Raw genomic sequence first — 122519 nt, 5'->3', positions numbered from 1 at the left:
AAAACGTAAAACTAACTAAGTTATTATTAATACAATTCAAACTACAAGTCTACAAGTATTAATAAATAAATTTCCACGTTTTACATAGACAAGAATGCGTAAAAATATCGAGCTTTTACAAAATTTAATCAACAAAAAATATTAGTCCTTATTAATATTTACCTTTTTGAGATTAACAACGGATCTTGAGCATACAATAATTTAAAGAAACACACGTTTACTGACGCACGGGCATTGACAATGATGAACGAAATAATCTATCTCTGTCATAGGCATACGAGTTGTCCACGACTTCGGTACCATGATTGCGACAAAGCGAACGTGATTTTTTATCTTAGGAATTAAAAGATAAAAAGTAAATAAATTTGTATCTGTCTAAAAAACAAACGTTGTTAAATTTAAACATTTTATTTAATGACTTGTGTGTATTTCCAAATATCAATTTTCAATCATCATTATTACGAAAACCGCTGATTTTAGAGATATGGTATGTTATACAAAAAGTGTATATAAAAGAATTTACAGTACGATTAAAAATGGCATAATATACAGGGTGTTCCATTAAAAAAATAAAAAATCCGCAACTACAAATAAATACAAATAGACGAGTCCGAGCGTTTTTCCACAAAATAATTACCTGAATTGTAAACGAATTTGTTCCTTTTATCTTGAACATACATACATAACATACATAATATAACTTAACACAATTGTACAGAGGGTACAATAGTAATTGCATTCTATCTTTTATGCAAACTTTTTAAATATTTATTAAAGTTAATTGAGAATGAAATAGTAAATAATACAGATAAATTGGGAGATATTGAATGAGAGAAAATATAAGATAGTAAAAAAAAATAAACAAATTTAATGCAGAATTTCAAAATGCTACTAAATTTTTTTTGTATTTCTACATAATTTTCTTACACAGCGTTGAGAAAAAATATTAAAATAGTTTTTAAGTGTAATCCTTGCGTTTCAAATTAATATTAAATTTTACTGAGACACCGTTTTAGTTTAATTATATCACTTATTATTTTGGACGGTTTAGTGAAAATTGTGTTACTGTGTGGTCACTGTTATAGCCAGGGTTTTAGCGAATAGTAGGGGGCGCTAGAAAGAGTAGAGTCCGATGGGATTTTAGGAGATAAGCGAGGAGAATAAACCTGTTTAATATGAACTAACTTTAATTAAATACTGCCTATTTAGTATAAATAATTAAATTAAGTTTAATAAAGGAACCGTTGAATAGGTCAAACAAAAACAATGAATTTCCGGCTGTTATGTGTGGGGACAGTTTTGGGTCAGAGGTTCCCAAACTGTGGATCAAACGGAATTACGAAGACAAACTAAAAAATACTCAAATAAAAAAAAATTGGAAGTAATTACTTCAAAAAATATTGATACAAGTTTTCAACATACAGCATTTTCATTAATGCACGAAAAAAGGGTTAATGGTTTTTCTACTTGGTTTTGATGTATCCTTCTATAAAGTTAGATGACACATACATACAGGCTGTCTCCTAAAAAATGCCGCAAGCCATAACTCCGTCATTTATAGTCTGATTTGAAAAAACAAAAAATTATATGAAATGGCTCTAAATACACTACAGAGTGAGCCTTTGGAACGTATTTATTTATTTATTTTTTTAAAAGCGATAGTCAACTATTTTTTTTTTCAAATGGCAATATAGGTTTTTTTATTTATTATTGTGCAGATTTCTATTCTGAATTCAATGATGTTTGACTAATCATGTATGCCTGGAAAACAAAAAATAATACAACAAAGCAAGTAAATGTCATTTTAGCGTTCGTGTCCCAGCTTTTTACGCATTCTACTCTTCCAGTGTCATGTACAGTAGGTTATTTATTGAAATAAGCTCAACAGTGCAAAATATAAGTACCTAATAATCAATTGACGGACATGATTCAGGTATACTTTCGGTGTAATAAAAATCGTGATGCAGCCTTTACGGAGAACTATTTCCTCACAGAGAAGTTCCAGAACTACGTAGACTTGTAAGACTTGAAGAAAATTTGAGAAACTATGGTGTTTTTAAGAAACCAAAGCTAGAAGAACGCAAATTTAATGAAAATATCGAGTTTAATGTTATTCTTAACGTTGAAGAAAACCTAAGAACTTCCATTCGGGAAATTTCTAATAATATTAGAACATCAAAAAGAACTGTATATACAATATTGAAAACGCACACATTCAAGCTATACATTCCACAAATAGTAGAGGCAATAGAGGAAAACGATAGAGAACGACGGCTACAATTTGTTTCTTTAGTTGTTTTGTGTTTGTTGTTCTTCTTTTAATGTGTTTTGTGTTTAATTAATGTTATTTCGTGTTGAACTTTGTATAATGGTTAATGTATTTAATTAAACTGTTTTTCTTTTAAATGATATTCATTATATTGTTTCTTTTCTGTTAACTACAAAATTCTCTTTTGAGTTTTATTTGCTTTGCTGTATTATTTTTTGTTTTCCATGGCACAGATGATCAGTTAAAATACAATCGTTACGAATTAGTAGCCGGGCGCCGAATACGGTATCGACTAATATTTTGTCGTCTTTTCTGTAATAAATGCTTTACAAAAGTTAATTTCATATACATCGTTGGATTCAGAAAATAAATCTGTACCATAATAAATAAAAAAAAACTATATTGCCATTTGAAAAAAAAGTTGACTATCGCTTTTCAAAAAAAAAAATTGTAAATAAGTTCTAATATGCACCCTTTGTAGTGTATTTCGAGCCACTTCATTTAATTTTTTGTTTTTTAAAATCAGATTATAAATAACGGAGTTATGGCTTGCGGCGTTTTTTAGGAGACAGCCTGTATAAAATTGTTTCTTTCACGTTTTTCTTTCGAGTTCGATTCTCCGAATCGTATTTTGTCTTTAAATTAGTAAATACCGCAAATCACAAAGACAAAATGTGTGAATGTTGGAGAAGATCATTCAATCCGAAAACACCTTCTCTTGAAAGGTGAAATTTTTCATTTAATTCAGCTTCGAAACTAATTACCTAATAGGTATATTTGTTGTAAAACTTTCTATCCACATTTCTTTAATTTAATTCTGCAGAAAAGTATTGCCTCAAGAGGCTTCTGCCATCGTTATGTAATACATAACCATATTTTTTTCAGAATTCCAATAATTATACAGGGTGTCCTGGAAAAGGTACCTACCATAAATGTTCACAGTGATAGAACATGAAATTTTGAGTTTATCGTTATTTTCATTTGAGGCATAGGATGTACAAAAAAATTTTAAATCAAATTTTCATACCTTTTCCAAAAAACAGCATAATGTATTGAAATTTGATACAGATTTCAAGGGTGTTAAATACGTTAGCGTTATTAGTTTTTTAGAAAAACGCAATTGGTTGTCTCAAAGTCAATCGGATTATATTCCTTAATATACAGGGTGCTCGAAAACGAATAGGTCATACTTCAAGGATGACTTCTTTGAATCGGAATAAACCGATTTATATCCACTTACCTCAGTACAACTTACTTTAAAAAGTGATCGTTACTCAAAAAATATGTTTTATTCTGTTTTAACTAATACTAGCATAGCCTTTTAATGTAGCAACAATATAATGTTAATAGCGAGTCGTACATATCGCCATTTGATGAGAAACAATCTGTAATGTTAAATTTTGCAGATTTGTTTAGTTTTGGCGCTGATGTATTGCAGCAATATACCCATGAAGAGACTTAATATATTACAAAAAGTTCATGTAACAGCATAAAAAATATACCTATGAATTTTATATGGCATGTCTACCACGTTCTACGCGATGTATGTTACTTATATAAAACCCATGCCTTAGATTTATGTACATTTACAACACCCAACAGCAATGCTATCTTTATTTCGCCGTACATAACATAGAAGTTACATTATGTCAGAGAAATCTCTGAACGTCGAGCTCATTGGAATCTAGCGATCATACAAACTTTTGTTATAAGTTGCAAAATAAATCATCAGGATTTTTGCTGTAATGGTTATTCCCCTGCATTGGAAATAAATATTTACATATTTATTTTTTGATAAACATTTTTAAAATAAAATGTGACCTTTTTCTTAAAAATTCAATTAAATTTCTTCATTACTCATTCATTAAAAAATTAAGACTGCTTTTACTTTTAAATTGGTGTGTTCAAGTAATACTTCATATTCGAAATTATTTAAATTTTTTTTTGTATGTATATTCATGGTTGAAAAATAACAAAACTGATGGACGCCTAGCTTGAGCCTACCACGCTTAATGGTAAATGGGGGCCTGTTTTATAATCAAATTGTGTGTACCTACATAAGTACTTTTTTTGGTAAATATTACATTTCTTTCATAAAAGCTTCATTTGCACTAGGGTTTCTGGTCGAGACTTCTCGAAGCGAGAATTCCCGGGAAATCTGGCCTTACTCGAGACGAGAAAAAAGTGTCGAGAAATCGAGAAATTTAAAAATCACGCGCGTCTTGAGTTCTTGATTGGAGTTCGTTTTGTTCATGCGTTCAATTCGTTTCTCGACAATTAACTGAGCGGTTAAAGTGGTTTCTCGACTAGCTCATGATCTATTTATTTTAAGTTTTAGTTTACTTTGACGATTCTTATTTTTTTAATGTACCTTGTTATAAGTCTGTGTAGAAATTTTATTATAAGTAGATACCTAATGTTGATGTTGATTCTGAAAATATTTAGTTTCTGTTCCTTTAGTTGATTACTTTATTTTTGTTTTGATAATTAAAAGATTGTGATTATAAGTGATAAATTAATAGGAAGAACGATTCTGTATCTTTAAATTAAAGTTTGTTTTTTTTTTAAGATTTCTTCAGTTAAATTCCTTATTAACTATTTGTTTAAATAAAAGACTGTATGGTTAATGATTATTAATAATTAAAAACATTGAAATAAACATAAGTATAATGAAAGTGTTTAAACAAGTTAAAGGTTTTAGGAAGAAGATACTCAAAATTTAATTTAGTTTTGTTAGTAGAAGTAGAAACATATAAGTAATTAATAAAAATACTGATTAAATAATATATGTTAATGATGATTGTTAAGTATAATAGCATGTTTATATTTCGCATTACAATACCAGAATTATGACTTTTTTAAGTTTTAGAAATTTCTCGAGAATTCGAGAATTCCCGGGAATTCCTGGTCGAGAATTCTCGAATCCCGAGAAAAACAGTAGGCCGAGAAGTCAGAAACCCTAATTTGCACTCTCGGTCTATAATGTTTTCCTTTATTCTAAATATATTTTTTGCCTTCAAACTTGACAGTTTATTTTCAATTTGCAAGGGTTTTGTAAATAACTCCCTTATCGCTTCAATTTATTTTCGAAATAACTTTGATTCCACGAGGGACTATCCGACCAGATCTATTATTAACCATTTGCGACTTAAGAAATCAAACGAAAATACGTCGAGATTGAAATGGAAAAAGGTTTTTTAATTCTAACGGCGCTGAAAAACTTTCTCTTGTTTCCATCAAATCAAAAGTATTGGGTCCCATTCTTAATTCAATTTAGTATTAAGCCGAAATTTAATTTAAAAAGTATTTTGAACACAGCTTTTAAGGTTTCACCCATCAATATTTGAATTTTTAGTTTGTTAATTCGATTTGATCCATAAATACGTACATATGATAATAAATCAACTCATAAATCATAAGTAGATATCGGAAATGTTAGGGCGGCTGCAATGTGGTATAGAGTTGGCTGTAGACCGGTTCTCTTTTATGTAAGTTTATTTAAAAATAGCGACACAAGCGTTGCCCTCTTATAACTGCACTCTTTACGTTACAAGAGTATACAGGATGTTTCTGAATTAAGTCGATAAACTTTAAGGATATTCCTCATAAAAAAATAAGTAAAAATCAAGTATAAATTTTTTTCCATAGACGCTTCATTTTCGAAATATAGAGCGTTAAAGATTTTTTTAAAAATTCGCATTTTTTAAATAACTTCTAAATGAAGAAGGCTATTTATGCCAAACTTGGCATAACATATCTTCTTATAAGATACCATTTTTCCATAGAAGTAGAAGTGACGCAAGCAACCAGTGGCGGAGTTATGGGGACTCAGACTCATTAAATTATAAAAAAAAATAATACGGCCCTACTGAAAATAAAAAATGATGCTGTTTTTAGATAGAATGGTTTGTTATTGACAAAAAGTGTACATTCACTTTTTTCCTAACTCTTATAGTTTCATGGCAAAATTGATTTTTCGGAAGGGTGCTTCTGGATTCTGTCGATAAACTTTAGGAAGACGTTCCTCATAAAACCTAAAAAAATATAGTACCTATTAAAATTGGTCTTAGTCTCGAGTATGTGTGAGTCAAATAAGCCTTTTTGTCTCCCCTTCCCTTGGGTTTAACCAATAGTATTAAAATTATTTAGGAGATGCTTCGTTTTTGAGATATAGGGTGTTTTTTTTTAGAAAAAAAAATGATGTTGATGAAAACAATAGAAATATTTAAGTACCTAACATCTAATGTGACTATGTCGTAATGCGACAACGTAACGACCCTTGCAATACTCCTAAATTTTTTCAGGCGGTTTGTAGTCACTTCATTTACTTGTGTTGTGTACTTTTAAATAAAATAAGATGGCAAACAATACATGAAAATTTATTTGTAAATTGAAACAACCAAAAAATTACCAATTAATATTATACCTAGACAAAGCGAAAAGTGAATCAAAAATGAAATGATTTAAAAAATATTTTGTTCAAAATGGGCGCCTCCGGACTGTAGACAAGCACGACATCTTCTAATTATGGAGGTAGTGGCCGATCGACACTGAATTGGAGTTAATTCTCGACACGCTTGGACTATTCGCTGTCTTAGATCTTCTAGGGTATCAACTGGCACCTCGTAGACTTTTTGTTTAACAGCACCCCAAACGAAATAATCCATCGGTGTCAAGTCCGGTGAACGTGCGGGCCACGCTGCAGGTCCTCCACGACCAATCCATCTCCTGGGATAATTAATGTTTAACCACTCCCTAGGACCTCTACCAAAATGGGCAGGACAACCATCTAGTTGAAACCAACTGTTCATTCGAGTATTAAGCGGAACATCTTCTAACAGATCTTGAAAACCATTTTCAAGGAACTCGGTAAACATGTCAGCATTTAACCGATGCGGAAGGAAGTAGGGACCAACTATAGTGTTGTCCAACACACCCAACCATACGTTACATTGGAATTCATGCTGAAAACTATGTTCCCTTACCGCCCGTGGATTCTCGTAGGACCAAATATGGTTGTTCCTTTGGTTTAAAATTCCCCTTCGAGTAAATGTTGCCTCATCTGTCCACATTACTTTTTGCGTAAACTGATCATCATTCTCTGCTTGGTTTAACATCCAGTCACAAAACACGCGCCTGCATCGTATGTCCTGAGGCAATAAATGTTGCACACGCTGGATATGGTACGCATGGCGTCCATCAGCCCGAAGAGTCCTCCAAATGGAACTTGACGAAATACCTAGCTCATAGCTAGATCTTCTGACACTCGTGGATGGATTTTCATCGAAATGGTTTAAAATAGTATTCGATCTTACTTCGTCCTGAAGTGGGGCAAAATGTCCATCAGCATAAGTTGGAATACCGAAAGACCCAGTTTGTCTGAGACGACTGAATGTCGTTGAAAATGTTTCCTTTGCTGGTAGTCTGCGATGAGGAAATCTTACTGCATATTCACGGCGAGCCGCCGTGGCATTTCCATCACAAAAACCATATACAAAGACCATATCAGCATATTCATTGTTCGAAAATATGGACGGCATTATTAAACTTATTTTTATTATTAGTTTGAACGCTTTATCTAATGGATAATTTATGCAACAATTCGCAAAATAACATTTAAAACGTCAAATTAACATTGCTTGACAGCAGCCTACTCGAAAATTTTTGTTGAGGTTCATTTTAAAGTTTATCGACAGAATCCAGAAGCACCCTTCCGAAAAATCAATTTTGCCATGAAACTATAAGAGTTAGGAAAAAAGTGAATGTACACTTTTTGTCAATAACAAACTGTTCTATCTAAAAACAGCATCATTTTTTATTTTCAGTAGGGCCGTACTATTTTTTTTATAATTTAATGAGTCTGAGTCCCCATAACTCCGCCACTGGTTGCTTGCGGGAAAAATGGTATCTTATAAGAAGATGTGTCATGCCAAATTTGGCTTAAATAGCCTTCTTCATTTAGAAGTTATTTAAAAAATTCGAATTTTTTTAAAAACCTTTAACGCCCTATATTTCGAAAATGAAGCGTCTGGATAAAAATTTATACTTGATTTTTTTCTTATTTTTTTATGAGGAATATCTCCTTAAAGTTTGTCGACTTAATCTTGAAATACCCTGTATAAATATACGGCATCTAATTAATTTCACTGTAACCAAGTGTGAGTAAAAATTAACTCAATAATAATTAAATTTATATGAAATAAAAAAACTTAATTCTTAATTATTCTTACATGTTCATAATAAATTAAAAGGTAGTAACAGATTTGAGTAACATTCGTCACTTCTGCATTAATAGTTTTGCTCATAAAATTGCTATTGCACCCATATTAACAGAGTGAAAATTTCATTCAATGAGGGTAGAAATTCATACATAATTGAGTGCGATGTGAAGGAAACTTTACGAATCCTTTTTATTTATTTATTTAATTTAATTTTTGTATCTACAGGAAAACCAAATGATACAATCGAAATAATAACAGTTGTTCGAATAAATATTTACAATAAACTATAGTTACCTTAACAAATAAGTAAATATAAAAAATAAGTACAAGACAATCATCATTTACAAGTAATAAACTAAGTGAGTTCTTTTATGAAGTTGACACTACGATGCCTCAAAGATATCAAAATCTACTGGCAAGCATTAACCGCCTTACTAATTTCATTAATGGGAGAATATAATCCAACATTAGTGCGAGATTGATCTAAATAGAGAAATTCATTTGACCTGGTTTTAGTGTACACCTGGTACAAATGAAAGTAATTTGTCAGGCTAAAAACAACAACTACCTGTAAAAGTTTTCAGGCTTTTGTTTACAGTTCTTTAATGATACAAAAACACACAGTAAAAAATAATATGGAGGGAAATTATTTTGGTGTTGAATTTTGAGTAAACTTAGATTTTAACAAAGAAATGAGCTTATCAATACAATTTTTAGTTAGAAGACCTAAAATGAATGAGGACATACTGTATAAAATAACTCCATTTGTTGTTGTACATTTTTGAGTAGGAGGAAAAGAAAGAAACTAATACATTTACTTACTTAATTGTAATTAAAAATTGATTTTAGTTATTATTAAGTGTAATATACCAATATGACACATATACGAGGCCTGTTCAGAAAATAACCGAACTTTCTGAATTACGCGCGAATGAAGATTTTTAGTGATATGCGGTTGGCAGCATTGCGTTGCGCATAACATCCTCGCAAACCACGTGTTCTTGGATTGTTTTCATTTAGTTTTCGTGATATTGTTATTTGAGTGCAACATGTTTAAGTGTTAGTGACGATTTTTGAAATGTGAGATTTTCTGGAACAACGATGCAACGTAAAATTGTGCGCGAAACTGGAGAAAATTTTAACGGGAACGTTTTAACTTTTGAAACAAATTTATAGAGATGATGCTCCGGGTCGTACGCAATGTTACGAAAGTCAAAAGTCTGGTACGTGCAGATGGCCGACTGACCGTCAGAGAAATTGCAGAAGAGGTTATCATGTCAATTGGGACTTGTCATGAAATTTTGAATGAAAAATTGAGCATGCATAGAATTGTAGCAAAATTTGTTCCTCGTTGATGACCGAACAACAGAAAGAAAATCGTGTGAACGTTTGTCGACAACTCCTTAAACAATCCAATGACGATGGAACATTCATTCAAATGATCATAACAGCAGACGAAGGTTGGGTTTACGGCTACGACATTTATACTAAAGTACAATCATCACAATAGATTGGCAAAGGATCCCATCCTCCCAAGAAAGCACGTCAGTTTTGATCCAATGTCAAAGTGATGCTCACTATTTTTTTCAACTTAATGGAATTGTGTATTTTGAAATCTTGCCTCAAGGTGAAACAGTGAACTTTGTAGGAGACAAGAACCAATAATGTATAAAATTAATAATAAAGTTCGGTAATTTTCTAAACAGACCTCGTAGTTTATCAATCTCAACAGTTACTCAAAGTTATCTATATGATTTATTTAGCTAACAAATAGTTGAGTAAACATTACTCAATGAATCACTATTGTTTCAACACAACTGGGTGTGGACTTGTTTTAAAACAAAATTGTGTTGACTTTGAATAATAATTTATTAATTTTTTACTGTATAATCAATTTCAATAAATTACGTCTTCGTTCTTTTCTAGGCTGCATGGCACTCATACTAATCAATGAGATTAATAATCCCTATATTCAGAAAACATTAAATATTTCTCAAAAGAATTTAATCGATATTATCAATAAAATTTCGTGCACAGTGAGTTCTGCTGCAATGGGCGAGGTATTTAATAATGCCCACCCCTCCCTTTCCGATTTCAATCCCGTTCGAGGACATTTTTTGTTTTGGACTTTTTTCTTCCGACCGTCGACCTATTCGAAGGTGCGTGTAGTTGTCAATCTCGCGAAGAACCCTCTCGTGGGCACAATGTAAAGCTGCCTATTGTTAGACGCTTTAATTGGGCCTTCTAATTAATATGACATGAGATCAGGAGAACTAGGGTAGAGCTTTCAGCGGAACTTTTCAGAACTCTCATTAATACTTTCTACTTCCTGAATGGGATTTGTACTTCGGCATATCGTGCTCCGGCTGAGGTAACGCTGGCGGCGACGGCTGCCTGAATTTTTTTGCTGTCGGATGCCCCGTAATCTGTATTTAATAGATTCCGATAAAAAACAACCACGCCCGCGAACTGTACTTCAAATTTTAAATTCGTCCTGAATAAATTTAAAACTTTTGTCAACTGCTTTGTCGTGATTCGAAAAAGTTTTCGCAGGAAAATTTATTCTAATTAAGGAATATGGACTGACACTACAGACATCTAAAAAACTATTAGGTAAATGTAAAGCTTAAATGTAGAATTTATTACGCGTTTCATTCCGGTGAGAAAACAATTGAATTGTGTAAAAAGGAATTGTAAATATTTTCTTGTTACGAGTAACTGGAGACTATTCCATAAGGTCGTTATCTTATATTCAAAAAAGTTTGCTATTATTCTTCAGTGATAAGATTTCTAAGTTAACTTTCATCAGTATATTTTTTGAAAAACACCACAAAGTACCTAACAATATCAAAATAAAATTCTATTTTATATTTTTTCAAAAAAGTTCTCTGTAACATATTAGAAACATTATGATGTGAACTTGGCAACGCTGTTCGCTTCAGCTGACGACTGGTTCGTGCCATTACGTTACAAAATTTTCCGAGCGTCCGGGCATCTGGCCGGATCGCCGTCGTAGCGGGAGTTATGGGTTGATTTCCTTCACTTTTAAAAGTCGAGCAACAAAATTTTTTTCCAATTTTCTGTCTTTATTAGGCCTTCTGGATATGTTAAAATTAATGACATTATGACTGAATCATCTTGTATACTCCAAAGTGAAGTAGCTCTAGAATTTTTGGGAGTGCATTTTTGTTATTGATTCCGAAACTAATTGAAAAGATGTAGGGTTGGAAACATCAAACGATGCTGATCCAAAGAATTATTATTTCAATTAATTGCCATATAAAGGAAAGTCAGGAATCTGAATACATATTGATAATTTTATAACAGTGATTTACAATATTTATATCCGTAAAACAAATTAACTAAAAATTGCATCAATTTTAATTTGAATTATGTGTACACTGTTAAATATTTTTGTTCTAAAGCTTTTAAATAATGGATAAATATGCAATACATGAGTATAATAAACTACTTAGAAAACCCGAAAAATTTTATTCAAAACAAAAAATCCGAAATCTTCCAGTCAAAAATAACATTACTGGCAACTCTAAGAAGATCGTTCCATTTATGCCCATACAAAATTTAGAATTGCAATACTTTGAATTTGCTTGTGTTTGTGAAACAGTTTTCGAACAGGTTTTATATTGCTTTTATGTATACTTTTGTATATTTACAGGCAAATGTATGTAGGTTTGGATTAGACTTTAAGTCAATTTATAGAAAAGAACGGAAAATGTTTATATTCTATCATATGAGTTTTCTCAGCCTCTTGGGATAATTTGCCACCTGTCAAAATAAAAAAAAAGTATAGCGCTACGAAAATAGTGATCTAGGTCGTGGACCAGACAGGTGTGTCCTATATATTTTTTGCCTCGCTAAATCCAAATCTAAAGTGAGAATTCCCCGGATCAGACCATGTTTCGTTCCCACCATTAAGAAATTCCTCAACAAAACGGTTTTCGAGATTTAAAACTGACTTGAGGTAAGTGATTGGAAAAACATTCAAATTCTTAATCTAATTGTATAATAACCTCATAACCCTGAAGCTTCATAACCTCGTAATCCTGTAACACCATAACTCAGGATATGTAAGAGTGTAGAATCATGAAGCTTTGTAGGAACATGGATCTCGTACATCGTGGTCCGAAACTATTTGACCGTGAGGCGTCACTAACCCCAGAACCCCATAACCCGGGATGTGCGAGGATGTATAACTACTAATTCCTATATATGGAAGCAAGGATTTCATGTATGTCTGAAATCTATAGTCTTGTTGTAACTCTGTTACCCTTCTGGGGTATGATCTGGAGCAAACAGATATGTGTTACATAGTCTTTCTCTAAGTTTTCGTGATCGTAATCGTTCAACTAACAGGTTACAGGGTTATGGGGTTAAGGGGTCATGTAGTTACAGGGTTACGACATTATAAGGTTATAGGATTATGGCGTTATGGTGCAATGACATCATGAATTCCAATGTTTTGCCAGTCATTGATTACTTAAGCCAAATTTCTAAACTGCTGTCTAAAAGAGTTTCTTGATGTTTAGGGAAAGATATCCTAATCGAAGAATTGTAAATCACAAAACATTTACTAATGTGGAGAGGAGCCTTCGAGAAACAGGATGTTTTTTTTATCTGTAACATTAAATCGTGGACAACAACGTACGGTTAGAACTATTCACATGTTGGAATAAATATTGGAAAGGGTCGACGAAATTTCGCAAGTAAGTACAAGGCGTTTAGCGAGGTTGAGGTTTCAAAAAATTACGTTAATAGAGTATTAAAAGACCATTTATTACATCTATTCCACCTTCAGTCAGTTCAAGAACTTTTACCAATAGATCCTCCGTCACGTCTTGCTTTCAGTCAAAGTATTCAGAAACTCAGAAATAGAGACGATAATATCCACAAAAAACTCCTGTTTACAGACGAAGCTGCTTGTACTAGAAGGGGAATTAGTAAAAGACGGTTCAAACAAGAATTTAAGATTAATGTTTGTATTTGTTTTATTGGTAGTTTTTAAATTAGTCTTATTATATTACCTGCTACATTGAACGCATAAAATTATTTAGAATTTCTCCAAACGAGATTACCCTATCTGCTTGAAGAGTTACCGATAGCACTACGAATTAATATGATTTTCATGCATGATGGGGCTCCTCCCCATTTTGCCCTAACGATAAGGCAATACTTAGATGATCACTAGGATAGGTAGAGGAAATAATGTCCCATTAAAATGGCTACCTCGATCCCCGGACCTAAACGCATGTGATTTTCCTTTGGGGAGTGTTGAAGACCAAAGTTTATATCTTTCTAGTAAATACAGAAAACGAATTATGGGAAAGAATACAAAATGAAATTAATGTTATGAGATGTAATGCAGAATTACTGGATAAAATTCATTTTAATTTCCTATGAAGTAATGCCTGTTAACCTTAACCTTTTTGGAAGAATACGTAATGTTTTATAATTTTAATTTTGTAATTGTTTCAGGACCTGCCAAGAGAATTCTTAGGTAAGTGAACTACTTCAAAAGAAAAATTGCTTTTTGGTTTTGGCTATAACCGTATTCAGTTGCAATGTTTAGCACTGTTTCCATATATATACTTATTTCATTAGCAACGTACTCAAAAAAACCACTAATCCTTTGAAAGTAATATCTTGAAATGAAATTTTATTTTAATCAAATCCAGATCGGAATCGACAAAAAACTGTAAGCGACATTTTTGCTCTTTTTGCGGACGAATGTGTTGCCTCAGAGAACAGATTAATGTTCTTAAACTCCATTACCTTTGATAACTATGAGGCAGAGCTCTTGAATGAAATGGGTACATTGTGGTGGCTGAACTTTTTAACAAAAAGTTCATTTAGATATAGTGCGGGAGATATCAGTCAGCTATTTCATTTGAATGCAAAAAACTCGGATCAATACCATTGTGGCCATTGAATACATTCATAGATGTCAAGCAGGAAATTGCCAATTCCAACCGGTGTTTTTGTTTGATGCTACCGCTTTTCAAAGCAATTATTACTTAAATTAAATTCAATTACCTCGGATCAATGAATATTGATGCGCTGTTTTTATGCTAAACTTTTTTTCGATTTAAACTTTGACGATACCACTGGGAGCTTCTATTGTACTGCGTTGAAATCGGAATAAAAAAGCGATATTCGGCTGAATGCATGTCTACATAGAAGCAGACCGTTTTGAAACTGCATTGAAATTATGTTCGTAAAGGGACTTTTAATTAAACGAATATTTATTTTATGCTGTTGGTAATTATTTAGTGAAGGGCTCTTCTTTCCTGTTCCGATGCTTTCCACGTATACGTAACCCCATTATTTTTGTATGCACCTAAATGTAAAGGCCACTCAACCGTAAATTTTAATACGGGGTCTGACAACAAAGTTCGCCAACTCGTTCCGGTAAAAAATGCTAGTATATGCCACTGTTGCATACCACTGTAATAAACTTCAAAGCTATCCTTTTGTGAAGTTATATCCCGTATATACAGAAGCTAGTAGATGCTTTTGCTTGAAATTCTTTAAGGAAATATTACGGATAACAGTTCTTCAAAAAAAATCAGTAAAATATTTAAGGTTATATTCACATTTAAACTGACTTTTGAAACACGATTTATACCATACGCAAATATGAAAATCCATCTTTTGCGTTTTCGNAATGTTAATGTTGACTTTCTTATATTATTAATTGATATTGTTTATTTAAAATACTAGTGTTGATTTTTTATTGATTGATAATACTAAGACTAAAAGGGTGTAGTTAATTTTGATTTTTTAATATGTAAGTTTTTTCATTATTATTTCCTGGTTTGAGGCTGCAGTTATAAATTATTTTTTAGGAATCGGAATTTTTGCCTACATTTAATAATGTATAAAAGAATGCCAATTTTACTCGAAATGCATAAACGGTATCAAAATTCTGTAAGAGGCAAAAAATCTTCTAAAATACTGATTATTTTTAAAAATATAAATACTGGCGTCACTGGCGTACACACAAAAAAGTTACGGGATAGCCAGTGGCGCACAGGCACTAGGAAGAGAACATCCTGTATATGTATTCTCAGCAAATTCTATATTTACATTGCCCTTATATAAAAAATATGTGTAAAAAATTTGAATAAAAATAGTTCTCAAATTATTTGACGAAAACTAGGTTATCTGTTCTATATTTATAAGGCGTGCACTTTTGTATATAGGTAAGTTAGGCTAAATAGTCATCCAAGTAACCTGCGGTCAAGTGTTGTCCATACTTTTCAAGGACACCCTGTATATCCACATCGACCTTTATTTCTAATTGCAGATTTTTGTATTTGTAGAACCTGTGCGATAGATTTAGTCATGACAATGATGGTTTAATTCATATCAGGCTGGTTACATGCCAAATCCACCATGATAATTAATACATTCTATTGATTCGTCTATTAAAATCTGAATGTTAGTGGTATCAAACTGTCATCAGTGTACATATTATAGAGTTACATTTTAATTGCATAATTAACATGTAATAGCCTAAACAGAGCAAAAATACTACGTTTATAGAAGTTTGGAATGTAATTATACACAACGATTCGAAACAGTTGTGCGGGGTTACTAATTTTTCTGATACGTTTTTTAAAATTTAAAACATGTGGATACAAGTTAACCCTCACCTTTTTTGTAAAAAAATAATACAAAGAATACGTAATGTTTTATGATTTTAATTTTGTAATTGTTTCAGGGCCTGCCAAGAGAATTCTTAGGTAAGTGAACTACTTCAAAAGAAAAATNTTCAAGAACTTTTACCAATAGATCCTCCGTCACGTCTTGCTTTCAGTCAAAGTATTCAGAAACTCAGAAATAGAGACGATAATATCCACAAAAAACTCCTGTTTACAGACGAAGCTGCTTGTACTACTAGTAGAAGGGGAATTAGTAAAAGACGGTTCCAACAAGAATTTAAGATTAATGTTTGTATTTGTTTTATTGGTAGTTTTTAAATTAGTCTTATTATATTACCTGCTACATTGAACGCATAAAATTATTTAGAATTTCTCCAAACGAGATTACCCTATCTGCTTGAAGAGTTACCGATAGCACTACGAATTAATATGATTTTCATGCATGATGGGGCTCCTCCCCATTTTGCCCTAACGATAAGGCAATACTTAGATGATCACTAGGATAGGTAGAGGAAATAATGTCCCATTAAAATGGCTACCTCGATCCCCGGACCTAAACGCATGTGATTTTCCTTTGGGGAGTGTTGAAGACCAAAGTTTATATCTTTCTAGTAAATACAGAAAACGAATTATGGGAAAGAATACAAAATGAAATTAATGTTATGAGATGTAATGCAGAATTACTGGATAAAATTCATTTTAATTTCCTATGAAGTAATGCCTGTTAACCTTAACCTTTTTGGAAGAATACGTAATGTTTTATAATTTTAATTTTGTAATTGTTTCAGGACCTGCCAAGAGAATTCTTAGGTAAGTGAACTACTTCAAAAGAAAAATTGCTTTTTGGTTTTGGCTATAACCGTATTCAGTTGCAATGTTTAGCACTGTTTCCATATATATACTTATTTCATTAGCAACGTACTCAAAAAATCCATTAATCCTTTGAAAGTAATATCTTGAAATGAAATTTTATTTTAATCAAATCCAGATCGGAATCGACAAAAAACTGCAAGCGGCATTTTTGCTCTTTTTGCGGACGAATGTGTTGCCTCAGAGAACAGATTAATGTTCTTAAACTCCATTACCTTTGATAACTATGAGGCAGAGCTCTTGAATGAAATGGGTACATTGTGGTGGCTGAACTTTTTAACAAAAAGTTCATTTAGATATAGTGCGGGAGATATCAGTCAGCTATTTCATTTGAATGCAAAAAACTCGGATCAATACCATTGTGGCCATTGAATACATTCATAGATGTCAAGCAGGAAATTGCCAATTCCAACCGGTGTTTTTGTTTGATGCTACCGCTTTTCAAAGCAATTATTACTTAAATTAAATTCAATTACCTCGGATCAATGAATATTGATGCGCTGTTTTTATGCTAAACTTTTTTTCGATTTAAACTTTGACGATACCACTGGGAGCTTCTATTGTACTGCGTTGAAATCGGAATAAAAAAGCGATATTCGGCTGAATGCATGTCTACATAGAAGCAGACCGTTTTGAAACTGCATTGAAATTATGTTCGTAAAGGGACTTTTAATTAAACGAATATTTATTTTATGCTGTTGGTAATTATTTAGTGAAGGGCTCTTCTTTCCTGTTCCGATGCTTTCCACGTATACGTAACCCCATTATTTTTGTATGCACCTAAATGTAAAGGCCACTCAACCGTAAATTTTAATACGGGGTCTGACAACAAAGTTCGCCAACTCGTTCCGGTAAAAAATGCTAGTATATGCCACTGTTGCATACCACTGTAATAAACTTCAAAGCTATCCTTTTGTGAAGTTATATCCCGTGTATACAGAAGCTAGTAGATGCTTTTGCTTGAAATTCTTTAAGGAAATATTACGGATAACAGTTCTTCAAAAAAAATCAGTAAAATATTTAAGGTTATATTCACATTTAAACTGACTTTTGAAACACGATTTATACCATACGCAAATATGAAAATCCATCTTTTGCGTTTTCGTCAAAAATCGGAAATTTTCGGGGGAGCTGATCACGGATCCGAGGTCAATTTTGCAAAATTCAAGATGGCGGATTCAAGATGGCCGACCAAATTTTCAAAAAATAACACATTCGCGTCAAATTTGGTATACGGGGGTTTTCGGGGTCGCTGATTACGAATTCGAGGTCAGAATTGCGAAATCATTTTGTAATATTTTTGTTTATTTCATAACCGGAGTACCCAATCATGTTTTAACCTTCTTAAAGTGCATAGGTAATTGATTAAATTTCTAGAAACGAATTTTGTAAATCTGATTTCGGATTCGTGATCTGCGACCCCGAAAACTCTCTTATACTAAATTTGGCGTGAATCTGTTATTTTTTTAATATTTGCTCAGCCATCTTGGATCCGCCATCTTAAATTTTGAAAAATTGACCTCGGATCCTTGATCAGCGACCCCGAAAACCCCCTTATACCAAATTTGGCGCGAATCTGTTATTTTTTGAAAATTCGTGATATCTGACCTTAATTGACCCGTTTTTTTGAGGTTAGAAAAAAACCTTCAATTCTGATCGCGGATTCACGTTCGGCGGGGTCTTAACCATATAAATGGTTATTTGAATATAGAAAATTTTTTTTTTGGTATTTTTCCTAGCACTTGTTCGTGAATTTTACCTATTTTTGACCTGTTTTTTGAGGTTAGGAAATTCCTGTGATGTGATAACTCAATTCTGAGACGGATTCGTGATCAGGAGGCAAAAATACTGCGGATAACATGTCGCATGAAAAGTACAGACAACTTTTTTTGTGTGGCTGTGTATCTTTTGAAAAATAATTATCTTATCTGTTTTCTGACAAATCCAATGAGGACGAAAACGCATCCAAAGGACGATCGGCCTTAAGCGTTTATTACAAACAGTGTTTATTTCATTTTCATATAAATATTTCAAATCTTCTGCATAACGCTACCATATTTGAATAAATCTATTAAATTAGTTTTTTGGGACGCACGATTCGATTGATTTTTTTTGCATGTAGCTTTCTATTACAGAGGTAATTGTTAAACCTGTTGCTATTATCTAGTTGGCAATCCACGGCCTGCTGTGATATTTGTAGAAGCAATTTATGGGAAAATCCCTTTAGGGACCTTTAAAACAAAATTAGCAATTTTTGAATTGATGATATATCTCAAATTTCATCAAAATATATTGTAGGTATGTATAAAATTTCCAGTTCAGTTTAAAAATCTTGGAGGCCTTGGAAATACTGAATATGAAAATCAAGCACAAGTAAATTGATATTTGATAGTGGCTTTAAGGCTTTTATGGCCGAAATTTAAAATATCATATCTGATGTTGATTTCGGTTTTTTGTCTATCCTAAGGCAGCTACAGGCGGAACCGTTCCTCAGACAATGGTGTCCTCTGTAACTGGTCGTATTCAATGCTTCAAAACGGTTCGTCGTTTTTCACAATCGGTATCTTCAGCGGTGACTGCAAAAGCTTCACAATGACTCAGTTAAGGTTAGTAACCAAATAATTAAATTAATTAAAAGCTTCTCTTTACCACATCTAATATTCCATACGGTTCATTTGTTGCTGGAGATAAAGAAAATAACAAAATCAAGACATTATGACAACATGGAATACATTACATCACTAATAGACGACAGAAACGCTGAATATCATTTCAAAAGAACAAATATTATTTGTTCTAAATTCGTCGCAATGAAAATTTATTGATATTTACATTTTTCCACGAAAATTATGTTATTATTGGTTTGCAACCAATTATTTCCAATGATTGGTATTTTTCTTTTCCTGATGATGGTATAATAGCCGAAACAAATAGGAAAGGAAAATAAATCTTTATAGGTGAATCAAAAAGCACTCTAGTTATCCTCATTACAAGCACCAGTGTTCAGTATTGCAATGGATTTACGTCAAGAAATTATTAATGTAGCCTACAAAAAATCTCATCGGATTTCTGTGAAAATAATATTCAATAATACCCTTTATATTAGAGGTGGAAAATGTTGGAACTAACCGGAAGCTCACCAAGTTCTGAAATGCTTGGCGAAGAGCGGAAAGATGCTCCAGTTTTAATTCCTGGCACATCCTTTCATCCTGCGAAAGTAACATCAAATAATATTTTGATCGAATTACTCACTGCTTTTGCACGTACTGTTGAGGCCGACTGTATGCTAAATTGAAAGATAATAATAAAACAATTAATAATTTAGGGGCTTCCTGCCCAGGAAAACGTTAGATGTGAAATTAATGTATCGAGCGTTCATTTGCAAACTTGCTGCCAACCTGCCAACAATATATTAAAATATTACTTATTAAAAAAATGTACTATTTAAAAATGTATGAAACATTTATAATTATACTGATTATGGAATTTAACAGCAATAAGACAGTTGTTCAAATACTTCTTAAGATTGTTTTCTTCCATATGGAAATTAAGTCAGAGTGTATAATAAAAAGCCACATTTATACTTTGTGAACGTTTCGTCGTTATTATTTAGCCATCTTTAGGATCTTATGATTAAATCATTTTAGTTTCATATAAAATACAGTACAAAGTTAATTGAAAAAAAATACATTTACTTTATTTACAATTTTTTTGTAAGAGAACTTAGCGAGTTAAAGTTATGTACAGGATGAGTCAACGCTGTGGCAAAGTTGATTTGCCGTTAGAATATAATTGAGGCAAAATAGGTTCCTGTGGGGGAGCAACAAATACATATTTTAAAAATAAATTTAACTTATACAGCGTGATTCGTTCTTTGAGGGCTAACCAAAGTTGTATTTTTTTAAATGGAATTATGCAACTTTTTCGTAATAGATATTATGTGCCAAAAATCAGCTGTTTCCGAGATATTTTAATATAAAAAATGACATTTTCGATGTTACACTTGATTGTGACAAATATGCTGGTTTTTTGAGATACAATCTAAACAATCGTCATACTTGTTGTGCTAGGTTTACCGTAAATTCTGAAGTGGTTACTGTTTATAAATGTCATACAGGGTGTTCACAAAATCATACCAAATGCTATTTTTTTCAAAGGCAAAAATTTTGTTTTTTTCAAATGGAACATTCTGTATTTTTTAACGGGATGTGAAAGACCTTCTCAAAATCTACAACTTTCATAATAGGTGATATACAGGGTGTTAGTAAATAAGTGCGACAAATTTCAGGGGGTGATTCTACATGAGAAAATAATGGCAGTTTGCTTATAAACATATGTCCGCAAATAATTCGTTTTCCGAGATACGGGGTGTCAAAGTTTTTCTTAAAAACTGACGATTTAATTTATTGCTCTGAAACCGGTCGAGATGTGCAAATGAAATTTGGTGGGTTTTAAGAGGTAGTTATTGCGCATTTTTTGACACGCAATTAAGAATTTTATGTTCATCATTGGCGCGCGTACGGGTAATAATCTCAATTTTTTTAAAGAAAAAAATGGTACGCCACTGAGATATTACAAATTAAAAATCATTTTTGAATTCCTCGTTCAATTTGTGACAAAAAATCTCTCTTGCCTTTTCTTCGTATGGGGCGCCGTTTTGATGCAAAAAAATAAAACATCTTAACGCGTATTTTTTATTTCTTTAATACATTACCTAGTAGGCTACTGTCAACATTTGTCTGTTAAATACGAATATTTTTAAGAAATGTCAAATTAGCGTTTCGTCATTATTAATTTATTAAGCTTTTAGTTTGCTATAACATTAGTGTTAATAAGTAATTAATTTTTCTTTTATCGAAAAGAATGGAAAATTTTACAAATGCGGAATTGTCAGACATGCATTTTGTCTATGGTCGAAGTAATGGAAATGGTCGGCAAGCTCGACGATTGTATGCTGAGTTGTATCCAGGACGTAGGGTACCTCATCACACAATATTTGCTCGTCTTCATCAACGTTTGCGCGAAAATGGTTCATTTAAGAAACAAACGGTTGACTGTGGGCGCCCTCGAGAAGTACGAACTGTGCAACTAGAAGAAGCAGTTCTCGAGTTAATTGCGGAGTCACCTGAAACAAGTACTCGAAAAATTGCCAACATATTGAATGTAAGCAACTTCACTGTATTTAAAATTCTTAAAGAACAGCAATTGTATCCGTTTCATATTGAACGTGTGCAAGCTCTACTACCTAGAGACTTTTTTCCGCGCCTATTTTTTTGCCAATGGATTAATCATCAAATCGCTCAAATTCCTAATTTTTTAAATGCCGTTTTGTTTACTGACGAGGCTACTTTTGGACGACAGTGTATACGAAATTTCCATAACAATCACTTATGGGCTGAGGAAAACCCCCATGGAATCTTTGAAGCTCATTTTCAGCATCAGTTTTCCGTAAATGTATGGCTTGGGGTAATTGATGATCATTTAATCGGTCCATATTTCCTCCCACAACGACTAACAGGCGAATCTTATCTTAATTTCCTACAGGAAGAGTTACCTGTTCTTCTTGAAGAAATTCCTCTACAGCTGAGACAACACCTATGGTACATGCATGATGGTGCACCAGCCCATTTTAGCATTAATGTACGTAATCACTTAGACACAGTATATCCAAATCGTTGGATAGGTAGGGGAGGTACGGAACATTGGCCTGCTCGATCGCCGGATTTAAATCCTCTTGATTTTTGCATTTGGGGTTTTCTTAAGTCATTAGTTTATTCCACTCCCGTTGAAAATGTTGATGACCTGAGGAATCGAATTATAGTCGGCTGTGAGACAATAAGAAATATACCAGGAATATTTGCGCGAATACGACAATCAATGAGGCGAAGAGTTGAATCTTGTGTCACGTCTGAGGGAGGTCATTTTGAACATTTGTTGTAGCTTTGCGCCTTTTCAAAATTTTATTAGTGTTATTTTCTGTTATTGTTCTGGTTTAATGTTATTGTATTAGATAGTTCTTGATAATGTATTAAAGAAATAAAAAATACGCGTTAAGATGTTTTATTTTTTTGCATCAAAACGGCGCCCCATACGAAGAAAAGGCAAGAGAGATTTTTTGTCACAAATTGAACGAGGAATTCAAAAATGATTTTTAATTTGTAATATCTCAGTGGCGTACCATTTTTTTCTTTAAAAAAATTGAGATTATTACCCGTACGCGCGCCAATGATGAACATAAAATTCTTAATTGCGTGTCAAAAAATGCGCAATAACTACCTCTTAAAACCCACCAAATTTCATTTGCACATCTCGACCGGTTTCAGAGCAATAAATTAAATCGTCAGTTTTTAAGAAAAACTTTGACACCTCGTATCTCGGAAAACGAATCATTTGCGGACATACGTTTATAAGCAAACTGCCATTATTTTCTCTTGTAGAATCACCCCCTGAAATTTGTCGCACTTATTTACTAACACTCTGTATATGCGTTCCTCATATTTTATATTTTTCGCAATTTCTTTATTTTTCATTTTTTTACGATAAATAGAGTCGACGTACTAGGGCTAATGAGTTGAAACAAAAAAGCATTGTTTAAAATATAACTTTACTTTTTGCAGAAAAGAACAATAATCCTAAATTATGCAGCTTTCTTATTCTTATTGAATTTTTAGCGAATGAGACATCTTTTATATGATAGCAAAATATATATTTATTGTTAAACAAAGTTTTAATAAGTGTTACAATAGCTCTCTAAGTACCCTGTCTTTTACAAACCCCCCCACAAAAAAAGTCAAGTGGTGTAAGGTCATATGATCTAGGAGGCCATGACAGTGGCCCACCTCGAGCAATCCGTCTATTAGGATAAATTTCATCAAGATACATTTCCAGTGGAATTGAAAGTTTCTATTAAAATACTAAAGGTTTTTTTGGAGGGTTGTCGATGCTTTGAATAGGTATTTCATTTGATATAGACGCGCTGCAAGTAAACAATTTTGTTGAGCTTCTCCCAGCACCCATGTCATACCGATACGTCATTCTCTTGAGAAATTCATTACGAACAAGTAACAACAAAACTATACAAACAATATTAATTAATTAAGAATAACTATTTGAATGACAGAAAAACGCTACTTCCAACAGTCAAAGCTAATGACAGGAACAACTATTGACAGTTACAAACATTTCTCTTGTTTCACTACCATATCAATGCCTCCCTAAGATATTTTCAAAAAAAAATAAAGAAATTACTAAAAACATCATAAAATATGAGGAACTGATACACAGGGTGTTCTGAAAGTCCATCAGGAAACTCTGGGAGGTGATTCTGCGAATTGTCAATTGTTTGCAAGTTACAGCTTGTCAAACTTAATTTTTTTAAAATATTTCTATTTCAATAATTTATTTAATTCAAGTTCGATTAATCTCTCAATTGGCACACTCATTAAGTAGATGAAGTTCTATTGGATCAGTCAGAGAAAAGTTTCATTATGCGCCGCTAGAGGGCACTTTACCCAGAACTCAATATTTGTTTTGTCCATAACTTTTTTCTCTTGCTAGACATCACAGAAATTTGAACATTATTGAAAAGAGAAATAATATCAGTATCTATTATGAAAAAGTTGTATAATTTCATGTAAAATATAAATATCTACTCAAATACATGGGGTTCCATTAAATAATACAACTTTGGTCAGCCATCCGAAAACGAATCAACCTATATAAGTCAAATTATTTTTAAAATGTGCATTTCTTGCATTGAAAGAAATGTACTTATTAAACTGTTTTTCTAGAATAATGTGTACAGCGCATATTAAAACTTTTCTAATAGCTGTTTTACATTGCGAATTTATTCATGAATTAATTCAAGTCGCTTCGTGAAGAAACTGGACAAGTGTAATGTACCAAATCTGCTGTCAAATAACTTCATGAATTTATTCATGAAGTTCTTCACGAATTAGAATTCTAATTTTCGTGAATTTCTTCGTAAAGTTCGGAAGTACCAACTCAACAAATCTTCAGCCTTAGATCTGTAACCTGAGGGGTTATTTCTTTAATTATCTATCTACCGTTATGACCAGTATCATAACGAGTCTGGATTTCAAAAGAGTTTACTTTTCAATTCTCGAAAGGGAGTTTGTCATTATCATTATACTTTAATTAATACATGGGAACTTAGAAATGTTGTATGTTCAGAGAATGAATTTCAGGCATTCACCCTCTATTGTTTACGTAGAATGTAATTCAGTGGCTGGCTATACAGGGTGACACAGAAGTTGAGAGAAACAAAAGGAAACACCAAAACTTCCAGGAAGGGTTTTAATAACAATAAACAAAACAAACAAACAAAATAACAACACAACGGCTCGAACAACATTATTAATTAATTTATTGACACGCGACAGCGTACCGAGATTCAGGGAATGCGAGATTTATAGCAAAATTTGGAAAAAACTTTATCCATTATTAAATTTAATTAATTAGCCCGAGACTCTAAAACTAAGTCGACTGCTCAATGTGGAACCTAAGGAAGAACTGCCTTTTTTCCTAGATCTCTCCTGAATTCGACACTTCGTTTCGACACGCCCATTTCTTGGGTCCAGAAGTTTCTGCTCTTATCTTACTGGCGGGAACCCTGAATGACGGGACGCTTTGGCATAACTATGCCATGTTAATAATTACCTAATTGACTGGACTTACATTTATATAAATAATTTTGAGACTAAACTTACAAACAACCCTATACCTTCCTCTTGTGACTCCGCATAGCAATACGGGACGGATTAGTCCATCTCATTTAATATAGCTTGGAAAATCCGCCTAAAAACCAGCTATTATTATTTTCCTGACAACATTCTAACAAATTATTCTTGGAATTCCTACGTTCTTGAAATGCATTTTGCGCGTTATTTGAAATATCGATTTTTCTCTTTATACTAGATGCTCAACACATTGCCCCGACAGTTTAAGTGAACTTGTTAAAAAATATTGCTAAATTACGACGCTACCTACTTGAAAACTCTTAACTTAATTAGTGTTGACTGAAATATTTTACTTTTTGGCCCATCCGTTCCGAGAACTAACCAATAAATCACCACGCGTCTCGGCTTTTGTTACAGATAAGGTTATATTATTGACATAAATAAATAACTGTGTGGCGTCGTACTACTTTTGTATTGTTTTTATTGGTATGTTGCTTACAAATATTAATATTTATCAACAGTGTCAAAACGGTATCGCTGTTATAACATTACGTATATGTGGAAATGTAAAACATTTATTTGAATAAAATTTGAAATTTACTTGTTACTTTGATTTGTTGGTAGAATTGATTTATGTATTAAGGGCGCCATATTCTTTAAATAGTGTTTTCCACAAAGACAAATAATTTCAAACATTTAATAACTGAATAATCTAAAGCTTATCAAATAATAGGAATGTTATGTCATGCCATCTGAGTATTTTCAAAGACGCCGCAGTAAAACGAATAAACAGGTGCAAAAAACGATCAAACCATCAAGGTTTTAGGTACTGAATTATACGAAAATACTACCTTTTTATATATAACTCCAGATGTAACTATTCTTATAACATTTACTTGCTTAGTCCTACATATAAAATTGTTTACTTTTATTTATAAGTATGTGAAAATAATTCTTAAAATGTGGGGTTAGGATAACAGCAAACGCATGTTTTACAAACGCCTTTTTTAGTTATTATTTTATTTGAGTAAATTTAAATAGTAACAATGAATAAACAGAACACCAAGGATTTTATTTTTGTGCTTACTTTTGTTCTATACGTTTTACTTTTCAAGATTTCAGTACCTAAAAACGTCAGATATTTGACTATTTCTCGGCCAGGGATATATATGGTCACCTTAAAGTAATTCACGAAGTCTGTAGCAGTGTAAAACCAAACTTTTTATTAATAAATTCGTGAATTATGAAGAACTTCGGTAATGAATATATTGTCAATGTAAAACAGCTATAACAGATATACAACTTTTATTTAAGAAACACACTCGTCTTCATACTCATTATTCAATGAGATTAATTGGAATGCTAAGTGCATACACTCTATGAAGTTGTATAAGCATCTAACTGTTTTGTGGTTTGTAATTGGTTTGGTTTGTCGTATTTAAATCTTGTCTAAATATTAAAAAGTAACCTATTATCTTGTGTGCCCTATTAGAAACCGCTGATGTTAAGCTTTAAATAAATGGAGAAACAGAAAGTCAGTCAACCAGAGGAAATAGAGTTGGAGGAAATGAAAGTCAACCACTTTAGTCTTATATCTATCATTTCATAAAGAGCATAAACAATATTGTAAACCAATTACACAATAATTTAGTAAGAGATATATAGTCAAAATGCATTTTATATCCAATATTCACCTGTTTAATTGTCACATATAAGTATACAATGTTCTTAAAATGGCAGTTAGAATTGTAATAAAGAATAAAGTGCATTTCTTTCAGTGTTAAGTTAAACATTTCTGAAGATGTCTGATATTAATTTGGGCTTGCTATTAAATCGTTATCCATCTACAAATATTAAAGCTTGAGTGGCTAATGAATGAGACGGCCGTATTCATACTTAAGCAGAGACGGAGGCGTTTTTTTTGGAAAATATTACAAATAATCAGTATATGATAAGTATCTGGATGGATACCTTTTGTTGTAATAAAGCCCCAACAGAATTAATTTAACAACCTCAGAAGCACTTAAATAAATTAATACACTACTTACACACTACAATAAAAACAATCAAACAAATCAATTGTTGAGGCATTTATTTTAATGGTATATTCATGTAATATTCCACCTTTCTTTCTTTACCTTGTTTTTCTATCTAAAAAAAATGTAGTAAAAGCTGTAGTATAACAACCCTGGGTTCGATCGAAAAAAAATAAAGTAAACGTAGTTGTGGCCAATAATATGTGTTTGACATAAGGAATACCTACGTTGTATACATCTATTGTTTTTATTGGCTGGAAGGCGCTGGCTACTAACTTTAAAGAAGGGAAGTATGGTTTAATTTTATAAAACAAAAGTAGAGTAAATACACCTAACTTTATTATTTACGTACAACAGTCTTCAAATTAAACATGTGACAAATAGAAAGAACAACAAAAACATTAACAACCATTTAACATAAAGGCTCACCTAGAGCTCCTGCGGGGAAAGAGCATGGCAGAGAAACCCACGATCGTTACTCTAAATACCCAAACATAAATACAAAACAACCGCTAACAAAAGGTACAAATTAAGATCTTTGCTAATGATAAATAACACCTGACTCATTTAATGTGTCACTAAATATCACCTCACTCGAATTAAACATACACACTTCCAAGTAAAACTGAAGAGGTTTGGTGTTAGTTAGCCGGCAGGGCCGGAAGGTACTGGAGTCTCATATGGGAGGCAATCCAGCTATGAGTTGAGATTTCGGAAGATCTGTTAGCAATTCTTTTTTTGTATTTAATTATTCTTTTTTTTAGATTCGTCCCTCAAGGGCGAAATTGTTAGTAAATTCAACAAGGCCCTTATAGGCGTATGACATAAAGTGAGCACAAGAAATGCTTCATTATTTGTTTTTCGAACAACGTAATCATGATAAAACAAGTTAAATGCGAAACAAAGGAGTTGTTATTGCAATATCTGGGCAGTCACGACAATAAATATATATTTTAACATGTAATAAATAATGAGCAATCGTTAATAATAATTGTAACAATTTTACCTTAGAAAAATATACGCCCCTGAGCATAAAACAATGAAGGCTAAACATTCGCAGAATTATTATCATGAAACATCTATAACCATCACAATCATAAGATTACATAGAACAATTAACAACAAAGTACTTAAAGAATATTACCTGCTAATTAATACCGGTTAAACACTTATTTTTTCACTACTTTGCCACACTACCCGCCGATCATCTTACTCCCATCTTCACACTGTTCTCCCATCAACTATTTAGGCTTCCTTCCAGAACTCCCCACCTAAACGTTTGTTTTTGCGCTTCCTTCTACCAGCTGTCAATATTACGTTTTCATTATTATACAACACTCATGTAACAGGTAACGTCGAAGTTGATACGATAAGTATGGTTTTGCACAAAGCCAAATATTCGGAAATTTTCATGCTATCTGAAAGAAATATTTAAAAAACAAGTGAATGTTGCATATCGTAAAAATAAATTAAGCTTGTGTTTTTAACGAAACACTGTATATTTCTCATTTTTTGAATTCCTATCTTTTTTTGTGATCACAGTGTCGCATATTTGTTTTGATAGTTTGCACAACAATTTGGTTTATTTACTACTTATTTTATTGTTAGTGCTGTATAATACTTCACTCATTCTGTTCTTAAAGCAAGTTATAATGCCCTATGTTAACCACATCAGTGGTAGTACTAACTTTGATCAGTATTCTTCTTCCTTGGGTCATATAACAAGTCGTTATTTGTTTACTTTATCTCTCAGGTCCCCCACAGATTGAAGATTAACATTTCTGGGAGATCATAAAATTATCCATTTTCATGAAAAACTTATTATAAAAAATGTCTTCGGTGGACAAGATTATTACAAAAAACTGTCATACTGTTGTATTTTTTTTTAATAAAAAATCACCCTTTATAAATTTGAAATGAACATGCCACCATCTCTATTTAAAATAAAACATGTGTCTTAACATGTCATATATTTTAAATGTGAGCCTTTGTAAATATTTTTTTGTTATTGAAATATGTGTCAACATAAATAGTACGTGCTTTATTTTTTAATGCATTTGTGTTATACGACTGGTATATTTTTCGTTAGAGAAGCTCTCCATATACCCACATACATTTTAAGACGAGAATGTTGTTCCTTATTATTGATCAAATAAAACTTATTCTGATTATCTTCCGCTTCAAACGTAATATAACTTAAGAAATATAAATCGTCTTTTATTATTAATTAAAGACTTGCAAATATTCCTGAATAGATTGATTTAATTTGTTCCTATAGTTTGAGGTAGAGAAGGTAGGTGTTATTTAAAATTTTCGAGGGATCGCTCCTGAAAAGTTTGTGGTGGGTGTTGATTACTCTTTGAATTACTTCGGTGTACTTTCTGGTTCAACAGATATTGGAGTGGATGCTTTGAAATTTATTCGTGGCTTAATTTTAACATTTTCTGGGTAACAGGAAATTGATATTAAAAATTGAAAAGTTTAACAGCATTACAATGTGTTTATAGTTACCTACATAATTTAAAAAGAAGATGAAAATAAGAAAATAATAAAATTGGGTATTTTTACCACATTGAAAATATATTTTTTTTAATTATATAACCCCTTGCACGAAAAAGGTCAGTCAAGGAGTTGATTTTATAAATTTAGTTTTGACTAACTTTAAATATTTCACGTCGAAGTCTTCTTTTCCGTGTTACAGAAACACTCCATAAAATAAAAAAATTAACAAACAATGCTACAAATAAATAATTATAGTCAATACATTTTGAAATTAATCATTTAGAGGAAGATGTTATTCGCTTAAACAAATTTTTTTTTCATCGTGGCAGAAATACCCAACTAAATAAAAACATTAGCGAAAAATCATTAATTATTTCACAAAATATTTTATCAAATTGAACTTTTTCATTAGCTGTGAATAAAAATAACTTACAATGATAACATATTACGTATATTTCTTAAATTTATTTATATTTTCTCTTCTTTTAATTCTTAAAGGGAGGACTAATTATTAGAAATATAGTTAGTTCGTTTCTTAGTTAACTATTTGGCTAACAATAATTTTTACAGGATTGAGATTGAGATTAATAGCAGCAGCAATTATGTCAGTGGATATGGCACTAATATATTTTCTCACACTCCATAACGAAAACTAATTAGTACGTTACACGAAAATCTCGTGAGAGTTGTACTCATCTAGATGTGATTAAAATTCATTACTATCTAAGTAATTGTTTTCTCCAGATTTATTCAGATTCTATTTTGAGCAATAATTTATCTAAGTACTGAATTCCAATTATTTATACACTTAGAAGGGGTTGTTCTGACATTAATTATTAATACCAAATTATGATTTCTCATCTCAAAAACCCCCGGTTACCAAATTTTGTGCGAAAAATTTATCTTTCGTTAAAAATTAATAAGAAAATCGAAAAAATTTTAATTTCAACACCCTGTATCTCAGAAACGAAGCATTTCCGGGCAAAGGTTTATACAAACTTTTTTTCTTAGAATTAACTCAGGAATACCCCACTCCTATATCCTTAATTTTCAAATACAGTATCAGTTGTTTATATTAAGCCATCTTTGTGAGCAAAATTATAAAAAAGGAAAGGAGCAATGTCACTCACTGTGAACTAATTTTTTTTACGAATTCTTTTACCAAAAACAAGATTAATATTTCTTTTTATCAAGAAGTTTTTCATGCATTTAAATGAAAACATCAGCCCAATGAGGTTAAAGAACAACTTGACAGAACATCTAGCATTACCAACTGCAATACCAACTGAAAACGGAGGCGGTAAATTTCTATGCTTCTCAAAATGTAATAAAAAAAGTATAAATGCCACTAAGATTGTATTATCAGACTTTTTATTTAAAGCATTAGAAAAATCATTGATACGAACAATCTCGAGAAAAATTCGCTTATTACAATTAGTCTCATTTTCCAAACCTGCGAAAGCATCAAAATCCATTTTATGACTTGTCCTTAATGTATGTAAAGTAAGTACACGTGAAGTTTTTTTTAAATTAAAGTCACTTTTTGTGGAATATGAGTCTACCTTTGAGCGTACGACCAATTAAGTCTATTCACAATTAAAACAATCAATTTTATAAACAACTCCCGATTTTTTAAGTTTTTGGTAAGGTTCCTTTGTCTTAAATAACAATCTATTACATTTAAGTAGATATTAAAAACTAATTTTAACATTTAAATCCTTAAAAATGTACATTAATTTTACATGTACATTCAACCGTGGAAATTATATCCAATAGATACTTAAGTATAATAAATCATTTTAAAATTAATTACATTGTTACCAAGCGCTGGGATAAAAAGTGCAATATTGTGTACGAACATATATTTTTGTAGCGTAATAACAGATGTAGTCTCCACTAAATGCGAACTAATGATGTTGGAAAACTGGATATCTTACTGAATCCCGGTAGGATTGTTTTTATCTCTGCTCTTGTGTCCAAGCTAAAAAGACCGCATTTGTCAATATTCTCAACTGAGGATGGCTGAAGGGTGAAAATACCCGCAATCATTTATATCTGTCGGGTTTCTTCCCGATCAGCCACACACATTTCTGATTAAGACAAATAACGAATTAGTTACCGACCTGATCTGGCTCAAGCGTTTCTCTCCAACAGAGTGTCTATATAATTTTTCCACTTTAGAGCAGAGAATTTATTAATATCTCTGTGAGATAAAGCTAAATTAAAACGTAGTTGACGTAAATCTGAAGTTAACTGGAATAATTACAAAAAATTGAGAAATATAGTAACATTAGCATATCGCAGCGAAGGAAAAGAGCTTTGGTCTTCCATAAAGAGTTAAATTTGAGATGCTATATGCAACCCAGTGAACTACCAAATCATATATTCAATGTGGACAATATTAACAATCATTTTATCTACTTATTAAATTCCTCAGTTAGCTCTAAATAATATTATTACTTCTTATTATGAGCCAAACAATAAAGTATTAAATACTAATACCTCTAAATTTTATATTGTTCCTGAAATTTATTGAAGTTTTATAAATACTTTCAGATGTCAAGAGTACGGCTGTTGATTATAATGGAATTAACACATTAGCGAATAGATCGTACATGTCTACGTTCATATGTTACTTATATTAATTTATTAAACGTTTTTCCTTATTGGAAAAATGCTCCTGTGATTCCTTTGCCGAAAGTAAAAAAATCCTACTAATCTAAGCACTCCTATCAGTCTTCCTTACCGTTTAAAAAATTAAAAAAAAATGAAACTACAGTTATGTAAGCATTTAGTTGAGAACATCATCAATCGAGATTCAAAAAGAATCACAGTTGCTCTTCTACTTTCGTGAGTTTAACTAATAACATATTTTCTGCTTTTGATGAAAGGAAATTATTACTTGATGTCATCTGCCTGTAATTGCAACTGTAAAATATGTTAGACTTTCATCTGGCGCCGTGCAAATTGTCTCTATCTCACAAACAGAGAGCAAGCTGTACCTTAAGAACAATACATCTCGGTTTTTAACTACCGAGAATACTCAGTTTTAGCGCCAGTTCTGTTCATTTTTTATAAGTTCAATTTTCTTTCTAGTTTTATATCTTATATGCAGTTTTACTTCACTGATGATAGTTAAGTTTTCTTTTGTCATTTCATCACAAACGAAGAGTACAATCAGTATCAGCAAAAAATTCAAAATTTTGATGAATTAGCTCAGGTACATTGTTTACAGATTAGTAGATAAATCTATGGTTATTATTTTCGGTAATAAAAGAAAAACAAAACACATTTTGTGTAAGTTTTTCAATTCGAGCTCAATAAATGGTGTTAGTATTAATTTTAATAATTCTGTGTTGGGAAATAACAGTCTCACAAACAAAAAGTGGCAGGTCCGAAAGACAAGACCATGATATTCAAATGGTTTTGCGGTCGCTGAATCCCAATCCGATATCCGTTTGACACGATTAGCTCTGGTTTAAGGTCAGTTCAAGGTCAAATATAGAAAATCAATTGTCAACAAACTAAACCTACGTATCTATACGTTTTTGGGGTCGCTGAATCCGAATCCGGTGTCCGTTTGATGCGATTAGGTATGGTTTAAGGTCAGTTCAAGGTCAAATGTAGAAAATCAGTTGTCAACAAATTAAACCTACGTATCTATATGTTTTTGGGGTCGCCGAATCCGAATCCGGTGTCCGTTTGAAGCGATTAACTCTGGTTTAAGGTCAGTTCAAGGTCAAATGTAGAGAATCAATTGCCAACAAAGTAAATCTATATATCTATGCGTTTTTTGGGGTTGTTGAATCCGAATCTGATGTCCGTTCGACCTGATCAGGTCTACCAAATACTTTCTAATAGATAAAGATCAACATACGAAAGATGCTTATAAACATTTTTTGGTTTTGAACTTCAAAATGAAAAATTTGATTGGGTTTGAGTAGAGAGAAAGGTTTCACCAAGATATTAAAGAAGGAGGGTGGCAATGAAACTATCACTTAAAGTACTAATGATGATGAATATATCACGTTGTGAAAAAGACAGGAACAATATCACAACAAAAAGTAAATGATGTTCGAGATTTGGGCCTGGCAAAGGATGGAGCAGAGTTCCTAACATCATGGCTAAAAAAAAATACTAAGCAAGCCGAAAAAGTGAAAGCGTTTTACTATCGACACAGAAATAAAGAATATTCTTCTAACGATGAATAATTTTCCTTAGGTTAGGTTAGGTTAGGTTAGGTTAGGTTAGTGATATCGTTGGATTGATGAATCACTTCAAACATGGATGTTATAAACCTAATGAGTAGAGTGGACTGTTCACATTCATCAAAGAGAAGCATGGAAGCTGTTCTACTGCATAATACAAATGCGTATGCAGTCGTTCTTGTAGTATATCAAAATGGATATGTAGGTTTACTTTGCTGGCAATTGATTCTCTACATTTGACCTTGAATTGACCTTAACCCAGATCTTATAGGGCCAAATGGACACCGGATTTGGATACAGCGACCCCAAAAACAAATAGATATGTAGGTTTACTCTGTTGGCAATTGATTCTCTACATTTGCCCTTGAACTGAACTTAAACCAGATCTGATCGAGTCAAATGGACACCGGATTCAGATTCGGCGACCCCAAAAACGTATAGATATCTTAGTCTTAGTTTGTTGGCAATTGATTCTCTACATTTGACCTTGACCTGATCTTAAACTAGACATGTTAAACGGACACTGGATTCGGATTCAGCGACCCCAAACCATATGGATACCATGGTGTTGTCTTTCGGACCTGCCATTTTTTTTGTGGGGCTGTGTAATTGATCAAAATTTTATCTTTTCTTTTCACCTTAACAAATAATAATTAATCGTTTATTTTTAATTCTGAAATTGAAAGCTGTACTTGATTGGCACTAATTCATATGAATTATGGTGATGTAGTATACAACACATGTTTGTCAGCATTTGGTACCAGTCGACTAATTATTTTTTGTCATTCGAAAGGTCATATAAATCATATTTTTAGAATAATTCATTCTATGAATATGACAGATAGAAGGGTTGCATCTTTTCCATAAGTATCTGTTAACGAAAATCTTTCCCTATTTATTCCTCATAATATACATCGCAATATATACATCGCAATATATATCCTCATAATATATACATCGCAAATACATCATCACAACTCTTATACATCTAACTTTAGTTTTTGAGTTAGACTTCACAATTTTGATAGTAGCTTATTCATACAGCTCCCAACTTTCGGATTTTCCCTTCGGAATTGCAGCTAGCCCACACTTGTTAGACCTTCACACTCACACAATACATGGACTATGGAATCTGCTCTCGTTTCTGACATAATCGTCTTACTTAGATATTTACTGTATCAACGCCCGGTTAATAGTCTTACTGATATTAAATATCTTCATTCAAGAAGATAGGTCCGTATATTACAGACAACAACAAGAACACACACCAGTTGCCTGGTGGAGAACAACCACTTTATTAATATGCGCCAGTCCATGGCATATTAGAAATGTGAAATAACCAGTTAGCACCAACGCATCTATAGATTTGAAAAGAATATTTAGACAGTAATAGTATAAAGCAATGACTCTGAAAGGAATTCCCTGTTACAACTAATCTTGTCTGGTAAACGGATGGCTCAAAAATTAACACACGATTAGAAACTGGGATATATGAAGCTAAGGGCTAAGGAAGGCCTTAACTTCACCTTGAACTCTTATTCATGTAACCTTGGAACACACGCCACAGTCTTCCAGACATGGTGATAGCCATTGAATATTGTCCAGCGAAATTATTATTATTATTATTATTACATAATAGCAAGGACACAGGCAAAGCCTATTTAGTCCAATAAAATATNGTAAACATACATCGCAAATACATCATCACAACTCTTATACATCTAACTTTAGTTTTTGAGTTAGACTTCACAATTTTGATAGTAGCTTATTCATACAGCTCCCAACTTTCGGATTTTCCCTTCGGAATTGCAGCTAGCCCACACTTGTTAGACCTTCACACTCACACAATACATGGACTATGGAAACTGCTCTCGTTTCTGACATAATCGTCTTACTTAGATATTTACTGTATCAATGCCCGGTTAATAGTCTTACTGATATTAAATATCTTCATTCAAGAAGCTAGGTCCGTATATTATTACAGACAACAACAAGAACACACACCAGTTGCCTGGTGGAGAACAACCACTTTATTAATATGCGCCAGTCCATGGCATATTAGAAATCTGAAATAACCAGTTAGCACCAACGCATCTATAGATTTGAAAAGAATATTTAGACAGTAATATTATAAAGCAATGACTCTGAAAGGAATTCCCTGTTACAACTAATCCTGTCTGGTAAACGGATGGCTCAAAAATTAACACACGATTAGAAACTGGGATATGTGAAGCTAAGGGCTAAGGAAGGCCTTAACTTCACCTTGAACTCTTATTCATGTAACCTTGGAACATAAAAGAAAAAGAACAAATAAGTATGTGAACAGAATATCAAAATAACAATATAAATCACAGCTAACTAGCGAAACAGGCCATAAACCGCACACGAAAATACACTAGGCGCGCACTCACTAAAAATTCTGATGACATCCATGCATCCAACCCATTCTTGAAAAAGTTGACCGATGGGGCAGTAACAACAGATGAAGGTAGGCTATTCCAATGGTAGAACACTCTATTTGGGAAGAAATTTTGACGCAAAGACGTTTTGAAGTTTTCTCTCGATAATTTAAACTGATGACCACGTAAACGCTCATCCAAATTTAACCTAAATAGGTCTCCAAAAGTTAAACTGTATTGATTATTTATAATCTTATACATTTGGATAAGATCACCACGAAGACGTCTCACATTAGTACAAGTAATTCTCAAATTATCCAAACGGTGATGATATGGAAGAGATCTAAATTTGGGGATCCATTTTGTGAATCTTCTCTGCACGCTCTCTATCAGATTAATATCTTTTATCAGGTAAGGGGACCATATGTTCACGCAGTATTCCAGATGCGGACGAATATATGTTTTATATAATTTTAAGAAGACCTGATCGTTTGAACTCTGGAAACACTTATTTAGAAGATAAGACACGGAGTTGGCTTTTTTCACAACGGTGGAAATATGTTCAGACCAAGTGAGACTGGAATTGATTACTACACCCAAATCATTCTGGTTTTCGACAGTTGTTATAAGTTGACCTTGACCGAAAGTGTATGTTGCCTTGGGATTATTTTTACCAATATGTATAACAGTACACTTATTTAGATTCAAAGGGATGAGCCAATCATAGCACCAGTGCTCGATGGAATTAATATCATCTTGTAGAGTTTGATGATCTTGTAGTGCATTTCCAAATATCTTAGTATCATCGGCATACAGTGCATGCTGCGATTTGAGCTGTAGCGAGAGATCAGCTGTATATACCAAAAATAGGACTGGTCCAAGAACAGAGCCTTGCGGTACCCCTGAAAGAGCTGCTTGAGATTCTGAATGCGATTTGCCAACTCGTACTGAAAACGTTCGATTTGTGAGGAAACTATCTATCCAGGCAAGTAATGGGCCTCGTATACCATTATGTTCCAATTTATACAATAGCCTGTTTTTCGGGACTCTATCAAACGCCTTGGCAAAATCAAAATACAGAACGTCGACTGGAAATCCCTTGTCTAGCCATAGTGTCCACGAGTTCACAGACGATAAAAGGTTCGTAAAGGTAGAACGGCCCGGAAGGAAACCATGCTGTGTATCAGGAATAATGCTGTGGGCAAGTAAGTAGCTGAGAAGGTCCTCCTTTATTATACGTTCCAGAGTTTTTACGCAGACAGATGTTAAACTTATTGGTCTGTAGTTATTTGCATCCAGTTTATCGCCTTTTTTAAAGATGGGGGTTACTGATGCAGTAAGCCATATTTTAGGAAGCTGGGCTGTTCTTAAAGAAGTTTGCATTATGAACGAAAGAGGCTTCGCAAGGGCTGTTGCAGAGATCTTTAATATATTTGCAGGTATCTCATCTGGACCTGGAGAGGAGTTAGTACGGAGCCGTTTTAGATGTTTTAATACCACCTCTTCAGAAATAAAGATATTTTCTAAAGAATTTTCAACACGTGGATTTGGTAAAGCAGGATAGGGTCCAAAAGGTTCAACACAAAATACTGACTGGAACATGTTCGAGAGCACTTCAGCAGCTTCAAGATCACTAACAGAGATAGATCCATCGGATTTTTTGACCATAGGAGTTTTGACAGCAGTCTGAAGTTGACTTCTAGTATACTTATATAATGCTTTTGGACCTTTCTCCACAAGGTTATTCTCAAAATTTTGCCTAGCAACTCGAATGTCATGGGTTAATTTATTTGAGAATTCACGATGAGCGAGAAAGTCCTCTACAAGACCAGTACGTTTGTATCTACGCCAAAGACCATGTTTCGCCTTGGCTCTAACTATAAGATCACCACTAATATATGGCTTCTGAGAATTTGAAACTTTGCGAATAATAGTACTGCAATTACTCATAGCATCAGAGATAGCTTCATGAAAAATATTCCACATCTCCTCAACGTTATTAGAAGAAAAAATGTCCTCCCAAGATAAGCTATTCAGTTGGGATTGAAGATCGTCATAATTGATTCTCGTAATATTATTAATAATATTTCGGCCAGTGTTATGTTCAAAGACTTGAATTTCAAAAGTTATAACAACATGATCGGAACAGCCAATTGGAGGGTACAATTCAAGACTTGCTATAATGTTATCATCGTTTGTTAATAGAAGATCAAGTAAGGAGGGTTCTTGATTTTGTCGATATCTAGTAGGTTCTCGAATGAGTTGATCAAATCACTAGTTAAATACCAACGAATTTTTATTCACTTCGATGTTAGACTGCGCTAAAAGCAATGAACTCATAGGTGTGATCCAGGCTGGTATGGAATGATTTGGATGATTTGGTAAGTCTAGGACGTCGAAACGATATACTATTAGCTTGGATACCAGAACATGGGGAACTCCGCAGCAAGTACAAGGCTAATAAAGTAACTAGAGAAAACACATAAAGTTCTGAAGGGATCCCAACCACCTGGAGCATTGCTAGCTGCTTCATTAATGGAATAGATGAAAGATGAGGGCTGAAAATTATTTACTTGGGCAGGGGACAAAGCAAGAAGTTCTTAAACTCTAGTGAGTATAGTTCTCATAGTCCCTGAAATACTCAGGAAAACTATCCCCTTGGAGACTTTCCACCCTTATTTGCAGCATCTTCTATGCTCCGGCTCATACTCAGTTCATGAGAGTTAAGAGAGTTCTCTGTGTAACCTGACTTCTCGGATTCGAACCTTTGAGGAACGTTTTGCAAGATAAAGGTTTAGAAATTATAAAGTTATGGAAGGAAAACATTTCTTTCTCATTTAATATAAAACTTAAATGCAAATTTCTATCTCAAAGATACGGTTATTGTGTAAAAGAACTTGGATAATATATTTTATTCTTTGGTATTTAAAGAGGAAGAATAAAGACAGCAAGCGATACCTAAGATGCCTTCATTGGGTGTCAAGAAAATTGACATTTTTAATTTTTACCTTGAAAATTTTAATTAACATTTAAATAGCTTTGCCAGCTTTAAATATTTATGAGAAATGCATATGAGTATCAATCAACACAACCATATTATATTATTGTAAACAATTGTAATTCGAATTTGTTTCACTACAACTCATGCCTATCACAAATTCAACAACAGTCATTGAGTCTATAATTATCCATAGTAAAATATGTAGATTCTTATTTGCCACCATGGAACAGATATTTTTCTTCTTTATCTTTGCGTACAACAATAAATAATGCAAAAATCTACACCACAGAGGTTTTTTCTTTGTTAATTGTGGACGGTAATTGCCGTTGATTACCATTAGAGGGCTTGATTTATTCAATCGCTGTGTCCATACAAATGCTGCAGCACCCTCTCACATTCGGCATTAACGAATGTCCATAGCAATTACGTCGAGAATTCTCAAAATACCATTACAACACGTCCCAGCCCTACCAAATTGCGTTTTCCCTGTTTGTAGTCAAGCTTATTTATTTACATATGCGATGACCCAAATGACATTAGAAGATTTGATTTTAATTAACTGTTATTTCAGTTTTTATCAGCATTTTGATAGCCTATCCCTTGGAACAATGAATTTAAAAAGAAGATAAAATTGTGAATATTTACATACCAACCAATAAAACAAAAAGAGAATAAATCTATAAAATTACCTCGATAATTAATTTTATATTTAATAAATACAGAGTAATTCAGTCATAATGTCATTAATTTTAAGAAGAGATAGAGAAAAATGAGTATAACACGATGGCGTGATTTAAAAAAAATGAAATGCATATTTAAGCTGAAAAAAATATTTTCAAATCATTATTTAACGCCCTTTTCAGTCTGTTACTGACCGGCTGACGTCAGCCGGTTATTCACAGTATTGCGCACAACTACGATATGAACAAGGCGCCCTAGATGCAACGTTTCCATATTTATATATTTTCGCTCATATAAAGACAATAAATAAATGGTTTGCTCATGTCAGCCAATTATAATTTAAATTGCTATTAATTATTTTTTGTAATTATCAACATATTAGATTGTTTTTGTTGCCCAGCAAGAATCTCGAGGAGGTCTGAGCATGCCTTGCCACAAATCAGTTTTTATTAACATCATAATGTTAATTTTTTAATTTTCTGTAAGCCTTCGGGCTTACAGCAAATGTTCAAATACGTTACCGTTACCGTCTATGCACAAGTGCACTTTGGGTAGATGAACGGCGGATGCGATGGAATAAACCAGGGTTGTTACGTATTTCTTCAGCGGCATCTTCGATACGATTCCGCAACTGCTCTACATTCTCTAGCTCGGTGTGATACACGACATATTTCATATAACCCCATATACAAAAGTACATAGGATTTAGGTCCGTCGGGCGCGCTGGCCATCTTATGGGCCCTCATTTCTCTATCAACTGATTTGGATATTGATCGTCTAAAAATCCACGGACATCGCTAGCAAAATGGTCTGGAGCTCCGTCGTGTATATACCACATATCGTACCGTAGCATCTGAAGGGGAAGGTTTTCAAACAATTCTACTAAAAATTGAAAGTAACGCGGCCCAATCAGATGTTCATGTAGAAAATGCGGCCCAATTAAACGATCACCGGGTTTTCATCTGACCAAATGTGGCTATTATGATTGCAAAGAAATTAGCTTTGTTTCACTTTACATAAAATTTAATATTGAAGTTACAAAACTCCAAGAGTTCAAATAATTTAGATTTCATTTCGTAACCATTTCAATTTCATTATAGAAAGAATGACATAAAAAACCAACACTCACTAGATAAATTATAAAGAGAGGGTGAAAAGTATGTAGTATTTAAATATTTACTGTAAGTAATACAAGAGAGACTTGTATATTCCATAAAAAACAATCGGACGGAGACAAATTCTGGCACAATAAACAACTCGGTACGTGTTTCTGACCTATGCTAACCTGTCCAGGTCACTAACCTTCTAACCCAGTTTTGACTTGCACTATATGAATAGAACTCGGACAAGACGTAAAGAAACATTTTTGTCTCGATACATGATGAATAGATATTTTATTTTAAATATTGTGATAACAATTGTTATTTATTCATTAATGTTGATGCTAAAACAACAAATGAATAGGGATGATTGTTTTCGAATGTACGGTTATTACAATTTATCATTTTTAATATTATTAACGTTTTCACATTTTATAATTTATTATGTTAAATAATACATAGTTTTAGTATTATGTTCAATTTATTATTCAATATGCAGTTGTGTATAACCAAAGTTTAAATAATAAATGTAAACTTTGGTGTAACCTAGGTAGGTACTTATTGTTTTTGACAAAGTAATGTTTTTTACCTGTTTAAAATGCCAGCACGAGTAAAACAGCATTCATCCGTCCAGAGCACTTTATTAATAAAGTTAGGTTCTGCTGCACGTCGATTTAGGATTGCAAAATTGGGGAAATCAGCTAGTTCTAAAGCTTGAACTTTTTGAAAATGGTACGGGTTGAGTGAATTCTTGCGCAATATCCGCCAAACATTGGTTTGTGATATCTCTAATCGCCTTGAAATTGTTCTTGTGGAAATAGTAGGCTGCTCCTCGACTAAATTTAAAACAGCATCTATCACATTTAAGTCATTTTGTCGATGTCCTATGAGTCCTGTCTATCAGCGAAACGTCTCCGATATTCAATTGCAGCGGCATTTGCGTTCTGTACATACTCTCCGTATAAAATCACCATAAACATAAAACACACCACAGAAATGAGACAACCTCCAAATCCAAAGCCAAAGGCTTGTGCGGAAGGGGGCTACACTTGAAAAAACGCGGACAAACACCCATTATCCATCGACATTGCCAGTGCCGACACCGGGGATCGAACCCGGACCAGAGTAGGAAGCCTAGCCGAGAAATGCTTGCCACCGCACTCTCGACCGACCACTACCGACACTAAACAATCCACATCCCGTCTCCATCTAACTCCAAATTTGCTAGAAAAATGTGGTAGATATGGAGGGTGGTAGATTTGAATAAACGCTTTAAATTCTTAATGGCTTTGTAACCGTGCGTAGTGTATTTTGTATATATCAGGTATTTAGTGTGCCGACTTTTTTTATTTGATAAAATACGGTGTGCCTACAAACAGGTAACTACTTCTGCTTTATTTATGTTCTTTTAACGAAAGTTGAATTCGAGAGGTCAGGTTTGTTAAAACATTTTGCACTAAGCAGCAATTGTTAAAATTATTTATAATAACATGCAGCATGCTCCTTTATTTACTTGCATTTTATTGGTTTTGTACATACGTATACTAAAGCGGATTAAGTGGATACGTTTAACGCGGAACCCAAAGTAAATGTGAACCACAGTTTTTTCCGATTTTCTGTTTTTACTAGGCCTTCCGAATACGTGGTTAAAATTAATGACATTATGACTGAATCAACCTGTATATCCATCTGTTACTTGTTATAAAATTTTGTTAAAATGTAATTTTTCTATTTCACTATTTCGTAATTAGGTTGTAGTTTTGAAGATTTTACTAATGCTAATGGCAACGTTGTAGAAAAGACATCCCATTCTTACAAATCTTGTAATTGATGAGGAATCCAAAAGTGCAGTGATATAGGACGCTCTGTGCTAGCTCAACAGCTTGTAAACGAAATTATTTGTTTTCTATGTTACAAATTGTTTTTTATGTTGTATTAGTTCAGACAAGAGGTTTATGTTACTATAAATGATACACATCTTACATTCTGTAATTTTGTTATATGACGCTGACGAACAGACAAATAATTTTTTGAATTCTTACAAAAGTCCTTATTTTGCATTTTACATTTAGAAGCCCATGCCATTTAAAAGCAAAGGGAAACATATTTTATTTCTTGTAAACTCACCCTAATATAATATATTTCTTTTAGGATAAGCAGAAAAAGATATATGTACATTTTTTATTGGATTGTGTGTTTTTCTTACCGCCTTCTTTTGAAACATGTATTTCAGATATAGATTAGGTTTTAGATTACTTGTTATACACATCACATTTTTATCGTAATATAAGGCAGATGAAAAGAAAAATAAGATTTCGGGTTTAATAACAAGGAATTCTCCCCTTTAACTACGAAGTGATACATATTTTATTTTACTGAATTAATATGCACATATTGATAAGGTCGCTTTACCACCTCACTAACGTAGTGATGTACGTGGTAATGGCATTTTGAAAAAAAAAAAGAAGAATATAACAAGACTTTCGCAGTAATGAGAATTTAAGTATTCCACTTCTTAAATTATTAGAAGCTACGTAATTTTTTACGTGGTACAGGAACTGAGGGAGAGATGAACTATGCATGAATACGGCCGAGGTCAAACAGATTCGCCTGGGGGCAGGAAAGAGTTCCGCAATATAAAATGTTGACGGAACAAAACTTTGAAAACTCCACTTCCTTGTTGGAAAAGAGCTGTAAAGTGTGTGTCTTTTGTAAGGAAGTGCTCGAGACATTTCTGTTTTTCTTACAACGGAATTTACGTTATTTTAATGCACTGCTTAATTACACAGTTGGTGCTTTATGCGGCTGAGTAGAGCCTAATTGTGCTGTAAAAATTTAAGCGGAGAATTGCAAAAGAAACAGTGAAAGTTGCCTTTATTAATGACATGGAGATTTACATAAGAAATAATAGGAATGTTCTGCTTCATCTAGTTTAACTGCTGCTAATTTTATTGTGTGTTAATTAATTACCTCTTAATTTCTCTTATACTTAAAGAAGCGTTAATCTATTATTTACAATACACAGGACTAGGAGGAAGAAGTTTGCTTATTCTATTCATCTGACAATGATAATTTTATGTAAAGAATCCTTTTTATTACAAAAAATATAGAAATGTAGATATATTGAAAGATATTTTCAGATTTATTTTACAATTAATTCAAGAAATTAAAGAAATATATTTTCGTCAAGTTGGACGATTTATGTTAAATTAGTATTTAATTTCTTTCTATAGTAGTTAACTTGTAAATACATCGTTAATATAATAAAAACAATAGCTATACAGTATTTCCGCCGAGGTACCCGAGATATTTCGTATATGAATTCTATAACAAATTTTAAGCAAAATTGATTCTATTCAATTTTCCCAAATTCCCAATGGTTCTTGAAATATCTGGGTTTGAAGTTGCCAGGTCGTATGGGTAGTTGCTAAAGAGTAAATTACATTGTTGCTACTAGAGGGCTTTTATTTTAATAAAAACTTAATGGTAGTGTAGGTAATTATTAAAGCTGCTCAATGTGACCACCGTCTTGTGTAATGCATAACTCAGTCCTCTGTCAAAGTTCTCGTTCCCAGTTGTAATTGTCGATATTGTTTTTCACCTCATCAAACGCTGTATTCTCATTGAATAGGTAAGTGCCTTCACATGTCCCAGATATGAAAAAGTCCAATGGAGATCGTGGTGGCGAAGCAATGGGACCATTAGGACCAATCTATTGATTTGTATACTTTCCATTGACGAAATTAGTGACACCTCTTCCATAGTGGGACGGAGCACTATCATGTATAAAGAGCATCGTCCTTCTGAATTGACGAGGAATGTCCTGAAGTAGTAGAGGTAGATCGTTCAAAATTCCGTGGAAGAAATGTGATCCAGTAACTTCATTATAAATTATTCCAACCCAAACGTTACGGAGAATCTGAAAATGGGTTTTTCGAATAGCGTGAGGGTTTTAGATTGCCCACATTCCACACATGATCGTTGTGGAAACTGTTGATTCCATCTCTTGTAAATGTGGCTTCCCACAGAAAAAAGTTCTTGAAAGAGTATCCAGATGATTTCTCCGCCATTCACAAAGATGAACTCTTTGGGGAAGATCCGTGGGGAGAAGTTTTTGTACCAGTTGGTAATAGTAGGGATGCAGTCCGTTTTTTCGCAAAGTGTCTTGCACAGTCGTCCTACTTTGTCCAGTAAGTCTCGTATTAGTACTAGGATCATTTTCAACAAGTTTAACCAGCATTGTTTCTTCGCATAACTTTTCTTTTACAAATCGATTTAGAGAACGCAATCTAAGAGTTCTGAAGATTCTATTGAACGTTTCCTTGTCCTGAAGATAGCGGTTTGGATATCATCGTCGATATTCTCTAACTGAGGTAGTGCAATATCCATATACGAAAATAAAGGGGCCTGGTATTCCCTCATTTTTTTTTGTAAAAATGTGCAGATTCCCTTTGTAACACTCTCACTTTGTTATTTAACAAGTCTCTTGAAGAGAAGGAGAGTTTCGTGACATATGGAAGCAGCCATTTGTTATTCCTATTTACAAAAAGGTTATAAAAAAGAAGTTTCCAAATTAGTAAATTAAATATTCTTGGCAAAATTAATGAACGTGTATATTATAAACATTTACTTAGCGCGGTTAAATTGTCTATAGTTAATTTTTGAGCAGCATGGAAATTTTCCAAATAGATCTATTGAAACTAATTTAGTAATATACTCTCAATATATTACCAGTGCTATGGATAGCCAGACACAGGTGGATGCCGTGTACACCGATTTCAGCAAAGCATTCGATAAAATTAATCATAATATACTTATATCTAAATTGTCTGAAATTGGTGTACATGGTAACCTACTGAGATGGTTTACCTCTCATGTTTTCAACAGGCCTGAATTGGTAACTATTATTCTATCCCTCTACGTTGCAATGTTAGGTGTTCCTCAGGGATCACATTTGGGACCATTACTATTTTTAATCTATATCAACAATATCCGTCACTGTTTCAAATTTTGTAGATTTTTACTCTACGCAGACGATTTGAAAATTTCCTCTCAAATAAATAATTCCGATAATTGTATCGCCTACCAGGAAGATTTAAACTCTTTTTTTGAATACTGTAAATTAAACAAGCCTCAATTAAATTTAAATAAATGTTTTCATATTTGTTTTACCCGTAACCAAAATATATAGGTACTCTAATAATTATAATCTTAATAAGAATATAAGATCTTGGGGTTGTTTTTGATAGAAAAATGAGTTTTTCGCATATTGATTTACAGTTTGCTAAAATTTTATGTCGATTTTTGTTATTAAATCTATATATTTCGCATATGAGCACAGCATAATCAACTTTGCATCTATTTTTATGGAGTCCTCAATATTCCATCTATAAGTCTCGACTTGAGACTATACATAATAGATTTATAAGATTTATTACACTACGAGGAGAGTGGTGTGTATTCTGTTCATTGTAGCTGGATGTTACGAAATCATTACCTACCTACCATATTATTTCATTGGAGAATCGAAGAATTATTCCCGAAGTAGAATTTTTGTATAATCTTCTTAATGATTTTATCGATTCTCCGGATTTATTAGCCTTAATCGGTTTACATGTAGCACAACCTGACTTTAAAGTAAATGCACTGTTTCATAAGACTTTTTATCGAACTAATTCTGGTCTAAACTCTCCTATAAACAGAATATTTAAATATTTTAACTTGTACTATAGTACCTACTCTAGATATCTTTCACTCCTCGCTCACTATTTTAAAGTTTACACTATTATTGTAAACTAACATTTTCTATTATAGTAATCATTTAATTACTTCTATATTTATTTAGCTTTAAGTATTTTGTGGACATTCTTTTGGGCTATAAAGCCTGTGTTTGTCCTCTTATCTATAAATAAATAAATAAACAAATAAATAAATGACGCACAAAATTAAAAATAATTATGACATATAACGAATTGACAATCAACATTTTTTTCCTAATTCTAAATTGTTAATTATTAAATTACCCAGCCCTCTAGTCGCAACAATGTAATTTACTCTTCAGCGACTACCCATCCATACGATCTGGCAACAACAAAGTGAATAGAGTCATTTTTGCTTAAAATTAGTCATAGAATACATATACGAAGTATCCCGGATACCTCGGCGGCCACCCTGTATAACTATCTATTTAATACAAATTCCTTTTTTTCCAATTTTAGAGAAAATATTCTACAATTTGTATTAAAAAAATCGCAAACTATACATAAAAAATTATACAATTGCTAAAAATACATGTGCTTAATTCGGTTAACTAAATTCAAAATTTATTCCATGTAATGGGACAAAATGTAACTGCACATAATTATTACCTACTCCAAATGTGGGTGGGTATTTGTACAAATAATTTCTGTCGCCATTTTTGGAACAATTTAGAGTGTCATTTTGTACAGCTGGAAGAAAATATCTACATACATTGGGTATGAAAGTGAAAGTCTAAGGAAACGATACTGTATGGGATACAACACAAAGATAACTGCTGAAATAAATCCACCTTAGCTTCCAAAATCGACGACCATACCTTTTCAAACATGTTTTTGCCTAAGGGTTGTTATTGCTTTCACCTTACGTAATTTCGCAGTTGCGGCTTCTGAGTTTACTTGTTGAAAACTTTTTATATGGTTTCTTGTACAATGGTCTAAACACACTTGCTTATAAGCAAAGGGTTGTTCGTTACTGTTTTAATAACAAACAGTTAAAGTTTCAGTAAATTAATCCAAACGGAGTAATGTCATTTTATTACCACATTAAATAACACGGTAACAAAATGGCCCCGTTAAGAGCGAGTTTAAATGTAGATTATTTCGAATAAAATACAAACAATGTAGTCATTTAAGAACGGAGGTAATTATGAGACGGATAGAGAATAAAGAGTTTCGCAATAAAACAATGAATTTTCGCAATGACAATTAGAAAATGTAATTGAAAGTTGAAAGTCTCCTTTGAGCAAAACGTTTGCGAATAATTTATTATTACTGAATATTACTTGTAAGACTAACGGGTCTTTTTATTGTCCATTGTTAAAGTAATTTTATGTGAAAAGCGAAGAATAATAAATGTTATAGTTACCTCAATTACTATAAGTAAAATAAAAATGAAATTTCAAGTTTAGCTTTTTAGTTATTTGGCTTGAAATCAAGTTAGGTTCAAGTGAAGTAACAGTAATTTAATATCAAGTCAAATCAAGCAATTATTGTTCACTACAACTTGATTTTATTTCATTTTCATGTGATATTAAACATACTAGTCGGACATAAAAAAAGTTTGTTTCCACATCTAATTTTTAAATTAAAGCATTATAAAAGTAAATTCTACTATATACTAAACTATAACTAAAACCATACAGGTTTCATTTATTCAGATATGTTTAAAGTACACATTTTAGTTAAAGGTACATAAGTGAACAAAAAGTACCTGTTTGAACTCATAAGCTATACCTAGATATTAGAGTTAATTTTTGTGGAATGTACTATGCGGACTCATCTTCCCAGTTGCAACCTTGGCAGATTTATCTGAGTGTTCTGTTAAAAGTTCTGCGATTTCTTTAACTTTTTTCATACATCTCTTCATGAGTTTTCTTTAATGAAGGAACATTCAACATCTCCCTAGCTTGGCTCTGTCTTGGTTTTCTCCTATCCCAATAAACACAATATTCTTTAATAAAACTTCCTTAGCAGAAAGCTAAACTCTGGCTTTGGACTGAACTATTTCAGGTCTCCGTTTTTGTGCTTTATCTGCTTTTTCATTAAGTACCTTCAATACATTATGCCCTGATAATACTCAATATAATCATGTTAGTGTTAGTCACTACACTTAGTATTTGTAAACAGTTCCAAACAGGTTTTGAACATCTCGTTTTCAGTTCAATAAATGACGTTACAGTAGTGGCCTCAGATTTACCTCTTGTACCTGAAGACGTTTATCATAAATGCATTGAAATTTATTTTTCTGTGGATGTTCATAATTCAAATATAGGATTTAAAAAGTCTTTTTGTAAGTTAAACTTCTTTAGAGCTAATTATGAGCTCATTCATTAACAGTGAAATAGAAAAAGTTAATTGGGATAATGAATTTTTTAAACTGAATGCTGAACAATCCACAATGGTTTTCTATAATATAATAAATGGTATAATTTCGAAATTTATTAGTAAGAAAAATATAAACTATAAATTCCCTGTATGGTATTCGGTCCAAACTAAGAATTTGTTAAAGGAAAAATCTAAGCTACATAAACGCTGGATTAAATATAAAAACATAATCGATTATCAAGAGTTTTCTAGCGTTCGTAAGCAAGTAAAATTATCTATTAAAACTGACTTCAAAAATTATGTTAATAGAATAGAATCTGATGTCGTCTGTAACGTTAAAAATTTCTGGTCCTTTGTATCCAACAGGCGTCGTTGTAAAACTGTTCCTAAATTTATACATTTAAATGACAAAGTATATTCGACATATATAGACATTGCCAATGCGTTTTCTCAGTATTTTGGTTTCGTGTTTGAGCCCTCTACATCATCATCCAACGTTCGTCCCGTTACTTCGGTAAACGCAGTGGTCATTAATACTATAACTGACGTGGAGGTAAAGAAGCAAATAAATGAATTGAATATAAACAAAGGGGTTGGTCCGGATGGCTTACCTCCTATATTCATAAAATCTTGTGTAGATTCTATTTATTATCCCTTGTTAATTATTTTCAACAAATCATTATCGGAGGGCATCTTTCCCTGTGCTTGGAAACGTGCTCAAGTTGTTCCTATTTTAAAGGGAGGTAATAAAAACAGTGTGTCAAACTATCGTCCAATATCCATGCTTTCGGTACCGGGTAAAATTTTTGAAGCCATAGTAACAAGTGAAATATTCTTTAAAACAAAACATCTTATTAGTGAGCATCAGCATGGTTTTTTCCAAGGTCGTTCAGTTGCGACAAACTTAATTTCATTTGTGCAATCGACTATTGATAGTATGAGTAATAGGAAGCAGGTTGACGCAGTGTACACTGATTTTTCCAAAGCCTTTGATAAAATTCATCATAATACACTCTTGGTAAAATTGGAAAACATCGGTGTACATGGCAACCTGCTCCGATGGGTAACATCTTACGTTCAAAACAGGTCACAGTGTGTTAAAATTAGCAATGTTACATCATCTTACATAAATATAACCTCAGGAGTACCCCAAGGGTCACACCTAGGACCGCTGCTTTTCTCGCTTTTCATATATGATATTGATCAATGTTTCATGTATTCTAATTATTCTCTATATGCAGATGATTTGAAAGTCTATAAAACAATTAATGATATAAATGACTGTATCAATTTTCAATCCGATTTGTGTAGATTTCAGAACTATTGTAAACTCAACAAATTGTACCTTAATATTGATAAGTGCCATTACATAACATTTTCTAGACTAACAATAAATTATCTGTTTCCTTATCATATTAACAATACGTTACTTACCAAAGCCAAATCTGTCAAGGATTTAGGTGTTATGCTGGATTCAAAACTTGTATTTGATACACACATTGAAAATATTACTAGAAAAGCATATAGGAACTTGGGCTTTATTGCTAGAAATACTAAATCGTTTACTAAACCGGCATCCGTTATATCTTTGTATAATTCTCTCGTTCGTAGTCACCTTGAATTTGCTGGTATTGTGTGGAACCCAAATTATGTTAAATATATAGAACGGATAGAAAAAGTTCAGATAAAATTTATTAACATGTTAAACTACAGGTTTAATAGGCATCTGCATTATAGACCTTATGAAATCAACTTAAAACACTATAGAATATTAAAGTTATCCTCTCGTAGATTAATATCGTACGTTTTATTTTTATACAAACTCCTAAATGGTAATATTGACTGTAATTATATTTTAAGTAGGCTTAATTTTAACATAAAGCTTCGTACAACAAGATCAACAAATTTATTTTATTTAAATGTAAATCCTAATAATTATAGTTGTAATTCACCTATTACTTTAATCCAGAAAAACTACAACGAGTATTTCAGTCACATAGATTTGTTTGATAAATCATTTAATCAAGTCAGGCGCTGTGCTATTGATGTTTTTTGTTAAAAATTTATTGTCTTTTTTTATGTTTGTTAGATTATATCTTTTTTCCTTAGATATTAGTTTCTTTATCACATATGAACATTTTTTCTTTTTTACACATAAGTACATACGAGTATGTTTCTTCTCTTTTTCTGTTTGTATGCAATGCACATAGTTATATGGTTAATGTAATCTTAAGTGGTATCCTATAATTGGAATTTCTATAGAAATTCTGTAGGATTCCCTTATTTGTAAATAAATAAATAAACATTCTTAATTTGAGTCTAATTGTTGCTTGGCTATGGGATAATATTAATATTAGCTTCTTTCAATCACAACCTTCAGCGTAATTTTTTTTTAGAAAGATAAAGGGAGCGGAAGGGAAAAATGATATCAAATAGACTATGGAGTGCCATCGATAAAAATTCAAATAAAAATAGCCAATCCATAAGAGGAGGCGATTATCAATAATCAACGTTGTCATCGAACATATACTGAACATCTGCAAAACCTCTCTGACATATGAAATTGACTTCATGGTTCTATATCTAATAGAGATCAGCGGTCGACTTCTATCTCCTCGATTTTATTGAAAGCAAAAATTATATTCAGAATAATTTTAAATTAGTATCCCTCCCTAAAAGATAAATTATGGTTGTCACTTTCTGCATTATATAGTAAACTTGTCTAGACATTTTACTCACTTAATTATTGTGGATGTAAAAAAGTATTTTATGATTATTTCCAAGTCAAGTTGGCTCCTTTAACCTTGAACCATTTATTTGATAGTTAGTAATAACATTAGGACACAAAAGGAAAAAGTGATATGTTCTTTTGATAAGAATATATTTTCGCAACTGCTGAACACGATCAGTTTGACGCCAGCACCTTACATTCGAGAAAATACTGATTCAAATAGAAAAAACAAAAATAAAAGAAAAAGAACAAGAACGAGAACGAGAATGAGAATGAGAACGAGATCGAGATCGAGACCGAGAACGAGAATGAGAACAAGAAGAAGAACAAGAAGAGGAACAGGAACAGAAACAGGAATCAGAACGAAAACGAGAACGAGAATGACAACAAGAACAAGAACAAAAACAAGAGCAATAATACACGCACAAGCACAACGAAACACAAACAGAAACATCGCAATGTGCTAATAATTCCTTATAAAAGAAATTGAAATGACTGATAATCTCATCACCATTTTAAAAATATTTTAGATATATTATTTTGTTACCTAATTATTATGAATGTAAAAAAGGGTTGTATTCAATTAGCCAAATTGCAGGCCCCTTTAGCCTCGATTTTTTTTGTTTGAAGATACAGAACCGAAACGTCGGCAAACAAATTAGTTCCAGAACGTTAATAATAATTATTCGAGGAAAACCAAGTATCAAGCTACCCAATCTAGAACCAAGGCAAAAAGCGTGTCTTTTATTGTAGCGGCGTTTGTTCTTCTGAATTCGGCCTCGGTCGGACTAACTTTAGAAACTCCACATGATTTTTATCTGTGTATCAGGGGCTTTAAGCATTCATCCATTCTGGCCTCGTTGACACATGTATCGGGTTAGATATTAGATTAAAGCGTCTTTGAAGCGCCACACACGCTGTCGCCCGATTTGTGGTCTTTTAAATCATCAGATTACCAGGCGTCAGATAAAAGTTATTCCACACGAAAATAGCGATTTATCGGTGGCATCCGTTGCCGCGGATGAAAGAGCGTGTGTTAGCTGCCTCGTCTTGTGTGCATTAAAATTAAATTTTATATCTACCTCAGCTGCCAAGTTTTGTAAAATCAGTTTTATGTAGTTTTGTTTTCGTATACTCTAAGTGTGCTCCGTAATTTGGCTTTATATTTAACTTTATGTGTGTTATAGAAATAAGCTCCTTTTGAGCTTAGACTAATTGGCCTGAGTGTATAAGCTTGCTAGCAGTGTATGTTTTTATAATTTACGACGTGAAAAATTACGTATATACTACTAAATATAAGGTTCACTTTGAAGCTAGTGCTATTTCCGGCACATAACTCATGTAGAGGGGAGTAAACAGGGGAAAATTATGGATTTTAATAAATATGAAAGGTTTTTTAAATTAAGCATATCGGAGATGTTTTACATTTATCATCCATATTTATAAAAATATTATTTATTTAGTTAGATACAAACGTTTTAGGATTTTTTAAAATTTATTACAATAATGAAACATTAAATATACTTACAGAATCAATCCAAAAGTCATGACGAACTTTTTCTTTAATATTTAAATTCTTCTCGAAATACTAACAAAATTCATATAGCACATCATGTACATAAACTTAACCGTTTTCGAGATGTTGAACTTTGAAAATTATTTTCTTATAAATTAATGCAAAAGTCTATCAAGTTACCTTTGAAAGTTTCTAGCTCCATAACAACGCCGCGTCGTTCTTTTGTTTAATAGTGATTATCTTGGCAACACATGTCAAAAATATATTCAGTGTGAATAATTTTCTCGCACATTTAAGTGAAACGGAGCGTATTGAAGTTTTAATGATCATAGGATATGGTGATAGAAGACGAAGTTGTGACGAAGTAGTGGATATTTTTCATGAATTGCATCCTGATCGGGAACGTATTTCTAATTCAACCATTTCAAAAACATTCATGAAACTGGAGGCGTTATAGATTGACGAAAAAGTGCAAGACCAGTAAGTGTTACAAATGAAGAAAATTCTTTGAATGTCATGTTAAATGTGGTGGAAAATCCAATAAATTCGACATAACAAACGATTATGATCGCAGAATCGACTTCTGTGAAGTTATGAATAAATTCAACAAAAATGTCAACTTTGTCATCCACATATAGTTTTCTGACGAATCTACATTTTGTTTAAACAGGCACAAGTGTAGGTATTGGTCAGAGCAAAATTCACATTGGATGGAGGAAGTTCACACCCAACGACCACATAAAGTAATTGTTTGGTGTGGAATTATTGGTAGACACGTCATATGAGCCTATTTTATAACCGGAAATTTGTCTTCTGAACTATATTTATTAATTTTGCTAGAACACATTATTCCAGAGTTTATTCCCGAACAATAATAATTCCAATTTACCGACAGAACAAATATGGTTTCAACATGGGTTCCTCCATGTTTTGAACGTGTGGTGCGGGCATATCTAGATTGGAATGGACGTAGAGGGGCAATTGAATGGCCAGCTAGGTCTCCCGATATGACCCTGCTTGATTTTTTCTGTGGGATCACATCAAAAATGTAGTCTACAAAAGTAGGGCGCAAAATATCGAACAATTGAAGGAAAGGATAAGGCATGAAATTTCCACTATTCCTCCCAACACCCTTCTAGATTCACTACAAAATTTTGTTCAGCGAATTCATTACTGTCAGGAGGTAAATGGTGAACACTTTGAGCACCTTATAAAATAGAATTCCAAAGAAAATATTTGATGTTTATTAAAAGTAAGTTTCTACTCTCTTTTTTTCTTGCATAACTATTGTTTTCATATATAAATTATCCGGGACATTTATTAAAAAATACATTTTTTCGTTTCATGTATTTTTATCAAACCTGTAAATTTATTATCCGTAAAAAACTAATAATAAAATTAAATCATATCCAAATCTTCCACCTTGTGTTATTTTTAAAATAAATATCTATAGTTTGGGGCCCACTTTCGTTTATAAATTTGAGAGTAGTAAAAAGTTACTTTCAAAGTTCGATAACTCGTAAACGGTTAAGTTTAGGTACATGATGCGCTACAATGAATTTTGTTTAGAATTTCCAGAACAATTAAAATATGGAATAATATACAGGGTGTTTCATTAAGAAAACAGCAACTTTGTTTCGACTTGACTTTTTGACTGATTCTGTATAAATAATTTTTCTTTATTGTAATAGATTTTAAAAAACCCTAAAACGTTTGCGTTTTATGATTTTTCGATAGCTATCGTTTCCATATATATCAGCGACCCAGTATATGAATCTATTAATTTTTTAAATGTAGCGAAAGCAGTGCATTTGTCGTGCTTTTCACATTAGAAAAGAGAGAATATTTTACTATACAATACTTAGGGATGAAGTGTCTTCAAATTAATTTTGAGAGTAAAATGAGATTTTTAGAAAATAACCTTGAAAACTGAAAAATATTTTTCTGTAAATATGGGGTCATTAATCTACTACCTATTACTTTGGTGCTTTGTGGAAATTATCAAGCTATTAAAATAAAGAATGTCCCTGATTCTAAATCAAATAAGTCATTTAATTTCTGCTGGAAAAGGATATCCTAAGAGCCTGTGCCAAATGGCTTGGTAGCTTGCCAAGTATTTTTTAACGCTACCATCTGTCCCCTGTATCTTTGGAGGAATGCATTATTTGTTTTATTTTTTCTAGAAGCTCACATCTGCGCCTATCTGTGCTTGTAATTTTAAACGTTGAAAGACATGATTTATGTAGTTACTTGTAGTTCCAATCGAAATGTTATCGTTGATCTTATTGTTACAAATTCCGGCTGATTATGCTGTCAGGTTTGTTTAGATTCACGTCAGTTACCTTCTGAAGTCATACGTATTAGCTACAGACAAGTTATAAAAGTTAAGTAAAGGTATTTATACAGGGTGATTTTTTTAGTTAATTATATAGTTTCCACCGAGCTTCAACACGTTAAAATAGGCGACTTTTTAAAAATTGAAAAAATATGCGAGAAAAGTAACAGTTAAAACACCAAATGTTTATTTAAAAACAAGATCATCTCCTGTGTTGCTTTTTTCTCCATATTGTTGCCGCTGCCCGTGTTATCCGGCCAATCTACTGCTCTCGTGTATTTACTAGTGCTTGAAACATTAAACTCTTTATGTATCCCCACAAAAATCACAAAGGTTAAGGTACGGTAACATCAGTGGCCACGGAAAACATCACATTTACAATTTTCGCCTACACCTTCACAGGAAATCTTTGTTGGGAGTTGGTTCTCTGAATTGCATGAGCATTTTCTTTAACATAAACGTAGACATTGTGGAAATTAATAATTCCATTTCGGGTACTTATACGTTGACTCGTCCCTAGATAAAATTTTCTTTCTAAAATTTTTATTCTCGGTCTGTTCTTGGTCTTTCTGAAATTTCTGAAGTTTTGATAGTATCGTTCGAGGAAGCAATCTTCGTATAAGCGAGAAGTAGCAGCTGCATTTTGACGACATTCTACTTAAATAATAAGGAACATATCTACTAGTTCACTATTCTCAAAACATGAGCCATTTTCATTTATGACTAGTTTCAGAGTTTCAACTTCGTGACACTTTAACACGACGACTTATAAGCAGAAAATGTCAGTAGGTATACAAAAAAGTATACAAGAAAGCAATTACATAAAAGACAGACGTAATATATTTTTTAAAACTTTATTTGTTTTCTCTTACTTTTGTGAATTTCCAAAAATGTTATGTAAAAAAGTTGCATATTTTAACGTGAGTAGAATACAATGTTAAAATTATATAAATAATCAATTAAAAATCGCCTTGCACATTTATTTAAAAATCTAGCTACCCTGATCAGACAATTTCTATTAATGAAATAAAAATTACTGAAAAATCGCTGAAATTACTTATTATTTAGGCCCAGAGTCCAGTTGGTAAATGTTGCAATACTACACTGAAAGAAATGGGCTAATTAAACTGTTTATCTAGAATAATGTGTATAGCGCATATTAAAACTTTTATAACAAATATACAACTTTTATTAAAAAAAGCACTCGTCCCATACTCATTATTCAATAAGTTTAACTGTAAGGTGCTTAATACTCCTTATGCATCTATGAAATAAAGATTATAATGAATTTCTTATACATTATTATGTGTTATAGACTTTATGTTCCAATTGTATAGTAGAGAAGATTTGTTGTATAAACAGTATCCGAATTTGTATATAACAGTTATTGTATTAACAGAATTATTCGTTCTTATACAGAATATGTTTCCATTTTTAACGTGTAAAACGCGTCTTATAACGGTTAAGTGATCGTCACCTTTCGGTGCATAATCGGTTATGATCGTAAAATTTCCGACAGTCCGCTGCGCATCGACTGACGACTATTACACGTTACACGTCTAGTTTGATGAAAATAGACAGTATAGACACATGTCTTGTGGGATACATGATCATATCGCGTTGTATTAAATGGAAAATTATGTAAGTATCTAACTGTTTTATGGCTTGTAATTGTTTTATTTTTTTCAAATGTAAATCTTGTCTAAATCTTAAAAATTATAATTTTGTATGCCCTATTAGAAACCGCTGATGTAAGTTTTACGGAGGAACAGAAGGTTAACGGTGACAAAGAAGAACATGGGTATAAAGTCAATCAACCAGAGGAAATATAATTAGATGGAAAGAAGCTCAACCTTCCAGGGGATGCTTCATTCTTAAGGTGGAAGAGTTATAGTGCAAATTCTCATGTAATACAAGAAAATACGGGTGCATCGGTGCTAAGAAAATAAACGGGACAGTTTTGGGAGCGATTTGTCATCATTTTTAATGCTTAAAAGTATGTTTTATGTATGTTTACATTAGAACCTTAGCTTGTAATTACAGTTATACAATAAAATTTCTGAAAATTTAATGTTATATGTTTTTAACTTATACAGAGTATACAACAGTTTAATACATCTATTATTATAAAACTTATAATTAGTATTAGATGTTCTAATAACGATACGGAACAATTTAATAACAGTTATTGCTATCATTTCGTAAAGGGTATAAAAAACGTTGTATACTAGTTATACAATAATTTATAGAAGAATACGGTTTATAGTCACTATACAACTGTGTTAGCAATAAGCGTTTTATATTCAATATTCACCTGTTTATCTGTCACATATAGTATACAATGTTCTTATAATGGCATATAGAATTCTAATAAAGAATAAGATTACACCTCATTATTAGGTCATACAAGGCTAAACAATTTTTTTTTTGATAATTTAATAACTCAAGTTGTTGAAAAAATTAAAATTTTTAAAGTTTAAAGAAACATGTTGCCAAACTAATCAAGTTAAACATTAAATAATATACATTAGATTATTTTCAAAAATTAGATTGATTATATAATAATTTTTTAATTTTGATTATTAATTAAGAATTTTTAATTAAACAAAACATATTAGCTAAAACAAAAGTAGGTGTATACTTACTACTTAAGTTACTAAATAACAGAATTCAGAATACAAAATATTTCTTTGAATTATTACATTATTGAAACAATTTTGTCTGTGTTGTAAACGAAAGCACATTTTATACATAATTAAGTTGTCAATGAACATTCAACGATCTTTAGAAATGTACCTACAATTAAATAAAAATTGGGTTGTTCCATAGATAATCTTGTTTTTCTGAATTCCTATAGCTCTATGGTTTAATATTTAAGCTTGTATCATCTACTTTTTTTAGTAGTAACTACATTTTACTATAAATATTTATTCAACAATCCTTTTTCAGACTTTCACAGAAGGGCAAAAAAATAACAGGAGATGTACTCGTGCGGATCTTTTAAAAGTCCCAATATCGATGACAGAAGTAGCAGTTCAGGAAACTAATATTTACTGCAATCGTTGTACGAGCAGACAAAAGCTTTCGCTTCGATCTATTGGCTCGTGTGATACTTTCGACCTAGTTTATGTCTCTCGAATTGTTATTACATTCTTTTATAAAATAAACTTAATTTCATCTATAATTCTACTTTTAGAGCTGTCCGCGGCTTTGTGTAAAGCGCTTTGAACAACGATTATTGCAGTAAATGTAATGTAATTTGGTACGAATTATGATTCCATAAAAGTGCATGATGATTACTGCATTCGGTATTGATTTTCGCTCCTAATGGCAGCTGTATTGTCTATCTATAGAAATGACAATTGCTGAATACTTAAGTACGTAATTACACTCATAGTTTCACTTAGCTTATTCGAGAATTAGTTATTAAAAACACATATTTGTTCACCAACATACTTTCAAACTAAAATACACTAGATATAAATAAAAGAAAAATAAATGCATACTAAATAACTTACGATTCTAAATTTAAAATAAATAATATTAATTTCAATATTTTAATATATTTAATTGACTCACTTGTTTCGAAGCAGAAAATGGCGTTTATTGTTAATTATGTGCAATTTTTGCATTATTTGGCGGGATGCACAAGAGAAATTGGTTAAAAGCTCATTAACAAAATTTTATACATTTCTGCTGGATTTCTGTCGCTATGGGAACATTACTCAACACAATGAACATTAATACCATAGATATGTATTTGAATTTGGTCAGAGTTTTAAAAAACACATGTAGAACGGAACAAACAAATAATAAACGTAGGTACTTGATTTTAAAAGAAATGATTAAATAAAGTATGACAGTGAAAGACTCCGATCAATTTTATTAAATCTATAAACTTTTTAAGACGTCAAAATATATCCTTTCGAGGACTACACGACTATGGATGCTTGGACAGTTGTTGCGTTGAGGTTTCAGATCGCAAGTAGAGATAATGAATTCAAAGAACATCTGCAGCCAAGAAGTATAATTTCGCATATATAAATAAGAATATAAAAATGAAATAAACGAAATCTGTAGAGACATAATATGTAAAATCAAATTTTATAATCCTCAATAAAATAATAGTATTTGATAAAGCTACAGATTTAAGTCAGCAGTATCCGAGTTAAAAAAGCAAGTACTAAATGCTGTAAAATTACTTTTTTTAGCCATTCTCTGAGTCTGTCAAAATCTAAATCTAATCAAGTTCAAGACGTAAGGAACAACATTGTAGTAACGAAGGAAATAATAACATTTTTAATGAATGCGCAAAAATAAATTTGAAGGAAATCAAAAATAATAATATAATCTGTTCTGAAATTCAAATTATGTTTACATGAAATTGTGACATCTTTAGAAATTATGTCAGTGGAATGCTAGGGAAGCGTCTTCAAAAGCCTAAAGTCTTATAAATTCAGTATTGTCATCAAATTTCTTGTAGCTGTTCACTACTATTCGCTTGTTCTGTCTATCACCTTAAGTTTGAGTAACATTTTACAAAAAATAAACTCTATAATTTGTCGTTAATATCAAATAAATTGGACGTACTCAAAAATAAGCAAATAGATAGTGACAATGTCCTTAAAGCAATTTCTGAAGATATAGAAAATTTTGACAATATCTGTTATACCACCATGACTGATTGGAACACAAACCCACGGATCTAGCATAGCTACAGTAAAAGTTTCCTGTACAATTACTCTACTTATTCCTTTATTAGAAAATATGAAGATCTGAAATTTCGGTTTAACGATTTCTCTTTATGATACTTTGAGCTAAAGATGCTTGTTACCAAATATAAAACTTGACAGATTCCTGCAAGGGAATTTTATAATGTGTACGTATATAATAATATTAACGAGACTAATATTTATAAAATTCGTGACTGAGGTGATATTCTTATGGAAGTCGAAATCAATTGCTCAAAGTGAGGAAGACATTTTCCCAACAATAGTGACATGCTTGAAAATGCTGGGAGTCATAGTGATAAAGAGGTTAAACACTTTAACTTCCAACAACAATAGGCCAGAAACCTTTGGTAGAACTGGCAATGCTCCACATTCTATGGGATGCGTATTGAGCAAGTGGTGGATAGTGAGCAAGCTAAAACCACTTTCGCTGATGAGAAAACTAGCAATATGAATTTTGTACTATGTGAAATGTGATGATTTTTTTAAGTAAAATTTATTTTGTTTTTACTTCTCAATCTATGTATTTTTCTTTAGTTCAATTTCATGAGAATCTAATCTGGGGAGGAGGTAATTACCTCTTTTACCCTAGCACCTCTCTTAACCAGAACGAGTTAATACGGGCAGACGAAAATTAAGTCAACCCACGTTAATTGAAAAATTATCTATGGGAACATTTCAAGCTTGCGAAATTTTGATTGTTTAGAATGCTTTGGCGAACTATTTTTAGCCATACTACAGAATGGAAAACAACAACAATAATGAAGTCATCCCGTATGTAACGCTCCATTAAACGTCTAGAAATGTATTAGAAAATATGTATTCTTAGTTTGGAACAGGGATTGTTATGGATGAAAATAATTGGAATGTTGTAAACATGTTTTTATTTAGCTGATACAAAATTGGAATAGCTATATTTGGATACTTGATTTAAGTTGTCATATTTTGTACAAATAATAGGAACATTTCATTTTTTTATTGATTATAATGTCAATTAAGAATCAAATAAAAAAAGATGCAAATATTTTAAATTGAGAGTATAATAATTATCTATCTGTACTACAAAGGCAAATTCTTTCGTTTCCAAATCTAATTCTTTGCCCAACTCAAATACAAAATATATTTTGAATTATACAGGGTGTTACGAAAACGTAGGTACAGCCGTTAATCATAATTTATTTGGTGGAAGACAATAGGATCTATTATTATTATTATTATTATTATTATTATTATTATTATTATTATTATTATTATTAAAGAAATTTTTTATTTAGGCACCTCATCTGCAAGATACCAGGTGCCAAAGTTTAATTTAAAAAATATATATATTTACCAACTCTATTAACTTGCAAATTCTATGGTCTGGATTGGTTATTATTATTAGTATCAATTTACCACAGACTGCAGAGAACAAAATTTTACCTATTTAGAAGTCTGCATAATGGTTAATTATTTATTTTAACTCTTTCGCCGTTCGTTGTACATGATTCTGGAATGACAATATTTGTTCGTCTATGTGTATATTTCATGTATACAGAGATTAAAACGACGAAAAAAATTAAACTGTACCTACTCTACATCTTTTCCACGTCTTGCTTTAAAATGTTCACTGAATTTTGAATGCATCTCTATAATTCCTCTTCAGTATTTATGGGTCTTTTAGAGTACCCAATAAAAAATAATCGAGGGGTGTCAAAACAGGCGAACGAGGTGGCCAGTTTGCAAAGGCATCACTACCTCTACCGATCCATATGTTCGGATATTGTTGGTTTAAGTAGTTGTGGACATTGAAAATAAATTATTAACGTTGACGTCCTGTATATTCGTAATAATCAGCTTTTGTACTAGGGTTCTTAGCCTCGATTTATTTTTAAGGCAAATCGATCTGCTTTCGTCTCGAGAATTTGTGGTAGAATTTTGTACAGACACTTTGGGGGCACCCTGTATATGCGGAACTATTTATTTCTATAATGTTTTAAATTTGAGTATACATTCGTCTTCATGAAATGTAAATTATAATCTTTGACTATAATTTGAACTATATCCATATTCCAGCAAAACGTAGCGTAAATCATAAATATTAAAATATGTGTTTAGGTCGACAAAGTCCATCAGCAAACTGTTCCTCGCTCCTAACCCGACACAATGTCTGCATATTTCAGAGTCTATTATGTATTTTATTTTCAATCGCTTTGAGTTTAGACAGGCCTGATATATGGCATGGGTTTTTGATTTTGTTTTGTGTGTACACACTATATGGAGTTAGTGTTTCGTGATATCTTTTGAGAAACTCACAAACTTTACTGACGTTCCTCTTGACTATACCAAGCTACAATTTACATACAAAAACAAGGGTTTGCTGCAAGAACTGCTTTCAATCTAGGATGTTGTGTTGTTGTAACATGCTAGTTATTTAGGCAAAATTGCAATCAGCTGATGTTACACTTGTGAGCCGAGGAACAACACATCTGGAGGGTCCCACATCGAATACATAATGTACAACTAAATCGGTAAATTTATTTATTAAACTGCTTTGCACCGCTTTTAAATTGTTTTAATTTATTCATATTTTAGTGTTATACAGGACATAATTAAATGTAAAAAAATACCGAATATAAATTCAATTTATTTTTTACCCCAAAGCGGGTCAAAACTGTAAATTTTTAGGAGAAAAAATACAGGGTGAATCTTGAAATAATATTTCTTGGATTCATAGAGGGTTTCTGACTTCGAGACGACTTTGGGGAAACGAAAAACAGCAAAATACGTCGAAACAGTCTTAGGTTACATAATAATGATATCGAAATGCTTTACGTTGTATCGATTCAGCGTTAAAATTCACAAAAATTTCTCGAATCAGGTTTACAATCTTCCAAAACCATCACATCTGTACATATGACAAAGTACATAAAAACGGCACCACAGAACATTAAAAAATATCGAAATGGCCTCAAAATACAATAATACATTAAAGTTGCTTCACATTGCACTAACAAATTTGTGGGAATACTTTCAAAATCCTTTAAAATCTTCGAAACCCTTGGATATGTATGTACAATGAAATACCTCAACATTTTTTAAGTTGGTTATCGTTACAACGAAATACCTTAAAACTTTGAAATACCTCGAACATTTCAAAATACTCCAAAATATTTGGAGATACTGCGAGATTGAAAATTTTTAAATTTGCAAAGTCCTGGAAAGGTCAAAGGTCAGTTACCAAATATCAAACGTTAATGACCAGGAGACAAAGACCAATGACAGGGGCAGCAAAACTGAGTGAGCCAAGGGATTTAAAGATATTGACCTTCGGCCAAAGGGGTTATTGGTCTTTGATCTCCGGATTATTGATTTTTGACAACAGGAACATTGACTGTGACATCCCTGGCCTCTAACTTTTCATTGACTTTTAACACTCGTTAAAACTACTTTAAAATAAAACAAAATGCCTCAAAACAGCATAATTATAATTTCGGGACGCAGTACCATACATCGAAACAAATTCAAAATAAAAAAAGTCAGAACAAATTTAAAATATGTCCAAGTAGATACATAGAAATCAGAAGACACTAACATTTGTCGACAGTTTTAGCTATACAGGCTGTTATAAAGTTACGAAGTAGCTTAAATGGGGGCAAAATTGCGTAATCAGGGGACCAACATAATGCCTCTAAAAAATCAAGGCTAACATGATTAGTTTTCGAAATATTTGAGAAAACCGAAATTTTGGAAATTCGTTTTTGTTTCATTTCAATCTTGTTTGAGGTGATATTGAAAAACGAAGAACACTTTCTCATAGTCACTTTTTGCCCTGTCTCGAATGGCATAATCAATTTTTGTATGTAAAGTTTCGTCTCTCTAGGACCATCATCAACTTCATTTTTTAAAATACGACCCTAGAAATTTTTTACATTTTTTGCAAGCCTTCATGACCCCCAATACTGTACTGCCTCAGCCCGAACCAGATTCAGACGTTTTATTTCGAAAAATTTATCTTCAGTGTATTCGTTCCAAATGTATCTATTTTTTTAAAATTTCTATGTTCATTGAACTATCGTACACTCTAAGTATCGTTAGACTCTGTGAAATCCACCTAATTATTTAAACTATTACCATTACATAATTCGATAAGTTGTTGCATCAAAATTAAAACATTACAATTTTAATTACATTGTGACAAATTAATTAAAAATGAACAACCAAAACTCCAAATGAATATTATACTTTAAAAAATTACAGTAAATGTTCAAAAACGTTTCCGTTTTGGCAAATGTTGAAAATGAAGATAAGCATAATATGATCGGAACTTATTATACCTGTAACCGAAACCGAAAGAGGATGTCAGATGTATTTGTATTAATATCCTGAAAAAAAAAAAAAAAAAAAAAAATAGATCGAAATTTGTTTGAATTTTGAGCACTCGAGAAACCTAGAAATAACTATGAGCATGGGATTAAAACTCTAATAATGTTTTATTGTAACGTGTAATGGTAATAGTTTAAATAACTAGGTGGATTTCACAGGGTCTAACGACACTTAGGGGGTAAGATTCAAGAAACATAGAAATCTAAAAAAAAAATAGATAAATTTGGAACGAATACATTGAAGATGAATTTTTCGAGACAAAACGTCTGAATCTGGTTCCGGCTGAGGCAGTACAGTATTGGGGGTCATGAAGGCTTGCAAAAAATATAATAAAATTTTAAGCTACTACGTATCTCTTACCGTTTTAGAGATCCCTGTAGTAAGAAGCAAATTTGTAACAGCCTGAGAGTACATCAAAATATTTCAGTCGGTTCGGATTGCAAAACACTTCTCAAATTCGCTCATGACAAATAGTCTGAAACACGAAAACATTTCAAGAACGGCAGGACATATCAGAATCATGTCAGAAATACATCGGAATCATTTAAAAATTTAGGAATACCTAAAAAAGCACTAAATACGTGGAACTACTTCGAAAACTTCAAAATACAAATACAAAATTTCGAATAGGTCTTTCGAAAACGATTCTTCCAATATTCAAAAAATGTTGGTTATTCGTAAGTCTGTTTTCTGAAAAGTTTCTTAAAATGAAGAACTGACTGAAGGCGCTGAATTTCAATGACAGATCTATTTTGATTGTTGATTTTAGATTTATACGTTAGTAAAGTGCCCCTTTTATAGGAAATACCACAAAATATTATTCAAAAATAGTTCTTCAAAATGAAAAATTATGTGTGCAAAATTTTATTGTTTTTCGCCTACTTTGATAAAATCTAAAATCAAGCAAAATGTTAAAATAAGGCTGGGACATAATTTTGTATACCTACTTAGTTTCACAACATTTTGTGATATATTTTTGTCATATAGAAAGAATAGTAAACTGTAAGAGAAAAAAATCAGAGTTTTCTATTATCTAATTTTTAGATCCCAGAAGGCCATTTTTCAACACCAACATTTTTTCTCTTACTAGAATCGCTTCACGTATCCGGGGACAAGCTGTGACAAGGTTAAGATAATATTTTTACTGTTATGAGAGGGAGTCTCGAATTTTACTTCAAGTGATGTAACACCCCAAAATAAGAAAAAGAATCCCCACAAACATAGGTTAACAAAGTTTTTGGAATACAGAGCTAATGACTTTTTTGGACTGTTCTGAATATTGTATTCCGAATAAAAGTTTCTTATACATTATTTTTGTCAAATTAGCAGTTTTCAATTTATTTTATATTTTTTAACTATATTTGCTTCTTACAAATTAAAGCAAATAATAAAAAGGAATGGCGCTCGTTCTTGGAATATATAGAATAAATTCACCTACTTATTTAATTTCTTAAATAATAGGTTTTTCTTAAAAATACCTTCCAGTATCTCCATTGGTTAACATATTTCGTATCCAGTTTGATTTTTTGTCCTTAAATGGATAAAATTTAATCATTTATAAGATAAACATTTAATATCGACGAATATCCTGATAAAAAAGGTCAGTCAATTCAATCTCTAACTGCATTTTAAATCAATTCCATTTCACTTTCAGTTTTCAGTTCAGTTTGTATTTACCATTTATAAAGTTAGACAAATACAATAACTTCAATATCGTAATATGAAGTTTTTACAGTTTATAGACAAAGGCCCTGATTTTCGGTTAGGATTCCACAACTAAAAATAAATTCGCTGCCAATATCGATTGAAAAGTTTCATGTCAGGATAAAATAAAACATGAAACCCATAATTTATTTATTACGAAAATTACCTTCTCACGATTTCTGTAAAAATTATTCTTAATGGGAAAAACAGAACTGGATTATTATCTCTGCTTTATTTTAAAACCGTTGAATATATTTTATAAATTGTTGTAATAAAACGTTATTACGGTGAAGTGAATAATTAATTATATTTGATGATTTGTCTAACAGATTTAAAATTTATATATTATTATTATAGCCAGTTCAGTAGAGGCTTACTAAAAATTACATCAAAAACAAGCATTGGCACTTCACATCTCCATTAGGAAAGACTATTTTTTGGATATGTCATGGTGACTTGGATTTATCTCTGTAAATCATTAAACACATTAGACACTCATTAAAGCTTATATCACTGTAATCGTAAGAAAGAAAAAAAATGTGTATGATGTTATTTTGACATCTTTACAATGTTAATTTGTTTAACCTGATAAAAGAATCCGATGTTTTATAAATATTCATACAAATTTGATATTTAACATTTCTTTGTCTTCAAAATAACGGCTGTAGGTAGGGGGCAAAATATAAGGAAACACTACGTGGGTATGACAATTATTCAAAGTTAAAGCTGCTTTCTAAGTGAAATTACTTCATCCATTTTTTATTCATTTACGGCGCCTTTATTCAATGGTTACAAAAGTCATACACCCCTGAACCTCTGTGGTTTAGTTGTATATACAGCGTGTCCCGTTCATGTTTCAAGAAAATTTGTGTGCAAGTTCCTCATAGGAAAATAATAGGGGCAGTTCATGTAAAGTTTTTTTTTTTAGACGCCTTGTTTTCGAGAAACAGTGTATTGAAGTTGTTACTTTACAAATGGTTTTCCTTAATTATCTTTAAATCGGCCAAAGATAAAAATGTAAAAATTTGTACACGAGTAAACATCAACTGTGCATTAAGAATAATGTGCAAACGGTTTCTTTTTGAAAAGTAGTGTCGCCAATACAGGTAATTGAAGGGGTACAATCGTAGAAAAAATATGTTAAAAGTCAAAATTTATTACATTTCTAAACGGTTTTGTAAACTCTAAAGGATACTACAAAAAAAAAGTATACTTCGGTAGCATGTACCATTTTCGAGAAATCGCACAGGTGAATCTACAGCTGAAAGGGATACGTTTTGCATAAAAATGACCTTAGTAAAATATTCACCCCTTAGGAGATACAGTATCTCAGTTTCAAAGAAAAATAAAATGGGATATCGGCTATAATTTGAAAACCAAAAAAGGTTAGCAAAACATCCATATCCTCTGACGATGATATTTTTAAAAATGGAAATGGACTTTTCCGTCATTCCACTCCCACACCACGTTTTCCTGTGCTATACAGGATGTAAGAAGTTTGACTGCCATTACTTCATCATGAGATAGAGTAATCATAAATGAACAAAAAAACTTGTCGGTTTGAAGGAATATTCTTCTGTTAGGGACGTGTCGGTGGGGAAAACGTCGACGGTAAATGCGTCAAGCTCTAGCAGAATTGCGGCGAGCCTCCCCATAAATTGATAAGAATGGTAAACATTTAAAAAAAGCAAGGGGAAACAAATCAAGAAAAGGAAATAGCGGTATGCAAAAAACACTCTGACATGGTCAAATTCCAGATACCAACTGAATTGCGTATTGCTGGTTGCTGGAAAGCTTAGTACCTCGTTGTCACATTGCTCGATATGAATTTTATCGAATTTTAAATTTATTACAACAACAATTTATCAGAATTAAGCATAAAGAAGTTAGAAAAAGTGATAAACATTGTATTTTATGGTATTCTATGCCAATATTTTTTAATTAATTGAACTTTTGTACATCAAGTTGGAGATTTTGATAATTTTTGTCTCGAAAATGGTTGAGTTTAGGACCCATGTCATATAAGGTTTTTTTTGTTTATTATAATGTATTCTATCGTATCTTAAAATTAAGGCAGTCAAACTTCTAACATCCTGTATACCACTAACACACAACTTTAGTGCTCACATTACCTTGCCAGATGGTAGCGTGACTACAAAATCGAAGTCGTGGGCCTTAACATCAAAGAAATTGACGTTAAGTCTATCTGCTGTATATTCTCCATAATATTGCAATTGTAGTAAGTTGATTTCAAATAATGTATAGAATTATATAAACAGTTTCACTAATAAGTATTAGCATCGTTTTGACTATGAATTCCTAATATTTCAAATTATTAAAAAATTATGTTTCTCTCCTTTTGTAAATTGGTTGATTCATAAAAGAGTACCTTGACATCAGAGCATATTTGACAGTGCATTAACCCTACACAATCAGCAATATGACAGATAAACTAACAGTTGACTGTCGTAGTCCAGAACGTGGCGGTGGTAACGCTCCAGTGCGTTCTGTGTTTTTGATTATCTCGACTAACTGTTATTTTCATTTTGTATTTGGTTTTTTCGAATAACTAACTCAACAGATTCAGCAATGTTAAATATTTTGGATATGTTATTAAGTATGGAGAGGCATTTTGCAAGACACGGCATATTTGTAGAGATCGTTTTCCTCAAAAATGCCTGCCAATCAAAATTGCATTTGCACATGTGTTTCTAAACGTATCATAATAAAATGCATATTTACCTTAGAATTCACTACTGCGAAAGCAGATTTTATATGTGTATTGAAAATGATGACCAATTGGCACTACATTTCGCACATTAGGAGTTAAAAGTATTATATATAAGATCTAAATTAAATTATAATTCTTTTTTTTTTTTCGAAAAAAATGCATAATAAACGTCTACAGATTTTTACTGAAATCTATAAAATTTTTCATTTTATCATTAATTTATTTCTATTTTTTTAATGTGTCATGTAATTGGGTAATTTACTTGTTAGAAATAAACGTGTTATTATCTACAACCTGTTGCCTGTTAAAACAGTTACTGAGTGGATAGAACATCTTGTAATTATTTTTCTATTACGAGAAGTAAAAATTAGATCCGCTATGTGTCGCAGGTAATATTTTATTTTTAATAAAACACAACACAATTCCTGGTTGTAAAATGTAATGACCCGGGAGCTTGCTAAACGGTCCGTAAATCTAACTCATATATAAACATAAAAATGAAAATGTTTATTCCCACAGTAGGGTTTATGGAGTGAGTGTTGGTTTAATACTTTTTAGTAAATCATACGAATGGATGAGGTGAATTTTTATAGTATAAAAGTATAATAGTATGGTACATAACAGAAAACAATCTGAAAATGTATAGGTAAGAAAGATGTATTATGTGAGTTACAAAATAGCAGACAGTACTTAATGAAAAACTCCAATCAATCTGGATTTTTTCGAAATATTCAGTGTTTTCCACGATTGTATCAGGAAGGGGAAAACATTTTATTTGTAAGTTAACGAGAGAAATTATCTATAAAAAAAGATGTTTGTCATTTGAAATATAGAAATTGGAAAAATAAGAGCTTCAATTGTTTTGTAAAATAAACCCATGTATAAACATTTTTTTAAAACAAGCTTTTAGTGCTACCTTGCATTGTCATCTAAACTAAACGTGTATGCAAAATTTCAGCTCAATCGGTTGGGGATAACTGTTTTAAAATTCAGTTGCAAGATTTGTGCTCTAGTAAAACCTTGCAAAAAATAATTGATTTATTTATTTCGTATTACTCAAGTAGCTTAGATACTTATGATTATTGCGTAACAAATGAATTCAGGTCAGGGCTTCTAAGGAGTCATAAAATTTTACTGAATTTTCTACTTTGTCATTGTACTATGGATATAGTGACTTTAAAATATGAAATTGTGGTCGGCATTATAACATTGCAAATGGTATTGCAGGGTGTGTAGAATTTAAGAAACACAGAATTCCAAGAATGATTTGAAAATTCAGAATAACTCAACAATACATCCATAATTCAGTAACAGGTAATGGGTGTACATTAGTATATTTTACTGGATACATCATAGGGCAGGAGCCAGTGTATTGTGACAGATCAATCCAGTCTTAGAGCTGAATATACGAAGACGTGCTAGTGCAGTAGAGTAAAATTCGACTTGTGTTTAGTGACTAAAGTACACTCATTTTATTTTAAAAAAAGAAATACCAACGCTAAACAAAATTTTATGTGAACTTTCAGAGGACAACGATTTACCAAAAATCAGTAGAAGCAAATTATGGGCCGTCTTACGAGAGTTGAATTTTTGCTGGGAAAAGCAGAACAGGAAGTCAGTTCTTATCGATAAAGATGAAAGTATTTGTTGGCGAAGATCCTACTTAAGATCAATTAGAAAATTCCGTGACGAATGGAGGAATATTTATTATCTAGACGAAACTTGGGTCAACGAGGGATATACTGTAACAAAAGTATGGCAAGACAAAAATGTAAAAAGTTTTCGACAAGCATTTTTGGATGGACTTTCAACAGGATTCAAGGCACCTTCAGGTAAAGGGAGAAGATTAATAGTGACACATATAGGTAGTGCCAGTGGTTTTGTAGATGGTGATTTACTTTTATTTGAATCTAAAAATACAGGTGACTATCACGAAGACATGAACGCAGATGTTTTCGAAGAATATTTTACACAGATGTTGGATCTTATTCCTCCGGGGTCTGTAATTGTCATGGATAATACTATTCACAGCAGACCGAACCTACGACTGCTTGGAGGAAAGCCGATATAATTCAATGGTTATCCGGAAAAAACATTTCTTTTGAAACAAATATGGTGAAACAGGAACTTTTGACACTTGTCAATCTTAATAAAGATCAGAAAAAATATGTTATCGATGAAATGGCAACAAATCGCCAAATAACGATACTACGGTTACCACCTTATCACTGTGCACTTAACCCCAATCGAATTAGTCTGGGCGCAGGTAAAAGGAGATGTAGCGCGAAATAATACGATGTTTAAATTAAGTGACGTGAAAATTTAGTTAAAAAATTCCTTAGAACGAGTAACTGCAGATAACTGGCAAAGATGTATACATCATGTACAAAAAGAAGAGGAGAAAATGTGGGAAATCGTTAATTTAATTGACGTTACTGTGGAACCTATCGTTATCAATCTAGGAGACGAAGATAATTCATCAGAATATTCAGAGAACGAATTTTAATATACCTACTTTTTTATTTTCTTTATTGTACATTTATACAACACTACATTTACTCACCATAATTTGAATTTTCAAAATACATATATTTTTGTGTGTAATAAAAGTCTATTCACTAAATTTAAATAAATATTTTGATAATAATATTGAATAATTTTATTTGAATGACTAAAAACCCTCTGAACCCGGTTATGATGCTTAAAGTAGCCTCATGTTTTGAAATGCTGTTTTTATATTGTTTACTTATAAGAGAAATGGACCGAGAAATTGAAGGGGCATAGACAAAGACGGATTGTCGGGGATTAAATTTTAGCTACCTGCTACAATTTAGTACAGTCCGATCGCACAAAGTTTTGTTAAAAGTAGACCTCATCTATACCAAAAATGCATAATATAAAAATATTGAATATAAGCACCAGTACTACATTTATTTAAGATTTGCATACATAATGAGCTTTTATTACTCTCTTTCATTTCTAAACAGACTATAGAAGTCCTGTTTGTTAAACAGTTTCTGGTTTTATTACGGGAATCATAAGTATGTTCAAGTTTTTTTACTGATGTGAAATGATTTAATATATATTTTTTGTAAAACAACTGAAATTTCACACACCTTCTTGGAATTCCTAGCAGTATCTTTTACTTTTCGATATTTCATAAGAATTGGGTACTTTGGTCACTTTTAAATACCTATTTTAAATAATGTAACACTATATATAAAATTAAGAAAGTAGTAATACTTTTAAGATGTTGAGGGGCATCCAGTAACGAAGGGAAGCTTCGTTAAAGGATAATAATCGGATTTAGATCAAATTACCTTGGTACAATCTTGCTTCCTTAAAAAGTTACAGGCTTTAAAATGTAATTAATCTTTATTTCACTTTTTTGAAGGTCCGTAACTTTTTAAGGATACAAAATAACACAGCTCTACGGCAAGAAAAAAGTATGATAGACTAGGTCACCATAACCATACATTTTTTGGACCGCTACATCCGAATCAGGTGTCCGTTTGACAAGGACTAGGTTCAAGGCTAATTGAACGTCAATGAATGGTAGTGTAATTTTTGTTCCTTAATTCTGAAGAACATGAAAAAACGGAAATTGTTGACTCGTAGTCTTCCTGAGGGCCCGAAGATCTTCTTGGGTCAGGACAAATTAAATTTTATGAATGCTGACAGTTGACATCATATTTATTATTATTATTATTTTTTTTTTTTTTTGTTTCCTGGATACAGTGACTTGCACTTAAGCTAATAGTTGAGATAACAATTACAACAGTCTAAGAATAAATTTCATTAAAATAACTAATTCTAATACAAATTGAATGGAGGCGAGCCGCAACATATTCCCCCCCTTGAAATTTTAAAAATTTAAAGTTTCAATGATCGCACACTGGCAACACACAAAGTTTTGTCACAGGACGTTTATAGATTCCTGAGACTGTTTTCACAGTTGCTACTCGTGCAATTCCATCTGCTCCTGGATGCAGCGTTAGGACTCGACCAAGGTTCCATTTCAATGGAGGCAAGTTGGGTTCCTTGATTATAGCGAGAGTGTCGACTTTCAGCAACTCTGGAAATTTAGTCTTCCATTTTGATCTGATTTGTAGTTCAGATATGTATTTCTTTGACCATCTTGACCAAATATCTTGTGTCATTTTCTGACATCGTGTAAATCTGGATAGCTGGGACTCCTTTTCGAAAGTTAGGTCAGGACAAGGAAATGAAGTAAGGGAATGACCGATTAAAAAATGACCAGGAGTAAGTGGTGCTAAATCATTAGGGTCACTAGAAAGCGGGTACATTGGGCGTGAATTCAAGCATGCTTCTGTCATGACTAATACCGTATTAAACTCTTCATATGTTAATTTACATTCGCCGATAACACGCTTTAGGTGATGTTTTACTAATTTTACTCCGGCCTCCCACAAACCTCCAAAATGGGGGGCTTTAGGAGGCATAAAGTGCCAGCTTACACCTTCTTGACTTAAATTAGTTGGAAATTGCTCATTATTTGAAATTAAAAATCTCTGCAATTCTGCATTTGCCCCGACAAAATTTGTACCATTATCTGAATATATATTTGAACATTTTCCGCGCCGAGACATAAATCTATGCAAGCAAGCAAGAAACGTGTCGGATTCTAAGCTGCTGGCTAATTCCAGATGAACTGCCTTCGTGGCAAAACAAATAATAACACATACATATGCCTTCGTTAACTTAAAGTTTCTCGTTTTGCGGTCCCGCAAATTAAAAGGTCCGCAATAATCAATGCCACAATTTATAAATGGACGACAAGGAGTTACACGGGTGTTTGGTAAATCAGCCATCAAGTAATTTACATCGTTAGTGGGATTTACCCGAAAACAAGTCACACACTCGTGAACAATTTTACGTACTAGATTACGCCCTGAGATAATCCAAAACCGTTCGCGAAGTGAAAATAACAACGCTTGAGGTCCTGCATGTAATAATCTTCGATGTTCATTTTGCACTAACAATTTGCAAAAGGTATGGTTTTCTGGTAAAACTACAGGATGTTTTTTGTTGTATTCGAGATGCGAATTTTTGAGTCTACCACCCACACGTATTAACCCTGACTCATCAATGAATGGATTCAACTTTAAAAGTTTACTATGTCTATTAAGTGGCGTGTGTTTTCTTAACATAATCAATTCTTGAGAAAATGCATCGGCTTGAACTAATTTTAATAAGACAAGTAATGATTTGTCTAATTCTGGAACGGTTAAAGCACCATAACTTTTTGACGAATTACAATGTGCATTATTAATAAATCGTAACATGTAGGCAACAATTCGTTGCAGCTTTATAAACTTCGAATATCTGTCAAAAATATCCAAGTCAAAGGAAATTTTAAAAACGGATAATTGTTTAGGTTTTATTTCGAATTCATCATTTGTGAAATTATGATCACTATTATTCGATGTTAATGGCCAAGTGGATTTATCAGTTTGAAGCCAAGTGGGCCCGTGCCACCATAGTTGTTTGGTTTTTAACTCTTGAGGGTTTAGACCTCTGGACACTATATCAGCCGGGTTATCAAAAGTATTAATGTAATGCCAATAGTCTCCTTTGGTTAATCCTTGAATTTCTGAAATTCTGTTTGCAATAAATACCTTGTGACTTGATGGAACAGATTTGATCCACGCAAGTACAATGGTCGAATCGCTCCACAAGTATATGTTGTTAAATTCAATATTTAATGAGCATAAGATATTTTCAAATAAATGAGATAAAAGTACTGCTGCACACAGCTCTAATCTAGGTATAGTAATTGGTTTTAATGGAGCAACCCGCGATTTTGCACACAGTAAATTTACAGTAGAATTTCCAAAGTCATTAGTAGTACGTATGTATATACAACAACCATAGGCTTGTTGCGATGCGTCGGCAAATCCGTGAAGTTCGATCTGATTGGAGTTTTCACAAGATACATACCGAGGTATCTGAATTTGTTTTAAACAAATTAAATGTTCCGAAAATGATTCCCACTCAGTTATTATGTGTGAAGGTGGAACTTCGTCCCACGATATCTTTAGCTGCCATAAACGTTGCATAAAAATTTTTGCTCGTACGATTACAGGACTTACTAACCCAAGAGGGTCAAATATTTGAGCAATGATTGCAAGAATGATTCGTTTTGTATACATTTTATTACTATTTTTACTAACATCGTAAGTTAATATGTCTAATTTGGAATTCCATAGTAAACCTAGCGAATGTGTTTCATCATTCTTTCCTATATTGATAATGGTGTCAACATTTGAATCTATTATATATTTAAGTATGTCAGGATTGTTGGATGCCCATTTATTTAATGTAAATCCATAAGGATTTAGTATTTTACAGATATCTTGATACAATTCAAAAAGGGAGCTAACATTGTCGCTGCCTGTTAGAAGGTCATCGACATAAAAGTCAGTTAAAATTTTGTTGCTTGCATCAGGATATTGATTAATATTTTGGTATGCTGCTTCATTGACACAACGTACGGCTAAGTACGGTGCCGAAGCTGTACCATATGTTACTGTCTTTAATTCATAACATTCCACTGATTCATTAGGCGACGTTCGCCATAATATTCTTTGAAGTTTTCTATCGTCGTCATGAACCCATATCTGTCGGTACATTTTGGTAATATCACCGGTTAAAACCCATTTATATAAACGAAATCGAGCGACAATTGAAAACAAGTCTTGTTGTAATTTACCCCCTACCATTAATATGTCATTGAGAGATATTCCTGTAGAGGTTTTACAAGACGCGTCAAATACTATTCTTAATTTAGTTGTTAAACTATTTTCTCTTCTCACAAAATGATGTGGCATATAATATGCACCCTTTAGTTCACCCTCATTTACCTTGACCATATGATTTAAGTTAATATATTCTTGCATAAATGCAATGTATTGTTGCTTTAAATTAATGTCCTTGGACAATTTATTTTCAATCGAGTATAAGCGCTTTAAGGCTATTTGTTTCGACTCACCTAAAACATCTGATGACCCCTTCATTGGCAAACGCACGACAAATCTTCCATCACTACCGCATTGTGTAGTAGTTTGAAAATTGTCCTCAACACATTGTTCTTCAGGAGATAGAGATGTAGTAATAACCGGTTCCTCTAATTCCCAAAATTTTGTTAACTTATTATCGAGCTCGCGTGCTGATATGAAGTTACATTGTATCGAAAAACAATCTACTTGATTTTGCAGAAATTCACCAGAAACGATCCATCCTAGCACCGTATTCTGTAAAATCGGCTTATGTTTGCCTAGATTTATTTGCCCGACACGTATTAAATGCCAAAACAGTTCAGCCCCTATCAAAAGGTCGATTTTGTCGGACTCATTAAAATATGGATCAGCAAGATTTATTCCCTTTGGTATTTTTAAACAATGTATATCGAATGATGTCGATGGCAATTTGTCAGTAATACGGGGTACAATTAAACAGTTTATCGTAGTTTCGAAATTATTTAAATTAGATTTTAATTGAATAGTTGTAAAATGAGTCAGTTGCGTTGAGCATTTATTTATACCTGAAACTGAAATATTTACAGGCAATTTTTCGAGTTGTAACTTATTTGCAAGCTGTTGTGTACAGAAATGTGATTCTGAACCACTATCTAATAGTGCTCGACAGGTAATAGAATTATTATGTTTATCAGAAACTTGTACATTTGCTGTACACAGCAATGTATGACCCCTTGAATCATTAAACTGACTAAACGTATGATGGCTAATATCGTTACTACTTGATGGCTGATTTAATCTATTTTCACCCGTAGTAGTTGAAATTTGTTGAGCATTCTGTAGAATATTTGATTGCATATTTTCTGTGTTATTAAAATGTAACAGAGTGTTATGACGTTTGGAGCATTTTTTACAATTTGAAGCGCTAGTGCACGATTTATACGCATGGCCTGGCTTAAGACAATTGCTACATAGACCCTTTGCCTTTATTGAGGAATATCTGTCATTAGGAGAAATCCGTAAAAAGTGCTCGCATTTATTTATATAATGATTTCCTGAACAGAAGTTACAATGAGGATTTGCATTCCTATTATTAGTTACCACGTGTGACTTAATTTTTGATTTATAATCGGAATTAGAAATATTTAATGTTTCTAACAGATTACATTTTTCGCTTAAAAATTTTAATAATTCGTTCAAAGTTGGTAATTTAGTATTATCGGTATGTTTACTTTCCCAGTCTCTTCTTGTAAGAGAATCTAGTTTGTTTGAAACGATATGAATAATTAATAAATCCCAATGCTCAATAGGTTGACCGAGAACCTTTAAAGCTCGTAAATGTTTATTTAAATTATCAAGAAGCGAACGTAGCGCTGTATGCGATTCCTTATTAATGGTAGGTAAATTAAAAATCCCTTTGATATGATTGTTGGTTAATAAAAATTGATTTTCGTATCTTTCGGTTATGATTTGCCAAGCGACATTATAATTTTCAGTTGAAACCTCCAAGGACGAAATTAATTCGGCAGCATCGCCCTTCAAACATGACCGTAAATAATGAAAATTTCCGCTCTTTCAGAATAGGGTTGTTGATCAAATTGCAAAAAGTGGATAATATAATTCTACACGTAGTAACTAGTGTGTATACACAATTAGAGAATGAGAAATGCGTCAGAACAGTTTTAAAATAATTATTTAAAACTGATTTTTTAATAACATTTCAAAACGGCTGTGACGACATAAGGGGCACCTTGTAGTGAAATTATGTGTAAATGATTGCGTAAAGGAAAAAAATTGGAAGAAGACGCTCTGTCAACACTGTCAGTAGTGTCAGTCTGTCAGTGACACTGTCGTATAAAATATTTTCAAGTCTACGAGTTATTTTCCTTAATCTTCAAATTCCTTTATTAAGTAAAATTATTATTTAATAGCTTCCCTTATAATTAAAGCAGAATGTGTGAATTGGGATTTGTGAAAGCTACTTCGCAAAATTGACCGAAAATTGATATTTTTATGATCATGAATTGAATTTTTAAAAAGAGACGAGCGTTTTAATATTAACGAAATCAGAGATATAAAAGCAGTCAGGTACGGATCAACATATTTAACTAATGATTTTATTGTGTTTATTTATATAAAATATCTATGTATTTATGGAAATTTATTGTGCAGTTCGGGAGTCGTAGGAGATAATGCAATTGACTATGTGGAATGTGGAACAAAACACCACATAAATTTTGTTGAATCCATTACAATCAGGAAATTAATAATTATCACAAATACTCTTAATTGATAGACTGCTGTCACTAGTGTCACTTTTGTTTAAAAAACAGGAAACAGGGCAACAGGGTTTGATGGACAATATTGACATATTTTCTTCAAAATTATGCAATAGGATCGCTACTAGCTTCTTGTTCAATTGCCCCTTATGACGTCAGACTAGTATTTAAGTAACGCAAAAATTCATAAATGATTTCTACCACTAATTTGTTATATATTTAAAATTTGACTATACAGGCAGGTTCTTTTATATAAAATCTTTGACTCGACAACAATTTGTATATGGTTTGTTTTTATAGTGGACAACCCTATTCGGGGTCAGGAATTGTATTACCATAAAACAATAACTTGGGTTTCAAATAATCTTGGGCATGACCTTAAAAATAAATTAATCACTTATCTGAAAGTAGAATTTCTCGTTCTTTCAGAAATAAGAGACAAAAATTATATTACCGTAAAAAAAACAAAACCTTGTGCTAACTTCATCAAACATACACCAGATTCTGATTCAGCAACTCCAAAAGCATGTAGTAATAGAGATCTAGTTTATCACACATTGATTTTTTTCGTGTGTTTCTTGTATTATATAAAGGTAAATTTACCTAAATCGGTTTCTTTTTATCTAAAGAAGTTACCCGTGAACTTTTTATAAGGACTGAATTTGGTTGACTTTAGGACAGTCAATTGGGTTTTTTTTCAAAATTGATGCTTGTTCTGCGATTTTTACAAGGATCTTTCTTGTATAAACTTCAGTTTTACTATATAGTACAACACATACACTATAAGAAAACCTAACCTCAAAATGTTATAATATAAAATGTCACTGAAAGCGCTCCCTAGTAGGTGAACAAAAATTAACAACACTGATGCATGCAAAAAAATGATCTGTATCAATTTTCTTTTTTGAAAAAATATGGCTGATTTTATAAAATCATCTTCAACGTATCGTACTTCCAACACAAAAGACGATAGGCCCATCGTCTATAAGGAAAAAGCATCTTATTTTTTATATTCTATATGTAATTTATCATTATTGATTTTTATACATCATATTTTTTATTATTGCCTCTTTGTTCTTCTATATCATCCCTATCAAGAAAATATCAAAATTTGTCGTAATTTATCGTAACCGAAGGTTATTATAACAAAGTAGGCGGAAGGGTTGCAAGACAAAGTCATCCCTTTGTATAATTATGCACGGTGAGGGAATTTGGTTATTACTGTGTACAAGTTGCTTGAGGTACGTTTCGTATTCGGTTATAATTATGTTGGATACATAAAACGTACCCTTCTAAAAGTTTTATACATTATATTACGCTGTACCCAAAGTAACTTTGCGTTTTAGTAATTCAATTTAATGTTATACATAACAACAAGTTTCATTTTTATTTTACGTGAATTGATTCTACTGTAGCTGAATAAAGCAGTTTCTGTGAAACAGATAGTAGTGGATATAATATGAATAAATTGTAGGAACTAGAATTCTGTCCTTAGGCATCCATTGTGTTACTTTTTTATTTTGGAGCGGTGAAAAAATATCCGAAATAATTCGTTATTAAATGGAATTCTCTTATAGAACTTGTTTTAAAATATAAACAGTTAGATATTTAAACGCACAGTATAACGCACCAAAATAAGTTTACTTATCACGCGGCTTACAAATTTTAATGAATGGTTTGTATGCTACAGCTATTCTCGTGGAAATAATACTATTTATATATCATACAGACTTGAAGCTCTTTCATTTACTTTCCGCATTATAGCATTGCTTTAGTACTTTGTTATAAACTGTGAGAACATTTTCATTTCTCAAGGTACGCCCCACAACGGGCGTCATAAAAATATGACATTAAACTTTTATTTCCGCCAGAAACCTGTATTAGTAGAGCCATAATAAAATATAGACCAGGAATAGAATTTTTAATATGCTTTTGTCTATAACACAGAGGAAAACTGAACGCATAAAAATTTATGTTCCTATTGGTCTATCCGCAAGGCTTACTTACAGTCGATTTTTCTCATATTATAGTAGAGTTTTATTTGCAGACACTGCATAGTATTTTTACATAAAAAAAAGTTGTGTAAAGTAGGTGTAAGATTTATTAAGAAATATAGTTGAGAGTTAATGTTTTAATACAAAAGAATATGTCTGATTTCTTTTTGTTTCAAGGTTATAACAATTTTAATTACCATAATTTATTACTAAACTAACAAATATTTGAAATGCATTCTTGGTTGCTTACAGAAAGTAAGTATACTTTGCAAACTAAGATAAAAATTTCCATGTTACGGTGCACGTTACGTATGAGAAGTCATTAGTCTGTATTATTTTAGTCCTTGGTTTTTGCAAATGAGTTGTTTCCATATTCCTGGCAGCTCCATGTTTAGATTGAAAGTCTTTCGATTCATCTGTATTTCCGTTACCTCCCTCTAGAATCTTGGTTAAAATCTTTTTTCTCTCACTAGAACTATGGTATTAGCACAGCATAAGCATCTATGGGGACACATTACAATGTGTAATCACACATTACAAGGCTGTGGTATTAGTTTGGTTATATCTACCCTCTGCTTCGCAACAGCAGATTTTTCTACGTTGTTGTTGTGACATTTGTGCTCTTTTAACCTTGTACTGACGTGTCTTTCTGTTTGCCCAATGGATACTATTCCTCGTATACATGAAATGCTGCTTGCAGCTCGTCTTGGGAAATGCTGTCTTTATCTTCCTTAAGCTATTGTTGATGGTTTTGTGTATAGGACAGATTCGTTGTCCTTAGGTGTCTTTCACACGGCTTGCTCGACATTTCTGTTTGTAAGTGCTGTAGCTCCTCGTCTAAGTGTCCTGGCTTGCAGATGGTCTGTGCTCGATGCCTGTGTTGACAATACTTTGTTTCTGGGCTGGGTGGTGATAAAACTCAGCGTTTCAATATCTATCTGTAAAGGCTGTGCCTCAGAGTCCTTCTTCTGGTTTTCTCTTAATAAGCAGATCTGGAAACAACAAGGTAGGTACCTTTTTGTTTGATCTCCATGGTGAAGCTCATGTCCGGATGTATTTCATTAATGTGGTTCAAGAAATCTTCTGTGGTATAACATGGAGCCAGATAATAAATGCATCATCCACATATCTGAACTAACATTTCGGCTTTAGAGATGCTGACACCATAATTTTTTTTCTCGAAGGCTTTCGTGTACATATTTGCTAAAACTGAGGATAAAGGTGAACCCATAGTAGCTTCTTCAGTTTGTTCTAAAACTGATTCCTAAAGGAGAAGTTTATTAAGTCAAGCCTACTTGTAATTGTCATTCTTGTCTTTTACAATGAGTCTTTGATGAAGTTCTTCAAGAATACTTCTCTAATTATCACTTTCATGAATAACGACGTCACGTTAAAACTTACTATATACAGTCCATTTCATTGATCTTGTCAATAGAAAAGTCCAGCATTTTTGACATAGTGTTCCGTCTTTGCCACTCTTTAATTTTGTGTGACACATATCAGGCGAGATGCTGAATGACTGAACTAACTGCGCTCACTTTGGTCAAACGAGTACGTTCTGCTTGAGGGCCTTTGGAAGGCAGTTTTGAGGTGTTTTTGAACCACTCGAAATAAATTCTCTAAGTAGTTCCCTGGGAATGTTCGATATTCAACTTTTTCGATTGGATTGATCTTGATCTTTCTACACACCGGCTTCTGTAGTATGTTCATTATTTTGGAAATGTACCATGTTGTGTCTAAGGTAGGTAATAGTTGCAATTCCTTTATAGGTCGAAAGTATGGTTTATTTTCCTTCAGTTTTTGCATTTCTTTTCTAGAGATATTCGGTTTTGGAAGTTTGGTAGGTCGTAATGCGTATGCATGGGATAGACGTGGTTTTCAGAGCTTATGATTTCTTCATTTGGAATTGTTCTTTATGTTATGACACAATTTAGACCTTTGGCAAGAAGATTATTTTCCTGTAAGGACTCTACAATGGAAATACTCGTTAGCAGCGAAAGAATATTGAATTTCAAAATAGACATAGAGTCGTTCGGTTCTTTAACTGGTCGCATCAATGCTTTAAACGTTTCGGCTCTCTTCACTGTCGACATCTTCAGTGATGACTCTACAAAAGCTTTGTTGCTTTTCAATATAAATTAACTAACAATAAGTAGAATGTATTTATTTATAGTACAATCGTGTTGAATGTACACGCATATATAATACGTTATTACATTTAGGCGTGTTTAAGGAAATCTTCTCTCTTCTCTCAGATATGTACAATGGCTTTTTAAACAACACATTGTTAGAGTTTTTAGAAGAAATCCCACTCCATATCAGACAAGATATGTGGTAGCATGGTGGTGCTCCTTTTCACAGATCAGGACACATTGGCTAAGTACCTGCTCATTTTCCAAATAAGTGAAAAGTTAGATAAACTATAGCCACCAAACTGCCCGGATCCAAATGTATGTGAGTATTATTTGTGGAGTCATTTAAAGTAACTCTAATGAGATAATTGATCCAAACCAATTATTGCAAAGAACCCAGGATATCGCGGCGCAGAATTACTATGAACTTTTTTAAGTGCAAGAAGATTTCGAATATTTATAAATCGTATATTTTGCATTTAATAGTTTATTAATAAATTATGGCAGCTATCATAATTCATCAAGTGATTGGGTTATAGAAAATTAGAAGAAACGATCTTTAGTTTGTTAACAATCACGTTAGGTATAAAAAGAGAATGAAATTTGAAAAAAAAACAAATACGAAACAGAACTCATAGTTTTTTTTGATGTAGAGTGAAATTTTTCAGAAAGCATTTTGAAGTGTACATTGGTAGCATCTAGGTAAGTATCATCTGAAATACTGTTTTTAATAAGAAAGTTTCCATACGATAAATTTAAACGTATAAAAAATGTTTGAGATTTTCTAATTAAGCAAACGTAAATTTATAAACTGAACCTCTTAGACTAATCCTTTGTTTACACAGACGAGTGTGGTACTGAAGATTAAGGGATTAAGGAAAGGATTAACTACTTAAAAGATGTGAATAAGTGATCTAGAGACCAACCGAATGTAATTTTTTTGGCCGAAGCCGAAGCCGAACTTCGATTTATGGGTCAACTTCGGCCGAAGCCGATGCCGAAGATATTTTTATTAACTTGAAAATTTTAATTAATAACAAAAATATGATAAGATAACGTAAAAGTTCAAAATGCGAGTGATGATTAGTAGCACACGTATTTATTATAGATTTCGGTACTGTCAACAAAATTATATATATTTTTCAAAAATCTCTGTTTGAGAATGTCACGTTTTCTCTCTATATATGACAATTGCCTCCTTTCTTATAATTGAAAAATGTACTACATTATGGCCATATTGCTTCTCTAACAGATTATTTTTTATAATCAAAATATTTAAAATATATATATAGTAATTCTATAAATTTGCAACATTATAGTACTACACTGTAATCATCTTGACAGAGAATTTGTGACATAATTTATAATAAATCTTTAAATTATTGGTACTTATACTCCTCCAAATATATAGACGACAATAATATTCATTATTTAAGCGCATTTGCATTCAGTATTATATCGACACAATTATTATCTAAATACATTAATAATAAGTAGGCAGTACGGTATAAAGTTTATCCTTAAGCTTGACATTTACAGGCTAAACAACATTGTTTTTAATATTTATCGTTCATCTGAATAATGGAAACAACTATATTTAAATTAACCCGCAATCAGAGCTAAATTCTCATTATACCAGCCCTTAGGCCTGCCTGCCTCATAGGAACCAACGCAGTGCAAAATAATTAGATAAAGAAAATGTTTTACAGTCCTCCGCTTGCACTTAGCAATAATTATTTTAATTAAGATCGAATTAAATACTTATGAAAGTTTTCCAATTAGGAACTGGGAAGTTTGTGTTGCAAATTGTTGGTATATCAAAGTTATTTCTCGACGTTTGGTGCATAAAAGGAATATGTAAACAAAATTGATTTCCCTGTAATGGTAGGTACATCTGGAAAGAAGAGCTTAAGATGTTCATTAAAAATTCAAAGTTTACTTTATGAAAGTGTTTTTCGGCTAAAATTAAAAGACATCTTCTTTTCTATTTAAGTATTATTAGGTTTACTTTGAAATGGTATGGAGTAATAAATCAGTAAATTTTAAATTGTTCATAAGCGTACCATTAGTTTTCTAAATATTCATCATTGAGTTATTCCAAATTAGAATATCATACATAAGAGTCCTAAATTACTCCTAGGTATTACTCCTAAAAAGTAAGGGTAACTATTTTTAAATAAATTTATTTCAGACAAGACTTTCTAGACATTTCATTCGTATTTCATATTTAGATACCAAATACCCCAGGGTATTGGATACTAATTTATGAGGTATTGCTCAAATACCTCATGTTATGTAAGGGGTAGTGCTTGTTTTTATATTTGCTCCATTCTAAAAATTTTTTTTGAAAAATATTGATGTAAGTAGTCTAAAGAGTTTCAAAGGGTCTAAAGAGTCTAAAGAGTCTAGAGTTAAAGAGTCAAGAGTATAAAGAGTCTAAAGAGTCTAGAGTCTAAAGAGTCTAGAGTCTAAAGAGTCTAAAGAGTCTAAAGAGTCTAGAGTATAAAGAGTCTAGAGTCCAAAGAGTCTAGAGTCCAAAGAGGCTAGAGTCTGATTAGTCTAAAGAGTCTAGAGTCTAAATAGTCTAAAATCTAAAGAGTCTAAAGTCTAAAGAGTCTAGAGTCTAAAGAGTCTAGAGTCTAAAGAGCCTAATGAATTTATTGTTAGCATAGTGTTTTGGCCATACATTTCTCATTACTAGAGATAGGTCTATCAAAACTCATATCACTGTAATAACACGTTCTATCCAAATGTGTAATGTACAGTATGTTCTATTTAAAGAAAGCACCTGTTTAATAAATAATACAAATGCAATAATCAATTGTTTTTCTAAGTACAGTTTTTAAATCTCAAGAAAAATTCATCCTTGGCAACAAAGATAATGGGGTAGAATATTATGTGAGTAACTCTATGATTCAATTTTCAAATACTCATTTTTTTCAGACAGTGACTAAAATACTTCTTTTATGGAAATTGTTCGAAATATGTATAACTGTCAGGTGGCCTAACTTATAAATAAATAAATAAATAAATAAATAAATAAATAAATAAATAAATAAATAAATAAATAGATAGATAGATAGATAGATAGATAGATAGATAGATAGATAGATAGATAGATAGATAGATAGATAGATANAAGATCGTTTCAAGGTCAAAGTAAAGAAAAGGCCTTTCACGAATGTTAACTTGTAACTTGCAGAGATTGCTTTATATATTTTTTTAATTTTTACTAACTTCGGTAATTGAAACGTGCTGTACCAAGTTTTTCATTATACTGTTATTTTAAGAAAGCTGATTAATAAATTGGTTTAAATAATATTCTGTATTATCTTATTCAGAAAATTAAATTTTAGTCTAGAGAATATGTCATTTCCTGAGTTAATATATCTTCTTAGTTTATAATGTTAATTTCCTTTCACGTAGGTACGCCGTAACCTATATTGGAAAAATATTTAAGTATTTAAAAAATATATTCTTTCCAAAATTTTACAAAATAATAAATGATTTTTTTAAATACCATGTAGTTTTCTTGTTTCTTAGTAAAATTACAATGTAACTTTACTTGTATGATGTAATTTTACGTTACATACTGTAGCGTGAAAATAAACAATATGTTTTAGATAAAATTTTTATCAGTGTAGGAAGCTTTGACCTGCCCTTGTTGCTCTAAAGCTGGTTGTTCTTCACTGTCGGCATCTTTAGTGGTGAGACAACGACTGAGGCCTCAGTACCTTTCTCAAATAAACGGTTCATTTAATCCTAATAGGTCACTTGGGCTGAATTTCACCCCCAAAATTTTTTATATTTTTATATTGAATGATTACAATAAAAAATATTTATATTTTTGTGTTACAGTAATTATTGCTCCCTTCATTTTAATTCTTTATGCGAAATAAAAACTTTTTTGGCGCTAAATATATGCACTTTTTTGAAAGGACATTATTAAAATATTTTTTTATTAAAATATCATATTTCAGGAATAGATTCTAAATTTTTTTGCTTGAAATCAATTCTGAATTAAAAAACAGTTTTTTTCCGTGAAAAAACACGATTTTTTCGTTACCTTAACTTTACAGAAGTTTTGCAATATTTAGTCAATTAGTTTTGGTTAGGAAAACTCGGCCTATTGCCACGATCCTTAAACAATATCTAGATATTTTTTCAGATTTTTAGAACTCATCGCTGAGGTAGGATAACACTTTCTCGTAGCTGGGGTCAATTTCACCCTGTGTGACCATTATGGTATTCTACTGAAGTGTGACCGATTAGAGTTAAATTACACAGCCACACAAAAAAAAAGTTGTCTGTACTTTCATGCGACACATATTATCCGTAGTATTTTTGCCTATTGATTACGAATCCGGTATCAGAATTGAACTATCACGTCAAAGGAATTTCCGAACCTCAAAAAACAGGTCAAAAATAGCAAAAATTTAGGAGTGCTACGAAAAATACAAAAATTTTTTTTTCTATATTCAAATGTTCATTTATATGGTTAAGACCCCGCCATCTTGAATTTTGCAAAATTGACGCGAATGTGTTATTTTTTGAAAATGTGGTCGGCCATCTTGGATCCGCTATCTTGAATTTTGTAAATCTGATCTCGGATTCGTGATCATTGACCCCGAAAACCCCAAGTATACCAAATTTGGCGCGAATATGTTATATTTTGAAAATTTCGTCTGCCATCTTGATCCGCCATTTTGAATTTTGTAAAATTGACCTCAGATCCGTAATCAGCGACCCCGAAAACCCCCGTATACCAATTTTAACGCGAATCTGTTATTTTTTGAAAATTCGTGATATCTGACATTAACCAGTTTTTTTGAGGTTAGAAAGAGAACCATCAATTCTGACCTCGAATTCATATTCGGCGGAGTCTTCACCACATAAATGAACATCGGATTCGTGATTAGGATGCAAAAATACTATGGATAACAATGTCGCATGAAAAGTACAGACAACTTTTTTTTGTGGCTGTGTAAATAAATAAATAAATAAATAAATAAATAAATAAATAAATAAATAAATAAACAAATAAATAAATAAATAAATATGTAGTATTTCAAAGTATATACAATCAATGTTATGACACTTCTATAATGATGCACAAACACGAGTATCTCTTTTCTATAATAAAGATCAACATTTAAAAAAAATTTTTAAATGTAAAAATTAAAATGTTAGGGATAAAAGACTCGTAAGACTTTTATAATTTACTATATTATCCCTTCACGGAAACAGTGTGTTTCATTATTTTCGATACTTCCATCGGCTTGGGATCATTGTACTGTTTTACCGATTCAGAAAATTCACCTTTTAAGTCCTATAAGTATATTATCAACCATGTCGAAGCACTTAGAAATGACACACACCAATAGATTACCCAAATCGTTTTAGCACAAAATGTTGTTCCTCTAGTTCGGTTAGGGTTTAGTTCAAATCACAGCACTGTTACAGCTTCAGTTCATGTAGTTGTACTACTTAAATTAGATTTTAGTAAAATGATTGATACTTTAGATCTTAAATTGATAATGTAAGAAAATTAATAAATTTTATTGGAATTGATTTATGTTCCACCGCTCTATTAGAAAGTTATATCAATTATACGATGTCCCATAGGACAGGAGTCCCTTTTAAACCCCTTGTTTTTTTAATTCTTCTCTCATATTTTTATAAAGCAATTTATATCACGTTGTAGAAGATACTCAGTTATTTTGGTTTTAATTAGAAATAATAATCAAGATTTAAAATTGCAGTTACGTGAATCGTTAGTTATCTCGAAATCATCCATTGTAATGTATCTGAATCTTACAAAATTTGTGCTTCTTATGGTATCAGAAAAATTGATCAAGTAAATCACAAGATGTGGGGTTTTAAAAATTGATGTGTTCAAATCACAGAGCACCACAGAGTGTACGTTTCCTATCCCCAAGCATGGAAACCATTGAAGCCAAATTGCGGGGAAGTGGAGTGTGCGAAGTAATCCGACCGCGCATACTTTGAACAGGAGCGGATTAAGCAATATTTTTACACTTATGACAAATATTCATTTTCCAAGTTTAGAATTCGGAAAATAATATATTTTAATGTCTTGCTTATACTAAATAAACCTACAAAATAATTTAAATATATTTATTGTCCTTTATGTAATGTTAGTTTATTTAGTTACAGTCTTTTAGTAGATTTCACTGAATTAAATATTTTAACTTCATGATTTATTCTCACATCGATATACTTTTCACATACAGTCCTCACAAGTTCTTATGGATATTTTTAAATATGTTCACATTCAAAAAGTTTTTTAATACATGATACACGATTTTATTTTTCTCTAGCTTGGGTGTACTGTTTTTATGGAGTTATTAAATATATATTATTATTTATATTTCTTTCTATTTCTTAAATTGTCAGTTTCCTTTTTTAAACGACAGTTTGCTTACCACTGTTGGAACTTCATTTTTGGATAAATAAAGTATGGATTATTAGAATAGTATATTAAACAACAAGGTTTGAAAACGACTCTTTGCACACGAGCGAGACATATTGGTGGACCGAGCCGAAGGCGAGGTCTACAAGTCGAGCGAGTGTGCAAAGAGGTTTTCAAACGAGTTTTTTACGATACTTTTTATACGACTGCAAACAGAGACCACAAAAATCAAATTTTAATTTTAATCGTTTTTATTACTAAAATTGCCAACGCATTAACAAAATAAATTAAATACAACTTTTAATTTAATTCGTTTTTATTAAGAAAATTGCTAACGCATTAACAAAAGAAACTAATATTTAATATTTATGGTAACATTTGAACATTCCTTCAAGGTTACGCTGGGAAAAGCAGTATTATTGTGCACCTTGTTTTCGGTAATAGAGAATATTTTTGGTGTCGTGTTTTTAGTGCAGTTTTTCAGCATGCGGTCGTTGTTTTCTTGTTGTATTCCAGTAGAAGATCGTTGTTCTGGTTCTGTGGCAGCAGAAGACACTGGAGACTCTATCTTTTTCGAAACTTCCATTTTATTTCTCAAACAGTCATCAACGTAGCCTTCGGCAACTGTACTGGATTTCCACCCTCCATGGCGTTTGAGGGCAAGCAGATTTGAGCCAGAATTGACTAAAATTGTGGCCGATGAACGCCGAAAACAATGTCCCGTGTAACTTTCTGGATTCTCTAGCATCAAAAACTTGGCGATTTCCCTAGCCATGTTTCCAATTTTGTTGATGCCAACGTTTTGGCTTGAACATTTTCCGTTTTGATAGTTTAAAAAAAAAACTGCCTGTCTTCAGATTAGGAGGACGAAGAGCACAGTACTTTTTTAAGATAGTGTAAAGGTTTCCTGTAATTGTAAAACACCTTGGTACCTTTCTTTTTGTATTCTTCAGTTTAATCAGCATAGCACTGCCGAAATCTTTGGTGTCTTCTATTTTGAGATAACATAATTCCTCCCTTCGACATGCCCCAGATAGTCCAACTGCCACCATCGCCTTGATAAGTAAATATTTGTCGTCTGATGCTTTCGTCAAAAACCGGCAAAAATCATCTTCTTTGAGGATTTGGGACTTCTTTGGGACCTAGTTTTCGGATTTTCGTTTGATTAGCGCTTGCAACTTTTTATAGCTTCCAAGATCTATGTTGTGATTGGCACTTAACGTTGACTTGAGCATCGAAAAAATCGTCCACAACGTCGAAGATTTATATTTCTTAGATAGTTCTTCAAAATACACCATTACTACGTTTTCTGAGAAAGTTTGGACATTTTTGGTTAGTCGCCAGTCCATAAATCGCCTTAACTCAGCTTCATACCTGCTTCTGGATTTTGTGGGCAGCAGTTCCGAACATTCGCTTGCTTTCTGTAATATCTCTTCAGAATCACACATTTTCACACCCACACTTCGGGAATTCAACAATTTTTGAAGTATCTAATCAACAAAATAAAGGAGCCGTGACGGTTGCTATGAAACTCAGCCAACTTGAAACATTACATAATTTGGGTGACAACATCAAACAAAAATCACAATCTGGAGACGCGTGTGCAAAGATGACATAACCGTGTGCAAAATGTTTAGCACACGGCGTGTGCAAAATACCGTTTTCAGAGCGTGTTTTCCGTGCGCAAAACCCCCTTTTGCAAGGAGTCGTATAAAAAATTATTTAAGTATTTCATGAAGTAAAAATACATTTTAATGGTACGCCAAAAAAATCGCACTCTCTGTCGCACTTCTTCAACACCTGGCTCATTCTTCCGATAAGTATTATTATGAAATTCAATAGAATTTTTTTTCAAAGGAACCTTTTTATTGACGAGCGAGATAGTACTGACGTATTAAGAAAGCTTCGCAACTCGTCAGGATAAGACCATGACAAGCGCATATTGTGTCTAACGACCCATTATGTATACCATAAAATAACATTAAGTACTTAAAATTACTCATATAAGGTTCTCCAAGACATTGCGGTCGACTAATTAGAAGCCGGAAGACACTAAGTGCTTAAAATGAATCTTTAGTGCGTCCCAAATATAAAAAGCCTTTCTAGAGACATTTGTTGGATGTCTCGCAAAATTTAATAAAGGCGGATAATCTGAAACTACAAAGGAAAAATAAATCACTTCAATGAAATGGTCATGTATGTGCCAGGAAGGAAAAATTGGGAATGGATATAAATTCGGATATCAGAAGGTTTTATTGTTCTGCAAGAAAATTTATGTAAAATAATATAATTCCATCAGAGAGCTTTCTACAAATTTATTTTTCTCCGGATTTTTACAATTATTTTTTAATTAAAGCTTTTATTGGTTGTAATAGTAAATAAATGGTGTCCCAAAATTCAATGCAAGAAGTAATTTTGATAGAAAACACAGGTCCTTAATTAAATTTTTATTGATTTATATACAGTATAGGTTTATGTATGGAATAGCATATCAAGTAAATGGCATCCACGGCTTTGCTGGCATATACGCACTCTTTTGTCGAAATTTTCCATTACCGTTTTGCATAAAAACGTTAAATCGCATGATCTGGGAGGCGAATTCTGATCACCAAAACGGGAAATTACACGACCAGGAAATTACTCATGCAGTAATTGATTTATTTCTCGGGGTGTATGGTACGTGGCACCGTCTTGTTGAAACCATATTATTATGTCGTCTACATCCATATCTTGCAATTTAGGCACAAAAGCTGAATTATCATGTTGCGATAGCGAGCACCATTAAGTGTTATTGCCTGACCAGGGGCATTTTCGAAAAGGAATAGTCTGGTGATACGTCCAGACCAAAATCTGCACCAAACAGTGACACGTTGTGGATGTACTTGTTTCTCAACAATCAGTACTGGATTTTCTGAATCCCAAATTCGACAATTTTGTCGATTAACTGAAGCTATCGAGATGAAAATGAGCCTAATCGTTGAAGATGATTTTATTAAAAAAATAAGCATCCACTTGTTTCAGAATCCATTCAATGAATTCCCTTCACTCTGCGTCGTCGGTTCTTCAGTCAATTGAACTTCGTAAGCATGAAGTTGCGAATCTTTCGTGAGAATACGTCGTAGAGAGTTGTTTAAGGTCACTAATTGATCCAATCTCCCTAAAATTTTCAGTTAATCTCTTCACAATAATTGATGAAGATAAATCATTATTCCGCCCATATTGTTTGCAAAAATTGCGAACTGTAGCGTCATTATTTTAAAAATATTGCTCTACAATGAAAACGCGTTGTCGTTTCGGGTAGTGCTACCCTTTTAATAACCCTCAACTTTGGGAGTTAGTGGTTACAGTTAAAACCAATTTTAGATTTAATTATTTTATTTGCGTATTATGTCGCGTGGCTGTGGCGAACTATCCAATTTTTATTATTAAATTATCTACTGGTATTTATCGATTAGTTTGTTATTAAGATATTGGATGGACTGGATATAATAGTTTCACAAAAACTTCTATTAATTTGGGGACCAAGTAAAGAATGGCATTAGTAATATAAAACATATATTATTAGACTGATACAAAAAGCTGGAATATAAATGCTGCAATTGAAATCGTCGTTGTTGTTCTTAAAAATATTTGATAGGGATTAAAGTAATGTAGATGAGAGTCAAAATATTCCTCCAGAACTATAACATCTGACCAGCCTCGAAAACATTGGCGTATTTTAAAAAAAGTGAATTGTCTGAAGGAAAATACGATTCTTGCTTATTTTTCTGAAAAGGTAAAGCATATAAAACCGTCGAGTTCCATGATGAAAGCTTTACTGTTAACCGAAAAAGACATTGATCTATACACGCTGCTGCTTCAGTGTCAAGCAAAGATGAAGTGTAAAAATTCATAAGTGAAGCACCTAATGGTACAAATTTATGATGATGCAGATAATTTTAATGCAGTTGTTTCTTTGAGTGAAACAACTAATAGTATAATAAATTTTTAACGTTGCTGGTGAATTCAGAAGAGACGATTTTCATAAGATAAGCGAATTGCTTTTAAGATATTTCATGTAAGTTTCTAATTTTAGAGCAAAAAATATTGGTTCAATATCACTTCAACATTCATATATTTCAAACGGAAACATTAACGATCCTAAAATCTTGTATGCTGGATACGGTACCAATTAAATATCAAACTTTGGGGTGGCTTTCTAAGCGAGTACAAACCATCCACTTTAAATGCTAAATATTTTAGGAACCGTCTTTGAATCGCTTCCAACTTTTCGATGTGTTACATAACCAGAACTGCAAAATTGGGGAATCGTATTCGGGCTCTGATTTAACAAAAGCTCGAAGAATAGTTAAAAGGTATTTCTTTAGAATTTCCTGTTGCAAAACCCCAATTTGTGCAAGAAATCTTACCATGTTCTTTGCGAGCAAGTACTCAAAATGTCAATTCTAGTAAATATAGGGTGTTTCATTTAAAGTTACACGCATCATCTTAATGGGATAAAATATAGAGTACCTACAAAATTCAAGAGAAATTGGAACATCACTAAAATTTTCAAGGTAAAAATTTGTAGATACTTTTATTTGTCTTTATCAGTTTACGCCTGATTGGTCGAGCAAAGTTGATATAATTTCTTTAGTCTTCACATGCATATTGACAGTTTGGATGATAATAAAGTTTCAAGGCTAAAGATTTAATCTTTGTTAGAATAAGTGTATTAAGCACACATAAAAACAGGTTAAATGGGAAATTAACTTGGAGTTTTTAGTTGGTTTCCAATAATTTTTGATATATTTTAAAAATTAAATTAATAACTCATGATTTATTTATTTTTATCTTGGTAACATATATCTATACAGTATGTATAGCCATTACTTTAACACGTGATATATATATATATAACGTAAACGAAGGTATTTATACAGGGTGTTACACCAAAAAATAAAAAAAAAACTCCTTTGGACCATAAACTATCGCGTTTTCCTTTTGAGATTTATAATGACAAATATAATTTTTTTCACATTTTAGCCACATCTCTTTTAAAAAATGATATATGTATGTATTTTCTAAGTTTCTGTTAATCTACTAGAGACAGCTAGCTACGATATTCCTCAGTAACATTTGCTGCTACAACATTTTTGAGGTTAGGTTTTTTATAGTGTATATCCTATATCACAATGTAAAATTTTATTTTACATAAAAAAGGTAGGTACTCTTGTTACATTCGCGGAAAATGCACACTTTTGACCATTTTGTACAGATGCTGTGATAATTATGTCCAATTACTTATATTTTCGATAACATTGGACAACCGAAACAATTGGAATAGAGCTAATAAGGCACTAAGCACTTTGACACCCAATTTAAAACGGCAACGCATATTTGCCTCAATCACACCATTTTCAGGTAATTCGTCTCCTTTCAAGCTGTGTCCTATTCTTAATAAAACACCCTGCATACTTTGATGAATCTTTAATATTTCAGTGGTGTTGTTGAACTTATGGTCGGTTAATATCCATTTTATGTCACTGTTTTTTTTTCTACATTTAATAGAAAGTAATTTATGACATGGCAACTGTTTCATTCCAACAAAATCGGAACTTCGCACGTATTGCCTCAGGGTCAATATCACAGTAAAATTTCATGTTGTCAGCATAAAATGCTTCTGAATTATTTATAATATCCTTAATAAATAATACAAAACGAGGAGGCCGTGGAGTGGAGCTATATACCATATTATAGATGATATTCGGGGATCGAAATTACATCACTGAAATTTCTCGTGTGTTCACAGAAATGAAGTTTAATAATTCACCAAACGGAAACTTTACACACTTTAGAAAGAACCATTACAACGTTAGCTCTTTTGAAATATATCAAGAATATCTTTTATACAGTCTTCTTAAATGATTATATGCCATGTGACCGCTGAGTTTAGGTAACCCAACATTGCACGGCTGGCACTGTCCACTAAAAATCCCTAAATATTAGCGTCAGAAATATTAATGGTTCGTTTACAATGAATAATGACAAACCACGACACGCTGAATATTCGTTGAAAAAATCTCTTGAAACAGAATTTTGTGTTTTAATGTAATCTTGATCTTATTGTTTTAATTTTTACCGAAATTTAATTGCCAACACAATACACAACAAAAAAAATATTAAAACAAAATTAATTTGACTGTCAAAAGTTATGCAGAAACATATCGGATTTTTGTACCATCCAAGGATATGTTTTGCAGTTTAGTTCTTCGTTTAAGAGAAACTGGTCATTGGGTCAATATCATATATGCATTGTTAAAAAGTTGCAATATCCCGTAAGTAAACCAAGCCGTTTATAAAAATTTTACAAAAGGATTCACAGGTAAGGGCTTGACTTGTGTATTTGTAATGTTAGTAAGAACAAATAAATTACACAAATAATATATACAGGGTGATCTGAAAGTCCATCAGGAAACTCGGGAAGTGATTCTATAGATTAAAATAATAGCAGAATATAACGGAAATTTTTTTCGAATTGTTTGCAAGTTTAAATTTCTGTGATATCTTGCAAGAAAAAAAGTTATGAACAAAACAAATTTTGAGTTCTGGGTAAAGTGCCCTCTAGCGGCGCATAATGAAACTTTTCTCTGACTGTTCCAATAGAGCTTCATCTACTTAGTGGGTGTCCAAATGAGAGACTAATCGAACTTGAATTAAATAAGTTATTTAAATAAAAAATAAAAAAAAAATTAACTTTGACAAGCTGTAACTTGCAGACAATTGACAACTCGAAAAAAATTTTCATTATATACTGCTATTATTTTAATCACCTCCCGGAGTTTCCTGACGGACTTTCAGAACACCCTGAATACCTAGATACAGTCCGTACAATATTTGTGATAGAATTCCAATGCGCCTTAAAATTTTTCGCTACTCTAGTAGCTTTCTACCTCGGGATTCTAATGCGGTTAATTCCAAGAAATTGACGCAGGGGTCTTCTAGGAATTCTATCTCAAAAAATATCGTTCCGACTTCATATAGAATTATAAAGTTGTAAACTACGGAGATTGCTGTGGAAAAACAAGGTTAATAGACAAAACTGTCAAATAAGAGCATTCTTTGTTATCCAGTCAAGCTTCAGAAAATGTTTATCTTCATTTTCAAGACTTCTAAAAATAAATATTTAACATAATTTTAATACGTACTAACATGATATTAACAGAAAAGTAGTTAGAAAATTATTTAAATAGACAAAAAACCTGCTTCTTAACATTTTTTTGGTCGAAAAATATTTTATTTGAAGACGAAACTATTCGAGTTAGGGAAATTTAGAAACTGTCAACTACTTTACCTTTTGACTTTTGACAAATATTTATTTCAAATTTTAAAATAAACAAGTATTATTTAAATTGCTATCAGATTTTATATGGCCATATAACCTTTTATGACTCCACCACAATTGCTTACAACTTTAACCTTAAGTAGTCAGTAGATTTGATAAGGAATTTTGTCAAGAGTCAAATTTACCGCCCTTGCAAAGTTGGTAACTAGTTGTCGGGTTCCCTAACTCGAATAGTTTCATCTTTCAACTCAAATTGTATTTCAAACATAAACTTAAAAAATATTGTCTTAATTTTAGTTGCATGTACATATTCATTTGCCTAAAAATGAACGTTCATAATGATAATATTTTAAATGTTTAGCAGATTTTTTTATAATTTTATGAAGATTTTATGATGTTATGTTAGTAAGGATTAAATCTATTTTAATTATAGATCTTGATATTAACAGAAACGTTTGTAATTAAATTATATTGTACTACTTACTCTTACTTCCAATTAAAAAAAATCGGTGACTATTTGCAAAAATTTGTAGCAACTTATGGTAAAAAATAAATAACGTGAATTTTTTATGTACCTAGTAGGTTTCGCCTCTCAAATATTTTACAATCTACGAATTGGATGTAAGTTAAAGCCTTCAACAGAAACTTCGACAATAAATCTAAAGGGAAATTGTAGGGATATCTGAAGGTAAACTTGCAAGAATGTTTGCTGAATATGAATGATATATAAGGGTTACGTTTTGTTCGGGTAAATAAAACACTAAGTAAAACTGAAAAAATGCTTGGGTTTGATGTTAGGTTTAGGAAGTGGGGAAAGCATTAGTTATTTAAATATTTGGTTAAGTAATGCGACATTACATTTTACATCAGGTAGCAGGCAAGCTTCCGGAATTTTGAGTCGTGAAATGGTGAACAATAATTTTAGTTCTAGCAGGGAACAAAATGCAGAGAAACAGAAATTTTAAAGCACTTCTGAGTACCATATTTACTTTTTTTTTCATTTATTCATTATTTCATTACCTAGTATTAAACAAAACCAAAAAAAGAAAAAATATTACAAAAATCATTAACTTCATACATATAAACATAGATTAACAAGAAGCTTAAGTAATAGCAATTTGCGAATTTATTTATTATGATAAAAATTAATGTTAATTAGCCTTTAAGCACAATTATTGATAGTAATACCAGAATTTGTAGGCATTCAGTAAATATTTGAAGAACTAGCAGCATGGTGACTTATTTCTATAGATGAAGTTAATGATTCATTGGAATTGTCTAGATTAATTGGTATTTCATTTATTTGGTAGGAAATATCTAATACTTTAGTTGTGTTATTTTCTCTAGTAGTGGATTGTTGTTTTGGGTTTGTCAGGATTTTTTGACAAATGTGCATCTTATTTGATAAGCAGTTATCAATATATACTTCTGCAACTGCAGAAGAATGCCAACCTCCATGTTTTTTAAGTGTTAGTAAACCACTCCCAGAGTAGCTAGTAGGGTTGCGGAACTACGGCGGAAACAATGTTCTGGGTATGTATTAGGTTCAGGCAGTTTAAAAAAGTGGTTATTTTGCTTGGAATTTTGCTAAATACATTTTTTCGGGTCGATTGCACTGTGCATTTATTATTCTTGTAATAAAGGAACAGTCGATTATGAGGAGTGTGGGTAGGTCTAAGGAAAATATATTTGTTGCATATGTAAGTAGATTCAATTCATCAATTGTTTTGTATGTGACTGTAAACGTTCTTGTAATATTATTTTTTGTTTGTGGAACAGTAACAATCAATATGTCTCCTCTATTATCTATGTCGTCAAATTTCATATTCAACAACTCATTTCAACGACAAGTTTCGTATCTACTTCTCACATAAAAGCTCTCGAGTACCATCGTCTTTTAATTGTTGCCAATTATGGTAGCTTTTATGCAAATGCCTGCAAGAAAGGAAGACAAAAAGTGAAAGGAAACAAATCCAGATTAAAAAAATGTGGGATGAATGGCATCTTACTTTTTAGGAGATAACAAGGAGAACAAAGATTTAGCCTTAAGCTCAATACGAAAGATGAATGCATTTTTAAGGCAATTTAGAGTTAACAAAATACGTATCCTTAACTAAAAAGTTACAGGTTTTTTATTTAATACTCGGCATTTGGAATTTCTTGAGAATCTTTCCTTGCTGAGTTTTACAAAAACTAAAGGAGGTTTATCCAATTATGAATGCTTAAATTCTGACGACGACATTTTATTCGAGTATTTAGAGAATCGTTTGGATACTGACGTGAAGTAAGCACTGGACTAACAACTATCGATGTGCATATGCAAATAATGAAATAAAATGTAGATATTTTGTATTTTTATGGTTTATTAAACAAATATATTTGTGTAGCAAAGAGCACATAATCTGTAAATAGGAGATGATTGAACTATTTCAGGACTGGTTATCATATCGTCGGTATTTGACCTTTGGAAAAGTATTTGTATTTATTTTGTAGACTTGTTTATGCTGTATGATTTAAAGCAATTGGACTATCACATTTCTGTTCAGATTGTTACCAACGAGTTGCATCCAAATTCCAGGTGCTTTTACGACTTTGCCTCGATTGAAATTATCTGGATCTTCTTTTGGATTTTTATTGCTCTTGGTAATCTTTACCAGGGTTTTCTTTTTCTCAATATACTTAATTCTGGTATTACTTAGGACCATTAAGTAGATCACTGTGCAGATAAAATGAATTTAATGGACCTAAATGTGGTTCTGTTGAGAGAAAAATTTGGAAACGATACATCCATAACTATCAACGACCGAAAAGTAAGAGGCCAGTGAGTTTAATTCGACGGAAGACTTAACCTTCATTTTACAAAGCTTCTTCTGACGAAGAGAATTATGGGTCTCTGAAAATGCCAAGAAGTCTATTTCTTCAACCATCGACAACTGACCCGGAAGCTTTGATCAATAGCAAGATGAGCTCGTTTACTAGCTTATTGGTATTTGAGAAGTAGAGCGATTGCTTCCCTGAAGTTGAGAACATGCACAGAGAGAAGAAGATATTCATGCGGATTGAAGATGTTGCTTTTACTGCTACCTTTTACTAGAAGTAGATGCTTCTATTATCTAACACGTACTTTAAGCTCCGTTTTTATTCATACGAGCTGATTCTTAGTAATTAATCAAAATCTGTTTTCACATACAATCTTTGATGAATCATGAAGATCTTAGGTATCGTTTTAGGGAAAAATATTACAGCTGTGTTTCTGTTGGTTTTAATGATAAATCAGTTAAAAAAATTTGTCGCAACGTCACTGTTATTCCCAGAATTTATGAGTTTTTGAAATGAAGATATCCATAGCGTTAATATCTAATTTTATTCTTCCAATTAGTTTTTTTTATTTCGATGAGTGATAGTTAAAGCTAGTTACACTATTTTTCCGCATGGAAAAGAATCCTTGAAAAAAATACTGTATTATTGTGGTCTTCCATTTCATTTCCATTTTCATATAATTTCACAAAAAAAATGTATGTCAATTACGTTTTTATATAAAGGAATTGCAAAAAAATATTGGGTAAATCTGATCGACATGAGTAGTAGTAGTAGTTCTTTGTTACACCTGCAGTTGTTGTATTAGATTGGTTAACTTTAGTTCCATCACATGCAAACGTGTTAAGTGTTCGTCGTGTCTATCCTGGTTGTGAATAATTGCACAAATCAAATTACAGTAAATTAATTTGTTTGAAAAATTGGAGGAATTAACTTTTCTAATTATTGGCGCTTGTTAGCTGCAAAATGTAAGTGATATGAAGACATAAGAAATTGTAATCATCGCGACAATGTTTTACAATCTCGCTAGGATATAAATTATAATCAACTGTGTGTTACAACAATGTAAGTTCTTAATAGGCATATTTTTTCTATACACTATCTTAAATAAATAATTAGTAGTAAATATTCAGTTGCTGAGAACAGTTTATTACATAAGACGTTCTATAATTAAACTGACACCATAAACCTTGATTTCTTTGAAGTTTCTAAGTTAATCAATACTTCCACTTTTCATGCGGATAAACCGACGTCCCAGGGGGGTAATAATTTGACAAAACCGAATTATCATATTTACACGTAATTTTGGAATAATTCGGATTCCCGACTAAATCAGCTTTTATTAACAGATGTCACCCTCTTTATGAAATGGGGGAAGGGATGCCCGAGTCCGTACAATTAAACCGCTGAAACTTCAGTCTTTCAGTCTTTGCTCGCTGTCAGGCTCTGCGACGTCGCCTAATTTATTCCGCATGGACTTGCAATGCGCTGCAATACTGTGAACGGGATAGTCCGAGGGTGCTGTTATTCGCGGTGTTTTGCTTTATTTTTTTGAAATATACTGAAAATTTAAGTGCCACGTTGAATACCCTGTAGGTATGTACAATTTTTTCCTAGTGCGTCGAAGAATAAACTTGACAGATACAGCTACCAGTTTACTTTTAAACAGGATTTGATTAAACATCCCTGTTTATATAAAAAAATTAAATTCCTTAAATAATATTTTAATAAAAATACATAATATTGATAATTAGTTATATTTGTTACATAGTTTTATTTTTTTCTCTGTTTATTGGGTATTTTGCCATCTACGAAAAATTAAATGAAATATTAAATAAACTTTTGCTTCAAATGGAACACACGAAGTTTATTTTTATTAAACTACCTTTGCCTAACCAACAATCTCACGCTGAAACAAGCAGTACATGTGACTGTATCACGCTCATTAATTACATTTAGCGATTTGAAGAATCAAGGTTATTTCGTTTTCAAACCTGGGAATGACGTTTCTTTTTAAATAGATTTGACAGTTTAGATTTCAAAGTCGAAAGATAGTATTTATTGGATCTACTCATTATTTTGGAGAAAATTCTCAATGTATAAACATCAGACTAGATTATCACAAAACTTATACAAAAAGGTAAGAAATTGAGAAACCAGGAATTTTCGAAAACGCTTGGGAAAACGTTCCATAATTCAATGGCGTTCGGTCAAAATTTTGGAGAAGGAATATGACATTGCTAAAAGAAAATTAAAAGTTATCTTGATTAAACGGTGAGAGATATGTTACTCTGTAAATTTGGATTTTCGGCTACAAATACTAATAGTCCACAGTACAGGCCCCCTCTGGAAAGTTGATTATCACATACTTTATAACTCCTGAGGAGCTTCGTTTTGACGAGTCTACCACATTTTTCCTCTGCGACTTTTCTCGATTCCTCCGCTTTTCCACTCGGAAAGGTCCGAAAACATGGCAATTTCCCGGGGTCTTGAAAACTCAAGACCACATCTTTTATTTTCAGCTTAAGTAACTGGAAATTTTGTTGCAAATGCCGATTTAAATTTGTCCGACAGAAATTCCTCCGACATTGACGTGTCTACATGCCAAAATAACAGGGTATTGAAAATTAATTGTAAATAATTAATTCAGTCAAAAAGTATTGTTGTCCGACAAATTTCAAGCCGCGTTTTTTCAGTCCGACAGCTGGAAATCGGAATTTTCACGGGGTATGAAAAATCGATTACCACATATCTAATTTTCATTTTTTCCACTTTTAAATTTACTGTACAAAATAGTGATATAAGTGTCCGACGATTTAATGTCCGCAAATTATTAAAAAATCAATAAATCAATAAACGTGATGAAATTTAATTTTTTCACTCCAAAAATTTCATATTTATAAATGGTTATTAATTATTATTATGTAAATTATTATTTGTTTCAAATAAATAATTATAATATTGCTTATTTTATGCTTAAAAATTTAAAAGTTATAAACAAATGAAGTTATTTTTGAGGCGATTAATACTATCTTAGTGCATAATGCATTATTTCTAAATAAATTAATATTATACTTGATATAAAAATCCTTTTTTCTCTTTCAAGTTTTCATTCGCGTTTGTTATTTTTCTTTACAAAAATTTTCCTATTTTTCTAAAAGAAAATCCCAAAACTTTTGTGCATAATTTTTTTACACCATACATACTTTTTTTAAATCGTTTAATTCTTTTCTCGATATTTATTTGGCTAAATTGAGCATATAGAGATTTACAATTACAAGAATAAATTTATAAAGGGTGTTTCAGAAAGACCTCCCGTAGATAAAGGGGGTGATAGTATGATAAAAAATGATAATTTTTTGTATTATGAACTCTATGTCTATTTCCTCTTGTTTTCGAGATGCAGAGAGACAAAATAAAAATTTTTAAATAACATTTTTATGAAAATTTTGAAATAGTGCGAAATATTTTTAAATATTTAAGGGTGCCAAATACGCTAGTTTAATTAATTTTTGTATCTTTCATAGAAAGCGCTAGTTATGCTACATTCTTATTACAATTTAAGTTATATTTTTTTTAAGGTTAGTTTTTTTACCAGTCGGGCTCTAATTTCTATTGTACAATTTTATTTTCTAAAAATAATGTACTCTTGTTAGAACTTCCTAATGTGGACGATTTTCGAGAAAAAATGCTTTTAATTAAACTTTTACAATATTTCACTATAAAATAAGTGACTTTTTTAAGCTTGAGCTTTGAGAAGAGGAGATAGACATATAGTTCATATGACAAAAAATTCTTATTTTTTGTCGTCCTCACCCCCTGTATTTACGGGAGGTCTTTCTGAAACACCCTGTATTGTATATTTATATGGAATTTTGCTTAATACATGAAAATACCTTATTAAAAATTATAAATACATGTGCACATTTTTTACGAAATTTTTTTCATCATTTTTTGTCGGACTGACGATTTGCTGATATATTTTTGTCGGACATTACAATTTTTGCTTATAAAAAACACTTTTTCATACCCCGTGAAAATTCCGAATTCCAGCTGTCGGACTGAAAAAACGCGGCTTGAAATTTGTCGGACAACAATACTTTTTGACTGAATTAGTTATTTACAATTAATTTTACTAAAAATTACCTAAGTGGTAATTGATTTTCAATACCCTGTTATTTTGGCATGTTTCGACCGGTAGACACGTCAATGTCGGAGGAATTTCTGTAGGACAAATTTAAATCGGCATTTGCAACAAAATTTCCAGTTACTTAAGCTGAAAATAAAAGATGTGGTCTTGAGTTTTCAAGACCCCGGGAAATTGCCATGTTTTCGGACTTTTCCGAGTGGAAAAGCGGAGGAATCGAGAAAAGTCGTAGAGGAAAAATGTGGTAGATTCGTCAAAAGGATGCTCCTCAGGAGTTATAAAGTATGTGATAATCAGCTTTCCAGGGGGGTTTGTACTGTGGACTACAACAAAAATAAGTAATAAAATAGACATCATTATATGATGATATCTCTAGCTATGCAAGCAGACAAACAAATTTAAACTGTCAGACCTAATTAAAAAAGAAACGCTACTCTCATCTTTGATAACCAAAATATATTGATTTTTCGAAACGTTACTATATAGCCCGGTCAAAATAGACATTCAAGGTTACAATAATTCGCATAAAGCTGAAAATTGGTACGAATGTTGGGAACATCATTATAAATGAAATGTGAAAAGTCCCCATCGATCCCACATCTGCAAAAAAATTTATTCAAGATCAAAGTTCGCAAATATGGGTTTTTTACATTTTTCAGCCAAACGGTAAGTTTTATCATAAAAATAGACTAGACAAAAATTGCAGAGCATGCAATTATCTACAAATTGTTTTTACACTTTTTTCCTAAGAATCACCATTTCTGAGATATAGCGATCCAAAAAGTTCCATAATATGCACAAGTTTTCACGCCACCTATGAGGTAGAGTACTTGGCGCGTTTTTTAACGTGTTTTCCCGGTAACATAACATTGTATTAAATAAAAAATGGTACTCGTCGTATTCATCTGATTGATAATTATCTAATGGAACTTCAAGTGTAATGTCTCCTTCTTCTCCTCCTCCTCCTCCTCCTCCTCCTCCTCCTCCTCCNTTATAATTATCTAATGGAACTTCAAGTGTAATGTCTCCTTCTTCTCCTCCTCCTCCTCCTCCTTCTCCTCCTCTTCCTTCTTCTTCTTTTTCCTTTTGGATACAAGTAAATTGTTCTAACAGCGATGCATCAGATGTTTCCTCGCTGATATCTTAAGAATCCTCTTCTGATGGCGATTCAACATTGAAGCACGACTGGCCTTGACAACTGGTACATGCTAATGAACAAAACAATCCAACTTTTTTGCAGCCGCATTTAGCACTATACCCTTTTTTGCAATTGCAAAAAGGGGTGATCCAATGTTGAATCGCCATCAAAAGAGGATTCTTACGATATTAGCGAGGAGACATCTGATGCATCGCTCTTAGAACAATTTACTCGTATCCAACAGGAAGAAGAAGAAGAAGAAGAAGAAGAAGAAGAAGAAGAAGGAAGAGAAGGAGAAGAAGAATTACACTTGAAGTTCCATTAGATAATTAGACGAATAGTTTTCCCCAATTATTCATAATTCACACCGCTCTCATTATTTCCAATAGTACAATTTTTTATTCAGTACAATATTATTTAATTAAACAGGAGCACAATAGATTGTGGAATAGGCCTACCGGGGAAACAACGTTAAAAAAATGCGCCATGTACACTACCTCACAGGTGGAGTGGAAACGTGTGCATATTATGGAAAACACACTTTTTCAACTTTTTGAATCGCTATATCTCAGAAATGGTTATTCTTAGGAATAAAGTGTAAGAACAATTTTTATAGATAATGATCTACAATTCTGCCCTATTTTTATAATAAAACTTACCACTTGCCTGAAAAATGCAAAAAACCCATATTTGCGAAATTTGAGCTTGAATAAACTTTTTTGCATGTGTGGGATCGATGGGAACTTTTCACATTTCATTTATAATGGCGTTCCCAACATTCGTACCAATTTTCAGCTTTATGCGAATTATTGTAAGCTTACCCCTATTTTTTGAGTTACTTTCACCGGGTTATATAATTGAAGTGATAATATAACGCGGCATATTTTTTATTTGTATGTTCTTTTCAATGTGAGGTTAGATTAAGCAAAAATAGTTCAATAAAAATAACCCCTGACTGATCTTTCTGAAGAAAGGATTTAGGTACATATTTTAAATTTTTTTTACAAGTGACAAAACACCCAAAAAACAAAGGAAAAAAAATATTTATGTCTAAAATTTTATTTAGAAATATTTATTTTTAAGAATAACCTGCTACGTAAACAGGAAATGTACAGGGTTATAACTTTTTAATTGTCCTATACAGGATGTTTCTATTTTAAGAGTTACAGAAACGGGCAAAAATGTGCAATTTTATGCCGATCACGGATTCGTTTTTAAATTTAAAAAATTCCGAATAGTTCGGAAGATATTCGAGGAAAACCGATTTTATACTGTTTTTAGTCGTATTTCACTTGTTCTTCAAAATTTTTTGACGAAATAGTGTAGTCTGATATTAAATGAAGTGTGAAATCGATTTTTGCTGTCAGTATTAACATATCTCTAAAATTGTGTGCTGAGCGGTAGTTAACGTTTGTTTTTTTTATGGACGCCATATTAAATTTTTGCCTCATTAGAAGAAAGGGGAAAATTCTTTTTACAACGATGTATAATTTATGGGGTTTTCAAAAATAAATTACCAGGATATTGAATATAATTATAATTTTAGTGAAAAAGTCAAGTAGCCATGTGAAACATTTGAATTTTTCTATAAATTAATTTGATATGAATTATATGGTTAATTCAGACCATGAAGTACAAAGAGTAGCAGAAGTGTATGGGGACTATATGCCCTATTAATTTTTTAATAGGAATCGGAATTAAAAGATTCACTCTTTTACCATGTAACAGATCTACCATTTTGCTTCTAGTATTGAAACAATCAAAGAAGTAGTTAATATGAAATATCCTTTATTAACAATGTATACTTATAATATACTCCTAATAGACACATTGATTGGAGTTGTTCCCTTCTATTTTAGTATTAAAACACTAATAAATTTAACTCAAACCTATTTACGTATGCTTGCCTTCAAATTCTATGAAATACATTTTAAGATTTGAAAATAAAATTGATAAACAGTAACTGTGATATATTTAAAGCGCTATCTGGAACTTGATATTCTACCTTAGAAAAAAACTGAAACTTATAAAAAATTATTTATTTTTAACTTAAGTATTACGGCGAAAAAAATTCTGAATCGTTCTCATTTTGTAACAGAAAAAAAAAATCAATAAAATTCTGTGTTATAAAATTTTACGACATATTCCAAATAATAAAAATATACAAGGTTAGTCAAAAATAAGTAGGTACTAGTGAAATTAATTTCCAGCAAACTAGGAACTTGACAAACTGTTTCCAAATGATATTTTTGTCTTAAAACGTCGTTTTTTCGGCCATATATTTTCAAGTTGCTTTTCTGATAGCATATTCCGATTCTGCAGGACTTCTTATATATATTTTTACTTATTGCTTTTTCAAATAATTTAATAATAAAGGAGTAAACTTCAATAAATGATGGATATGAATTAGAAATAATTTTAAAATGCCTGACATAATCAAAATTTATTATCCCTTTGTTTGTTATATACATTTCAAATTCTTATTGTTGGCAAAAAAAGTATATATATATCCAACTGCAATTATGGAAATAAGAAAAAACTTACTGAAATTTCCTCCATTATACTGTTTGTGCTTATTATTTTCTTGTAGTTGGGTACATAAAAACTTTTTTGATTAGTCTCTTTATTAGGGTAGGTACGGCAATGTTAGCTTTTGATTTACAGTCCATATTCACAAGAAGTTGTTCAGTTTTGACAAATTTTCCTGAATTAGAAGTATATAATATCTTTGATAAGAGTTCATTAATTGACTTTGACCTTCGCTTGTAATTTCATTAAGAGCATTTTAACTTTTAATTATTATGAGCATAAATAGAGATGGAAATGTGTTTTTCAATGGTGGTAGCTAAAACATGAATTTATAATAAGCATCTCCGAATGATAATGAAATAGCGACTGATGAAAAATTTTGCGATTTAAAAATCGGAAATGTTTACTTTAGGGGTATAACTGGCATTAACAACGCAAATACTGGATTTAGATCTACTAACAAAACATATAAATGTTAAAGCTTAACCTGCTATTGCCAATATAATGGAAAACACGAATTTTATTACACATTTTAAAATTTCATATATTTTTAACATGTATGGACAAACAAATTTAAAACAATTTCAGTAACATGTGGGGGATCGCGGTACCCATACCAACGGATCAATAATTTTTTAACTGGTAGGTACTTTAGAGTAAGACCAGGCGAGCCTTTCTCCCGCGATAGACCGATTCTTAGCGATTCTTACCTTAGAGTTCAGTTTTGGGGCCCCTATTGTTTATTATATATGCGATATTCAATATCACGTCAAGAATAAGGCATCTTTCTACACAGATGATACTAAACTATACGCCAATCCTGATAGTGTGCCATCAACGAGACTTAACGTCCATTCCAACTAGTGCGATGAATGGCTACTTCCGCCAAATGCAGACAAGTGTGTTGTTCTCCATATTGGCCGTAGAAATCCCCATTGTGTGTATTCATTACATGGAAGTGTTAACAACAGTAACTTTTCACAATGATCTAGGTATCACAATAAATTCCAATTTGTTGTAGTCAGATCATGTAAAGTTTGTGTGTAAACGTGCTAACTCTAGCTATTTACTGCGAACGTCGCTCGCTAATTTATCGTTTGATGTGTCGTTTAAACTATACTGCAGTTATGTGAGGCCAATTCTTGAATACGTTGATTCTGTATGGTGCCCTGATCTCATCCGAGACCAGCAATCCTTAGGACGAGTTTGATTTTCCTAGGTGGAACGACTCTCCATGGTCCATCTCACAGACTTTCAGCAACGTCGTCTTCGAGGCGATTTAATTATGACATTTAACATTCTTAAATTTAATTTTGGTAACATGTCTTCAATCTACTCGTTGAATATTGATGATCGTCTCCGTGGTCATGAATTAAAGTTAAAAAAAAATTTTAAATATAGAGCAAGGCAATTATTCCTATTTAACAGAATTTTTACAATTTGGAACAATTTACCGGCTTCAATAATTGGCGCACCATCGCTTAATTCATTCAAAAGTAGACTGGATGCCCACCTTTTTTTAATAAATATTAGTTTAAGTTAATTCTTTAGTATATCATGTTTAGTATATTGAGCTGTAAATACTTTGTTAATTTTGGGTATAATAGAACTTAAGACCTCTGCCCTAAACTATATTGTAATAATAAATATAATAATAATAATAATAATAATAATAATAATAATAATAATAATAATAATAATTACTAAATAAAGTTAAAATTTATTGTCTCTTTTTTATTGTATTTATTGCAAATTATTGTTTGTAAACTGGCCATTTTTCTTTATTTAGCGAAGCGAAAGTATAAATGAATGCTTCATTTGTAATTTTGAAGGCGAGTGTTGCCTTGACCCAAACATCAAACCAAAGTACAACCCGTCTGTGATATTACCGATCTAAATGCCTTTTTTTATTTTACTCTTTTTGCCTATATTTGTGATGTGTTGAATTGCTGAAATGCGGTGAACGGTTTAATCCCGTGGGTTACTTTGTCATAAAAAAGTTTATAAATCATGTTGTGCGTCAGTGGAAATCATGGAGGCGTAAATAATTTTTCTGAGCGGTATTTAAAATATGTGTAGTCTGTAATAACGATGAAAATTTGTAAGACCACTTTAACTTAGCTAATAAGATACAGTAACCTACAGGTTGTTCAATTGGGGAACATGTAACGTTGGTAAAACATTATGAAAAATACAGAAATATCGTGAAAGTAATGTTTAATAAAATAGTCAACATGATTATTGCATAAAAAGGTAAATAAGTACACTGCCTTCATAAATACCCGAGTCTCACGTTATCAGATTTGTTTTGGCGTTCAGTAAATTTGATTTTCTTAAGTTGGTGCTTCAGAAACCACAAAGGAAACGTCTCCAACTGGGACCTTAGATCAAATCCAAGGATGTTCGTAATTGTTTGAACAATTTAGCAGTTTACTAATATATCTGTGCTTAGCTATAAATTAATCATTGTCTATTGAGTTGAAAAAAAATGCGACGTTTTTTAAATTTAATCGAAAGATGTTTTATTTGTTACATTCTCGTAGATTTGTGTAAAAATGCCGTTTAACCGGAAGAAGACATTTACTTTGATGGAATATTTTCGCAGTGGTACACGGATCGCAGACGGAAGTTGGTCTTACTTACTACTTTGCAGTCCTGCATCGAACAATTTTTGAAGCCTTCCTTATGCTAACATCGGACGTGATGTTTACTTCACAATGGTCTTCTCTTCACATTCAGTTGAATCAATTCCTTGGAAGTACAAACTGCTTTCACACATCCTTGCTATCTGGTCTTTCCTACTGCCACTTCAGGAATCCATTTTCTAGGATAAGTGAATCCCATATTGCCCATTAACATTAAAGTTGATGATTTGTCCGATACTTCTGTTCATTTTGGTTGAGTCCCTTATTCGTTTCAACTAGTAATCAATTTCAGACTTTCAACTAGTCATCATTTCGTTCTGTTCTTCTCATTGTCCATCAGTCGCAACTGCTCTTCTTCGGGACAAATTTACAAATTATTTTATCTCTGCTCGGTTGCAACGTGAAAATCTTTTGGGACGTATTCTTTTAAATACTGTCTTAATTGCCGATTAGCCTCAGCCAAGATCCTTTCTACCTTGCTTACTTTACTTTGTACAGTATTTGAAACATAATTGTTGCTTACTGGTTCCCTGTTATCTTGGTCTCTAGTTGCTATCTGCCTCACTCTGGTATGTCCCCTAATTTCTTGCTTCGCAGCCTCAAATTCCAAGGCATATGCCAGCTCTTCATCAGTTATTGTTTTCCATCTGGCTAATCGTAAGACTTGCTGTGTTTCGCATTTCCGAACAACGCCAATAAATAGGTATTGGTACAGGTTCAGGAGAACAACTAGCTGCTTCATAAAGTCCTGCGGGCCTGTTGGATATGCCAGGTGAACTATACTACTGTACCTCATTTGTTCTTTGGTCCTTATTGCTGTGCTCGTTTCTGAGTGTTGCACTAGGTCTTCATAATTGTTGTGTCCTCTTTCTCCTAACCGCCTAATATTTGTAAAACTTCTAAGACCTCACCCCTCAATGATACTACAAGGGCTGTAACTTTTTCAGTCCAGTTATTAACTGTCAGTCCAGTTATTAATGTCTGCGACATCAAACTGTTTCAGTTTAATTTGATAAGATTTGCCATCATAAACTGGGGCTTGAATTGTGGCTCAACCTTGATGTGATTGTTCAATTTTGACAGTTCCTATTTTTCTACTTTTTTCTTCCCTTACAACGGTAATCTATTCTTCCACTGCTTCTGTATGTTGTCGAATCAGTTATCTACATTTTCTAATCGGTTATCTGTTTTGGTTTCGATGTTACTTATTCTACTGCCTTGTTCATCTAAACGATTTTTTATGTCACTTTTGATTTCGTCTTTCATATCAGATTTTAGTGCATCTAGTGCACCCGGACTGTCTTCATATCAGATCTTAATGAAACCAGTTCATCTTGTGTTGTCTTTATGCCGGATTTTAGTGCATCCTACCTGTCATTAATTCATCCTGACTCATAAGCTGATTCATTGACTCCTCCATTCATGCAACTTCAGATCGTGTAATAACAGTTTGATATGCGCTTTGTTCAAGAATATTCTTTCAACAGAATACTCTTCCAACAGATGTGTCTCGCCATATCTTTACTTTGAGGTAACTAAAATCTAGTACTAGACAATTTTGCATGAGGAAATTATTAGTATCCGGATCAAAGTTTTCCTATATATAAGAAAAAGAGGGGCTCGAGCAGTATTTTATTGCATTTCAGTCATGATTTCCCCTCTAGATCAGATGAAAGATCTAAAGTAATGATAAAGTCGAGGTTTTTGTCCCTACCCTACTTTGTGAGCACCCTAAATGTAACTTTTCGACTTGTTGCGGATATAGTATTTATATGCTAATAATTGGGTCAGCCCAGTTTAAATTATTCCAAAGTAATAGTTGCCCGGATGACATTTGTTCTAACACAAACAGTGCCGTACATTTACATATAAATTACGTTTTAACACATTTTCAGCAACACTGTTAACGTTTTAAGGTATAGCGTTTAAGGCGAGCCGTTTGATTTTAGAACTATATTTTGCAAAATCGTTTTGATATAGACTAATTAAATATTTGTTGGATTAAAGGACAATATTTTATAGTTTCAGATGAATCTCTCGGAATTCCGAAAAAAATATAACTCAGTTTCCACTTCTTCATTCTCTTTTTCATTCTATGTCTTTCGTCAATTATTTTCTAAAAAAATATTTAGAGGTAATGTTAGAACATAAAAAATGAATGAAACATGAAAAATAAGTGAAATATTATGAAATTTATTCCATTATACTGTTTCACGCTTATTATTTTCTTGAAATATTATACATAAAAACTTTTTTTGATTAGATTCTTAATTAAGGTACACTGATGCTAGCGTTTGATTTACAGACCATATTCACAAAAAGCTGTTTTGTTTTGGCAAATTTTGCTGCCTTACAAGTAAATGTCTTTTATAAGACTTCATTAATTGACTTTGACCTTCGCTTACAAATTTATTAGTTATTTCACTTTTAATTATATACGCATAAACAGGGATAAAAAATATTTCTCAAGGTAGGGACATCATTATGAATTTTATAAGTGTGCTTCAAACGACATTAAAACAATGAGTGAATATTTTTGTTTAAATATAAAATATTCATTTAATGCGTTCTTATCTTTGATTTCCTTATAATATTACTTGTGTCCTATATAATAGTAATTCTACCAAGTATACAAAAATTAATGCAAACCATTTACAATCAATATTTAGCAAATATGTCCTATTCTTTACTTCGGCTCTACGCCTGCATAGACAAATATTCGCCAATTCAATGAATAGGTACTCTCTGGCGAAGCCTCGTTTGCGTTTCGATTTCGAACTTATTGGTCGTCATCAGCATGCCATAGGTGACACAATACTGCTTTTATAATTCAATATTGGTCAGAGCTACCGTCCGCAAATACGTTAGCTATCTTCCACAGTATAATCAGATTTATTTCGCCTAGTGCGACACTAGTCATGTTTCTGCAGATTAGTAGGTCGCTTTCTGCAAGTAGGTGTAAAGCAACGCTGTAAGTTTTGAATGGCAATGACAATTAAGAAATAGCGTACTTTGTAGATGTAATATATGGAATTTTCTATACAGGGTCTAACTTTGAGTGGATGTCATATTTATACAGGGCTACTGTTCTAACTTTTTTTTAGTAATTTTCATACCCCGCCTCTGGACAAACTAGTGTGATTTCATACAATGACGCGTTTTAGTCGCAGCGCATGCACAATTGAAAACTGGGCTATGTATTGTTATCAAATCTCCTGATTCTTATAGCATGTTGAAATTTTGGAGCTAACCTTCGATGATCCTCCTCTAGTCGAAAATTAAATTAAAAATGTGACGATATATTCGTCCATTCCTGTTACGCCGAATTAACGTGGCAGTTTGTTTTTAACGGGTTTACCATCTCGTCATATAATACCACATGCGAAGACAATTGGCGGTAGCTGATTTTTAAAGGGAAGATATAGCATGTAAACAGGACAACGGGGGTTAACTTTCGTTACAAGGTCGGATTCTGCTTAAATTTAAACTGTTCATGGTTTAATTTTGTTGTTATTTTAATCATTTTGGAATAATTTATTATGTCTACCACCGATTTACTTTAAAAACAAGTCGCTAAATTATATAAAACCAATCAGTTTGCTAAATTATTTTCCATAACTTCACACAATGTAATTGGTTTATAAACAAGTGGCAACACTGTGGGAATACAACTTTATAAGTAAATATCGGGATTTAAATATTTTCAGAAAATGAGTGAACTGTTTTCACCTCTATATTACTTCATCTAAAGAATGTAATTTTAGAAATTTCGCCATATGTTATTCACTTACATTAATCTTTAAGCGATCTTGAGTCCATGCACATTTGATGTATATAGTTATTATAAGTGCATGTCTAGACATAGTTTTTTAAATTCATATCGGAGATAGTTTCAGTCGCACATTGCGCACCATATTTTAGTAAATGGTGATAGATGGATGTACGAGTATCCAAGGAAACTAGTGAGGGAAAAATTATATGAGTAAGTCAACTTTGCTTTTACTTTATATTAATATAATTTCATGTATTTACAAACATATTATCAAAACAGCTTTCCATAGACTTCCATCGTAAAAAATACCTATTTTCACAAAATAAACAAATTCCACCTTGTAAGTGAAATTAATTCATAATCAACTTGTTGCATATGAAACAGCGTCTGCAATATTCACTAGAACGTGGATTCACGCCTCAACATTTACTGCTGTGCATCAGGTAGAAAACGTAACATTAAAAAAGTAGCTCTTTTGAAAGAGGAACCTACCTCGATAAATAATTAAGTCATTCCATCAAAATTAGGTACACTTTTCTTTTAGTGTTCAGCGAGATTACTAGTACAGGCTGATTCACTATATTTTTAACCCCCCCCTTTAACCTTTTTGTTCTAAGACTTATAAAAAAAGTGTGAAATACAAAAGTTGCACGATTTTCTATGAAGTTTACAAAAATGATAGTATAAAAACAAATGAAGTCCAAACAAAATGGCAGCGGATGTTAACTTTGTTAATTTAAATGGAACACCCTGTATATACATATTTGGATAGAACGTTCACTGTCGAGTATAGTCATATATAGTTTGATGGGTCCATCTCTTGCAACAAGCGAGATAATATTAAAAAACGAAAAGAAGTTTTTTTTTAAGAAAATGAGACATTTTGTAATTGTTAGACTTCTCTCAGGCATTTCTGCTTTTTTCCAATTACGAAATGATTTACAGATTTAGTTATAATATATTTTGACATATCGGTGATACGGTCCAAAATGCGTATAGGTATTTTAACTAAATCTCTCTAATTAGATCGTGCGAGGCCTAATTATTCATGGACAATTATATGGTAGGTCGTGACAGTAAGATGTAGTAATATAACATTGTTATTAATTGACAGTTTGTATTATCATTTAATTAAAATGAGTTACACAGAAGTAGAAAATTGAAAAATTGTAGGTATTAAAATAGAGTAAATTATTCCCCATACTCCATTTTAATTAAATAATAATACAAACTGTCAAACAATAACAATGTTGTCATCATAACATCACCTATCACTGTCACAGCCTACCATATAACATTGTCCATGTGTAAATAGGCTTCTCACGGCCTAATTAGTGAGATTTAGTTAAAATACCAAGCGCATTTTGGACCATATTAATGTACGATATGTCAAAATATATTACAACTAAATCTGTAAATCCTTACGTAATTGGAAAAAAGGCAGAAATGCCTGAAAGAGGTCTAACAATTATGAGATGTCTTATTTTCTTAATAAAAAAACCTTCTTTTCGTTTTTTAATATTATCTCGCTTATTGTTGGAGATGGACCCAATAAACCCTATATGACTATGCTCGACAGGAAACGTTCTATCCAAATATATAAAAATATATAGGGTGTTCCATTTAAATTAACAAAGTTAACATCCGCGGCCATTTTCTTTGCACTTCATTTGTACTATCATTTTCGAAAACTTCATAAAAACTCGAGCAACTTTTGTGTTTCACATTTTTTTTATAACTCTTAAAACAAAAATAGTTAATAGGGTTGTCAAGATATAGTGGATCAAAAAAAAATTTTGTGTGGTAACGTATTACGTACGTAAATTTTAGTATTCTGTTTGGTCTTTTCGGTCTTTGTAAAAATATACATTCCAGCCTTGAAACTTTTTAACATAATTTTACTTTTAATTAACTGAAAGCTTTAATTTGGAGGGTATTTTGTCACAATTAAATAAATGAACCCCAAAGCCAAAAGAATCGGTCCCGAGTTCGTTTAATTGAATTTTGTTTTTGATAATGAAAAAAGAAAAGAGTGTTTCCAATGTAAAGTGGCACAAAGTACGGAATACAAAAATTTTACTCAATGGAAACTTGAATTTTACAGAACAAACCTTTTCCGTTACAAAAACTGTAATAATATTTAAAATTAACTACGATTTAAATTTTAGTAGTCTATAAATTTTATGTATGATGATCATGACAATGATGACAATGAAGATAATAAACCAATTTAAAATTTTTCGTTTGAGTTAATTTAATAATAAACTAATTTAAACATTTTTATTTAGTTAATTTATCTAAACTCGCTTTTATATAATTTCATATTTGGTATATTTTGTTTCTGAAGACACAAGTTATAGCGACTAAATTTATTTAAATATATCTGAGGATGTTTGATCTGTATTGATAAAACTTGGACTAATATGTATAGACAAATATCTCGGTTGGACTCGATTATTTAAAGGGAATAAAAAACTACTACGTCCACGTCGTTATTCCTGGGTATTACTAAAAGTAGTTAATAATTATACAGTTGTTTGACCTTAAAATGACCTTGATATCTGATCTTGTTCTTGAGGTTAACTTTATATCTTATTGTAAAACTTCTCGTTCTTGTAATTTCCGAGGTCAAAAAAGAAGGTCCCTTTTAAAATTTGAATTTGATCTTCAAACGACTCAAGTCAAGGTCAAGGTCATTTTTAAAGTCATGTCAAAATAGCCCTCTACAACTTTTGTATGAAACATTTTTTTAAAAAAGTGATCCAAACATGGCCAAAATATTGGTTAAATCGAAAAAATAATAGGAACAAAGTTTTTATTTTTCTTACCAGGTCTATAAATACCTCTTCCGTTCTAGATCGGAAATCATAATGGTGCCCTACAATATTTGTCTGAAACTTTTTTCAAAATAATCGAGTCCAATTGAGATAATATTTTGTCTCAAGATAAATGCTCCACCCTGTATAGTAATAATTAGGCTGTATAATATTTGTCAGTCAAAGACGAAGATACTGATAGGCACTGTCACGATCATGGAAATATCTGCGCCACTGAGTATTTTGAAAATTAAATAAATATAAATAAAAAATAAATAAGAAATAAACGGAAAACGCTTTATACACTTTATTAAAAAAAATAGTTATTTTAGAATTATATTTTTAAATTTAAAATAAGTTTATTATAGAGTTAAATAAATCTTAAACCACTAGAAAATTATCGATTTTGTTCGAAATTCATTTAAATGTAATGTAATTATTATCAAAACTAAAAAAAATATGTATACATTTTTAGTTCTCTAAAATAGATAGGCATAATTCCCAAAGAAGAATAAAATTTCAAATTTTTCTCTTAGAAGTGCCATCAGAAATTAAGTGCATTAATTTCCAAGACATTCAGTGGCGTCGAAATTTCGAGGTTCTTAGTATCAGTACCTACCAACACCTGCCATGCAGTTGTTTATGTATTCAGAATTGTTTTTCCTTAATTTGTTAAACCACTATGTAATGTGTAAATATGTAATAAATGCCATTTTAACTTAAACACCCTGTATATCGAAAACCACTAGTTTTAGACGCTTGATTCAGTAAAAAATTTGTTTTAAAATAAACTTAATAAACCTGTTGAAGTTATAACACATATATTTAAAAAAACTTCCTGTATATTTCAAGTATTCTTCTAAAATCAACTTAAAATAGTCCTCTTTGATCCAAAATTTAACTTTCACTAATGTTAAATTATTCAATGACTTTCCTCTTTCCTCACTTAAATTTTCATGAGATATACTACCTAAGCTTTAAAATTACATCAAAGCTATACAGACAAGGTTTGTTTGAAGAAAAAAGAGCTGTAGCAGAATTTTTAGACCTAAAAGTCAATATATCATTTATTTTAAATAGACCGATCAAAATAACTCATTTAGAGGGAAAAAAAAAGAAAATTGTTACCTGGACTTTTATAAGTGGAAATGGTAAAGGGGCTTATGATAAACGAAAAAAATAATAAATGCGTGAGCAGGGGCGGTGGAGGGTTGATTACTGTACAAAAATAAAGTTTTGGGTCAAACAATGAGACACAGTTTTTTTTTATTTTTTTCCGTAGAACTGAATGGTGTAATCAGTTTTTGAATGTTTTTTAATTTAAATAAATTATCAACAATAACTGAAAAATTCATTGTTGCAAGTCATTTTTTACTTTTTTGCATTTTTGAGCATGTTTTTGAAATGTTATTACAGATTTTTTTATTTCACCAAAGAGTATATGTCAAAATGAAAAAAATGATTACCGGCAGAAGTCTGTATGATGATTTTTTTAAGTAGAATTTTTCTTTGAAAAAAAAGTGTTTCGGGCCGAAAAAATTGATTTTTTCGGAACTTTTTTGTTTTTTTTATCTAAAAAAATTTGAGGTTATTTAAGACAGAGAAAGGTATTCTTTCACCAAGTTTCGTCAAAATTAAATTATTTTTGCGGAAATGAGAAATAAAAACGAAAAATCAGAAAAAAAACTGTTTTTCGCATTTTTCTCGGAAATTTTGAGGTTATGTTAAAAAGTGACTTCTACAAAAGTTGTAGGTTTTTGCATGATCTACAACTTTTGTATTGAATACTTTTTTGTTTGACGTCAACTTTCGCCAGAAATCCCAATGATACAATTTTTCATAACTTTTCAACCCCCCAAATCAACCCTCTGCCGCCCCTGCTCACGCATTTATTTTTTTTAAGGTTTATTATAAGCCCTTTTACCATTTCCACTTATAAAAGTTCAGGTAACGATTTTTTTCTCCAAGTGTAATTTGGTTGGACTAAAAGTATACCTATTTCTGCAGTTAACTAACATATATTTTTTTATCCAGTAAGTAATTGATAACAATGATAATAAACCTCCGTTAATTTTTTACAAAGAATGTGCAGTATCGTAGGAATTAAAAAAGGGTGTTTTTAATTTTCATGTTTTATTTTCAGTCCGGATGGAGCAAAAATAGAAAGTTTTTCACATTGCCACAGTATAAATCCGGTTTAATGTTCTTCACTATCTAAACCCTTTTCATTACATCTTTTATTGTGTTTAGCAGTGCAACATTTTTGAAATTAAAATCGTGAAAATGCGTTTGGTAGTATAATAGAAGTTTACATATTGATTTATGTTTCCATGTTCGCTTTTAAAGCTGTTTTTTTTTTGTTACGAGACAGTACACCTTTTCACAATTGTGTATACAATGTGGGATAACCTGATTTATCGCCTTTACTTAACTTTACATTTCAGAGCCTGATATCTGCTGTTCAACTCAAACTAAACGTGTGACAACTACAAAAAGGAAACGTGTGTATTTGTTTCAGCAAATGTTTTATTGCGTTCAAAAGTGATAGAATCTTAAAACATGCTCAATGTACGGTGCGCTCCTAAAATTAATCTTCGAACATGTCTGATATTTTTAGTTTTAGTCATTTATATTGCGACGAAGTGATTTTCAATTTTATTTAAATAAATGTATACTACCGCACTGTCATATGCATCTTTTGACATCATCTGAATTAACCCGACAAGACGCGAGCGCGAAATTGCTGGCGCACTTAGTCCGTCTAGCAGTTGAAGGTAAGAAGCAGTACTTAGCCACCATCAATTGAGAGCAGTCGAGTCCGTCACGAGCCCCAGCAGTAGAACGTCACCGCCTGAGAAGATTGTGCAACCGCCACCGTTCACCGTAGAAGCCTGGAAATTAGGCAAAGTGGGAAATTCAGTTCATTTCCACCCGTCGCAGCGAGGAGTCCAGTCCGCAACACTAGGAAGACCGTCATCTGGTAAGAATTTAAGTCCAGCTTGTAAAGACTGCACAACCGCCACTGTCCGTTGCAGAAGCTTGGCAGAACTGTTTCAGAAGTTCAGTTGGCAGCCGACAGCCAGCGAGTCCTTTCGGTCCTTCACCACCTCCAGCAGTGGAAAATTTGCCGTTGGCAGTTTAGCCGTATTAGAAGATCAGTACACATCCAGCCTTCGCAGTGAGCAGTCCAGTCCGTCACCAGCCAAAGGAAAAGAGTGGTCTGGCGTCCGAGGAAACCGCCATCGTTCAGGCGTCATAGTGACCGATGCACTTCGCGTTGACGGACGAACAAAATGATAACGTTCAATATGATATTTTTTGAATTAGTAAAATAAATGATATACAAAGTTCGCTTTAAATCACATTGACACCACTTTGTCGCCATTCTATTGCTACACCACGTTCTTTGCAGGGGCTTTATACAATTCAAACAGCAATATATTTGGAATGTAATCCATGTACTGGTAAGGGTCCCTTCCTGATTACTGAATTGCAAGATACCAAGGTCGACGTTTGGTCCTTCAAGGTCCACAGAGGTCCTGTAGTTTGGAAAAAACATGTTCAAATTTATGAATAACGCGATTTTCGGCAAAACCATGGAGAATATTAGAAAATATTCCATCGTTAAACTAGTAACAAAATGAACGGATCGCTTCGGGGCAGAGGCGTTGATATAAAAACCTGAGTTTAAATCGGCCACTACTTTTAAAGAAAATTTGGTTGCGATTGAACTGAACAAGACCGAGGTCTTGTTTAATAAACCTATAGATGTTGGCATGTCTATTTTGGATCTTGCTAAAACCTTGCACTACTTTGCTCATCATTGGATTGTAGTTGCCTGCAATGGGCGATGGACTTGTAGTCTGACGTGGTAGTGTGGTTTTGTATTGCGGTTACCCAGTTTTAATTTTGCATTTTTCGGAGTTTCTATTTTTCGAAATCGAAACTGGGGCCTTCCAGCCGTGTTGGTTGCTCGGCTCTAGTGTTTATGGACGGCTGGGAGCTTCGTAAAGAACTTTGGCGGAAATTTTCGAAACATAGTAGGAAATGTTATTTTCCGCGCCGCACCCTTTATTTCTCGTGGAGGGTAATCTCGCTCCCCTCGAACATGTGTCTCTACTTTGGCTGAGCGTAGAGTAACTGGAGACGGCCTCGTAGTTCCGATTAGAATGTTGAGGGAAAATTTGAAATCAGTTCGGAACTTCGAGACTGTATATATTGACCAAATCGAATCCTTAAGAGAAAGTTTGCAATAAATTTAACGAAATATACGTATTTAATTCCGTTTTAGAACGAAAATCTCAACGAGATACCCATTTTATCGTATAATTTTAGTAATATATTCACAAAGACGAAGGTAGTACCTACGCAAACCTACTCTCGGATGGAAGCTTTCATAACGAGAGGTGTTAAAAAACGTTGAATATACACTCGTGAAAAATTAATCATTACGGCAACGTACAACCCCCGCTTTAAATAATAATATAATATGAACGGTGTGCTGTAACAGTATTTTTTTCTGTCTGAAACAGTAACCTGGAAAAATTAATGAAAATTACATTTTATGAGGCTCAAAGGAAACCTTGTAAAATTAACTTAAATTAACTGTAAATTAACAATTTGGCTTGATTGAAGTTAGGTGCGTAATGGGTATGGAGAAAATAAGTTTTATCGCGTTTTTCCCGACACACCTGCTTTCTTCAAAATACGTCACGGATTCTCATGAAGTACAAGCATAATGTATGTGGGTCACCCTACAGGTGCCTAATACCATGAATAACCATGAAAAGCTGACAATGCCATTATTAGACATGGTGGTGTCTTGCAAGGGTTTGTTTAGCAAATAAAAAGTTAATAAGTATTTTTGTTATACATATATTGTCTTTAAATTCCAGAAGCAAATCCATAAACACATAATTACGTAATCTAAATATTTTTCTGGATATTTATTTATTTACTTATTTATGCATGCATTTCATTATTCCAGAGCCTTCAAAACTGATTACAAGCCACGTGGACAGTAATTTTATTTACTTCGATAACAACGTACTTCCACATATAACAGAATACTAATGATTTTATAAACTAGTCCTGTAATATGTAATGTGAATACTGTAGATTGGTATCTCAGTGATAGAAACCAAACACAAGCAGTGTTTCAAGCGGATGCTCCGAGAACTATTTCTTAAAAGCGGGAAATTGAAGTAACTAGACAATTTATTCTGGATTCTTTATTTCTCTAGCACCGTTCTTCATTTATTTTCACTTTTGCACTTGACGCACTATTTTCATTCAACTTATTGTTCAAATTGATACTACAGGAGGACGATATACTCAGTGTGTATTGAATGCAAAAGGAAAAATAAATATGAAACTAAGTAAATTGTTTTTTTTTAATAAAATAAAAATAAATAAATAAAAATGATGGTTGCTATAACAATAATTATTTATTTGTCATTTTATTTATTCATTTGATTCTTGGCATTGAAGTGCTAAGAGCATCATTTTGTAGACTTCGAGAAGAAGGTAACTCCGCTCCAAAAAGGCCATTCGTCCTACTGAAGTGAATCTGCAAAATGAAGAAGATGTAATAGATGCTGTCATTGTAATCTTCATTTATAACCAAATTTT

The 122519-nt window shown here is 32.1% G+C and overlaps 1 protein-coding gene across 1 annotated transcript; it reads left to right on the top strand.

The window, feature by feature from the left end:
- The first annotated feature begins 45746 nt into the window (after positions 1 to 45746).
- On the top strand, positions 45747 to 105451 carry LOC108904099 (transmembrane protein DDB_G0273707/DDB_G0273361-like). Its single transcript, XM_018706515.1, has 3 exons — positions 45747 to 45794; positions 52725 to 52943; positions 105371 to 105451. Exons 1-3 carry the CDS (start codon positions 45747 to 45749, stop codon positions 105449 to 105451), a joined length of 348 nt encoding a protein of 115 aa, XP_018562031.1.
- The last annotated feature ends 17068 nt before the right edge of the window (positions 105452 to 122519 follow it).

This window comes from Anoplophora glabripennis, unplaced genomic scaffold, assembly GCF_000390285.2.
Source record: "Anoplophora glabripennis isolate ALB-LARVAE unplaced genomic scaffold, Agla_2.0 scaffold106, whole genome shotgun sequence".
NCBI lineage: Eukaryota > Metazoa > Arthropoda > Insecta > Coleoptera > Cerambycidae > Anoplophora > Anoplophora glabripennis.
This window is presented reverse-complemented; position numbering and strand designations above follow the sequence as displayed.

Bases quoted from the DNA above. Each gene is read 5' to 3' on its own strand.
- LOC108904099 (XM_018706515.1), top strand. From the start codon at position 45,747: ATGAACTCTTTGGGGAAGATCCGTGGGGAGAAGTTTTTGTACCAGTTG. The intron at 45,795-52,724 runs GTAATAGTAGGG...CAAAAATAAAAG, and splicing joins AGAAGTTTTTGTACCAGTTG to AAAAAGAACAAGAACGAGAA. The intron at 52,944-105,370 runs GTGCTAATAATT...CGTATCCAACAG, and splicing joins ACAAACAGAAACATCGCAAT to GAAGAAGAAGAAGAAGAAGA.